This window comes from Anolis sagrei, chromosome 3 (assembly GCF_037176765.1).
Source record: "Anolis sagrei isolate rAnoSag1 chromosome 3, rAnoSag1.mat, whole genome shotgun sequence".
NCBI lineage: Eukaryota > Metazoa > Chordata > Lepidosauria > Squamata > Dactyloidae > Anolis > Anolis sagrei.
In genome coordinates this window covers 197518112-197662290 of record NC_090023.1, presented here as the reverse complement: position 1 = coordinate 197662290, position 144179 = coordinate 197518112, and the positions used below count along the sequence as shown (strand labels likewise).

The window sequence follows — 144179 nt, the reverse complement described above, 5'->3', positions numbered from 1 at the left end:
CTCTTATGGAACGTTAGTCACAAATAAGCTTGTTAGGCTTGAGCCCATTATATTCGTTTGCTTCTTATCTCACTTTTTACAGGTGCTGTAAACAGCCCACTTATAGACTCTGAAGCCTCCAGCTTTCATTCAGGATAAAAACACAGATAAATGAGTGTGTGTGTTTGTGTATGAGAGAGAGAGAGAGAGAGAGAGAGAGAGAGAGAGACCTTGCAATTTTGTGCTCTCTCATTCTGTATGAGAATTACTCCCTCGCTCCCCACTGCCAAGGTGACTTCCCTATCTGGAAGCTTGAGAAATGTCCCCACTCTTGCAATCACTCAGCCCCCATTAATACTAATGAGGGCAATGCCTTTGAATGGTGGGAACAAGATCTTTGTTTGTAAAGTACCAGTTTTTTGTAACAGAATAGTTTGCCGCAAACCCTACCAAACATTTTAATTGGGTCTGGAGGTCATTGCCCAGACACATAAGAAACTCAGGAATACAATGCAGTGCTAGATCATTCAAAACTGCCAGCCCTTCAAGAGTAACCAGCAGCATTACAAACTCCATAAAGTTCAATAGCATATCTATTCAGAGGGCTGGCAGCTTTTATGTCAGTATCATTTTAAATTTAACAACAGTACAAGAATGCAATTAGACTGTGCTCAAGCTGCCTATTTTTTTGATTTAAAGCAATGTTTCTCAACCTTCCTAATGCCACGACCCCTTAATGCAGTTCCTCATGTTGTGGTGACCCCCACCATAAAATTATTTTCGTTGTTACTTCATAACTGTAATTTTGCTACTGTTATGAATTGTAATTTAAATATCAGATTTGCAGGATGTACAGTGTTCTCTCGCTACTTCGCAGTTCGCTTTTAGGGATTCGATGTTTCGCGTTTTTCAAAAAATATTAATTTAAAATATATATTGCTGTAGTTTCGCTGTTTCGCGGGTTTTTGCCGCCACCGCTTTCCAAGATGCTTTCCCTCCTCAGTCCTCCCTCCCTTCGTACAGCCTTGAAGGGCCTTTCCCTCCTTCCCTTCACTTTATTTTAAGTTTATAAAGACTTAAAATAGTGCATAACTACTAAAATTATATATAAATAATAAAATAAATATACTGCCCCTACATTGCGGTTTTTTCACTTATTGCGGGAGACCCTGAAATGTAACCCCTGCAATAAGTGAGGGAACACTGTATTTTCATTCACTAGACCAAATTTGGCACAAATACCCAATGCACCCAAATCTGAATACTGGTGGGGTTGGGGGGGGGGGGTGGATTTTGTCATTTGGGAGTTGTAGTTGCTGGGATTTATAGTTCACCTACAATCAAAGAGCATTCTGAACTCCACCAACGATGTAATTGAACCAAATTTGGCACACACACACAACTCTCATGAACAACAAAAAATACTGGGTTTGGTGGGCATTGACCTTGAGTTTTGGAGTTGTAGTTCGTCTACATCCAGAGAGCACTGTGAACTCAAAACAATGATGGATCTGGACCAAAGTTGGCATGAATACTCAGTATGCTCAAATGTGAACACTGGAGTAGTTTGGGGAAAATAGACTTGACATTTGGGAGTTGTAGTTGCTGGGATTTATAGTTCACCTACACCTTGAAACCCTACAATGAAAGAGCATTCTGAACCCCACCAACGACAGAATTGGGCCAAACTTCCCACACAGAACCCCCATGTCTTGAAGGGACTTGCTGGCACAAACCTTTCTCCAGCTTCACACGCTCTCCCTGGCCTGCACGTGCACACCACCCTGCTATGCGCCGAGAATGCCTGCTCTCCCCTCCCCACTTGGAGTCTCAGAAATAGCTCTCACCTTGGCTGAGAGGCCAGCCAATAACAGCGGAGGAGGGCTTTTGGTGGGAGGATTCGCCGTCTGTTTCCAAAAAGGAAGAGAAGGACAGGCGGAGAGATCTTCAGCTTTCTCTGCCAAGGGGGTTCCGAAGACCCCCTTGCAACCCCCCACCCAGGGGTTGAGAACCACTGATTTAAAGACTAGGAAGTAGCATTCAATTTCGCCTTATAGATTACTGTAAAAATTGCAAAAGTGTTTCCATGAACAAAAAAATGCTGCTACTGCGAACCTGAAATATTCAGCAACACAAAACCAAGACTTGCAGCAAGCAAAGAACAGCACAAGGCAAAGTTTATTCCACACCTGTGAGTAACTGGAGCTAGACTATCTAGTATCGCTAAATGTAAAGTTTGGATATACCAGATGTGCCATTTAGCTGATTTTTCAAGATACAGAACTGCTTTGCGTGGATTCTGTTTCCTGTCAATTGCCTCAATTACGTACATCTGGTTTAGACTGGAATGAGAACAGATGATTTACTAGTTTCTACAATACTTGAGATGAAGCCAAGGTCAGAAGAGTTTGACATGGAGGGCAGACAGTTGGAAATTTACACACAGAGAGCTCATCAGCTGAGTGCCATATAGTGTAACATAAAGCAGATCAGCTGCCATCTATATGGAATTCACAGAAAATTACACGAGAAAGAACGATATGATTATCTCCGTTTGCAGAGAGAGAGAAGGAGAAAGCAAAGAAGGTGAGGTATGTTTCTAATAAAATACATTAATGGCTTCATCTTCGATAATGCAATGTCAATAGACAGTTAATACCATTAAGAGGGGCAGGAGTTTTTCCTACTCACCCATAATTCCACAAGAAAAGAGAGTGGGTCCTTGACTCATCTTCTTTGGAGTGTGCTGAAAACAAAGAGGAAAGAGTATTCACTGATCTTTCAGAACGGATGCCGAAATCCAAGGATGTGTGTTGTAATACCTTCATGCCAAATACCATTCAACATCTGGACAGCACTCATAGGTTAACAAAGAGCACACAGTACAAGCCAAATTGGAAAGTCCCTTCTTTCCTTATAGTTTCCAATGTCGTAATTGGAGTTTTATTCCTTCTTCAGATTTACATAAAACAACAATAACAAATGGAAATTACAATAACTTTTGTTGTTTTTACTTCCCATCTCCAGTTACCCTCATAATAACCCAGGATTCTGTTTGTTAAACACATTACTTAATTCTTCATTAAGAGTACGATGTGTACAGGCATACATATGTGTGTGTGTGTACAGGCAGTCCAGAAGTTACAAACATCTAACTTACAAATGGTTCTGGCCCACCTTACCCATCCAAACGTATCTCCCCCTATGAACCATCTCAGAGATTGAGAGCATCTGGAGAGGCCCTGCTCTCGCTCCCACCTCCTTCACAGGTGTGGTTGGTGCGGATATTAATATAGTAAATAAATAAATAATAAATAAACTTACAAATGACTCATAGTTAAGAATGAGGGTGAGACAACAGGAAGTGAGAGAAATCTGCCTCTAGGAAAGGAAATTCACTCCTGGATGAGACATCTCAACCGATTGCTTTACCACCTATCTTTGTTTCTACAACAAGTCAAATATTTGAAAATCCAATTATCACAGGGACAGTAAGTGAGGTGAAATCTTCTGAACAGGGCACAGGCAACAAAACAAACACCACAGGGGTGTTAACCCTTCTATGTGCTATCCAAAGCATTAAAATACTTTTTTTTGGCTGAAGTTTCACTTAAAAATGTACCTGTTCCAACTTATGTACAAATTAAAGTTAAGAACAAACCTACAGAACCTATTTTGTTCGTAATTTTGGGACTGCCTGTACATATGGATGTGAGATGGAGACAGGCACTGGCAGTAGCAGTTGATGTCAGAAAGACAATAATACGTTCCTCCAGCTGGGGAAATGATGCTATTTCTGTATGGTGTTTGAAGACTATATCAAGATGCTTCCAAATAGTGTCTTGGTTAATCACATCTATTAAGCTATTAGTGAGAGGCTTCCCCATTCTTCCATCTTTCTGAAACAACATGTCACTTTTCAGGTGACACAGGCACATGGATATTTACCAAGAGCCAATATAACTACAAAGACAAACATTTTTAGAACTACTGCTCACAAAAATAAAATGAAAACACATTACTACATAGGGTGGAAACTGCATTTTTTATTATATCCAGTAGGGCTGGGCGGTTTCGTTTCGTTAATTCATAATTCGTTAAAAATTCGTTATTTTTTTTAATAACGAAGTGATAACAAACCATTCTGGAGCAGCTTAAAAACAAAACGAATTTTTAAATTCGTTTCGTAAATGCTTCGGATTCGTTATGTATTCGTTTCGTTATCGGTTTGAGGTCGTTTCATTATTATTTCCGCATGTCTGGGGCAAGTTTTATAGTTGTTTTTTGTTTAATTAGTGAAAAAAAATTATAATATCACACCAACAGTCAACAACAGAGGGAGAGGGAAGCTTCAAAAGTTCCCCCTGTAGCATTTGGAGGTTTTTTAGCGTATTGCGCAGTCGCGTCCGCCATTAACAAATCGATTCGTTATTGTTTCGTATTTGTTTCGTTAATGTTTCGTAATTTTTTAAAACATTTACGAAATTTCGTAAATATCGAACTTTTTAAAAGAAAAATTTCGGAATTCTTTTAAATATCGAAACGCAAAAACCCCCAAAAAACGAATTGATTTTAGAAACAAATTTTTCCGTTGTTACCCAGGTCTAATATCCAGTCATTGAAACCATTTTGGAACAATCAAATGTAAGAGCATTCTTCACATCTCTTCCTGTTTTCTTATGCTTATGCATTTTTAAATTTGTTCTTCTATTTGTATATTAATAAAAGTTATTTGAAAGATAAAAACTTACATCCAAGAAAAAGAAATAAGGAAGTGACAAACATTTTGAACCTAAATTTGTGCCAATATTAACTGCAATTAACATTTCATAAGGTTTCATAAGGGTTATAAAATTAGGAAGTAAAGAAGAATCTAAGTCAGCCCCACAGTTGTCTTCTTTATTACAAGCAAAGGTTTTGATTTCTTTAAGAATAGGAAGGTGTCTTTCTCTCGATCTCCTCAAGCCCTGCTAAACATCCTTCAGGATTATCTACACCAGGGGTCCCCAAACTAAGGTTGGATGTGGCCCTCCAAGAACATTTACCCACTCCTATCTAAACTTTAGATGTACGGTTGCCCTAAGTCTGAAACGACTTGAAGACGCACAATCACAACAACAATCCTAATTAACTTTACTGTCTCATCAGTCAAAAACAGGCCCATACTTCCCATTGAAATACTAGTAAGTTTATGTTGGTTAAAACTGTTATTTTTCAATATCGTGTTGTTCTTTCATACACTACAATAAGATTTGAGCATTGGGCATAGGAATTCGTTTTTTTCAAATTATATTCTGCCCCCTGCAACAGTCTGAGGGACGGTGAACAGGGCCCTCTGCTTTAAAAGTTTGAGGACACCTCATCTATACTAATATTCCAGTTTGGTAAAAGCAAAAATGAGAGAGACTACATAATAATAATGCAAATACAGGCAAAACATTTGCCACTCGAGTTCTATTCTAAAAATACATCTTTCATATCTGATTTATTAAAAAGGAAGAAGCTCCAAATGTTAGATCTGAAAAGTAAGCTGAAAATAAAACAGTGGTATAAACAGGGACATAAGTCATTCCCACTAACACTAATAACTGAAATAATGTAATCAGCTAAAATATCATTGATATGATAATTATTTGAAATTTTAAAATCAAAACAGGCCTTGGAGTTTACACAGAATGTCAGGGAAGCTGTCATCATAGCCCCCAAGAGAAGCATTTAGTTATCAGAACCTTTGCTGTCAATTTGGAGTTCTTATTTCAGATTCTCTTTCCCTTAGAAAGTGGAATTTCTTCCCCAATGGACCTAGAATTCATAATATAACCGTTACCTAGGGATGATGGAAATTCAACACAACTGAAATTGTCAGTTTGGGGAAGGGTGTCCCAAAGCATGGAATCTTACTTTACAATCTGTTTAATTATTACCCCTTAATAATTATCCCTTTTTAACTTGGCCCAGCTCGCTGTGCACATTTCATTTTTTCCCCCTTCTATTTGTTTCCTGTAATTTGATTTTGTATTAATTTGTCTGTTCACTTTTCATTTGATGCATTATTTGCTGTATGTATTTTATTTTATTTGATATGATTGTTCGGGCTTGGCCCCATATTAGCCGCCCCAAGTGCCCATTGCTGAGATGGTGGCGGGGTATAAATAAATTATGATTATGATTATTGACACAAAAACAGTATGTCACAGCAAACAAGATCTATATGCTGGATTTTGTATTAAAAAAAATTACAAGTTGAACACTTCCCAAGCGTCTAGGACTGTGTGATGTATTTTCGAATAATGCGCACAGATCCAAGTAAGGTGGCCTTTTGCAGTTGACAGATCATGATTTTGTCTATGTTTATTGTTTCCAAATGCTGGCTGAGATCTTTTGGCACGGCACCCAGTGTGCCAATGACCACTTGGACCACCTGTACTGGTTTATGCCAGAGCCTTTGCTGTTCTATTTTGAGGTCTTGATAGCAACTGAGTTTTTACTGTTGTTTTTCCTCAATGCTGCTGTTACCTGTATGGTGATATCAATAATCCAGACTTTTTTCTTTTCCACAATCGTGATGCCTGGTGTATTGTGTTCCAAAACTTTGTCAGTCTGGATTCAAAAGTCCTGCAGTATTTTTGCATATTCATTTTCCACGACCTTTGCGGGTTTATGATCCCACCAATTCTTTACTGCTGGCAGGTGGTACTTGTGACATAAGTTCCAGTGAATCATCTGAGCCACAGAGTTGTGTCTTTGTTTGTAGTCCATCTGTGATATTTTCTTGCGACAGCTAAGGATATAGTCCATGCTTTCATCAGCTTTCTTGCACAGTCTGCATTTTGGATTTTTTTATCCTTGCTCCTAGGCTGCAAGAATCAGACCTTCTGTCTCTTTCTTCAGTGTTCCATTCGTGAGCCATAACCAGGTCTTCTCCTTGTCAACGTTTCCCTCAATTTTGTTAAGGAACTGCCCATGCAATGCTTTGTTGTGCCAGCTGTCAGCTCTGGTTTAGAGTGTAGTTTTCTTGTACTGACTCTTTGTTTGCTGTGCTTTGAGAAGTTTCTGATTATTGACTTCAATTAAAGCAGGTTTTTTAATTGAAGAACATATTCTGCCAGGGTGTGTTTTAATTCTTCGACTGTTTGTTTTACTTGTAAGAGTCCTCTGCCACCAGACTTTCTAGGCAGATAGAGCCAGTCAACATCACTGCAAGAATGTAGTAAATTATGAATGGTCATGAGTTTTCTTGTTTTTCTGTCCAAATTGTCCAGTTATTATTATTATGTTTTGAAACTAAACAGCATCTCTCTTCTCTTCTTTCTGCCCCTCTTTGATCGCTGACATGTACAGTTATGACTTACTCATCTGATGCCTTGTTAAATGTTAACAAAAGGAGTGATATTAAAAAGTTATCAAGGAATGAGACATTAATTTCAGCTAGAAGACACTGACTCACTGCAGCAATTAATGGATTTGTGAGTGAATCAGTCAATGGAAAATTCGTAGTCTAAAAAGTTTTGATTGCCTCTGAGCATTCGCAGAACATTTTACTGTGCTATGGGTAGGATTTAGCTTTGTATATTTTGGTCTCCAAGCTCCATCCTTACAAGATTTCTCAAAAAGTCCAATCCACTGAAAAACTAAAGTGGGTGAAAAGCAGAATTGGAGGGCTCAGAGAAGAAGAGAGAGAACGATATTTGTAGTGAGGAGAACCTCCTAATTAAATATTAATATGCCTAGATCTGTGTATGCAAAATAAACACACTAAAGGATTACTAAGGCAATTGTAATAACCTACGGAAACCAAAATAAAACCAACTGAGGAAAAGCTTAAAGAGACTCACATTGTATTTCCCACTCCACCTCCAGAAACACTCCAACTTCTATATAAGTCAGCAAGTGAGAGGGGAATCTACTAGTTTTTCAGCATAAAGGATCTGATATGAAGAAAACAGTCCCCAACTTTTTAACATTCCAGACTATTTTTTTCTTCCTGATCATTCTTGTTCATGTGTTTCTTAATCCCAACTCTTTGAATGCTTCCCAGGCATTCTGGGTTTCCAGGGATTTCTCTAGTTTTCCCACTGCCTAGCCATGGTCCATGTGATGCATTCCCTTTAATCCTAACCCTAATCCTTCTTTTTGTAAAGCCTTTATGTCTTAATGACTTCATTAGAATGAGTCATCCACTCTACTTAATTCTAATATTCTAAAACTGTATATACTTTATGGCACATAGACATAGGTTACGGTTTATTGTTTTGAGAACATGCTAGAGCAAGCCTCAAATTATGCATTTCCTCCATCTTATGCACATCAGGAAATAACTAATAAACTACTATGACTCGTTGGTAACAAATTGAGAGTTTCTCATTTCACTTAAATGTGGAAAAACCATAGATTCCTCAAAGAGCAATTAGTTACTGGTAATTACATCCAAAATTACAGTCTAAACTTGATTCAATACAATTTGTACTTAACCAATGTGTTTATCATTTCCCAGATGAAACAAGAAATCAGAAGAAAAGCTTCATGATTCCTCTTATTACATGAAGGAGAAGAACAATCGAAACACTCAGGTCGAATGAGGGTCTCTCCATAGTACTGGGTTTATTTATTTATTTATTTATTTGCAATCTTTGTATACCACCCTTCTCAACCCCGAAGGGGACTGTAAAATTACACAATATTTGAATGTGGCCAAAGTTTAAATCTCACTCACACATCAGGTGTTTCATTTGGGACATCATCTTATGAGGTTTTACAACATAATGGTGGAGCATCAATACAGCTCCCATTTGCCCACACATAAGTATATCTTCAGACAAAGTTAACTATCATGGCACACCCAAGCTTTGTCTGGCTTTACTTGGAGGCTATCTAATACCTTCTGTTAAGATTAAGACCCTTAGCAGACAGAGGCACTTTGAGGCAAGGTGAAAAGATAACCAAATTAGTTTACTGAAACAAGATACTGTGATAGTCCACCTGGGACTATCACAGGATAACTTAAAACAATACATTACAAAAGGAGAACTTACTGGTTGCAAACATCTTGCTAGGGTCTTTGAAAGTCTCTTTTGCCTCTGGTGCAAAGCGATGGTTATAAACTGCCTTAATCTTCTTTCCTGTGAAGTTTAAGCTGGTCAAAAGCTTCTGTTGTCCTTTGGACTACTGGCACAAAATACTGCTAAATGCAGCAGCAGAAGGTGCTAAGAATGCCTGTTTGGATTGCTAGGCCTAGGATTCCAGACAATATGCAGGCCTCTATGGCTCTACTACAGAAAGAAGGAAGGGTCCAGCAAAGAGCTCTGTGCAGTGAAATGGAATAAACCAACTTAGACTGGCCTCTGAGGGGTGTTTTAAGCTCCACCCAAAAACGAATACAAAAGGAAGGTTTCTACACTATTGGGAAGGCCTATAAACAGGGGGAACTGAAGCAGAGGAGAAGAAGGCAATACCAAGACGTCACATTCACACTTTTAAAAATGATAGATAACATTGCAGATGTATGTTTTTCTTCCTCAGTCATCACCAAACAGACCCAGCAGAAGGGCAATCAATGATATTTCATTACTTTTACTTTCCAAACTTTTCATGTTGGCAACACAGTTTTTAGGCATGCATCATCTGGTGACATAGTAATTCAGCTTTATTAGCAAACCAAAGGTTAAATCAAATCCTTACAAGAAATATAGACACATACATAAACTGGAATAGCAAAATGTATGGGGACACAACAAATCTCATGAAAATCTTTAATAACATACATTGTGAAGACTTCTGTCATTTCCCATTACGTTAGTACAACACACCTATAGCCGAAAACTAATGTGTTGCAACACACAGTTTGGAAAGCTATGCTGTAAAATAAAAGAACATCCTTACAGATGGTATCATACAGCCCAAAAAAAGAAAAAGCTAAGCTGTTGGTAGGAAATGAACTCTTACCAGCTCAGCTCTGCATGACAGAGAATCAGCACCTTTGTTTTCCAGAGCTGTAGTTAGGATCATCACCATGGTAACAAAGTCATGCGTTGAGGTCCATTCCAGTAGAGGTAAAGATCACAATCAGCCATATTAGGCACAGTCTCTGATTCAGTGCATTTTCCAAGAAAAGGGGTCCAGCAGAGCCAATTCCCATCTGTTTCACAAACTGGATGACTTGACAAAATGGGCTTCCAGCTCTGAAAGAACAAGGGAAACAATGCAAAGATAAGCACATACTATTTGTAAGCAGATCTGTTTTCATCCCATACTAGCTGAGGGAACCTTGTCCCCCACCAAGGTATCCAAAAGTGCAGTGCAGTGACTGGGGTGTCCAAATACGTTGGTGAGAGAAAGAGACAAGCCTATTCCTTCCTACATGAACTGCAGAGGTTCAGGATAGTAAACAGTGGCCCTTTCACATTACACAGTTACAGGACTGTGAATCTCCTTTAACTGCTATGGTAATCTATATAAATAAAAAGGTAATGTTCGTTTGTGCGATTAACATAACACAAAAACCACTGGACAAATTTACACCAAATTTGGGCACAATATACCTATCAGGCCAATGAGTGATCATCACTCATAAAAACACTGAAAAACACAATGAAAGAGACTTTAAAAAGCAAAAAAAAAATGCATTACAACGCATGTGCAAAACCACATATATACACATATACACATACATAAACACACAAAACACAGACTGGGACACAGCAACGCATGGCAGGGGATGGCTAGTATCCTATGAAATCCTTGGTTTGTGGCTTGGAAGAGCACTAGAGTTCTCTGATGAGAAGTCTAGTTGTTGTTCATTCGTTCCGTCGTCTCCAACTCTTCGTGACCTCATGGACCAGCCCACGCCAGAGCTCCCTGTCGGCCGTCACCACCCCCAGCTCCTTCAAGGTCAGTCCAGTCACTTCAAGGATGCCATCCATCCATCTTGCCCTTGGTCGGCCCCTCTTCTAAAAGTCTAGATCCTCCCCTTAAACTGCAAAACCAAGGATTCCAAATGATTTTGCCATGGCAATTAAAGTGGAATCATAAAGCTACAACTGAGTAGTGGGAAAGGATCCTGGGTGGTGACCCCAAGAGATTATTGACAATCCACTGACAAGCAAGGAAGGAAAGAAGAACTTGTTCCCAGCTACACGTGGGAGCTCTTATTACATCAACGTGTCCTTTTACTACAAAGTGACAACTTGGTTAACAAGAGCAGGATTTCTGATAAGAATGTTAATGGGGGAGATGTGTGTCCAGGGTGACACTTATGTGGCTCTGTGATACATGCCACTTCTGGAGGCCATCAGAAGTCAACAATAGAGGACTTGACAAAAAAACAACAACACATAATTAAAAATGAGGATAACTGCACATCTAGGGAATTGAATTCTTTTCTAAAATAAGGAATGCCCCCATAGAAACTCATTTCATATAGGGAGGTGGTTTTCAATGGTACCTTAAGGTTGCCCACACATGCTCTAAGACAGTGGTTCTCAACCTTTGGGTCCCCAGAGGTTTTGGCTTTCAACTCCCAGAAATCCTAACAGCTGATAAACTGGCTGGGATTTCTGGGAATTGTAGGTCACAACACCTGGGGACCCATAGGTTGAGAACCACTGCTCTAAGGGCACATCTACACTGACCAAGTAATGTGGAACCAAAGCAGCAGAGGTGGAAGTGAAGCAAACATGCACCTAATCACATGTAAAGCCCTGGAACTGGGTCCAGTGTTTATACACACAGGAGAGGTCAGGATCTGCGGTATCTGTGGCTTCACAGCTATGGACTATTCAGGGACGGTTTCAACTCCTGTGCAGACAGACACACACAATGTGCATGTATGGATCATCAGAGCACCCATCTTTTAATTGTTTTGCCATGTGACATGGATTTCATCAATGTATGCTGATGCACATTATCCCACAACTCCACTTATTCCAGTTTAAGGTCCCTAAGGACCTCATCATACTAGAGAATGAATCCACTTAAATCTGGTTTACTGCCTCCTGCAGAATTCTGGGGTTTGTAGTTTAGGGAGGAACCTTTAACAGCTTCACTAAACTGCAAACCCCAGAATTCTGCAGGAGGCAGAAACTGGATTTTAAGTGGATTCATTCTCTAGTATGATAAAATAGTAAGGCTGGATCTACACTGCCATAAAATCCAGATTATCTGCTTTGAATTGGATTATATGGCAGTGTAGGCTCATATAATCCAGTTCAAAGCAGATAATGTGGATTATTTGCTTTGATAATCTGGATTATATGGCTGTATAGAAGGGGCCTAAAGTGAAGTTCTGAGCTCATTCGCACCATACATCATTTGAACACTGCATTTTTGAGATGTCTTCAACCCATATTAAGTTGCCAGTGTAGATGTGCACTAAGACTCAGTTTCCAAGCTATAATCTAATGTGTCACAATTAGCTCTGTGCCTCTCTTGGCACAGTAATGCTAGAGCAACCTAGAAGACACCTATCCCCCATCTGCCTCTTCAAGCCTGGGCTGATGCCTGCTCCTCAACAAAACAGAGGCAAAAGATTACATTTTTGTACTGTAGTCCACACTGTGTAGACACGATTGTCTGCTCAGAAACTAATTTGTTGCAGACATTGACCTGGCGATCTATGAATGTCGATGGTGGAGTCTTGACATGACAAATCATTGCCAATCTGCTATTATGCTGAGAAGTTTACTAAATGGGCACATCTGGAAACATGCCCATTTTTTCTCACTTTGTGTGACAAAGGCACACCCGGCTTCTTCCAAGTTGGACCCACTTTTTAAAAGAAGCAGAGTAGGCAATAAATGCACATATTGTTAACAGTGAGATTCCTGGTCTGTTGGCTTAGTTAACGTCCTATGCTACATAACTTAGTCTAAAATATTAAGAAACTCAGACCTGTAACGAATGCAGATTTGTCTGGAATGAAGGTTCAAGAAAGATCTGCATGATTGCTTTATAATTCATAAAATTGCTTGCATATAACTCAATGTTATTTATTCAAATTCCTGGACAGCCTGCAAAACATTTCAGATAACAGTTCAAACTACTCAAAGATATTTACATGAGCTGCATGGGGGAATCATGGGAAAATCAGATAGCCGAGACAGATTATTTTTCAAACTATATTTTTGCTTCTGGCATGCCGTGCGTGTGTGTATGTATGTGTGTGTGTGTGTGTATCTGTAATTAATATCTAATGAGAGAAATATTCTTTCTGAAATAATGCCTACAATGCAATTTGAATGTTTTTGTTTACATGAGCTACATGGGGGAATCATGGGAAAATCATGTAGCCGAGACAGATTATTTTTCAAGCTATATTTTTGCTTCTGGCATGCCGTATAAATATCTTTATCTGTAGTTAAGCTCTAATGAGAGAAATATTCTTTCTGAAATAATACCTACAATACAATTTATATGTTTTAGTTGTAAGCAGGAAGAAGTTAATGCAAAAAGAAGAAGGTGGAAAACATGATCTGTAAGACATTAAAAGTTTGTATCCCAATCTGCAATTAAAATCAAATAGTTCTATTTGGGGTCAATGGTTTAGAATATGCTGATAAGCATCAGGACTCACTAAGAGCCCATATTGATTCCTTAGTCAGCTTGTAAATCATATTTGTTGTTTACTTGGATGTGAACTTGCAAGGGGGTGCCACTGAAAACGTTCACTTAAAGGCCAGCTGGCTAGTAAAGAAAAATTATCTACTATTGTTTTGTCAGAACTAGGTTCATCCAGAGTGCAAAACTGTGGAAGGAAGAAAATCGATAACATTTTCTCAAGATTTACTGTTGGGGGGAAAATAGGAAGCCGGATAAATCTGTGTTTCATACAGGTTGACTTCAAGTACAGTTTGCTCACAGCTTCCCCATTAATCTTTGAACAACCCCATGACCTTCTGAGAATTACGAAAACGACAAGCTGAGAAGATGAGGCAAGACTAGACTAACACCCAAATCCTAAAAACATGCTTAGCTAAAGGCAGCCACATGTTAGTACATCTGATTTAATAACCCTGGGTGAAATAAGCAAGGCAGACTCATTTCTCAATATGACAATCCTTCTGTACTATGCAGCTATCTTATTTCCACCATGAAGGTTTGAGCACCTTTAAGTAGGTCCAAAAACTATTTTTCCTCCTCTAGAATTCATTATTGTCATGGAAATTTGGTACCCCTCTCAATCAAAAAGAAAATGTTTATTTTTTAAAGGAGAGTTCTATGCAACAAGTTGAGAGAAGAAATAGGTGGTGCAAAACTGATTTGGGGAGCTAATGGTGCCCTTGACTCTTTAAGGCGATTCGTGCCCTTTAGTCAACAGAAGTCACTCTCAGAAGGGGCAGGTGAGGATAGCTTCAGAATGATGGCCTTCTGGCCATGTTGGCTTGAACTTCTTGGAGATGAAGTTCAAAAATATCTAGAATCATAGAATAGAATCATAGAGTTGGAAGAGACCTCATGGGGCATCCAGTCCAACCCCTGCCAAGAATCTGGCTAAAATCGAAAGTTCTAAGAATTGATGATTTACTACACTAATGAGCTTTCTAGAAACACGTATAGGATCTTATGTGTTTTCAGATTTTTTTTATTTACTATATTTGTATACCGCCCTTCTCAGCCCGCAGGTGACTCAAGGAGGTTTACAGAGGCAACAATTCAATGCCCAACAACACCAAAAAACGTTTAAAATCATTAACATATAATAGAAAACCGTAACAAGATCAATAAAACATAAATCATTTGCATCTCCTGGTTAAAACGTTGTCCAATCCCATCATCCAGTTGTTCCATATTCCTATGTCTGTTACACTGCATTTTCAAACGCTTGCTCAAACAGCCAAGTCTTGACTTCTTTTCTGGAATGTTAAAAAGGAAGGGGCCAATCTAATGTCCCTAGGAAGGGCATTCCATAGCCAAGGGGCCACCACTGAGAAGGCCCTGTCTCTCGTCCCCACCAAACATATTTGTGACACAGGCAAGATCGAGGAGATATATTAGGCACACAATAATACATGCACTCTCTGGGAATTAGCATTAACTGTAGGAATTTTACTCAGCTCAAAAATGATGGTCAATGCAATATATTCCAGGCACATAAGATACCAAATCAAACAGACATAACAAAAATGTGTACGGTTTCAATATGTCATCAGTTGGGGACCCCTTCCCCCAGCACCAACTGCCACTCTTGGCCAGAGTGAAGAGAGAAAGGGGGGGCAGAAGACAGTTCCACCTTGTCTCCTATGTTATGCTAATAATATAATATAATGTAATATAATATATTGTATATACATATAATATTTATAATATTATAATGCCATTCAATATAATACTAATAATAAGAAATTATAATTATACATTTATATTACATGTAATATTATTAATAATATTATAATATAATAGTATAACACAATACAGTAATATTTAATACTGATATTGCACTATACTAATAATATGTTAAATTGTTTGCATATATATCTTGTAAGCTGCTCTGAGTCCCCTTCGGGGTGAGAAGGGCAACATATAAAAGTCATAAATAAATAAATAAATAAATAATATGAAAGCATTGGCTTAGAAACGTACTTGCAATTAAGTGAAGGATGCGCACTCTGAAAATCAGAAAAAAATCAGAAAAATAAAGGTTTATGGCAGTGGTTCTCAATTTTCCTAATGCTGCAACCCCTTAATACAGTTTCTTATTGTGTATCAAATAATAAAAATAATAAGTATTTTTATCTGTTTTATCTGTTTTAAGTTGCAGGGATGGCAACTGTCACAGGGCTTGGGGCCATTTTTCAGGTAAATCAAGTGTTTGTTTGCTTTTAAAGTTTTGTTTTTTTTAAAAAAAATGTATAAAAATACAAACTACAAACATAGAAAATAGATTAGAATTAGATTAGCTCAGCTTCTGGGATTGCACCACAGTTAGCAGACTGTTTATACAACACATTTGAAACCAGCTTGATATCTATTTAGGTACAATGGTTTCCAACCACAGGAACAGAATGTGTGGAGAGAACGGAACTGTGGCATTTCACAATCCGAAATCTAGACTACATGACGAGATACTGAATTATTGAAATGTATATTGTTTAAAGAATGGGTTTCAGAAGCCTCTTCTCAATGAGATAAAGAGATGTGAGTAATTCAGAAACCTATGCAGCCTCATAAGAAAAAAAAATCCAGCAGAAAATATTGAGACACTTTAAAAGGTCAGACTTTGAAGCAGTTTACCAGATTAAGAGTACAAATGGATCCAATACAGAAGGCATTCTTTAATCTGCTACACTTCTTGTGACTTAAACTGTTTTACATTCCTATACATTTTTGTTGTGGTTGGTTTAGGAAAGCCATGGTGTTTCTATATCCTTTGAAAATTTGCATACAGCTGCACTAAGATATTGATAGTCGTCAGTGGTTTAAAACTGCCACGAGCACCTGGAGTAGACTCCAAGGCTCAGGTGAGTTCCTGCCTCTGCAATTTGTGTCTTTATATTTACTTACTAAATCCCAATAGCAGTAAATTGGCATGGTTCAACTTAATGTGTGAACTTCAGCTTTATTCCTATCACAACACTGGTTCTTGATCTCTTTCTGATACCTTAAAATTTCCATGTTGCATGTGACAGCAAAGACCCAGTCAAAGTGTTGATTCTCTGTCTAGACCAGTGATTCTCACCCTGGGGGTTTGGACCCCTGGGGGGGGGGGGTCACAAAAGACCATAAGAAAACAGTATATTCTTTTGGTCTTGGGGATTCTGTGTGGGAAGTTTGGCCCAATTCTATTATTGGTAGAGTTCAAGGGGCTCTTTGATTGTAGGTGAACTATTAATCCCAGCAACTACAACTCCAAAATGTCAAGGTGTATTTCCCCGAAACTACACAATGTTCACATTTGGGCATATTGCATATTCATGCCAAGTTTGGTCCAGATCCATTATTGTTTGAGTCCACAGTGCTCTCTGGATGTAGGTGAACTACAACTCCAAAACTCAGGATCAATGCCCACCACACCCTCCCAGTATTTTCTGTTGGTCATGGGAGGTCTGTGTGCCAAGTTTGGTTCAATTCCATTGTTGGTGGAGTTCAGAATGCTCTTTGATTGTAGGTGAATTATAAATACCCGCAACTAAAACTCACAAATGTCATGGTCTATTTTCCCCAAACTACACAGTGTTCTCATTTGGGCATATTGCATATTCGTGCCAAGTTTGGTCCAGATCCATTATTGTTTGAGTCCACAGTACTCTCTGGATGTAGGTGAACTACAACTCCAAAACTCAGGATCAATGCCCACCACACCCTCCCAATATTTTCTGTTGGTCATGGAAGGTCTGTGTGCCAAGTTTGGTTCAATTCCATTGTTGGAGGAGTTCAGAATGCTCTATGATTGTAGGTGAAATATAAATCCCAGCAACTACAACTCCCAAATGACAAAATCAATCCCCCGTCCCACCCCCACCAGTATTCAAATGTGGGCGTATTGGGTATTTCTGCCAAATTTTGTCCAGTGAATGAAAATACATCCTGCATATCAGATATTTACATTACGATTCATAACAGTAGCAACAAAAATAATTTTATGGTTGGGAGCCACCACAACATGAGGAACTGTATTAAAAGGGTTGTGGCATTAGGAAGGTTGAAAACCACTGGTCTAGACAGCCCTATGCTCACTTGATTCCCTACTTATTACTTGATCACTTCTTCTCATTCTCGGCACACAGGAAACCTCCTATTTCTTGACCCTGTGTGTCTGGCCTGGACTCAGCCTTTCTTCAGTGCGTATCTACTATCCATTGTTTCTTTTGGTTCTTATTTTCAGGTCACTGCATGCTTTGTCTCACTAATTTTAGCTATCCTTTCAACTGAAGGCTCCTCTTTCTCTCCCTCAGAAACACATAGCCCAACACTATCTTAAGCACTATGCAGTTTCTTCTGGGACTCATCTTCTTTCAGTTCATTACCTCTTTTTCTCAACCACCATGCCCACATATATTTCTTTCAGTTTCACATTTCTTTTTTCTTTTTTACTCTATACTCTTTATTACGGGAACTATCTATTACTTAACATCCTTACGGGATCTTGGGACATAATCTCAGTTGCCAATCATTTCCTGTATGAGATTTCAATTCCAACCATAGAATCATAGAGTTTGATGAGACCTCATGGGCCATCCAGTCCAACCCCCTGACAAGATGCTGGAAAATTGCATTCAAAGCACCCCTGACAGATGGCCAACCAGCCTCTGTTTAAAAGCCTCCAAAGAAGGAGCTTCCACCACACTTCGGAGCAGAGAGTTCCACTGCTGAACAGCTCTCACAGTTAGGAAGTTCCTCCTGAAGTTCAGGTGGAATCTCCTTTCTTGTAGTTTGAAGCCATTGTTCCACATCCTAGTCTCCAGGGCAGCAGAAAACAAGCTTGCTCCTTACTCCCTATGCCTTCCTTCATATATTTATACATGGACATCATGTCTCCTCTCAGCCTTCTCTTTTGAAGGATAAACATGCCCAGCTCTTTAAGTCTTCATAGGGCTTGTTCTCCAGTCCTTTGATAATTTTAGTCACCCTCCTCTGGACACATTCCAGCATGTCAACATCCCCCTGAAATTGTGTTGCCCAGAACTGGACACAGTATTCCAAGTATGGTCTGACCAAGGCAGAATAGAGGGGTAGCATGACTTCCCTGGACCTAGACACTAGATTCCTATTGATGCAGGCCAAAATCCTATTGGCTTATCTTTTCCTCCATGACAGTCAAACTGAAAATGGTTCAGTTTCTGGAACAATCATTTCAAGGTATCACTCCAACTCAGCGAATCAGAGCCACAGGTGTCGGTGCTACACACCAAATACATTTCTAATACACACTAATATTAAAGCAATTAAGTAAAGGGGTGTGTGTGCTTGAGTGGGCACATGTGCACGTGTGTGTGTGTGTATCTATATAAATAAAAATGTAATGTTCGTTTGTGGGATTAACAGAACTCAAAAACTACTGGGCGAATTGACACCAAATTTGAACACAAGACACCTAACAACCCAATGCATGTCCTCCACTCAAAAAAATGATTTTGTCATTTGGGAGTTGTAGTTGCTGGAATTTATAGTTCACCTACAATCACAGAGCATTCTGAACCCCACCAATAATAGAATTGGGCCAAACCTCCCACACAGAACCCCCATGTGGACCACAGCAACGCAAACAAAAATTACATTACACACATATACACATACAAAACACATCTACACAGACTGGGCCACATGGCAAGGGATGGCTTGTGTGTGTGTGTGTGTGTGTATCCATCCTAATACTTGTTAAAATTCACTGCAAAGAAATAGGTTCCCAACAATAAGTTCAGTTCCAAGTAAGTGTAAAAAAAATCTACTTAAGAAGGAAAACCATAAATGGTTGTAATGGCATAAAACCCTATACATGGGTATTACAGAGAAGTTTCCATGCAGTGCAACAGGACTGACTCCCAGGTCAAGAGGAAGGCATGTCCTGTAATGTTTAACACCCTCCTGTTATTTAGAGCTTAAAAAGAGAGCCCTAGAAACCAGACCATGCACAATACGGCCTTGAAAAAATCCAGGTGTATTAGTGTTGTGATGACAAGAAACAAGGGCAACAAGTATACAATGTCCAGAAATGTAGAGCAACGCAATGCAAAGTATAGATCTGTGGAAGACTGATGATCCACAAGTCACTGGTTACCCATGCATGGAGAGCATTAGAGCGAAGAGTAAGGAAAAATGGCATCTAATGGGCACACTGGAGAAAAGGTCCTGCTGATCCTCCACATTACATAGCATAAGCAGAACTGATATAGAGCGTATTTCAACAGCAGTAAATCAAAACATAATTATTTGACAGAATCCAGAAGACAGTACATCCAGCATACCAGCATAATAACATGAGAAGAGCCATGCTATGCTAGAACAGAGCCAAAGCCTTTGTTACATTCCATATTCTATGATGGTATCCTTGAAAAATAAAAAGCAAGAAATGACGGCAACATTACCAAGCTAGGAGTACTGAAAGGCACCATGTTTCCCATACATGTCAAAACCAGGTGCCATACATTTGCTAAATCAGTGGTTCTCAACCTGCGGTTGCCCAGGTGTTTTGGCCTAGGACTCCCAAAAATTCCAGCCAGTTTACCAGCTGTTAGGATTTCTGGGAGTTGAAGGCCAAAACATCTGGGGACCCACAGGTTGAGAACTACTACGATAAATGAATCTGCTTAAATAGCTTTTAAATATCTTTCCAAGTTAGCAGATATCACTATAGGCTTGAAAGAAGATCTCATAGTTTTACAGTGTGAAAAAGATGTCCAGTGTTCCCTCACTTATTGCGGGTGTTATATTCCAGGACCACTTGTGAAAAGTGAAAATCTGCGAAGTAGAGACTCTCTCTCTCTCTCTCTCTCTCTCTTCTATATATATATATATATATATATATATATATATATACACACATACACATATATACATACATATATCACATTCCGAGGGTGAGGTAAAAGCAAGGAGAGATTTAAAGGCACCGCACATTTTTTTTTGTTAGCTATAAGGAAAGAGCTATAAGGCCATGATTTAAATACTGCTTTGTATCACCTCTCTCTCTCTTTTATGAATGAAAACGCTCCTCGAAACAATATGTAAATAACAGCTGCCTTGATTGTCTGTATCTCTCCCGAGGTGGAGGGTGAAACTCCCTTCCACACTCCATCGTTGCCAGGAGGCGGGATTAAAATGCCGCTCTCGGCAATGGCAACCATTCATAAACTGGAAGATGGCCTCACCTCCAAGCCTCATTGGCGCCCCGGTAGGGTAAACAAATTGGGATTAAAAACCGCTGTCAAGGCTGCCGGCCAATGGCAGGTGTACTACGCATGTGCAGAACGAGTACCGCAAAGCCCCTCAAAACAGCGAGTCCACCAAAAGCTAACCACGAAGTAAAAGGGAACACTGCAGTTTCTTTTCTCCCAGTTGACATTAGTCAACTTTCCATTTCACAACATGATCCTAGGCTGTTGTACTATGTGATAAGGAGAATAACCTTTTCCTACAAATTTTCTGAACAGCATAGGTAATTTTTTTCATGCTTCACTTCACCTTTTTCTAAATTAAAGACCTCAGTCTTTTTAACTTTCCTGCTCCTGGTACTTCATCATTTTGATGTCATTTCCCTGCACCTTTGCCTATTCTAGAATAACCTCTCTGCAGAAAACAGAATTGTACAAAAGATTCCAAGATTAAGAGGGTGCAACAGCATTGATTAAATGAATCCGACTCGCCACTGCATGATATCTAGGATCGGGGACAAATCTATGAATACACACAGACTCTATCTGCATTTAAACTGCAACACAATCCTGTTTCAACAAAACAACACAAAGCATGAAGTTAGGCTGGGGAGTTTTTCTTTCAGACAGGAACACTTTGAACACTAAAAGAGGCAACGGTTAGCGGTCCTTCTTCATGTGTTTCTACTCTAATGTGAACAGAGATGGGAAGCGCTTCCTGTAATCAGATCCTGATTACAATCTAAATGAGACAAAATGATGAATGACCAATTAAAGGTAAGCTAAAACCCGCAAATCAGTTCATGAACAAGAATGACCTGGAAAAGTCTGGTACTACATGCCTAAAGCAAGACACAAAGGGCAGTGACAAACATATAGTATTTCATCTAACCACTGCCCACATTTTCTATAGAGCTTACAAAAACGAAATACAGTAGAGTCTCGCTTATCCAACCTTTGCTCATCCAACGTTATAATAATAATAATAATAATAATAATACAATTATTATAATAATCATCCAACGTTCTGTATTATCCAAAGCAGTCTGCCTCTTGCCGGGCTCCACAGCTGTTTAATACATTGCAATGTTTTGGTGCTACATTCGTAAATGCAATAATTACTACATAACGTTACTATGTATTGAACTGCTTTTTCTATCGATTTGTAAAACTTGATGTTTTAGTGCTTAATTTGTAAAATCATAATATAATTTGACATTTAATATGCTTTTCCTTAATTCCTCCTTATTATCCAACATTTTTGCTTATCCAACGTTCTGCCAGCCCATTTATGTTGGATAAGCGAGACTCTACTGTATATTAAAATACAATTTTACCCATAAAAACCAAATAGCTGATCCAGACTTATTCATACATAGAGTAGAAACCTTAAATACACTACCGCGTGCCTGCTATGACTCATTTAACTTCCACTTATTGCAGTGGGTTTACACTAAGCATAACTAGAAGTGGGTGCAATCAAAAGAATATAAGTAAACAAACAATAACAGCAAATTAAATAATGATGACACACAAAATTAGCTGCAGGAAGCTGCTTCCTAACTTTGCAGGCCAAGACAACGAAAGGAATTTCTAGAAAAGGCTACATCTTATTCTGGATTGAGCTATTATTTATTTATTTATTTAGAAACATTTATATTCCGCCCTTCTCATCCCGAAGGGGACTCAGGGCAAAGCACAACATAGAAATGGCAAACAATCCATGCCGGGCCATAAAATAACTATAAATATACACAAACATTATAATCAGTCATATCTACTTTAAAATCAGTTGTTTAAAACCATCTCAAGACACCATGCTGGTCCCGGTAAGCAGAGTGGGTTCTCTATTATTGCATCATTGCACTGTCCCAAAGGTTTAGTCCCAGAACCATTTTTCTGAAGGACAGAAGGGCGGGACAGAATCCCGCCAGGAAGGGAGTTCCACAGCCAGGAGGCAATCACTGAAAAGGCCCTGTCTCTCGTCCCTGACAAACGTGCCTGTGACGATGGCAGGACCGAAAGCAGGGCTTCGCCAGATGTTAGTCTTCGTGGTGGTTCGTAAAGGGAGATGCAATTGGACAAGTAAACTGGGACTGGGCCATTTAGGGCTTTATAGGCCAAAGCCTGCAGTTTGAATTGTGCCTGGTAGCAAACAGGCAGCCAGTTGAGCTGGTGTAACATGGGAGTTGTGGCCCTGTATGCCGCCCCAGTTATTAACCTGGCTGCCTCTTGTTGGACTATTTCAAGCTTCCGAACAGTCTTCAAAGGCAACTCCACGTAGAGCCCGCTGCAGTAGTCTATCCATGCCATGAACCACCATGGCCAAGTCTGACCTCCCAACTTACGGCGCAACTGGCGCACAAGTTTTGATTGTGCAAAAGCCCCCCCTAGCCACCACCGCAACCTGAGGTTCCAGGCTTAGCGATGAGTCCAGGAGGACTCCCAAGATGTGAACCCGCAACTTCAGTGAGAGTGTAACCCCATCCAGCACAGGCTCTTATTATTTGTTCTTATTAGAGAACAAAGGCCACTTTTATCTCTAATGTTTATTGATAGTCAATAAAATTCCTACATAGACATTGCATCCCTGTAAATAACTGCATAATTCTAAAAAGCTCCACATTTGTTCATATATAACATAATACATATATAAAATAATAATATAATATAAAATAATATACTAATAAATATATAAAATAGTTTTCTTGATCATCCATACTACAACCTAGGGTCCTTATACAATACAAATAACATGAAGTAAAATAAATTAGCAAGAAAGGAGGGCAAAGGGAGAAATTGGACATTTCTTCCAGAATCTAAAAATAAATCTCTGAAGTCTAAAAATAAAGATTAGAAAGAACTAAGAGGGATTTTAATAGAAAACAAGAGATGGGTATTTAAAGGCTGGTATCCTCAAGGGTCTATTCAACTTAAACTCAGAACCTAACTAGATTGTGACTTGGCCAACTTTGTACTGAGTTGACTTTCCCCTCCTTCTCCCAAGGAATTTTATTTCTCTCTCATATATATAACATCCATAAGGGTAAATTAGCACATTCACATGTTTTTAAAGGTTCCCCATCTGGAGGTATTTGCCCTTAAAAGCTTAGTGACCAAGACCTCCTGCAGCAAGCCCGGGGTGATGAGAAAATGACCCCTTTGAGGCCGCTTTCTTGACCTTCTTCCTGCAGGCAAAAGCAGCTAAGCTAGTGACCCCAAAGAGCCCTGAACCTTGACACCAGATCTACAAGGTTACTATTCTGATGGGTGAACTCACAAAAGCAGAAATATGCACAAACTAGAGTTACTTGTCCAGTGACCTTCCAATGCCCTCTCCCAAGACTCTTTATCAGTAAGTTAAAGGTCCCAAGTCATTTACCTCCAAGAGAAGGAACAGCCACAACATTAACCTAGTCAGCCAGTGGGACCGACTGAGTCAAAAGTGTCAACAAGCAATGTGGAAATACAGTCCATAAAAACAGAGTTCACTATATCTGACCCAGCACTGAATAGCACACCAGAAGAATACCAAGAAAATCATTGACTGCAAGCTACTGGGCAAATCATGGGCAAATAGAACTGGGAGTAGAAGGCAAAGAAAGACAGATGGATAAGAATACTGAAAAGGGACTTGTTTGCACTGGCTCCCAAAAAACATATTCATCATAAATTGACCTCTGTCAGTCTTCACAACCTGTAGCAGCTTCCGGTGAGTTTGTGGAGTGTGTGTACTTTAAGCCAACTTTGCCTGCTGTTGACGAAGTCTAGGAGATACTCTGGAGTTTATTTGAAACTTCAGAGTATCGTGGGGCTTTGGGCCAGTATGGACAGCTGGATCAGAGACGACCTGAGATGCTGTCCTTGAAGACACCAATTCAACTCAACTTGCCAAAATGTAGGTCATGCCCATGCTGTCACCGTTCCTCCCAGCCAGACATTCAGCTCTATCTGAGTGTCTATTAGTCGCGTGTGTTTATATTGAAATGGGGCACTCACACAACTAAGAAGAAGGAGGGAAGAATGTATGACCCTTCAGATGCTAAACTGGAATCACCATCAGACCGTGGACACAATTAATATGAGCTGCAGCCCAATAATATCAGGAGGATCATCCTGGTCCCTATATGGCAGAGCTGCCAAACTAGTGGCTCTCCAGTTATTTGGGCATCCAACTCCTTGAATCCCTAGCCAGCTTGTTGAATGGCAAGGATTTCTGAGATCTGAAGTCCAAAACATCTGGATGGCCACAAGTTTGTCAACACTGCTTTACGGAGTTTCCAACAGGGACAGATAAGAATAGTGTTTCAAATAGTTTGTCCAAAGTGTGAATTTAGGAAAATGCAAAATTGACAAATCTTTCTCATTCCTAGTTTCCAAACCAATCTTACGTGTCCGAACGCATATTCCCCTATGAACCATCACGGAGATTAAGATCCTCCGGGAGGCCCTGCTTTCCGTCCCGCCATTGTCACAGGCACAATTGGTGGGGACGAGAGACAGGGCCTTCTCGGTGATTGCTCCCCAGCTATGGAACTCCCTTCCTGGTGAGATCAGGTTGGTCCCCTCCCTCCTGTCCTTTAGAAGGATGGTAAAAACTTAGCTGTGTGACCAAGCTTTCGGGACAGGGCAATAAAGCGGCAAAAGGAAAGATGGCCAGGCCAAAATATTAGATTTGATGCGGATGACTGGAACGGTTTTGAATGGTGTATTTTAATATTTTGATAAATGTTTTTTAGTGTTTATGTATTGTATGTGGATTTGTGTATATTGAATGTTGGCCATGTATATGCTGTGCTCCGCCCTGAGTCCCCTTTGGGCTGAGAAGGGCGGAATACATTTTTAATAAATAAATAAATAAATAAATAAAAGAAAAAGAAACACCTAATCTGAACTGGGTTTTGTTTTTTGTTTTTTAAGAAATAAGAACAGCAATTAAATTTAGTCAATGTTGCTAAGTCAGCCCTTTTCTAGAAAGTAAGTAGTTCTCATTATTACTCCGAGTGCCCAATATCCAGCTAGCAATGGGAATTTGAGAAGCAATTAGCATCAGAAAAGGATAGATAACTGTTTCTTTTCACTGGTAAAAACTGTTATATATTCTGATGAATTCTCCTTATATAATTAATAACACTATGTGACATGATTTTTGTTCCTGGATTATAAATGTCATTTCCTAATTGGTTCTAACATAAAAACATGGAAAAGGTTTATTAAAGAGCAAAAACTTGGTTTTTGCAGGACATCATGCAGCACATTTTGCTATAGTTTTCAATTAACATCTCATAAGAGTCTCAACCAATTCAACATAGATTGTTGCAGCCACAAAACAAAGTTTCTGCAATATAACAACTACTTTCGATGTTAAGTACCAAACAATTAAACTGAAAATAATACTTTCATACCAGGAACAGCATTTCTTTTCAAATTATGTTACGTAGTGAATTTAATGAAATACCCTGAGCAGGAAACTTACAAGAAAGCAACTTTATCATGCATGATTAAAAATCACAAGCCATTAAAGATTTGCATATTTAGATTATACGTGATGAAATACACTGAGCAAAGGCTTCAGCTCTTTTGCTTTTCATGAGGCAAACAGGGAACTATTCCCTATTATTTCCTCTTCATTCAGTCATATCCCTTGGCCTTCATTAAATCTTATCAGTTCCCAACATACAACATTTGCTTCAAGTGTGATAAATAAAGGCTTGCCTACCATGATGCAATCCCTGTCACACACCTTGAAATACAAGATTATAGAAAGCTGCCTAATACTGTGTCCACGTTGGTTTCTCCAACCAATACAGTGGTACCTGCCAAGAACCTGGTAGTGTGGAAGAGCATGCACGGTTCTACTATTTGAGATTTTTAAAAGAATTACATTCTTTGCCAAGACAAGTGATTTAAGTTATCCTTCTGCACTCAAATTATGTGTGCTACCATTGAGCAATGGTCACTTTAATACATTTGGTCCTCCACATTTATGAGTTTGGTTACTCGCAGATTTTAATAATATGGTCTTTCTAAAAATCTCTGGGGCAGTGGTTTCCAACCTGCGGTCCGTGGACCACCAATGGTCCCCAAGAACTAAAATATGTATGGTCGAAGGCTTTCATGGTGGGAATCACTGGGTTGCTGTAGGTTTTTTGGGGCTGTATGGCCATGTTCTAGAACATGACCATATAGCCCGAAAAAACCTACAACAACCCAACTAAAATATGGTTCGCATCCTCACCATTACTACACCGTTGCAACGAGAGCAACTGGTCTCATGAACCCCTCATAGTGCCGAGGCAACAAGGATTCCGGAAGGGTAGAGGCTGACTACTCATGAAAGGTGCGACAACAAACTTCCTGACTGCTGCTGCTTCTCCCCCTCCTTCCTCCCCAAGCGAAACCATTCCATGTGGCGCCTGGAAGTGGGTGCGCACTGGTGTCTTCATTTTGGGCCTGTTCTTGGCGCTATTTGGGGTGTTGATTCAGAAAATTGCATTGAATAGACCACATCAACTCTAGATTATTAAATATGGTTTTCTGTGGGTGAGCAGATGGCTGTGGGTGAACATATGATCGCATATGTTCTGTATCAGAAACTAGAGCTGATGTGGGCTATCCAATGCAATTTTCTGAATTGGCACCCCAAATAACCAAACCAAATCTAAAATTGACCAAATACAAATATTTTAAGAGGACTAGATGTATGTTGTGTTTGCACTGTCTGTTTTGATAAGCCAACTGGCTAATCAATAAAAAGTTGTTGTTGTTGATTTGGTACCCTTTTGGTACTAATGTTGGAGAGTGGTCGCTGATCAAAGTGGTCCCTGGTCAAGTGGTCCCTGGCCAAAAAAAAAGGTTGGGAACCACTGTTCTAGGGTCTCCGCTGTGACTCTATAGTCAACTTCCAGCTAGACTGGAAGATGAGAGATTCCCAGAGAGGTGTTTTCTTGGGATAAAAACAGCATTTTAATGTGTTTTTTTCCACTTTTGCAGGGGTGGAAAATGTGAATGGCTACCTATTTTCCCCTGCCAAAATAGAATCGAATTTTGTTTAAAGCACACTTGAAAATCTTAACATTGACTCTCTCACACACTGATTCCTTTTAAAGAAATCATTTAATCTACCTGTAGAGAAGATCATGAAAGCGTTCATTAAAATGGCACAAGAAGGTACTATGGAAGTCAGAAAGTTTCCCTCTGGACAGCTGAGGAGCCCTGAAACTACTAAGTAGGAAGTATCAAAATCAGAGCATGATTTCCACACAGATAATTATTCTTTCTTGAAGGGTAATGATTAATGCTTTTGCAAGAAACTCCAGAGACTTTGCCACAATTATTTTGCATGTAGAGACTAAATACTTCTTTTAGAAAGGACATCTTGTTGAGGTGCATGCCCCCCCCCCCCCAAGTTAAATCTATGCAACTATTTGGGAGGATTTTTATTTTTAAAAAACCAATATTATTTGTTTTTCTGATTTTAAGTTGAAGTTCTACTGAATATATTCTATTTAATACAGTTTCAATTTACCTTCTTAAGAACAGGAAATTGTAGGTCAGACTGACTCTCTGATGCAAAGAGCTATGGACCCATTGTCATCATAAAAAGGTGGTATGTGCTATTAGTCTTTTGTGAGAACCTTTTCAGCTTTGCTCTCTGGATGCAATGTTCCAAAGATATGAATAGGCCTAAAACTATGCCAGCTTGTACCCTTATGCAACAAAGGAATTGTCCTGGAAACAGACAATGTTATTGAAGATTTAAAGTTGCTCCTTTTTGAAGAATCTATTCATGCTTTGGAGGGGGGCAAATGAATATGTACATGTAAATATGGATTTACAGCATAGTACAGTAGTTTCTTTGTTAAACGAATGTGTGGGCTTCAGGTAAAAGCTGCAAAGGATATAAACCTTCAAACCTTAAAAAAAAAGAATTCAAATCAAGCCATGTGTCTCCAAAATAGGAAGATGTTTAATAACACAGCCATTATTCACTCTTAATATGATTGTTGGTAAACCAAAAAATTCTGATATTAACACCAATATACAAGGAACATACACATATATCATTTAAACTTATCCTTCTTTTTCTTTTAAATTAGTAAATAAATAAGAAGCGAGAATAAACAATTATAGGTTGGCTCTACATTCATAGTTTGCTGTAACACCAGCACTTTTTGACAGAGAAGGCTAAAGACCTTGTAAAACTCCCATGATTTCAGAGGATTGAGCCATAGTAGTTACAGTAATCTCAAACTGCATAAATTATACAATGCAGATACACAGTACAAGCTTATCTTCCAAAGGCTTGATGAAATCAAAGTGCTTTGTCTTATAAAGAGCAAGACAGAGAAGGTCTACCTCCTGTTGGCATTAAATTGCTGTGCAAGCTGTTGTTTTCAAAGGTTAAGTGCACCAAGTGTGATAGGTGATAGGTGATAGGTAAGTGCAGCCAAACATTTCTCAAACACACACAGTGCTCTCTCCTTCTTTTGATTTGGTACGTGGGGAAATAAGTGGCTTGCCCTGCAACAGGGGAGCTCAAAGCCATTGCAGGTTCAGCTGTGTAACTCAGGCCCCTTCTCCACTGCCAGATAAAATTGACATTATCTGCTTTGAACAGGGTTATATGGCAAAGTAGACTTGTATAATTCAGTTCAAAACAGATAATGTGGATTGTCTGATTTGATAATCTGTATTATATAGCATTGTAGAAGGGGCCTAAGGGATGCAGCGTAACTACACTGTCTTACGTTGACACTATGCTAAGTATCTAAAGAACTTTGACCAGATTTGAGGGAAGATGCTTGCATGGGTTCTGGGGCCACCACAGAGAAAACCCTACTATTTGTTGATAACAGCTCAACATCCTCTGTCTCCTGCCTGAGGAGGAAAAGAATCTTACGAGAAAAGGCATTCCTTCTTGAAATGCTCAGATCCAGACGATATAGTGTTCCTTGAACTAAGACTTAAACAAACTGAAAACCAAGGAAGAAATGGAAACAGCTCACACCTACTAAACAAGTACCACCTTCTGAACTGAATGAAATTTCTATGGCATATTCAAGGGCAGTTCCATCTAGAACGTATTACAGTAACTAACTAAGCCTATGAGCGAATGTAGACAAGATACACAAGCAAATGCTGCTGGTGCTATTGCTAATATGGAGCCACACTTTTTCTTGAGAAATCAATCTTAGATACTCTAAAGGATGTAGACATGGTGCTGTTCTCTCCCGTTTTGCTACATTTGTCATGCTTATAAATCTGGAACAACCACAACACCTGCTAAATAAACTTCCACTCCTCAGTTTTGCTAGTGGATACTCAATCCTTATGTCAGTCCATACTAGCCAAAAACTTCAGGCTTAGTTGTTGTAGGTTTTTTTGGGCTATATGGCCATGTTTCTAGAACATATAGCCCGAAAAAACTACAACCAGTGATTTCGGGCCATATAGCCCGAAAAAACTACAACCAGTGATTTCGGGCCATATAGCCCGAAAAAACTACAACCAGTGATTTCGGGCCATATAGCCCAAAAAAACTACAACCAGTGATTCCAGCCATAAAAGCCTTCAACAATACTTCAGGCTTATCTTGAGTCTTCATGATGCCCAGCTACTTCAGATGAGTATCCCTTGAGGATTGAATTTAAGCCATCTTTGATTCACTTCAAGAACAGTTGGGGAACCTCCAAAGTTTGATAGACACCTCAAAGCATCCCATGACTTCAGAACAGTCTGGACAGCTAGATCGGATCCAATTTGGCCTGATCCGCTATCCAGACAAGACACCAGTGTCATTACTCTTTCCCTGCACTCATCAGTTCTGACATCAGCAGAGGAGCCGTGTAACAAGGTAATCTCCACTCCTTGGTGGTTATGAGGGCACCTCTGCTGATGCCAAAACAGGGCACCCACACAATCAAGTCCAAAGAGGGGAAATCCTGTAACAGCAGAGATGTCCATGACAACCAGGTGGTTGCATAGATCTCCGTGACCAGGTAGGAGAAGTGGTAGCAACACAAAAATAAGCTCTGCGCAGCCCCTACAGAGTAGCTGCACTCACCATCTGTGTGAACAAATGGCCTCAAATTCATACCTGGGGTTGCTTTAGGTCATATTTACATTACTCTAAAATGTCCAGTGTGTATGAAACTTTAATCTACTGCAAATGTTGTGCTTCAAGAACTGGATTGTGCCGTAAGAGCCATATATCTTTCCCGGCTGGACCCACCCAGTTGTTATTCTTTCTCAGAGAAGCCTTTCTTTCATCCCTTCCATTCCAGGTGCAGTCAACTGCAGAGTTTTGCAGATACTCAAACTTCACCATAGAACAAACACATTCATACAATACAAAGAAATGTCGCATGGGCTTAGAACTAATTATCTGATATATCTACACACAATTTAAAAACAAAACTTTACATAAATGCACACAACAGCAATGATTCGATGATCACATTGAGCTTTTTATTGTTCTCACACTTTTTGTCCATCCTATTCACCACATAGGTATTACATCAGAGTTTCACATTCGGAATATGATTTGCTACTTGAGACAGAAGTAGCCCACGTAGTGCAAGAGATCCCAAATGCTAATTCTTGTATATGCAGATTAGGTTTTTTTTCCCTGCATCTTCTGAAAATAGCCTCCTATGAACAAGTGTCAAAAAGGCATCACACTTTTTAGTCATGCATAGCAACGGTAATGTAGAGATGGCTGTCATAAACAGTGGAAGGAATAACCATAAACCGCATTGAATACATGGAAACTGGAAACTTTTAGCAAATAATTGTCTTTCCATATTGTTGGGGGGGGGGATCATATAAAGTTATAATTGAAAAGTGCCAGAATTATCATAGATCTACTCTCTGAAACAATATCTCAGTAACAAAATGTTACTGTGCACTTCTTGGCCCCATAAGGCAGACCAGGACAATTTCTCTATGGCCCTTGAGTGTCTCTAAAATCACTGCTCTGATATTTAGGTACACTATACTGTAGCTTCCAAAGAAACAGCAGCTCACTTTATTCAATAGCTCATTTTATATAGATTCTTAGTCATTTTTATGCTAGCAGACTGACAGGTAAGTAAGTACCTCTTTACTGACAAATATAACTTTTCAATACAGCTAGAAAGATCTCACGTGGTTTAGCGGCAAGTTTTATCTGAAATCAAACATAACTAAGGAAATATTTACAAATCAAATGAACCTGAATTTAAGCAACTACAGAAGCCAAAAATTAGATATGTAGTTGTTGTGTGACTTCAAATCATTTTGAACTTATGGCAAATCTAAGGTTACTCTATCACAGAGTTTCCTTGGCAAGATTTTGACCCAAAGGTGTTTGCCTCTGAGGCTCAGAGAATGCGATTTGCCAAATGTTGCCCAGTAAGTATCTATGTTCAAGTGGGTAATGTGGTCAGCATAACTGCATGGAGTGCTGTTACCTTCCTGCTGAAGTGGTACCTATTGATCTACTTCCATTTGTATGTTTTCGAACTGCTAGGTTGGCAGAAGCTGGGGCTAACAATGGGAGCTCACCCTGTCTGTGGATTCAAACCGCTGACCTTCTGATCAGCAAGTTCTACAGTGTAGCGGTTTAACCCGCTGTGCCACCGCCCCCCCCCATCCAATGAACTACATTATCTTTAATTGGATTCTTTAAAACTGAACACCTTCCGAAAGCAAGGATAACATGCATTGATCAGAATCCATTTTAAAAAAAAGATTCTGTCTATAGAAGTATTTGCAATCAATTGCTCAAATTAGGAGCAACGTCTAACCATTCTGGCTGGAGGCTTCAAGTTCTGGAAACTGAAGTTCAAAAAAGTAAATGACGACAAGCTGTGTGCTACACAAACAGCCCATCCAATGTGAACCTCAGAAATGGGCAAGTTCTCTGCTTTGTAACATGAACAGCCACATCCTCAAGGGCACGTCTGGAGGCTAAATTAATCTTTTGGCTGCTAGCTCCAAGCAAATTGCTGCAGAAGCAGTTCTCTTCCTTCTACTGGCATACAAAGGCCATACATTTCACTCTTCGCGACTAATAAAGATTCTGAAGAAATGGGTGAGGATTAAAATGAACAAGTCTAGTAACGAAGAAAAAGGCCACTACATTAACTAAACAAAAAGGGACAGATGTTATACAACTGCATTCTGGAAAAAATTGTTTCAGGTCAATAATTTTTTTAAATTACCAATTTGAATTTGTTTTTTGTTTTTTTTTAAATTTTCATGCAGTGCAAGAACCAATCCAAAGACAACTCTGACATTGGTTCCCCCATCCCATAATGCTTTGTTATGGTTCCTTAATAAATTGTGTCCTGACTTGTCAGTTATAAGATATTTATAGTCACTACTAGAGAGCAGCTGTTCTGCTTACGGCTCCTAGCCTTGCTTGCAACCCTGTGAATCCCTTTCCTTCCTCCGGACTTTATTTACGTGGTTTGGAGTGACTCATTTTATAACTCCCAACTTAGGTTTTGCATATTACCGTTTTTAGTATAATAAACATACACAAATTTCTGCAGTCTTCCAAGGCCACCTATTCCCATTCCTTGGACTTCATTAGTTTCTGTGACATCATCTGTACTTTTGCTATTTTCACTCATGTCTATAACACTTTGTTTTCTATTTCCTGTTTAGATCTTTTATTTTCAAACTGCATAAAAGTAACTGAAGTTGAGAACTAGCCTGCCCCCACTTTTCCATATTGATAGGAAAAAATCTCTAGAAGCAGTAGGCAACTGTGTGCCACATAGAGCCCCCAGTGCCATTTTTGTGATTCCAATAGTTCTAAAATGTAGCAAAATTTATTTATTTATTAACAACATTTCTACCCCACCCTTCTCAACCATAATCTATTATGTATTTATGGTTTTATATTGTTATATTGTGCTTTGCAGCATTTAATTGCTGCCAGTGTTAGCCGCTCTGAGTCCCCCCTCGGGGTTTGAGAAGGACCAGAGCCACTGCAAAGCAGTACCCTCAAGTCCCATTCCTGCGAGACGTCCCAGAAGGATACCATGGTCAATGGTATCGAAGGCCGCTGAGAGGTCCAGCAGAACTAAGAGGGACACATTCCCCCTGTCTAGCTCCCGGCGTAGATCATCTACTAAGGTGACCAAGGCTGTTTCGGTTCCATGTCCCGGCCTAAAGCCAGACTGTGCCAGATCTAGATAATTGGTGTCTACCAGGAACCCTTGGAGTTGTGAAGCCACCACACATTCCATGACTTTGCCCAAATTGAGATTGGACACTGGCCGATAGTTGACTAATTGAGTGGGATCCAGTGATGGTTTTTTCAACAGTGTTTTTATAACAGCCTGTTTTAGACTGGCTGGAATATTTCCCGTAAGGAGGCATTAACCACCACCTTAACCCACTCTGCCAACCCCCCTCTGGCTTCTTTTATCAGCCAGGATGGACAGGGGTCTAGGATGCATGTGGTTGGCCTCTCCTGTCCACGTGCTCAAGCTGAACCAATTGAAATGAATGACTTCTAAACGGTGTGCAGTGAGCATTTCAACCATATTTGGAGGCCCTAGAGGACAAAAACCATCTTCAAATGACCCCAAATATCCTCTAGGAGCTAAGGAAGGGCCAATATCATGGTGAGAGTGCCCTCATGTTCCATCAAGGACATCAGGAGTAAAACATTCGGGTTTTCTGAGGAACTAGCTGTGGTCCTCCAAGGTCTAATGAAGCCTCCTTGTCTTCTGCAGTTGCCCACACCAGTCTATGTTCAATGGGACATCATTATAAAACTCTTTCTAATGGGGACCCCTGAATGAATGAAGTCTGCTTCTGGATATTTGAAATGTACTCCCTTCACTTCATAGCTGGAATTCCCCTAAACTCTTCTTGGTATTTAATAATAGGCTCATGCATTTGTAAGAGTCATACTTTCATGTCTGCTTATCAATAATAGCAGATCAACTGGCACTGGATGAATCATCTGCTTTCATCTTAATGTAGCTTACAATGTTGTTATGAACATACAACAAAAAATTTGATCCCAACTCAACCATATGTTCGATTCCCATCTCAGTGAAAGAAGGATGAGACCAAAAAAAACCCAAACCCCCAAACATCCAGTAATGTGAGGAGTTTAAAATAGAGGAAATAAAAAGATACTAAAGGATGCCAATTAATTCTACAGTTTTTTTCAAACCAGGCTAGGGACTCTTGCTGCATTTCCATGCCAGATCCAGACAAGAGCTCTTTTCATGTGACACATTTATAGCACTATGATTCCACTATAATGAGCATGACACCATGCTATGGAAAAATAGGGTTAATAGTTTAGTAAGGCACCAGAGCTCTCTGTTTTATCATTCTAAATACCGTTCTCCAAGCTGTAAATCTCAGGATTTCACTTGATGTTGCTATGGCAGTTAAAATGGAATCACAATAACTTAACTGTGCTACGCTTACTGCAGCAAGATTATTCTCCTACAGCCCAGTCTACTTATTCCCCACTATGAAACCAAAAATGGCACAATGAAGTCATGTAGATGGGTTAGTCTGACAAAAACATGACACTGGGGATTTTTTTTTCATGTCAGCAGCAACTTAAGAAACTGCATTGGGGATAAAAATCTGTGACACAACTTTTCAAATGGTGTGGTGTTATTTATTTATTTATTTATTTATTTATTTATTTACAGTATTTATATTCCACCCTTCTCACCCCGCAGGGGACTCAGGACAGATTACAATGTACATATACATAGCAAACATTCAATGCCATAGACACACAACATATATAGACAGACACACAGAGGCTATTTAACATTCCAGCTTTTTCATGTGGGTATTCTGGCCACCAGGGGAGCTGTCGCTTCACTGTCCATTTGTGACACTGATGAAGTACTTCCTCATTCTTTGCATGCTTGCTGGAAATTTTTATGCTGTCATAAAATAGCTTCCCGGCATAAGCGGTCCCTAAATTTCCTACTTGACAGATGCAACTGTCTTCAGGCTGTAAAGGTCGACAGCAAGATACAAAATTGGTCGGAAGCTCACTCCGACCCAGGCTGGCTTCGAAGTCATGACCTTTTGGTCAGTAGTGATCTTTATGCAGCTGACTCCCAGCCAGCCATGCCACAGTTCCGGTGTTATAGAATCATAGAGTTGGAAGAGACCTCATGGGCCATCCAGTCCAACCCTCTGCCAATAAGCAGGATAAAACCTTCTTGGCACTGAACGTTTGCAGCACTCCTGCTGTGGACCACATCATAGAAAGGAGGCTGCTTCTATTTCTGGCCAGTCACAAAGCTTAAAGAAACCCATTTGGAACACTATCAGCCAAGTTGTGTGGTCTGGATCAATTTCAAACTCCTGTGTATGCAACCAGGGAACAGCTGGAATAGGAAGTGATTTGGGAATAATAGATAAAAGGCAAATGGCAGTTCTGAACAACAACAGAGGAATAGACAACACTGCTGTGAGCCAATGTTTTGATCTAACACCAAATGTCCACCATCACAACATACCCAAGCACTCTTATGCTTGGGATTAATACAATTTCTGAGTGATGGGGAGCATGCAAAACTGGCCCATCCTAGAAAATAAAAAAGCAACCTTGATCACTGTCTTACTTGGAAATTCTGGAGTATGGTTAGGGTGGTCTCTCCTATCCATACATTTAAGGTACTTTAAGTTTCTTTAATGATGGCTGCTCACTGGAACTTACCCCATGTTCTAAAGCTCTTGCTATTCTGTATAAAGTAATGTGACACAAGAGGAAAATGTCCCCACATACTGCACAAACTTTAATCATGACCTTGCATTCACCTAGTAAATTATAAAGCCGGGGCAGGAATCAGCCATCATTATTGAGAAAAGCTGAATAGTGGGAAATAGAAAATGTGCATGTGAGAGGAGATGAAAGGTAGAATGCTGGCTATTAATAGCACTATTCTGCTTTCTCACAGTAATTGCCTTTCACATTACAGAAAGCACAGAATATCCCTGCACCTCTGATTATGATTTGGCCATTCAAAGAACTTCCAGCAAGAGCTTATATATAAAAGATCATTGTTAAGACTAGCTCTTGGCCAGACCATCCAGGTATTTCAGAGCTGCCTTTATCACGTCAATTTGCTAAAAGAATTTAAATGGCTCATAGTAAAGCAGATGGAGTACGGATTGTCTAAAGCCAGGGGACAAAGTTGGATTAAACTCCAGAAAAATGGGACACTCACCAGAAGTTGCTGTGCAGGATGGGCACAGATAGTGGTGCATTCATGATGAGTCTGGGGGCTTTTTGGCCAGTACAGACAAGCTCTCAGTTTTATCATCCATATACATTAGGCCTAAGTATTATAAAAGAGATGTCTTCCAGAACCCACTGCAATACAATCGGAACTCTATTTTTCCTACCTGAAATGAACAATGTCTTGAGTTTCATACAGGAGGACCTAGCGATGCCTAGAGAAATGTTCTCTATGGCCAATATCTGGAGATTTCTCCAAAAGCCTAGAGATCACTTCTCTAGGCATCCCTAGGTCCTCTTGCATGATTCTATGGTATTCAAAGCTCTTTGTCTAACAAAACCACATTACAGTGTTTCCTAACCTATTGCGGGGGTTCCGTTCCAGGAACCTCCACGGTAAGTGAAAAACTGTATATGTACAGTATAGCTCTGTCCACTCCTCTCCCCGTTTCTAGTCATAATTCCCTCTATTATAGGCTCAGCACTACTTGAACTACTCTAATTGTATGCTACTTGTATTTTAATGTTTTTTAAAGCCGCAAAACAGTGAATCCGCAATTAGCGAACTGCGAAGCAGCGAGGGAACACTGTATTATTTTTTCATGTCAGGAGTGACTTGAGAAACTGCAAGTCATGTCTGGTGTGAGAAAATTGGCTGTCTGCAAGGATGTTTCTCAGGGGGTGCCTGGATGTTTTCCCATCCTGTGGGAAGCTTCTCTCATGTCCCAACTGGAGCTGACAGACAGGAGCTCACTCCGCTCCCCAGGTTCAAACCACTGACCTTTCGATCAGCAGTCCTGCCGGCACAAGGGTTTAGCTCATTGCGCCACCGAGGGTTCCACCACATTAATTAACCCCATGTAATAAGTGGGTCTACTATACTGCATTCACTTTTTCAGCAAAGTAATACCACTAGTTCAGTCCATAGTTACAAATTGGCTAATCCCACCAGACTTATCAATGTGTCAGAAAAAGTAAAAGGTTTAGCCTAATACCAGATGCAAATATCTTCTAATGAAGGTAATGGCAAACAGCTGCAAGTTGTCCTAATTAGTTTGAATTTGACAGACTGAACAGCAAGTGTGCATTGCCTTGCAGCCTTTAACATTTCTTACTTCTCTCAGATTCATTAAATACATTTCAGTCTGTTCCCTAAAGATCATCCCTACATGCGTTGGCTGTAAAGGAATCCATGCTGACATCTCTAGCTAAGGTATGAATATGTAAGGAGGGAAAGACTCCTTTCCCATTTTACAAAGTTTCTTGGAGCAAAGAGAGAACAATTTGCATCTATTCTCTTCAGTTAAGGAAACGTTTTAATGCAAGTTCTTAAAAGACTCCTTTGAGCTATTACAAACAGAGCCATGTGTATATCTGTACCAAACAATATCCCAAACTCCTGTTTGGCACAATATATTCTGTTAACGATGAGAAGGATCACATAACAGCCATAAGGGCGACACACTTTTTTTTCTTTTGATGAAAGACAACATTTGAAATTTTATGCACACAATAGAAAACTGTGCTTTATATATGTACTTCCTTGGATTTGTAAATCATATGCCAAAAGCAGTAATGTTCCAAATCTCTTCTAGAGACAGGCTAATAATCTGAGGAAAGGAGATATCTATAAAGTACTGATTTTGGGGTAAGTTTGTACATCATAATTTTTAACGTGGTAATTACAGAAATGAACAGAAATGAACAAAACAAAACACAGTCCACTGGGAGATCATGGCGTACAGTTAGCCCTCCACATTTGCTGGGGCCAGAAGCATAGGACCCCATAAATGTGAAAAACTGTGAATTACAAATGCTATTTTTCTACTAGAAAGAACACCTTTCTGGGATATATTGAGGCTCTCCAGCACTATTCTAAGGTCAATTTTCACAAAAGATACTCTTTCTAGGAATCTCTATATCCTTCAGCATGACTCTATTATTGACTTCAAGTAGAAGCTGACCATACAGTTGCACTGGAGGACCTAGAGATTCCTAGAGATAACTTTTTATCAAATCTATGAATAATTCTGTCCACGAAGTTAAATTCACAAATCCACAAATGTGGAGAGCCAACTGTATACCAGGCTTGGACTCAAATAAGTTTGAATGAAAATGATTTATAATATTTGGTGGTCCATTTCATATAATCTCCGAAAACCTACCCCGATGTATCATGGACTGTGCCCCACAATCATTGAGTGCAACCCCCTTTCCTGGAACAACAATTTCAGCCGTTTAATGATTATATCTGAGCATGATGCCTGCAGAAATGACTAAAGGCCCTACTCACGCCATTATAGCGCTATTATTCAATTTTAATAGCCATGATAACAGCATATGGAATCCTGGGATTGGCCCCACTATACTGCAAAACCCAGAATTCCACAGAATGATATCATGGCAATTAATGCGTAACAATAATGCTATAACAATATCATGTGATAGAGCCCTATGGTACACCATAGAAGAAATATTCAAACATTATGTAAATACTATAGGGTGAAATGTGAGGATCTGAACAAACAAGTTGCTTCACTGACTAAAAGGGTACACGTGGAAGCTTTTGTTGTTGACTACTGAATTGGGGATCAATTTGTTCATCTGATCATCAATACCAGACATTATCGCATATGAAATTTTGTTGTTTTTACCATCTCCCTATTTCACGGGGCTAAAAAGTTAAAAGTGCCAGAGTTCAAAGTTCTATTTCCAACAGCATGCAGGGTGTCAATGGGATATGGTAGCACATTTTTTCCTCTCCCTTCCATTATTTCCTGTTTCTCAAAACAAAGAGCCATATTTATCATACAAAATGGAGCTGCCCCACCTAGTGAAGTGCTGCCAAGCTTTAACAACAGTCCTCCACATAAATATTCCCCGTGGCCTGTGATACATACAGCTGTGTTTTTTTAATCGATTGCCTTGAAGGCTCCTCAACCCTGGAGAGCTTCTAAATCACTTTAAAGCATGGGATATTACCTCTCCTACTCACTTATGAAGTAATGTATTATCAAAAAAAGCATGTAACCATTATTGTTTGACACCCCTCCCATCTCCTCCACCACTTCCCATCTTGTGACTTCTCTGGCTATTCAACTGCTCTGTTTGTCTGTCTGCCCAACAGCTGCTTATCTCCTTGCAAATGACTTCTGCTGGCAGGAGTTTCTTCTGTCTGCTACTGCCTTTCCCCACTCCTTCCCCTTTTTGAATGGGTGGGGGGGGGTACAAAAGCAAAGTTCACCTTTTACCCTCTTTATCTGGTCTTCTTTCACATCAACATTTCAACACATCATCTTTACCCACAAATAGACAGCGTGAATTACACATAATAGGTAGTGCAGCAGGACACAACGCTTCTATGTTGTGGAATTGTCCTGGCCATGTTATCCCACCAGCACCTGTACTGAATTGACAGATAGGAAGGTAATTCACCCTTATGTGAATGCACAGAAAATAAATTACAGTAGTCTCATTTATCCAACATAAACGGGCCGACAGAACATTAGATAAGTGAAAATGTTGGATAATAAGGAAGGATTAAGGAAAAGCCTATTAAATGTCACATTATGTTATGATTTTACAAATTAAAATACCAAAGCATCATGTTTTACAACAAATCGACAGAAAAAGCCATTCAATACACGGTAATGTTATGTAGTAATTACTGTATTTATGAATTTAGCACCAAAACATCACAATGTATTGAAAAAGTTGTGGATCCAGGCGGGAGGCAGAATGTGTTGGATAATACAGAACATTGGATGAGCAAAGGTTGGGTAAGCAAGACTCTACTGTAAAAATATAGGGAACCAATATCTTTTCTATGACCTTTCTCTGTCCTCCTGTCATGAACATCAGCATAGCCTTTTCCCAGAAATAGTGTTCTTAGAAGAATATCTTCAAGTCAAATTCCAGGACTGGGAAAGTTGATTCAAAACCAAGTACTGTTTGAATAGTTCAAAGTATGAACTATGTTCGCTGTGAATTTTGCTTAAAGTGATCCAATGTGATGATCAGGAAGCCAACATAAAACGAGATTTCCAGATTATTTTTGAAGACAATGCTTTCTACTGCCAAGGAGAGAAAGAGAAGGGACTAAAGTAGAAAGAATAATGTATGCTCACTGTTGTGTGAAGACATCAGTACAAGGATCTATAGCTCTTTCAGGTGGACAATGCAAATGTACTTTTTGTACCTTCAAGTTGTCTGTTGACGTATGGTAACCCTATGAATTCCCTAGGGTTTTTTTAGGCAAGGAATACTCCGGTTTGATTTTGCCAGTTCCTTCTTTCGAAATATAACCTACAGCACTTGGTATTTGTTGGCAGAGTCCCATCAAAGTACTAAGCTGTGTAGCTTCAAGATATATATTTAAATGGATCTGGCTCAGTGGGCCAGTGCAACTTAGCTTGCTATAGCTATCCCACCCTATGATATCATTCTCCCTTTCAGCACCCGGCAGCTCTTTGAACAGGCACGTACTCATTAATATAAACCAATCTAAATCAATAATGAGGAGAAAGTCCTATTTTCTATTACTTAGTGTATTATTAAAGTTTGAGTCTGATGAAGTCTTCCTTCAAAAGGAAAATAACTTACGGGCATTTCACAAGAACAAAACAAACACATAGTCAAGCGAGACTGAACAATTTGCTAAAGGGGAATTCTTATTTTTATGGAGACCAACCAAGATTTCCAAAATGCTCATGCAAGCATTTTGGAGCTTAACAGTATTATACTGGTAGAGAGCCTCCGAAACTTAAGCTTGCCACCTCTTCAAATATAAATGCATCTGAAGTAATTTATTTATTTATCACTCTTGTATCCCACCCTTCTCACCCCGAAAGGGACTCAGGGTGGCCTTACAAAGGCAACAATTCAATATCGAATAGATAGATAGACAGACAGAAGATAGATAGATAGATGCATTAAAAACCAAACAAATTAAAACTTAAACATTAAACATGAAAACATCAACTAAAATCACACAATCCAGGTCATATTCCAGGGCCCATCCGAGTCGTCATTATTTTATTTTATAGTCTCTTATTGCACTGCTCCCATTTATTGGCGAAAAGCTTTGTCCAAAAGCCATGTTTTTTAGTTTTTTTTCCCTGAAGGTCAGGAGGGAGGAGCTGATCTAATTTCATTGGGGAGGGAGTTCCATAGACGAGGGGCCACCACTGCTCTCGTGTCTACCAGTCGTGCTTGCGAGGCGAGTGGGACGGAGAGCAGGGCTTCCCCAATGATCTTAGCCTCCAAGGTGGATCATAGAGGGAGATACGTTCAGACAGGTAAGCTAGGCCGGAACAATTTAGGGCTAAAGCCAGCACTTTGAATTGTACTTGGTAGCAGACAGGCAGCCAGTGGAACTGACACAACAAGGGAGGATGTATGCTCCCTGTACACAGCTCTGGTAAGCAATCTGGCTGCCACCCATTGAACCACTTGAAGCTTCTGAACAGTCTTCAAAGGCAACCCACATAGAGAACGTTGCAGTAGTATTTAGGATGTAACAAGAGTGTGGACCACCATGGGCAAGTCTGATTTCCCAAGGCAAAGAGAATATACCTAATTCTCTGGCAACTTGTAAACAGTTCACATATCCTTATGTATGGCTAAGCATGTACACCTTGACATGCAATTGGTCCAGTTTTTTAATTAAAAGTGAGCACATGAATTCTTTAACAGAATGTGCAAATGTACTGGAGGAAACTGGGGATATATAAACCCAAGACTTGTTTCCTGTAGGTACACCTGGATTTGCAGAAGGTATCCATGGGCCATTGTTCAAAAGGCTAGCTGTGTTCCAAAGCTGGTAGTTGCACAAATGCACTGCCACTCTGGGCCAGATGCCCTACAGGGCAAGGAACTGTGCTGATTTCACAGTCCATACAACTCCCTATCAGCCTGTGAACCAGCCAGGGGGGAAGCAGAGAGGGCTGAAGAGAAAGTCTGGCCTTGTGCGATAGGAGGAAAAGTGGAAACCTCAAACCCTTGCGGGCAAATAAGCATCAAGATTACAAGTCATTGTAGCATAAATGTCAAAGTGTCTTTTACCAGCCACTGGCCATAATTAATTTACATCCCCCAATTTGTTCAAAGAAGCTACTTACAGATCACCAAAAAAGAGAGCAAACTGAGGGTGCAATCCTCATTGAGGATACACATTTTGAAATAAATTAGTATAACTTGAGCAGAAATACAAGGGCCACATTTATGTTGAGAACCTATATCAATGTTATTGTGCTTATGTAAGCAGCAGCAGCAGAAAAAATGCAATATAATGAAATATGTAGTGTCCAGCAACTGTAAAGGAAGCAAGACAAAGTCATTGTCCTTGGGAAAAGAATAAGACTGTTCACAGACTATTCTAAGCCCCTCTTCCCCAATAATTCAGGTAGTGGAAAAATAATTACTTTAGAGACAGCAGTCTTTTTCCAACTGCACAGATGATAATTAATTTTTCCTCACAAGTACGCCTTACTTGCATGGTCTAGGTAAAAGTCCAACCATAATCATAACAGAGCATAACAGACCATAGTTCAGCAGCAAGATTTTGGTCAATATACCTCACCACTGATGACCTATGGGATGTCTCATCTACGCACCACCTGTTCATGTTCTGAGCTCCACCTCTGTGCCCTTCCCATAGTTGATTATATTTAAACACCATGGTCAGCCAAGGAAACTAAATACTTGGCTGTATAGCATCATACAGCATGTAGTTAGGTGATGGCACTTATTATCACAAGATATAACCATCTTGAACAACTTGGAAAGATTTAGAAGGGCGGTAAATCTAAGAAATACGAGGTTATTGTCACCATATCAGAGGTAATATGCCTCTGAATACCAGCAGCAAGAAAATACAAATAAAATGTTCTGTTCTACTCACATCCTGGTTGTGTACCTTCCATGGAAATATGGTTGGCCTAATCCAGTGTTTCTCAACCTGGGGGTCGGGACCACTGGGAGGGTAACGTGGGGGTTTCAGAGGGGTCGCCAAGGAGCATCAGAAAACATAGTATTTTTTGTTAATCATAAGGGTTCTGTGTGGGTAGTTTGACCCAATTCTGTCATTGGTGAGGTTCAGAATGCTCTTTGATTGTACATGGACTATAAATCCCAGCAACTACAACTCTCAAATTTCCCCAGCAGTGTTCACATTTTGGCATATTGAGTATTCGTACCAAGTTTGGTCCAGATCCATCATTGTTTAAGTCCACAGTGGTCTTTGAATGTGGGTGAACCACAACTCCCAAACTCAAAGTCAATGCCCACCAAACCCTTCCAGTATTATCTGTTGGTCATGGCAGTTCTGTGTGCCACTTTTGATTCAGTTCCATCTTTGGTGAAGTTCAGAATGCTCTTTAATTGTAGGTGAACTATAAATCTCAGCAAACTATAACTCCCAAATGACAATATGAATCCCCTCCCAACCCCACCAGTATTCTAATTTGAGCATAATGGGTATTTGTGCCAAATTTGGTCCAGTGAATGAAAATACTTCCTGCATATCAGATATTTACATTATACTTCATACCAGTAGCAAAATTACAGTTATGAATTTTGAAAATAATTTGATGGTTTGGGGGTCACCGCAACATGAGGAACTGTATTAAGGGGTCACGGCATTAGGAAGGTTGAGAACCACTGGCCTAATCCATGGTTGGTCTAATCTATGGTTGGCCTAATCCAACCGTATGTTTGTTTTTTAATTATTCAAATGAAATAAGGACTCTTTTAATCTATACACATAATAAAAGTGAAAATATGTATTTATGCGACTGGGTGTCCACTTCCACAGACAAGCTTCCACTTCCACAAATAGCTATTGATTCCACTACTCAGGAGACACCAGGAGAAATGGCCCTCCCTCCAATGACATGTACAAGAGCCTGGCCAATGTCCTCCATAATCACCACACTGCCCACCACCCAAGTGAAGGTTTTCATATATGGGTAATTTCATCCTAGATTTTATGTGTTTCCTCCACCACAGACATCCTAGTGTTTAATGTATTGTCGAAGGCTTTCATGGCTGGAATCACTGGGTTGTTGTAGGTTTTTCGGGCTATTAGGCTATGTTCTAGAAGCATTCTCTCCTGACGTTTCGCCTGCATCTATGGCAAGCATCCTCAGAGGGAGGGTGTTCCATAGCTGAAGGGCCACCACCGAGAAGGCATAGAAACATATACCAGCTAAATAAAACAATAAAAGCTATAAATATAAAGCATCATAAAACATAAACCAAGAAACAAGAAAATAAAACACAAAGGCATGCAGAAAACAGTAAACATACAAAATAGCTTAGCATCTGTTTGTACAAATCACACTGTATTTGTGTCTATCTATCCATCCATCTATCTATCTATGACAAGAGTAATTTCTCGTCTCCCTTCCCTAAGGCTGGGAAAGTGTGCTGCTGCCTTCAACCCACTTCACTGTGAGAAGGGAGGAAGGGGCCCCATAGAGAAGAATAGCGAGGGTATGCATATGCCAAGCAGAAGGGGCTGAGGATTGTGATCACCCAAGACATATCCCAGCTGTCTAATTACCCTCTAGGACATTCACACGGCAACTTGAGACTTTTTCTGGGCTGCTAGGCACAAGAATTCACTGCAAACTAATAAGGAGGACTCATTGATTTCATTCAGAAAACTAAGTCTATTCACTGTAGCACATCATTCCAACTTGCAGGGGGATGGTGATATACATCCGTTCAATTTCTCCGTGCATCTCTTTACTTGGATTCTGAACTGGTTTTTGTACAACCAACTGCTTTGTTTGTTTTATAGCTTTTGGTACCCTTGTGTTTTTTCAGCAGATTTAGGTGTGTCTCCCTCTGCAGAGGATTAGGCTGCTATTCATTTGTGATACTAACATTACAATGTCCCTAAAATACACATGGCTCTTCAGCTTAGCCAACAGACATACAGATGTCTGCATTTCATAATGAAAAAGTCTCTGTTTCTCCATTAACTTCTTTGAAGCCCAACCCTGAATGCAACAGGCTAACCCAACAAGGAAGTTTAACAAAAGGTAAATGTAATTACAGCAAACATCAATGTACACAGAGGGATTTATTTTTAGTTAATCCAGCATAGGATTGCACCACACATCAGTAATTTTTATTACTGAGAAACTATAGCCCTGTTTAGTCATATGGCTTTTGTCTACCATTTAAGTCAAGGCTGTTCTGCACCCTACTTTCCAGGGCCTAAATAGGGTTACAGCCTGTGTTGGATGGGGTTACACTCCCTCTGAAGATGCAGGTTCACAGCTGGGGTGTGATCTTGGATTCATCGCTGAGCTTGGAACCCCAGATTTCGGCGGTGACCAGGAGAGCATTTGCAGTTTAAACTTGTGCGCCAGCTGCCCCTGTACTTTGGGAAGTCTGATTTGGTCATGGTGGTCCACGCTCTGGTTACATCCCGTATAGACCACTGCAACGTGCTCCACGTGGGGCTGCCTTTGAAGACTGTTCGGAAGCTTCAAATGGTCCAATGAGCGGCAGCCAGGTTACTAACGGGAGCAGCACTCAGGGAGCACACAGCTCCTCTGTTGCGCCAGCACCACTGGCTACAAGTTTGCTACCGAGCACAATTCAAAGTGCTGGCTTTAACCTATAAACCCCTAAACGGTTCCAGCCCAGCTTACCTGTCTGAATGTATCTCCTCCTAAGAACCATCTAAGAACTTAAGATCGTCTGAAGAGGCCCTGCTCTCGATCCCGCCTGCCTCGCAAGTGCGATTGGTGGGGACAAGAGACAGGGCCTTATCAGTGGTGCCCCCCCCCCCCCGGATATGGAACTCCCTCCCCAGGGATATTAGATTGTCCCCTTCCCTCCTGATCTTCCAAAAAAAGGTAAAAACTTGGCTCTTTGAGCAAGCTTTTGAGAATGGAGCAAAATAGATAACATGGAACTACGAACTGATGAACATGGAATGGCTAAACGGTGTCACTGGAATTGCTTTTAACAAGATGACACTGATGATTAGATGTTTTAATGGTTTTTATATATGTTTTTATGCTGTTATGTTGGTGGTTTTGAATCGCACTTTCATGGTTGCATGGCATTGAATTGTGCCAACCTGTAACCCGCCTTGAGTCGCTGTAAGGCTGAGAAAGGTGGGCTATAAATATCGTAAATAAATAAATATTCTCAGCCATTTCATGGCAGTGGTACCCTTCGGTTCAGAAACCAGTCCTTAATAACATATTTCACTCTACTTCATCCACACATTATTCTTTGTATGATTGTCTAATGTTTGCATTTTAGAGCTACTTTTCATTTTCAAGTCCATTTGGTGAGAGTTACAATTTTCAAACTTGGAACTAATCTTCAAAATTCATGTTACGTAGAAGTGTGCATGTATGTATTTTTGTATACAAACATGTATTTTGAGTTTACATTGGAGCATTCCACACAATGCACGATGGCAACATCTTATTTTAAAAAACACAATTAAACCGACAAACAGAAATTAAAACAGAAAAGGGAAAAGGTTACATGTCAGTTCCATGATGCTGAATGACTGAACACTTCGCAACAGCCTTGGGATAATAGTCAAAGGAAGCTATTTAGCTGCTCACAAAGACACAGAAGCAAGAGACACATTGGAGATGCTTTGATAAGAAATTTCAGAGAGATGGAACCACAATTCATGGGGGAAAATAAAAAAATCAAATTAAATATATGGGAGGCTGGTTATATTAGTACTCAGGTTTCTGCTATCCCTTTGGATAACATGATTCAAAGCCCAACATTATTTGTGTCTACTTAGATCAGTGGTTCTCAACCTGATGTTTTGGCCTTCAACTCTCAGAAATCCTAACAGCTGGTAAACTGGCTGGGATTTCTGGGAGTTGTGGGCCAAAACACCTGGGGACCCACAGGTTGAGAACCACTGACTTAGATGTTCACAGACATTGTTTAATGGGAGTTGAGTTTTATGAGTGGAGCCACGGTGGTGCAATGGGTTAAACTCTTGTGCTGCTGAACTGCTGACCTGAAGGTTGGCAATTCAAATTCCCAAGACAGGGCGAGCTCCCATCTGTCAGCTCCTGCCAACCTAGCAGCTCGAAAACATGCAAATTTGAGAAGATAAATAGGTACCGCTTTAGCAGGAAAAGGCAGAGACACTTCAAGCAATCTTGCCGGCCACACAACCAGGAGGTGACAATGCAGGCTCCTTGGCTTAAAAATAGAGAAAAAGCACCCCCACCCCCCCAGAGCCAATGATGAGCACTGCCTCCAGAAGCCGGAAATGAAAGGAGAAGCCTCCTCCTTTTATGTCTTTGTATGTCTCAATGTATATAATTGTAAAAGCCTTGAATGTTTGCCTATGTATGTAAATGTTGTTATCCACTCTGAGTTCCCTAGGAGAGAAAAACGGAATATAAATAAAGTGGATTATTATTATTATTATTATTATTATTATTATTCAATGGTGGTCTCAGTAGATATTAACTAAAATGATTCTCCAAAATATATCAGTGCAAGAACACCATTTTTCCCTTACTGCTGTGTTTTCTATTCATAAATCTACATGACACAGATGTGATTATAATTTTTTCTAACAAAAAAAAATCGTTGCAAGTTCAAAGTTAAGCATGTGTTTTATCCATAGCTGCCCGGTTTCATAGGCAGCAAATTGATAAGCATAATTATCTTATCCTTTTAGAAGTGGGTTCCTTTCTAGAACAGGAAAGAGGAAGATGTAATTTTGTAATTTAATTAAGCTGCTGCAATTTTTACAAAGTTGACATTAGTCTTTTATGACCCTGCAACCACTGTTCTTTGAACCGTTCCCTTAGAAGTACTTTGCAGGCAGTTTCAAAGTTTGTTTCATAAATTCTAACTAATCAACCCACAGTTCCCAAAGCATTCTGGAAAAAATATTTAATTCAGGACACTGAGAAAAGCTATGAAATAAGATATCCCTTGCAAACCTGACACATTTACACTACATAATACAACTAAAATTTATGGATGTCACCACGGTTTATTCAATTCGAACATTTAACTTTAGCTTATTCTGACTCAAAGTTAATAATGAGAAAGTTTAATTCAAAATATGTTGACTCAATGATCCACCCCAAAGGAAAGAGAGCACCCGGGAGACTCTAGATTTTAAGGTTTTTCTCCAGTCTGTTAATTTAAAAACCTCTATCTGACAATTGGCTTTGTTTGTCCTTTGGGATAAATAATTTCTAATCTTTACTGAATAGTATTGCATAATTTATGGCTAGAATATTTTTTAAGATAGTGCATTTATACAAGATGCCTCAACTTGGGAGTTTGTCCCATGTAAATCAAGAGTCAATGAACACTGAAACTATGTTTAAATATTTTAACTACAGATAAATGGTTCAAAATTGCTGGGTGAGCTAGATGTAAACTCAAAACAATAGCAAGTAAACTTATGCATTTCGGCTGAATCTCAATCTGTTTCTGCTTGTCGGATTCCAGTAGACCCCCATATCTGTTTTCACATGCCTCCCGAAAACAGGCAGGTAGCCGGATAGCCATTTTTGTTCAGGAGTCGAAAAATATGGCAGCAATTGGGAACTTATGAGGTTCCCCTTTCCATTCCTGGGACTTTTTCCTTTCTTTCCTTAAAAGGAGCCTGTGTTTTACCAATGGGGATAAGGAAGCACCCTTCCTGGGACCCTTTCCTTTTTTTCCCTTTAAGGGAGCCTGTGTTTTCGCACCCTATTGGCCCATTATTGGGGGGGGGGGGGACTTCCCAGGTTCTCCTTCCCATCATTTTAGCATTGTTTGTCTTTTCATCCTTCATTAAGACCTGGAATAAAAGCTTCAGAGTTAAGATACCACTCTTTCTGCAATCCTTTCCCTTCTATGTGTAGAGGAGACCAGGTTTAATGCTTCGTTAAGGCTGTTTCTTTCCACTCTAGAGGAGACAGGTAATGCAGGACCTGCAGGCATGCGCTCTCTCTCCCTGCATGCAGCTTTCCAAGACATTATAAGGAGGTTTCCCACTTCCTAGAAAAGAAAGAGCAATCAACCTGGAGCTATCCTACCCTCAGCATCCTTTAAAAAGCCTTCTCTTTTCTCTTGATTTGCACTACAGGCCCTGCCTGGAGTGGTAACTTTTTCCCCTTCACATCTTTCTGCTTTGGCTTTAATGTTTCCTTCAAGTGGTTGCTGGTCCACTTCCGAGCTCAATTCAAAGTGCTGGTTTTGACCTATAAAGCCCTATACGGCCCTGGCCCAGCTTACTTGTCTGAATGCATCTCCCTCTATGTCCTGCCTCGCAGTTTAAGATCATCTGGGGAGGTCCTGGTCTCGCTCCCACCAGCATCACAAATACGTCTGGTGGGGACGAGAGGGCCTTCTCAGCTGTGCCCCCCCCCCCCCCCACACACACACACACCTGTGGAACTTGCTTCCCACTGAGGTAAGATCGGCTCCGTCCCGCCTGTCATTTAGAAAGAAATTGAAGTTGTGGTTCTGCGACCAGGCTTTTGGACAACAGACATAGATAGCACTTTGGACATGGAATTAGATATGAAATTGACTGGAATGATGATACGGCTATTAATACTGTTTTCACTGTTTTAATGAATGTTTTACTTATTGTTTCAATTGTTATTATATTGCTCTGTTATATGTAGTGCCATCACATTGCTGCCAAATGTAAGCCGTCCTGAGTCCCCCTTCGGGGGTTGAGAAGGAATGGGATAGAAATACCAGAAATAAATAAATAAAATTAAAGCTGTTTTTACTTTCTACTCTGGAGGAGAGGTAAACAGTCTAAAACAGTGGTTCCCAACCTGTGGTCCGTGGACAACCAGTGGACCAGAAGAACTAAAATATAGTCCGCAACCTCACTGTTACTACATCATTGCAACAAGAGGGACTGATCTCACAAAACCCTCTTACAGCAGTAGTTTTCTGAGAATGACGTTTTTCTTTTTGTTTGCTGGGATTCCTGTTATTAATAATTATTATTATCATATTTTTAAAGTATTTTCAGAAGGAGGGGAGAGGAGGAGAAAAAGAAGCTAAAAGGATGACTCTCCAAGCCCCCAAACGCATGTGCGTGCACTTCACCCACCCATCCCGCACATTCCCAACTCCCAGTCAGTCCCACTAAATAGAAAGAATCAAGAAAATAAAGGAAAATAAAAAAGATGATAGAAAGAGCCCAAGCCAACAAATACACTGAAGCCAAGATGCAACTATGATACCGAATAGGGGAGGAGGAGCTGTGATCAGTTGCCACATGGTCCCGTTACAGATGGAAAAACGTGACGGCTGGGCCCTTGACATCACAGTCATCTGAACCAGCTGAAGAAACAGCATTGCTTGAAGGAAAATGGCTAAAACGGATCTGCGCACAAGTCTAATAATGTCTGTGAGTTTTGAAAGCTAGCATAGAAGCTTTGCATCTTCCAACTTTTTAAAATAAAGGTATCATCATAATGTGGCTTTCATTTTGTAGTCCATGTGACCACCGCTGAACATTTTAATTTGGAGATAATGACGTTAACCACTGAACAGGAGAATCTAAGTTGAAGAGAAGGGATTGTCACTTTTCACTGGGACTTTGTTTTGCAGCACAAGGTGAAGTGGCTAATGTGACTCCTATTGGCACCATTACTTTGTATGCTAAAACTTCTATATCAACTCCAGACTTGACAGCACAGAGTTTTATGATATAGTGATTTCACTCTGCCAATACAAAGGCCTTTGGCCTCAAACAGGGCAAAACCATAACCACGACATGAGAAACAACATTGCTTTCTATTCTAGTTCTGTTCACAGTTACTTCACAGTCTGGTGGGCAATGGTGGTTGAGCTTCCTGTGTGCTTTCTCTATGTACAATATAGAGAAGTAAACAAACTGCAACAACCTGCATGATTTTGCTTCATATTCACTTGTCAAATGAGCCAGTGGACTTCAAAAACTAGCAAAATTAAGTTTGTGTATTTTCATTGACTTAAGAAATGTACTCTGGTCAACATGCCTCACCCTGCATTTAAAAAAAAAGGTTTCCAGAAGAAGCAAACCATAAATCCTGTCTTACATTGCAGGCCAATGTAAGACAATTTCCCCATTCGGATTAACAGAAAGCTATGAGTAACTTCAGCTTCATAGCTTTCCTGCTTAAATGCATAAAACAAGGAACAAAGTGGGAACAAGGGAGAACACTAGGTAACTACACAACATAAAGTGGCTTAAAAGAGTGACCATCTGAAAAAGATCAATGTGAAACATCATTATAAGACATTCATAACATCATCAACAATCCCATACTAAAAATGGCTTGCACCCATAACCAGTGTATCCTTCGTACAATACAACTCCTAGCATGGCAAACATAACACACCGAGATCCAGAGATGGTTTCATGGACACCTGGTGATATTATGGAGTATATATAGACAACAGTGCTACATTATGGCTTGGATCCAGGGTTGTATAAATGCAACCCAACTGACACAACAATACATTTCCGCTTCATTTTCTCCATTACAGACCCTTTGGAGTAGTTTATTTATTTATTTACGGCATTTATATGCTGCCCTTCTCACCCCAAAGGGGACACGGAGCAGCTTACAAGATATATATACATACACTATATTATATTATTAGAATAGTACAATATCAATATTATATATTACTATATTGTACTATACCATTATATTGTAATATTAGTAGTAATATTACATGCAATATAAAATATATAATTATAATATCATATTATTAGTAGTAGTATTATATTGTATTACATTATAATATTGTAAATTATAAATATTATAACTTATAATAAATAAGTTGCAGTCAGGAAGAGTCAAAAGCTACTCTGGATCCAAACCTATCTAAAACAGTGGTTCCCAACCTGTGGCCCGGAAGAACTCAAATATAGTCCGCAACCTCACCATTACTACATCGTTGCAACAAGAGGGACTGATCTTGCAAAACCTTCTTATAGTGCCAAGGCTTATTAAATATGGTTTTTTGTGGGTGAGCAGATGGCGACTACTGGATGGCATGTATTCTGCATCGGAAACTAGAGCTGATTTGGTCTATCCAATGCAATTTTCTGAATCAGAACCCGAAATAACCAAACTGAATCTAAAGTTGACCAAAACTGATTTATAACCCTTTTGGTACTATTGTTGGAGAGCGGTTCCTGGTCAAGTGGTCCCTGGCCAAAAAAAGGTTGGAAAGCCCTGTTCTAAAACAATTTCAGCAATACTTTTGACAATAGGAAGGAAGTGTACCACACCAGGATTTGAAACTGTACTCTACCCAAAACAGCCTGGCTGTAGCTCTGCCTGTGTACTTGATACATGCCCACCTCTAACCAGAATTAGTAAAAAATCATCTGGCCATACATAATTGTCACCTATTGTGTTGATATATAGCTTTAGCTACTTATGTTCATATAGTGAAAATTCCCAACCAGATTTTGGCAAAACTTTCTAGAGCCCTATCTAGGCATCTACAGAATATATATTTGTAAGTTCTCGTCTCTCAAATCCCATATTTATGGTGAATTTCAATCCTTGAAATGGTTAGGAATCATGTGGCCTTCGAGATAAGTGTTTGACTGAAAGTCACAGCAAACCTGCCCAGCACAACTAGTGCTGAAGAATGGTGGAAGCTGCAATTCAATTGTTTATGGTGGGTCACATGATTACTCCTTGGAGTAAGCTTTCACAAACAGGCAAATATGGAACTATGGAACGACTTGACGATGCGACTGGAAAATGAGTTTAGTAAGGAGACGCTGATGATTTATGTTTTTATTGTTTTATATGATTTTTATATTATATGCTAAATGTTTTTTCACTGTATTTCTATGTCTGCCGGGGCATCAAATTGTTGCCAACCATAAACCGCCATTAGTCGCCTTTGGGCGGTATACAAATACAGTAAATAAATAAATATCTGGAATATCTTGCACACCCATTCCTGAATCCGTGCAGCAGTATTTAGTTATTATTTATTTATTTCAGGCTTTTATATCCAGTCCTATCTCAACTTCTGCAGAGGGACTCAGGACGGCTAACAAATTGGCACCCCATAGTGCCCATACCAGAAACATAAATATACAATTTAACAGCACCACTGATTTAGTTTCTGGTCATGCTTCAAAATAATGCTGTATCATAAGCATTCTGGAAAATAAAATGCAAGACTATATCCAGCCAACTGGCACTAGCATACACAAGCAGGAATCAAGATGAGGTTGCCAAGGGAGCCTTGCCAAGATGTTGAGGACCTGCCATTTGTGAATAGATGCCAATTGCTTATCCGGACCCTGATTTCGCTAAAGGTATATAAATTCAAAATTTTCTTCCAAGTATAAGTTTTTCTGACCAAGTTTGCAGACAGAAATTGGTTATTTTATAGTTCATGTTATACATTTAGAAACTACACATCACGGTACATGCAAGATTTCCAAGACACATGTTGAGGAAAAGTATTGATGTCTTGTATTCACCATGCATTTCAAAAAATCCTGTACAGAAATAGCCCAGGTTTGCCAACTGAAACATTTATATCCTCACAATTCATCCAGTGAATTGTGCCTTTGCTGACTTTTTACAGATAAAACAATTAGAGAAGAGAAGAGTTTCATATTGGCCACCTGACAAGTCTGGAGGCCAATATGACAAGTCTGATGGCTAAGGTCTAAATTAAAAGTCATTTCTCAAGGTCAAAATGAACATATTGTACCCAAAAGACCATACTAGCTTAATAAAACATGGCTTCAACGTTTGAGTATTAACCACTGTGTAATAAACATTAACTCGTGAAATATACACTTATTAGAAGCAATACTGAAATTTATAGTACAGCTCATTAACATTTTCAAAGAAGGAAGGATTTAACTTGAAGTATTTTCAAAGAGAAATCCAATCAACATCAACATAAACACACAGACACACACACACACACACATATATATATTCCTTCAAGTCCTTTTAGGGAAGGAAAGACTGAATTGGCATGTAAGATAATGCATATCTGACAGTTTTCCTTTTCTTGGTATTAATTCTTTCTGATATTTCCTCTGCTCTTCTGTAAAACTTATAGTACCTTTGAAATGCACAGTCCTATTGTGGTGCTCCTTGTTTCTTTAGATAGCAGAGATGTCTTCTCCCATAGACTTCTTCTACCTAGTACGGGAAGTAAAATGAAAATTAAGTAAGTCCTTATTAAAACACAAGATATGTTGTTAAGAAATGATCACAACTCTATTGGATAAAGTTGAACAGGTCTGGTGCACGATCTGCCATTGGAATGTGCCAACCAATGCTGACCAACCTGAGAACTGGACCACCCCAAATTGACATCTATGAGACTCCTTGTGTACAGAAGTCTCTACATATATTTACCATCTTCCAAGAATTAGTCCAAAACGTATCGATACATGAGGAACAAAAAGTGCTCCAATAGCAGTAAAGAACAAAATCTACTGTTATGGTGACCTGTATCAACCACACACTTAGTAAGCTAAGCTCTGGTTTCTCAGTCCCTTGCAAAGCAGATCCTGGGGCTATGACTAAGACATTTGGATGGCAAAACGCCATGAGTGGTTTGTTCTTGAAAATATCCAAGCCAAAATTCAGCAAAGCAACACAACAGGTAGTAAAACAAGCTGAGAAATTCCATGATTTTTTAAAGGGCTTCTCTAAACAAAAGCAAATACAGTAGAGTCTTGCTTATCCAACATAAGCGGGCCGGCAGAACGTTGGATAAGTGAAAATGTTGGATCATAAGGAGTGATAAAGGAAAAGCCTATTAAACGTCAAATTATGTTATGATTTTACAAATTAAGCACCAAAACTTTTTTTTACGACAAATCGACAGAAAATGCAGTTCAAGTCCCCTTGGGGAGATGGAGAGGATATAAAATATATTATCATCAATACCAAAATACCCTCATGAAAAAGTTGGAATGTTAAATTGCCTCTGTGTCTGTCTATGGCATTGAATGTTTGCCAGGTATATGTACATTGTAATCTGCCCTGAGTCCCCTGCGGGGTAAGAAGGGTGGAATATAAATACTGTAAATAAATTTATTATTATTATTATTATTATTATTATTATTAAAAACACAACAAGATGAGTCCACAGCAGACAAGATCACTTTGGTGGCTGTTGTATTGGATCACACATTGGACACTACCCAAGTGTCTAGGACTGTGTGATGCATCTGCACATAATGCATGCAGATCCCAGTAAGGTGGCCTTTTGCAGCTGGCATATGGTAATTTGGTCAACACTGATTGTGTTTAAGTGCAGGCCAAGGTCTTTAGGCACTGCATCCAGTATGCTGATCACCACTGGGACCACCTTTACTGGCTTGTGCCAGAGTCTTTGCAGTTCGATCTTTAAATCCTCATATCATGTCAGCTTTTCCAGTTGTTTCTCTTCAATCCTGCTGTCACCTGGGAATGCAACATCAATGATCCATATTTATTATTATTATTATTATTATTATTATTATTATTATTAGGGTGTAGTTCAAAATATCTGGAGGGAAGCATGATTTCTGCCATTTCTAAAGATGTAGCCTGTTGCAGCACACATAACCAGAAATTTACAGGCTGCAAGAGAAACAGACTATACAACCTTAAAGCTCAATTTACTGTGAGTTCATGAAACGGACTTTAGCCTGCAAAGAACTACTGCCACAATAAAGTTGCTAGTCATTAAGGGATCCTTGTTGTTTTTACTTGTGTTACTCTGCAAGACATATGTTCCAGGTGGCTTAAGAGATAATAACAAGATGAAAGAGAATCAATAGAAACAGCATATATAGCAAAATAGTACTAAGAACAGAATAGAATACGAACCCCTCCTTCAGTATCATTCAAAAATTCATTTCTAAATTTCTCCAAAGTAACTATTTTCGATCCTTAGAAAATTTCGTGATGAAACATCACCTTCCAAGAAAAACACAATCTTCTGCGCCAGGTTTTAAGAAACCAGTATATAAATATGAAATTAAGTCCATTTAAAAAATTTAAACTGATCACCTCCTTGGCTTTACTGCGAATCAATTTATATATTTTTACTGCTAATCAATTTCTAAGCCGAAGAGCCGGTGTTGTCCGTAGACACTTCCTAGGTCATGTGGCCAGCATGATTGCAGGAAGCACCGTTACCTTCTCGCAGAAGCGGTACCTATTGATCTATTCACAATTGCATGTTTTCGAACTGCTAGCTTGGCAGAAGCTGGGCCTAACAGCAAGACCTCACCCTGTCCCGTGGATTTGAACGGCTGACCTTTTGGTCAGCAAAATCTGCAGCAAAGCGGTTTAAACCGCTGCACCACTGTGGCCCCTAAAAAGGCAAAGCGGCATCTAAAGCTGCCACCGGAACTGAGTGCTCTTACTATCTGAATAATTTCAAGACAACCCTGCAATAATTTCACAGCTTGAAAGTCACGTTTAACCTACTGAGATATAATTCCAGTTTTGTTTAAGCAGTTAGGGAAAAAATGCTGACATCTGGGTTGAATCTTCAAGCTGGAACTCCTTTTATCAACACATTACACAATAAACTATGGCTCGTTTTAAAAATAACTTGTCTACAGAGATATCTACAGGGATAGGCTCTTTTCCAAACTAAAGTAGCAAGGGGCTTCTCGAGAATAACAGAACATTTTCTGCTGTCTGAGCCATAAACTTTAACTATTTCATGATGCATTTACTGGGGAGAAATAATTATGCCAGTGCTGTACTTTTGCCGGATTCTACTTTTGCCAGCAAAGTTTGGATGCACCCAAATTTCTACAATGGCTTTTCCAACTTTCCAGATATTATTATTGCAAAAGGATCTCCATGAGATTCTTGGATTCTGGCCTATATTTTGAATTATCCAACTGAAATCAGGTGTAAGATAAAGTAAACCAAGGTAAAGGTTTCCCCTTGACATTAAGTCTAGTCGAGTCTGACTCTGGGGGTTAGTACTCATCTCCATTTCTAAGCCAAAGAGCCAGCATTGTCCGTAGACACCACTATGTCATGTGGCCAGCATGACTGCATGGAGCGCAGTTAACTTCCCGCCGGAGTGGTATGTATTGATCTACTCATATTTGCATGTTTTCAAACTGCTAGGTTGGCAGAAGCTGGGGCTAACACCAGGAGCTCACCCCACTCTGCAGATTCGAACCACTGACCTTTTGGTCAGCAAGTTCCGCAGTTCAGCTATTTAACCTGCTGAGCTTCAAAGTAAACCAAAGGACCAGATAATGTTGTCACTTCTAAATCAATTGATGTAAAACATCTAGCTGCTGCTGGCAATGGGTTTCTTGCCGGCTATCTAACAATTTAGTTATAAATTAAAATTCCTAAAAGATAGCCTCATTATAAAAAACAAAATATGCCAAGTGGACTAAACTCAACTGCCTCCCAATTTTGGGACAGGCCCACTAAATTATAGGTCAACAATTCTGTAAATTCCAATGATGTAATGGTCCTACTCTAGTTATGACTAGTTCTTATTGTATTTTTACTTTTCTGGGAGGGCTGATCTTGAGCAGTTTGCTAGTAATATACGTTTGAACAATTTACATCATGACCAATTCTGGAAGAGGTCCTCTGCTGTCCCACTTATGGCAGCAAATATTTGTGATTGTGCCTTCACAGAATCATAGAGTTGGAAGAGACCACATGGGCCATCTAGTCCAACCCCCTGCCATGCAGGAAAAGCACAATCAAAGTACCCCTAACAGATGGCCATCCAGCTTCTGTTTAAATGCTTCCAAGGAAGGAGCTTCCGCTTCAAGTGAGACTAGATTCACAAATAATAAAATCTTAGGATATATTAAGCACTAGCCGTCCCCTGCCACGTGTTGCTGTGGCCCAGACTGTGTATGTTTTGTGTGTATATGTGTGTATATATTTGTGTATATGTTTATATGTGTGTGTTTGTCTATATATGTGGTTTTGTGCATGTGATGTAAAGTTGGGGTTTTTGGCTTTTTAAGTCTCTTCTGCTGTGTTTTTCAGTGTTTTTATGAGTGATGGTCACTTGTTGGCTTGATAGGTGTATTGTGTCCAAATGTGGTGTCAATTCATCCAGTGGTTTTTGAGTTATGTTAATCTCACAAATGAACATTATATTTTGATTTATATAGATTTCCCCAATATTCCTTTGGAACAGTGCATGATAACCCGAAACTTGCATTCAGTCTTTAATGCAGTACAATCAGGACTCCACATTCACTGGGGTTAGTGGCAGAGAATGCTGCTCTGAGATCAGAGTGAAGAGATAATGTGGGGTTTTATTCAGCTGTGTGGACAGTGCCCTGGTCTCTAGGGTTACTCAAACTCTTCTGAACAAACCGTGACAAGAAAACCCTCTGATGGGTTCATCTGAAGAGTTGCCACAAGTCAGAAATTACTTGAAGTCATACAACAACAGTAATTTATCTACAATTAAGATTCATTTATGTATAATCATAACAGATCAAACATGAGTGGGGCATTTTGTCTGTTGAGTTAGGATTTTAATTAATGTAATAATATATAATGAAGCATTAACTTTGAATTAATGGCAGGTGTTCCTTAATCTGTTTTACATAAATGTAGCTAATTTTAGATGTTTTAGCTTTTTAAAAACTTTGGGAAAGAAGCAACTTTGGGGCACACTGGCCAGTATAAAAAATGGATCTCGGCCCTGGGGCAACTGTAGACCTGTTGTCTATTTAACAATAACAACAACAATTTTATTATCCGCCTCTCCTTGAGGCTCAAGGCAAGGCACAACATAGTTAAAGTAGAGGGAAAAAAAACAAGATTATTAAAGATACACACAGTAAAAATGCAGGTTAAAATTCAGCCAATCCTATTAGAAATGTGGGTTAGTGATAACACTATGTAACAAAAATTTGAAAAAGTGTCTGTTCCTGGTTTGAAAGTGTCATTTCCTGTTTTGTTTTTGTTGTATTTTTTTCGTGTCAGACTTGAGAAACTGCAAGTTGCTTCTGGTGTGAGAGAACTGGCGGTCTACAAGAACGTTGTCCAGGTGTTTGATGTTTTACCGTTCTTGTGGGAGGCTTCTCCCATGTCCCCACATGGGCAGCTGGGGCGGACAGAGGGAGCTCAACCTTCTCTCCCCAGATTTGAATCACTGACCTGTCAGAAAACAGTCCTGCTGGCACAAGTGTTTAACCCACTCCGCCACCAAGTGTTGTTTAATTGTGCAGTCCCTACTTTGAAAGTAGTTGTTATACTCCAGAAACTTCATTTTTGTGGCTGCCCCAAACCACAGTGTTCCCTTATCACTTCGTGGTTCGCTAACCATAGACTCGCTGTTTCGCGGTTTTTCAAAAAAATTAATTTAAAATACAAGTAGCGAGGGAACACTGTATATAACAGTCTTGAGAGCCCCATGCCAGTGGGGAAGCAGGGAGGGAGGGAGAAAGGTGGCTCCAGCAAGGGGAGCGGGGAGGGAAGGAGGAAGGGGGAAAGAGGAGAGAGAGAGAAGAGGGGGAGAGAGGAGTGGGCGGAGCTATAATGTATATATACAGTATAGCATCCCTACACCGGGACTGTGGTGCAGTTGGCTGGGAGTCAGTTGCATTAAGATCACTACTGACCGAAAGGTGATGAGTTCGAAGCAAGCCTGGGTCGGAGTGAGCTTCCGAATAAAATTGTGTAGCTTGTTGTCGACCTTTGAAGCCCAAAAGACAGTTGCATCTGTCAAGTAGGAAATGTAGGTACTGCTTATATGGGGAGACTAATTTAACTGATTTACGAGGCCATAAAAATCTCCAGGAAGTATGCAAATAATGAGGAAGTACTTCATCAGTGTCACAAACAGATGGTGAAACGACAGCTTCTCTGGTGGCCAGAAGCTGGAATGTTAAATAACCTCTGAGTGTCTGTCTATATATGTTTTGTGTCTATGGCATTGAATCTTTGCCATGTATATGTACATTGTAATCCGCCCTGAGTCCCCTGCAGGGTGAGAAGGGCGGAATATAAATACTGTAAATAAATAAATACATCGCGGTTTTTCACTTATCATGCGGGTTCCTGGAACTGAACCCCCGCAATAGGTGAGGGAACACTGTATGTTGAATTGGTTGTGACTCAATGAGCCATTCATTGAAAAACTATAGCAACATGTGCTGCAGGATTCCCACAAAAACCAAGATTTTGCAGTTTAATCAACTTTTCCCATGTTTTTATTATAGACCCAATTAGGGAATGACATCTATACCCAAGAACAAAAATTGTGTTACATGGTGTAATCTGTGCAGCCAAATACTGAGAAAGACTGGGGCTATTGCCTAATGCTACAAAAAATATACACCCAAAGAAATTATTAGTACCATTCTCTGACTGTATGTCATTTCTCCCACTATCTTTCTTGCTTGGTTGGCTTTCTATTCTTCTCTGGACTCAAACTATCTTCTAGTGGTTTCTCGAATACAGGACTAAGGATGTATCTACACTGCAGAATGAATGCGGTTTGGCATCGCTTTAACTGCTGTAACTCAGTGCTATGACTTGGGATTTGTAGTTTGGTGAGGCACAATAGTCTCCAGGAGGGATAGCTCACGACTTTGTAAAACTACAACTCCTACTCCTTCCTTGGGAGCTCAAGTGGTATCAAACTGCATCCATTCTACAATGTAGAGATGGATGCACCCAGATTTTGCATTTGTTTGTAACTGAGACTAGAGATGAGAGCACACCCCTAAATCATCTGCGTCAAAGATCCCCTTCTTTTGACCCCCCAAAAGGGACTGTGAAACAGATGAAGAGTTGGGTTCCAATTTCACAGCTTCCTCTGCTTTATTTTACAGAGCTAGCAGTCTGCAAACTATTAACCCAGATAATATCAAATAGCAGGCCTATGCTACATGGCACAAATTGGGAAAAGACCATATGTACACATGACTGCTAAATCACAGTCCCAGAAAATAAAAATTATCATAGAAGATGAGCTGTTACACACACACACACACACAAAAGTATATCTATATAAATAAAAATGTAATGTTCATTTGTGGGATTAACATAACTCAAAAACCACTGGACGAATTGATACAAGATTTGGACACAATACACCTATCAGGCCAATGAGTGTCCATCACCCCTAAAATACACAAAAAACCCAGCAGAATGGACTTAAACCCCCCAAAAATAAACTATATGTATATACACATACACGCATATACATATACACATGCACACATACAGTCACACACACACATATATATACACAAGCACACACAAATATACACACACATATACATATAGACATACACACATATAAACACAGAAATACACAAATATATACACACTTATACACATATGCACACACATATACACCCATCTATCTATCTAGATCTATCTATCTATGCAAACACACATATATGCACAAATATATACACACACAAAATATATACATAGGCTGGGCCACAGCAATGCGTGGCAGGGGATGGCTAGTATATCTACATAAATAAAAATGTAATGTTCGTTTGTAGGATTAAAATAACTCAAAAACCACTGGGCGGATTGACACCAAATTTGGACACAATACACCTATTAGGCCAACGAGTGACCATCACTCATAAAAACACTGAAAAACACAGCAGCAGAAACTTAAAAAGTCAAAAAACAAAAATTGCATTACAATGCATGTGCAAAACTTCCTATATATACGCAAACACACATATACACATTTACACAAATATATACACACACAGAGACACACACAAAACACATATACGCAGACTGGGCCACAGCAACACGTGGCAGGGGACGGCTAGTGTATACACACACATATATATACTCATACATACATATATATGACTGTGTGTGTATACAAATGTGTGTGTGTGTGTATATATATATGACTTATGAGCTGTGTCCTATTAATACAATTACGCAACATGTATCTGTCTAATCTAAACTAGAAGTGCCTTCACAAGGAAGCCTATCTGCAAAACCATGCTCTCTGGGTGTTTCAGCTCAGCTGACACAGACGAATGACTCTGCTCATCGCTCTATAAATATCAGTTGCATTACTCCCTTCGAAAAATGAATTAAGTCCCAGTTCACTGTAAGCTGCTTCCAATGGAAATATAAACTCTTTGCATATATACAAATCCGAAGCTAGCTCCCACTTGGCAGGGCTACTGCTGGAGACAATGAGCCTGATCCAGATGTAGCAAATGCTTAGACAACAACTAGATCCACTGAACTTAAAACTAATTTGAGGGTGATTTATTTCAGTGGGCCGACTGCAATTATTAATCTAGCTCCAATAACTATGTGGGAGAGAAAGGGCGCATATGGATGCCATATGACAGCCCTCCACTGATCAGGTTCAGCAAAACTGCCACTTATGTACAGCAGGCAATGGGTCTACACCAGTGGTTCCCAACCTGTGGTCCACAAGAACTAAAATATGGTCTGTAGCCTCACAGTTACTACATCGTTGCAACAAGAGGGACTGATCTCACAAAACCCTCTTATAGTGCCAAGGCTTATTAAATATGGTTTTCTGTGGGTGAGCAGATGGCGACTACTGGATGGCATGTATTCTGTATCAGAAACTAGAGCTGATGTGGTCTATCCAATGCAATTTTCTGAATCAGCAGCCCAAATAACCAAACTGAATCTAAAGTTGACCCAAAACTGATTCGTAACCCTTTTGGTACTAATGTTGGAGAGTGGTCCCTAATTAAAAAAAAGGTTGGGAACCACTCGTCTACATTGTAAAATTAATGCAGTTTGACACTGCTTTCACTGCCAATGCTATGGAATCCTGGGAGTTGTAGTTTGGAGAGGCACCAGGACTTTGGATTCATAAATATTAAAGGGTTTATAAAATTACAACTCCCACGATTCCATAGAATTCAGGGCCCTTCCATGCAGCCATATAAACCAGAATATCAAGACAGAAAATCCCAAGTATCAGCTTTGAACTGGGTTACTGAAGGGCTCTTCCATACAGAACTATATCTCAGAATATCAAGGCAAAAATCCTGCAATATCTGCTTTTATTCGGGGTATCTGAGCCCACATTGCCATATATTCCAATTTAAAGCAGATAATGAGGGGTTTTATTCAGCTGTGTGAAAGGGGCCCCAATGATATCAGTGAAAGCAGTGTCAAAGTGCATTAATTAAACCATGTAAATGCCCCCAAAATGTACTCACTGAGAGCCCTTCCACAGACCCATATAACCCAGAATATCAAAGCAGAATAGCCCACAATATCTGCTTTGAACTGAGTTATCTGAGTCCACACTGCCATATATCCCAGTTCAAAGCAGATAACATGGAGTTTTATTGAGCTATGTGGAAGGGCCCCAGTGATATCACTGTAAGCAGTGTCAAACTGCATTAATTCAGCCGTGTAGATGCCCCCAAAACGCACTCACTGAGGACCCTTCCACACAGCCATATAACCCAGAATATCAAGGCAGAACAATCCACAATATCTGCTTTGAACTGGGTTATCTGAGCCCACACTGCCATATATTCCAATTCAAAGCAGATAATATGGGGTTTTATTCAGCTGTGTTAAAGGGGCCCCAGTCATATCAGTTAAAGCAGTGTCAAACTGCATTGATTCAATCGTGTAGATGCCCCCAAAACGCACTCACCAAGGAACCTTCCACCACAGGCATATAACCCTGAATATCAAGGCAGAATAATCCACAATATCTGCTTTGAACTGGAATATCTGAGTCCACACTGCCATATATCCCAGTTCAAAGCAAAAAATGTGGGATTTTATTCAGCTGTGTGGAAAGGGCCTGAGAAATATCTCAGAGAGAGAAAAAGACAAGAAAACTACAGTGAAATCAAGATGTAGATAGAAACAGATTGCAAGGACAAAAAGCATAAACATACTGCCGGCCAGAGCTTGGAAACACTCATAAAGCAGAATTGAGTATTTTCATGGAGCGAAAGGAAACCTTAGATAATATCACAGCAGCTGGCCAATCTATGGGAAGGATATGTGACATTACAAGGCATTTGCAAGAACATATAGGAAGCAAATACCAAGCATGCAATGTATATCATAATCATCAATATGTGGCATTACAAGGCATTTGCAAGAACATATAGGAAGTAAATACCAAGCATGCAATATATATCATGATCATCAATATGTGGCATTACAAGGCATTTGCAAGAACATATAGGAAGTAAATACCAAGCATGCAATGTATATCATAATCATCAATATGTGGCATTACAAGGCATTTGCAAGAACATATAGGAAGCAAATACCAAGCATGCAATATATATCATGATCATCAATATGTGGCATTACAAGACATGTGCAAGAACATATAGGAAGCAAATATCAAGCATGCAATATACATGATCATCAATATTATGCTGTAAAAAAGGTTTTGCAAAAACTCAAGCCAGGGAGGAAAATCCCTTTGGGAAGCTATGCAGTCTCTCCATTCACTGCAAGCAAGCAGCCAGCTGAGTCCCTCTGGGTCCAGCTATTCAGTTACATGCAAAGTTCAACAAACAAAAGGCAAGGCTGCTAAAGTTTCCAAAAACAGCAGGCACTACAATCCCTGCCAACCTCCATCCTCCTCTTTCCAAAGATCTCTATTTCAGATCATTGTAGGCATCTACACTGTAGACTTAACGCAGTTTGACACCACTTTGCAATCATGGAGTTGTCCTTTCCTTCACAATAGCCTTCTCTATTGCCAAAACTCTTTGGGAAAGAAGGCTAAAGATACACAGGATCCCGCTGCAGTTAAAGCGGTTCCAAACTGCATTAATTCTACAGTGTGGATGCACCCCAGACTGTGTGTAAATGAATTAAAATGGATCAATCGTTGCTTTTCTTTCCCCAATAAAAGGAAACACAAAATATTCCCAAAATTAATTAAAAAATACTCAAATACAAGAATAAGAAACAGCCTGCACCTCAATGAGCTTCGGAAGCTGCTGCTGCTCCTCTCGCTGTCCAAAGGAGACTGAAAGTGCCTGGGAGCTACCACTCTGCACATTGGGACAATCTCTGCCCCCTGGGCGAGACCAAGTCCTCAAGGAGGGGGGGACAGGGCAGAAAAAAACTCGGAATCGCCTCAAGACAAGGAAAGGACGCCGCTGTTGCCATCTTTTATCCTTCTCTATAGCCAAATAAAAGTCCTCCGTTGTCAAGCAGCCCTAGTTGGAGGTTTAAAGTGGACTTTTGGGCATACTTGTCATCGCCTCCCCCCCGCGGAATTAATAGTGCGCTCGCCCGATCCGCCTCCTGGAGAAAGGAAATAGGGCTGTCACTTCCTGGTTTCTTTTACATACAGGTCTCAAACTTACATGCATGTTCTGCACACATGCCTATGCACATTTATGCATGCACACATATCCTGGAATTATATATTTTTGCTATATACACACACATACATAAAATGAATGCAAACACACATATCCACATACATACATTAGAATTTTAGTTTTTTTGCAATACACACATACGTATATGCAAACATGCATGTATTGGAATTTTATATTTTTTGCCATGAACACACACAGTTATATCTACAAACATACACTGGAACTTCATATTTGTTGTTATGCACATATGTATATAGATACATGCATGTCATGAGCATACATATATGACACATATGTGAGCACAACCATTTTATATTTTTTGCCATGAACACACACAGTTATATCTACAAACATACACTGGAACTTCATATTTGTTGTTATGCACATATGTATATAGATACATGCATGTCATGAGCATACATATATGACACATATGTGAGCACAACCATTTTATATTTTTTGCCATGAACACACACAGTTATATCTACAAACATACACTGGAACTTCATATTTGTTATGCACATATGTATATCTACAGATACATGTATGTCATGAGCATACATATATGACACATATGTGAGCACAAACATTTTATATTTTTTGCCATAAACACACACAGTTATATCTACAAACATACACTGGAACTTCATATTTGTTGTTATGCACATATGTATATAGATACATGCATGTCATGAGCATACATATATGACACATATGTGAGCACAAACATTTTATTTTTTTTGCCATGAACACACACAGTTATATCTACAAACATACACTGGAACTTCATATTTGTTGTTATGCACATAAGTATATCTACAGATACATGCATGTCATGAGCATACATATATATGTGAGCACAAACATTTATGTATATACAATCATTGGATTTTTTCTATAAACTTATGTTCACACATGCATGCATATGGACACACATATATCCACAAACATTCATATATTGGGATTTTATATTTTTTCTATGCACATACACAAACACACATACGTATATATATATACACAAATATATATACACATTGGGGGGTTTGCTACACATACACATGTATATATTCACAGAGATACATATGAAAATGCACATGTATATACAAATGTGTGTTGGAATTTTATGTTTATTTGCAACACACATACACACATATACATACATACATACATATACTGGAATTTTATATTTGTTATACACACATGTATAACATATACATACATACATACATATACTGGAATTTTATATTTGTTATACACACATGTATATACGTGTGTGTGTGTATGTGTATACACACACATTTGCAAACATACATATAAACACACACACATGTATTGGAATGTTATATTTTTGTGTACACATACATAAAAAAATATATTTGGTCAACCTGCATACATATGAACACACACATATATATACAAACATGCATACAGTATTGGAATTATATATATTTTTGCTATACACACACATAAAATTTATATATATATATATATATATATATATGCGCCACAATATAAAATTCCAAAATTATAAAATTTCTAGGGTGTATACTTTTGGGAGAGAAGAGAGTTATGTTATAGATAGATAGATAGATATGCATACACACATATATAAATATCCTGATTTTTTTATGTATACAAACACAGAGACATATTTATTGCTGTTTGTGGCATTTCACTAAAAACAACCCTACATACAGCCTAAACAGGACTAAAAGTTCTTCTAGTACATCCGTGTTGTGAAATGCCAAGAGAAACTTGGAAGGGAAGTATGTGTTTCAACCACACGAAGCAGTTCATGGCTGCACAGAGATGACTGTTTCAACCCCTTCCATACCATTGTAATTTAAGAAGGAATTTGTAACTGATTAAATAAACTTTATCTGTCAATAGAATTGGGGTTTTTTTCTTAGCCTTCAAACAGTTATCATGTCTACAATTATCTGTTAAAGGATGTATACATTTTGGGAGGAACCCCTGTATGTATATTAATATTTCTTTTATTATGCCTATTCATAAGTTATACATTATCTCTTTACATACATATACATATGTGTATACGTATATTAATGGAATTATTTAAAGGTCTCATTGATGTGGTCACCATAAGTTGACTTGCCAGTAGTTGAGAAATAATATATATTCTGTATTAATTAATGAAAAATGTCCCTTTCTTGGGGCATAGTGGAGGGCAGTCATAGCAACTGATAGAATTGTAATGGGGCAATGAAGCCCAACTTTATTTCAATGCAAAGGACAAAGCCTTTCATCAGACATTCAGCTTACTCCATCCAAAGCACCCCTTGACTTCCCAGAGGAAAAAGCCTTACTACGGAGATTGGTTGGGTTGCATTTGCAAGGATTTGGGGTGCAAGCGAGGAATGACTTCTTCTTAATGGGAGGAATCCCTTGGCTGTTCTTTCCATCGACTTTGAATGACCACCGTGGGCACAAACACACCAGGGACTTGGAGAAGGCCTTCCAAGTGTGGCAAGAAGTCTCCTAACCCTTGGATTTGATGTTTGCTGAAAACACCGGATCCCTTCCAATCTTGGAATCTAAACATGATCAAGCCTGGTTAGTTCTTGAATGGGGGACCACCATCATGGAGGAGAGTATAGTATAAGCAAGCTAAAGTGCAGTAGTCCACTAAGCCAGGTCTCCATATAAACAAGATGTTTCCCTTGACCAAACTGTTCACTCCTTCTTGGATAAGTATTCATTTTGTTCATATAAAATGTCCGTAGATTCGTTGCCTTTTGAGGGAAGACTCTCTCAGACATTTTAATATTGGAAAATATGGTTTTCTCAAGGTTATTGTTTTAGATTGGTTTATTTTAATGAGTGGGTGCCTGCCCAAATTGCTGGCAGATGCCAAAAAGAATGATAGGATAGGGTAGGATAGCTATAGCTACGTTGCACTGGCCCACTAAGCCAGGTCCCTTTTGAAATATCCAATGTGCTTTTAATATTGCCTTGGGTTTGGTTCCAGGATCCTGCTTCCATCCCCTCATGGCTACCCAAATCTATAAATGCACAGGTCCCGTTATATACAATGGCATCCCTTGTATAAAATTGAAAAATAAAAGCTTGCTTTTTGGATTTGTAAACGTGTTTTCACGTTATGGATGTTTGAATTAGTATCTACATCTGGGAACTAACCAGGACCAAGTAATGAAGATTACATTTCACAGGAAGGAATAGCAAAACCACCTCTGAGTAATCCTTGTCTAAGAAAGGTAAAGGTAAAGCTTTCCTCTTGACATTAAATCTAGTTGTGTCTGACTCAATGGGATGCTCATCTCCATTTCTAATCCAAAGAGCTGGCATTATCCATATATGCCTCCAAGGTCATGTGGCCAACATGACTTTCTCACAGAAATAGTACTTATTGATCTACTCACATTTCCACGTTTTTGAACTGCTAGGTTGGCAGAAGCTGGGCCTAACAGTGGGAGCTCATCCCACTCCTCACATTTGAACCACCTACCTTTTGGTCAGCAAGTTCAGCAGCTCAGTGGTTTCACCTGCTGCACCACCGGGGCCTAAGAAAACCTTGCAAAATTGATTGGGTGACCATAAGTTGGAAGAAAACTTGAAAGAACATGCAACACAACAGAGATATTAGAATTCTTGGCAGAGTGGCTATCCATCAGCCTTACTGGGGAAGTCCAACTGTCTTCTCAAATCTCCCATTCCTATATGCAATGTCACAAATAAATTCAAGGCTGGTGGGGAGAATTCTCAGGCACCATTGTGGTTTATTCCCATTCCACAGCATGCACATAAAACATAGCTTACTGTGTTGTTGTAGGTTTTTCAGGCTGTACGGCCATGTTCTAGAAGCATTATCTACTGATGTTTCACCCACATTGTGGCAAGCATCCTCAGAGGTTGTAGGTTTGTTAGAAACTAGGAAAACTGGGTTTATATATACCCAGATATATAAACCCAATTTTCCTAGTTTCCAACAAACCTACAACCTCTGTGGATGCTTGCCACAGATGCAGGTGAAACGTCAGGAGAGAATGCTTCTAGAACATGGCCGTACAGCCCGAAAAACCTACGACAAGCCAGTGCTTCCAGCCATGGAAGCCTTCGACAATACATCATTTACTGTGTGTGACTGTTGCTTTTGAAATGAGTTATTCAATTAAACCATGGCTTTTAAAATTATTATTCTCATAGAAAGGGTGTCTCAAAACATGAAGGGCTTTAACTATGTCATCTTATTATGATACAAAGGAAAAAAAATATTTATGAAACTCACCTGAACTGGTGAACTTCACTATCTCCTCATATGAGCTTCCTCATAGGATATTTACAATAGTGACAATCTCCTTCTACATATATAATCAACAATAAATCCCACTAGAAATGACTATATTAGAGCCTAAACACTACTGGATTAAAATATAAGTGCAATGAATGAATAAGATGCATGAATAAGATAGGCATTGCCATCTTTCATTGGCTGCGCATTCAAGATAAGCAGATTTTCCTCCAACTCTAAAATACTGCTAATAATTACTTGGCCCAAGGTTATTGTGAGCACAAATGAGATAAATAATTCTATTAAATTAAAATGTTAAATACCAGATATACTGAGCAAGATTAGTATTTGCCCTAAATTAGCCATCTACAGTGTCATGACTGTAAACTTCTAAAAGTTTGATGTTGTTTAGCACAACAGAAAGGTAAATATACAACTTGCAACACAAGAAAAAGGGCTAGCAATTAAGTGCTGAATGCTAAACATGTACAAACACACCACAATTCATTCTCAAATCCCTGCCACACAACCAGATTAAGATTTTCAGGAATATTAACATTAAGAGCAAACAAGTTGATAATTAGCACACCAAGAAATTTAGTGCCATCATTTGTATTTGACTACATATTTGACTATTACAATAGAGTCGCTTATCCAACCTTCGCTCACCCAGCATTCTGTATTATCCAACACAGTTTGTCTCCCACCGGATCCACAGCTGTTTCAATACATTGTGATGTTTTGGTGCTAAATTTGTAAATACAGTAATTACTACATAACCTTACCATGCATTGACCTGCTTTTTATGTTGATTTGTTGTAAAAACATGATGTTTTGATGCTTAATTTGTAAAATCATAATGTTTAATGGGCTTTTCCATGATCCCTCCTTATTATGCAACATTTTTGATTATCCAACGTTTGTGTTGGATAAGCGAGACTCTACTGTATATCTAAACGATGTCAATGATATATCTGCATAATATAACCATTTAGCTGTAATCCTTAGGCTTGTACTATAATTCCAGTTTTGCAAATAGTTTATATGATTTGTAATTTACACCTTTAGTTAGCTGGTCATTTGAAGCTGAAGTGTATTATACTTGAATGATACAAGGAAGAGTAGATAAAAGAATAAAAGGATAAACATAACAATACTGTCTGTATTTTTATTAGTCAGAGCTCTGTGCTGATTTAAATGGGATTGTTACTTATAATTAATATAGTATATTACAATGCAAGGGTGCCTTTTGTTAATTTCTTGAACATTTCGATTAAGAAGCCTAGAGTGACTCCTACTGGCATATGCTTCTGCCCTCGCAAGGTTTTGACAGGAGAGAAAAGCCCCAGACGCTTTCTTTAATCTAGTCTCTGCCATTGTTATTCATCCCCCATATCTTCTGCGAAATGCTACCTATCTGAAAGTCAACAGCTAGCATAGCTTTTACTGTACATACATTTTCTACATTTTGTTCCTAAGTGATATAAGGAGTACGGCTGCAGCCTGTGCATGTTTATTCAGAAGTAATTACCACCAAGTTCAATGAGACTTACTCATAAATCAGTATTTTTAGATTCTATGCACAAATTTTAACTTGGGCAGAAATGTTAGACATAATTTCAGTTTTAGAGCCAATCAAATATTATCCTTTAATAAAATTAATCTTTTATGTTTAAATATTGGATCAGCTTTGCAGCTGATTAAAACAGACTTACTATGTTAATAAATGTATCCTGCACTATGAACAATCTTCTCTTTTTCAGTCCAGATCTATTACGTTGCAAAGCACTGAACCTACAATTGTTTTACCTCATTCCCAAAGAACAATTGTTAAAATAGAATGAGAATTTATATCTCCGTCTTATATTTAGGGCGGTTAGATAAAAGAGTGTTAAATGTTGAGCACATGCAAATATTTCTTTCTCGAATGATCATCCAAACTAATAAGTATTAGCAATAAAATCTGCAGCGTGGTCCATAATTTATCGTTGCATCCTGTCTTATTCATCATGCACGCTTAAACCGACATTCTCATTCACAACTGAGTCCTTACACTTCAAGATAAGCAAATTGGTTACAGAATACTATCAATGCAGTCAGTCTTGTGAATTTCCTAAGATCCAGTCTTTCAGTTATTCTGTAGATATAGTGCATAGTGTCAAAAATAACACTGCCCTAAAGGGTTCTTTGTGTACTTTGCATGCTTCTGGAATGCGCTCCTTTACCTTTGCTACTCCCTGGCTACATACTGACTTTCTGTTTACCTCTTTGTTAAGCACAGTTCCTTGGTTGATCTCAAAAGGATACTTGGATTTTTTTTTCTAATCTATTAGTCACAAAGCAGAGTCATCAATAGCCTCACAATTAAATGTTTCTTCTATATAAATAAAAATGTAATGTTCGTTTGTGGGATTAGCATAACTCAAAAACCAGTGGGCCAATTGACATGAAATTTGGACAGCATACATCTAACAACCCAATGTATGTCCTTCACTCAAACATTTTTTATTTTGTTATTTGGGAATTGTAGTTGCTGGGATTTATAGTTCACCTAGAATCAAAGAGCATTCTGAACTCCACCAATTATGGCATTGAACCAAACGTGGCATACCGGACTCCAATGACCAACAGAACGCACTAGAAGGGTTTGGTGGGCATTGATCTTGAGTTTGGGAGTTGTAGTTCACCTATATCCAGAGAGCACTGTGGACTCAAACAATGATGGATCTGGACCAAACTTGGCACAAATATTCCATATGCCCAAATATGAACACAGATAAAGTTTGGGGGAAATAGACCTTGACATTTGGGACTTGTAGTTACTGGGATTTATAGTTCATCTACAATCAATGAGCATTCTGAATCCCACAAATGACAGAATTGTGGCAAATTTCCCACACAGAACCCCTATGACCAATAGAAAATAATACTTAAGGCCATCCAGTCCAACACTCTTCACCAGGGCAAGAAAATGTAATCAGAGTCCTCCTGACAAAGAGCCGTTCAGCCATAGATATAGATATATGATTCTCTCACACACACAGATATAATATCATAGATTTGAAAGGGACCCCTAAAGAAGGACTATGATGTGTTGCATATTCCAGAGTAGGCAAACCAGACACTCTCCACATCAACACTGACAAAGAAACAACAAGAAATACTGTTTACTCACAAAGCATAAAGAAATTACTTATATTAGAAACCAACACTTTCTCATTACTTTATTTTCCAGATCACCGGACTGGGCCACAGCAACGCATGGCAGGGGACGGCTAGTAAGAAATAAGAATATATTTTTAAAAAATAGGGGACAAGATTGGTAGAAAACAGAAAACAATCAGCTGTGTGTTTGTGTGTATGAAATATACAAAACATAGTTAAAGATACAAATGCAATCCAATGACCACTTCTGAAGAGTTTCTAACTCACTGCTTCAGGGTGGAATTCTTGTGAACTTCCCGGTGTTTTTGGACTGTAATTTCCAGCCGGTTTCAACACTACATACATCAGCCATGACTGCTGAGAGATGCAGTCCAGTAATGCCTGGAGGATCAGAAATGGTCCACTTCTATTTTAAACTTTAATGATCCATGTCTTCTTTGTAGCATGATGTACTATGATAAAACATACATTAATCGTGTTGTGTTGCAGAGTCACCTATTCAAGTCATAATAATAAGTTTAGGAATGTTGGGACATTTCAAGTGAACCAAAAAAGTCAGCTCTGGGAAACAAAGAAAATATTAACTTAGAATGATGTTGTGAAATATGCTATTTCCTAGGGCAATTCACTATATGACAAAAAAAATCAAACATGACCATTAAAACCGGAAGCAAATTGTGAAACCAATGATAAAAAGTCCCAGCTTGTCTCCTGCATATGTCATCAGTAGGGGGGCCCTCCCCCCAGCACCAACTCTGGACCAGAGTGAAGGGGGGAGGCAGGGACAGCTCCACCTTGTCTCCTGTGCTATGCTAATAATATAATATAATATAATATACCATATTGAATGTACATATAATATTTATAATATTATAATCCAATACAATATAATACTACTACTACTAATAATATGATATTATGATTATATACTTTATATTACATGTAATATTACTAATAATATTATAATATAATGGTATAGTACTATACAGTAATATATAATACTGATATTGTACTATGCTAATAATAGAATATATATATTGTGTGTGTGTGTGTGTATTGTAAGCTGCTCCGAGTCCCCTTTGGGGTGAGTAGGATGGCATATAAATGTTGTAAATAAATAAATAAATAAAGTAACACTGTTAAAAGAAGCAGTGTGGATTGAGAGCATATCCATACTGACCACTTAGTGTGAAAGGCCAGTGAATCAGATTAGTCAATTTAATAACACATGGAGCTCATCTGGGTTATTGAGGGTGGGCCAAAGTTGCTTAATGCCACCTTGAACCATGTTGACCAAAGCCGTGGGTTACCCTGAATTCCCCCCAGAATCCTGAGCAGACCATGACTCTGGGCCCATGTAAACAACTGGATCAGTTCCATGATGGAATCAGTTGCAATGATTTATATGCCCACCCCATGCTCCTTGGCTTCAGGCAACCCAGGAAGGTAGGATGGTACTAATTCGACCTCATCAGATGGGGCAGTTTCTGGCCGAGCTCCGGGGTGAAAGGGGAGAGCAAGAAGTGTGTACGCTGCTGTTGTGGCAACATGTAAAGCTTCCCGTGTTGCCCCTGAAACAATGTGGAGAAGCCGAGTGACTAATACTTCCCCCATGGGATGGGCTTCCAAGTAAGTTGGGCAGAACCGTAGTCGGGGGGGGGGGGGGAGGGTTTAAAAGTTCAGCCCTGCCCTGGAATGTGTCAGGTTAAAAAAGAAACCTGGTTTACTCATAAATTGATTAACCAGTTAAAGTTCATGAGTAAATCAGGTTTCGGGGGATTAGAAACTTTGGGGGGGGGGGGTTAGAATCCTTAAACCCCCTCCCCCTTGGCTATGGCCCTGACCTTGGATGATATAGGAGGTAGGGTGACAGTTTCTCTACGTCCACTGCTGGGACCTCAATGTGACGTTAATGTGTCCTTCTCATTACAGTGGCCAGAAAAGGCAGCATGGGTTATACTGGTCACTTGTTGCCTGGCCAGAGTGATGACGTGATTGGAGAAGGGAAGGGGGATGGTAGGTGATTCCTCCTCTTCCTCTCCCCTTGTTGCTCTGGTGCCCTGGCCGATGTCACTCTAGGTGACAAGCAACTAGCACAACACATATTGCGCCCACTAGCCACCATGACAATGAGAATGGGAAAGATGGTATGGATTGCTGGGTGGATGGTCAGGATTTCCTCTTTCTTGTGAAGCTCTCTCTGTGTGTGCATGTATGTGTGTGTGGTAATCTAAACCATTCTGGGGCTGATCCAGAATTCACCACACAAGATCAGCCCCAGGATAAGTGGTCAATGTAGAACCGCCCTAGGATTCTGGAGACCTAAGTTAAAATCCCCATTTCACCATGGAAACTCCCAGGGTCTCCTTAGGCAACTCATACTCTCAGCCATAGAGGAAAGCAGTGGTGAATCTCTTCTAAATACATCTTGCCAAGAAAAATCTCTGATAAGGATGCTATAGGCTGGAATTGACTTGAAGATTTGTAATAGCAACAAACATTATTTTAAAGTATTGTTGAAGGCTTTCATGGCTGGAATCACTGGGTTGTTGTAGGTTTTTCAGGTTGTATGGCCATGTTCTAAAAGCATTCTCTCCTGACGTTTTGCCTGCATCTGTGGCAAGCATCCTCAGAGGTTGGGAGGTTTGTTGGAAATTATTTTAAAGCTTGAAAAGAAAGCCTGTAAAATAAAGTGGGACCAAATGAATTAGCCTGGAAAAAATCATAACATAACTAGCTGATGCACCATTGTTGGGAAGGTCCTCTCACATCAACGTTTACATTACCTCAGATTTCCAACCATCCAATAATTATTGCCACTATCTTGGTCCATAGAGAGGTTTATCAAGAAACCTCATTTAGTGTTTTTCTTCCTGCCATAAAGAGACATTAACCACCTCCCTAACCCAGCTGCTCAGCCTTTTCCTTCTTGTTCTTATGAGCCAAGAGGGAAAAGAATATTACAGTTCTTGCACCGGTCTGCTTCAAGAATCCTGTCCACACCCCTTAAGCCACAATGATATCACCCAGAAACCAGACCTGTACTGCCCTCAAAATATATGCAATAGACCGAAAAGTTCTAATCATAACACCCAGGTCATCATGTGTATAAACATTTTTATACTGAAACTGCTTTACAAGCTCAGAGGGTTTTTTGGTATCTCTTCCTGAGCCAGATTGGACAAGGACTTGAACTGCTTGGAAAAGCTTAGCTGGGTTATACTGTGTTGGCCCATAAAGTTGCAGATGGAAAACGACATCTTCATCTGAATCCACCCCAATATTTAATGAACGAACGAGGCAGTCTTCTTTCCCAATAAAAGTCTCAAATGGAGCCAGGCCGAAGAGAGGATGGGTTGACTGATCTTTCTTCCACATTTAAACCAAGGACGATATATTTTAACAACCGACAACTTGCAAAACCTAATGTAAACAGATCTTAAAATATGCAGGGTTTTTTTCATGTGTCTAAAATGCTTGAGTTAAGAATCTCATATTTTATAGAGAGAAAAAACAATCCCCACCAAATGCTTTGATTTTTTGCCACATCAGGAGCTGGTGAAGGCTTCAAGATCACATCATACTTTGCAAAACTGTAATTTTTTTAAAAGGGTAACTAAAAAGCAACTATAAGCTTTTAGAAACAGTGAAAAGCAACCACGGAAAACATTGGCTGATTAAGGGCCCTTCCACATAGCCCTATATCCCAGAATATCAAGGCAATAAATTCCACAATATCTGCTTTGAACTGGGTTATCTGAGTCCACACTGCCATATATTCCAGTTCAAAGCAGATAATGTGAGATTTTATTCAGCTGTGTGGAAGGGGCCTTAGAGAGTGATTTATTAACCAATAACCAGATCCATTCCAATGTTAATATTTTTGCCAATAAGAGTACTGCACACTTATCCAGACTTCAAATGCCTAAAGATTTAGGAATCCTCATCAAGGTGGTTTTTACAATCCTATAAAAGGAAGCTTAACTGATGCAACAAATTCTTTCGTTGATTTGTGGTTTGCAAGGCAAGGGAAGCCATTTCTTTCCAAGAAGAAAATTAAAAAGTGAGGTTATAGCTCTTGTTGCCAACTCTCTCACCAGCAGTTTCTCTCTCAAATATGGAGTAAAGGGTACAAATTCAATAGTACTGTAGTCCCAAAAAAAGAAGTAATATATTAATGGAAGGGCACTTTTCCTTAAAGTAAGGATGTGTACACTTTACAATCCTGGAGTTTGTACACAATGCTAGTTTTGGAGCTATAGAATCTTTTGTCAGCCCCTTCCCAGATTATGTGATATATAGAGTGTTCTTTCCACACTGCTAACAGTGTGGAAAGAAAGTGATAAAATAGCAAGAATGCAGAGATAATGCACACAAGAGTGTAGTATTTAAGGCCATAGAAGCACACATGCAGCTGGTGGATTCATGTAACCTGTTCCGTCTTCAAGGAGCATAGTTTGTATTACCTTTTAGTTGCATGGGATAGTGTTCTTTTGCATTTCCCCAGGGCTGCTACAGATCCAGCAGCACCCTAGAAGTTAAACAGTATCAGAGTCTGCAAAGCCAACCTGCAGGCCTTTTTGCAGCTATTGGTTTAGAAAGTATCTCTTTGGGTTAGGAGTCTGCCCTTTTTCCTGGGCTTGAGATCTCCATTTTGGAATCTCCTGTTGCATCCCAGTTCAAGAAACAAGACCATAAGATTAAATCCACCACTCTGGACTGTAGGAAAAGCAATCCTTGTTTATTGATGAAAAATTGGTTACAAAAGAAAGGTAAATGCAGAGTAAAAAAAGGCACAGAAAAACACAGTAGTCAATAGGATCTCTGAACTTGAGCAAAACTTCAAAAGCCACAAAACAATAACCAGGAGTCTGTTAGCCTTTTACTAACCATGAACTTGGAAACTACAAGCCTCTGGGATTACTAGCCATGGAACACAGGAATTCTGCCAAGACCAGCCACAGTCCCGAACGTTGCTTGACCTAAAGAAGCACCCGGCAGGGATGCTCTTAAACCAAAGAAGCTATTCTTAGAAACGCCCCTTGACTTTTCTGTTTGGGATTCTTTCTGCTGAAGTCGCTGTGACCTTCGTACAGACTGGGAAACAAATCTATCTCTCACTATCTGTTCTCTTCGGACCTCATTATCAAGCCCAGGTGGGGAGATATCACGGCTAACTTCCAAAACATTCTCTTCTAACTGTTGGGTTTCGTTTTCATTCCCACTGACCTCTGCATCAATAACACATGCCACACTGTCAGAGTCAGAGAGAGCTTGCTCAGTTTGAAAAACTATCAGAGAATCCTGTTCACACAGATCAGGATCAGACTGAACCCCAACATCTCCCCTGCCTCCTTCAGTAGAGAAAGAAAGCCTCAGATGTGCTGTTGGTCAGCTAGGTAGCTCTGAAAAAATCATTGTAAGTACGATTGAGTGATTGAGCTATATAGATAAAGAAACTAATTTAGATAGATAGAATAGCAATTGTGTTATAGATAGCAATTGAGTTATAGATAACAATTGAGATATAGAAAAGTTATTGAATATTATTGAGTAGTACTTCATCTCCAAAGCTAACCTTGAACTATAGATAGGGAAAAACCTGTTTTTCTAACCATAGCAGCTCAGGGTTAGGGTGAAAGGATCCCAGGATATTTTCTACCATTTGGGGAAGAGTTACCTCAGTAACTAAAGAAAAAAGAAAGAAAGATCATCTCTATGGTTTCACCAACTGACTGTTTTATTTGTAACTTTGACAAGCTGTGCCAAGTCTGCAAGGATTTTGAGAAATACATATTCTGTTTTGGTGTTCAAAATCTGTAGCAGCCTCAGTTGCTGGGAATCTCAAGCTTCTAAAGAAAGACCCCCGCAGTCCACCCAGACAAAGAAAGAAGCACATCTTACTTTTATTTTTATAGGATCTGGGTGTGGCGGCACATAACCTTAGCGTACCCTATACTTTAAGACTCCTATATCCACAGGGGATACATTCCTGGCCATAGCGTGGTTACAGGGAAATTGTCCTCTTTGGGGATTTGATAGGTTCTACAATGCATCTCTATGGTAACTTCTGGGGGAAGCATACCATAGAATCACCTATTGGATATTGCATATTATTAGAGAGACCCACCATGCGTGGGTAAGGCAAACCACAGAAATGGGTTCTCCATTTATGAGGGTTTCACTGCAGATGTTTCTATGGCTATAGGTCAAGAGGAAACTAGTGGGGTACAATGCAACGCAGAACAAGAGTATTTAATATGTTGTTTATAGAAGCACACACAAAAAAGACCATGACTAATAAAATGTGGAAGCTTCATAAGGGTGTTCATTTACCACTTTCCACAGCTGCAAAAAGCATGTGCTCCTTCCTAACGTTAAGCTCAGCAGTGAAACAAAACAGCTGCATTGATAAATCTGTTTGCCATTCATGCCTTTTTTGTAGTCATATATGAACTTCTTGACTGATTGATATAACAATTTCAACAAGTATTGTTGCTTTTAAACAACCAGTGTTAAGTGGGCACTGTGAATTCGTTTAAATGACATTTAACTGAAGGTCTCAAAATGGTATTTTAAAATAGCAGTAGAAAAGGGATGGCAAATCTGATTTTCAAATATTTGTATGAGAGCTAGAACCATTTTTTCTCCCTCACAGATAGTTAGTCTCCATAATCAAGTTAGCATCACCTAATATCAAAGGATGTCCTGATACAGAATAAGTATCCCATATTTGAAATGCTTGGGGCCAGGAGTATTTCAGGTTTTTTTTCCAGGTTTGGAATACTTGTGTATACATATTGAGATACCTTAAAGATGAGACCCAAGTCTAAACCAAAAAAATCGTGTATGTTTCCTTCTAACTTATACATATTGTATGATAGTAACTTTATAAACAACAACTTAAATAATTTTGTGCACGAAGTAACTTTTGTGTAATTGAACCATTGGAAAGCAAAGGTTTCACTATGTCAGTCACTCATGTGAACGATTCTGGAGTATTTTGGAATTCCAGATAAGGTGTTACTCCACCAGTATGCAGTGCACATTTTTCAGATGGTACGAGGTTATCTATTTTATGGTAGGCAACCAAATAAATGTATCTTTTCTGAAAGATCCATTCAAGAGATAAATTAGAAATGGTTTTTTACATTTCTCTTTTGTAAGTATGCATAAAATACAATTAAATGTATATGGAACACTCGTTGTTTACTTTCTTTACAACTAGAAGGTTGAGACAGCACAGACTAAATAAAGCTGCTTAGGGAACTGAGATCTGCCCTATGGACTGTTTTTAATGAAGAACATGGAGAATTATCAAAGAAAATTGCAGTGGGATTACATAGGATACCTGTGTTAGGCTTTCTACAGTAAGACCTGGGTGGTAGACAGTGAAAAATACAAAAGGAGGATAGAAGAAGAAATAAGATCTTATCCCATTCACTAAATGGTTCATCTATTCCAGTGGTTCCCAACCTGTGGTCTATGGACCACTAATGGTCCACAAGAACGAAAATATGGTCCGCAGCCTCGCCATCACTACACCGTTGCCTTGAATCTACAAAGCAATGAGAACGACTGGTCTTGCAAAACCTTTATAGTGCTGAGGCATCAGGGATGTTGGGAGGGGAGAGGCTGACTACCCACGAAAGATTACTACTATCAATCAGCTCTTGATTAAATATAGTTTTCTGTGGGCGAGCAGATGGCAACTACTGGATGGCATATGTTCTGTATCAGAAACTAGAGCTGATGTGGTCTATCCAATACAATTTTCTGAATCACCACCCCAAATAACCAAACCAAATCTAAAGTTGATCACAAACCTTTTTGGTATTAATATTGGAAAGTGGTCCCTGGTCAAAAAAAGATTGGGAACCACTGATCTATTCCATCTGAAATTTAAATTTCTCATTAAATATAACTTAGAGGTAAAACTGAAATAGCTCTTCTGTAGAAATATGACAGATTGCCTGCTAGAGCTTCTTGGATGACTAAAATATCATATTTATAGTTATTTGAAAATGCCTGTACATGTTTGGACCTAAAGGAGGAAGAAACAGCTCAATTCCCTCAAGGCAAATTGTATTATTCTCAAAAATAAAGAACAGGTGGGAAATTATTAATAGAATTAATAAGACTTCCAGGATTATCATGCTTGGATAGATGTACTCATTTATTTATGTAATTAAAATCTGAATTGTGCCATTTCCAAGAAAAGCGTATTTTAGCATGGATCCTTCACTACCAAATTAAGTTTCCTAATTTGTTAGCTGATATAAGAAATAGGGTAGTTACAAAGAAATGATTGCTGTACATATTTAATGTTTTTAAGCTACATGACAAGCTGTACAAACTACAGTTAATATGTTGAAGAAAGTGGGTGCACTTGAAATAAAGTGTTTAGACATAAATTAAGGGCAGTGTTGAATTAAGAGTTTAAAAATGAAAAGTTCTCTTTATTCAGAAATAATTTTGCTCTTCCATCCCCTCAATGTCATCCTTAGAGGACAGGGCAGCGGGGTGAGCTTCCACTGTTAGTCCCCAGCTTCTGGCAATCTAGAAGTTTGAAAACGTGCAAATGTGAGTAGATCAAAAGGCAGGAAGGTAACTGCACTCCATGCAGTCATGCTGGCCATGATCTTGGAGGTGTCTATGGACAATGCCGGCTCTTCAGCTTAGAAATGGAGGTCAGCACCACCTCGCAGTCGGACCCGACTAGACTTAATGTCAAAGGGAAACCTTTGCATTTAGGACAGGGGTAGGCTGCTGCCCAAGGCCTCACCAGATCCCCAAAAGCCCTACATTCCCAAGCACTGTGTTGTTTTCGATCCAGGCAAAATTACTTATTTTGAAAAACAAACATACTTAAAACAATTTAGTGGACAGCATGGCAAAACTGCCCTTTGTTCCCTAGAGGATGCAAGAAAGCATTTCGCCTTAAAAGAATGAGGAGCAAGTGTCACAAAATGCAGTTTCCTCATCCCATTATGAGCTATTAAAATGTGGACCAGTTCACTCTGTTTTAGTCACCAGCATATCAGAGCTCAAAGAGAACAGATCATTTTTTTTCCTCCATTAGATTTCAACATGCAGATTACCAAACAGTATTTGCATTTTATTCACCCAAAAAGTTTTATCAAACCATTTGTTATGCTCTGGAGAGCATAACAAATTAACTTCTGCAGCTTTTAATAAATACAACAGCCACTGCCATCAAATGTGACATTTTTTTTCATGTCTTATTGTTGAACTGTGCACTGCTTATCATAAGAGAATATTTTGTTGGAAATAGCAACTGTCTCAAGTCTCTGCTAGTTATTTGTTATGTATTGTATGTGTATATTGTTTGCAATTTTACCTAACCACATCAGCTCTAGTTTCTGATACAGAACATATGCCATCCAGTAGTTGCCATCTGCAGACCATGTGATCAGAACTAGGCATGTTCAGACTCAGACTTCATTTTAGAGAGAGCTGAAGCCCTTAGACTCTTAGAGAGAGTAGAAATTGTATGTATGCTTTTAGGAATCTATGTGTGTTTACTTCAGAAGCAGATGCCTTTTGATCAATGGTTCTCAACCTGTGGGTCCCTAGATGTTTTGGCCTTCAACTCCCAGAAATCCTAACAGTTAGTAAACTGGCTGGGATTTCTGGGAGTTGTTGGCCAAAACACCTTGGGACCCACAGGTTGAGAATCACTGCTTTAGACTTCAGTAAGAACAGTTATGCTTTGAACTATTGTTTCTAAGGAAGATGCTCTGTGTTACCTACACAGAGAAACTACTTAAAATCCTATTGTAACTTGTTTCAGGAGCCCCCGGTGGTGCAGTGGGTTAAAGTGCTGAGCTTGTTGATCGAAAAGTCGCAGGTTAAACCCTTGTGCTGCCAGGACTGCTGACTGACAGGTCAGCAGTTCCAATCCAAGGAGATCAGGTTGAGCTCCCTCTGCCAGCTCCAGCTCCTCATGTGGGAACAAAAGAGAAGCCTCCCACAAGAATGATAAACCATAAAAACATCTGGGAGTCCCCTGGGCAAAGTTGTTACAGATGGCCTATTCTCTTAAACCAGAAGCAACTTGCAGTTTCTCAAGTCACTCCTGACACAAAAAGAAAAAAAAAACCCTGTATTCATAAGCAAAGTGTCTGTATACTGTATACATGAAGTTCTGTGAGTAAACCAGCCCTGTTACTTTTAAAGAAGACTGGTTATTTTGTCTCTTGAGAGAATGATTAAAGGGAAATATACTTTAAGGGAGAGTAGATGGTTTTGGCAACTAAAGGAACACTTCTGAAATTCTGCTGAATAAAATGTGTTTGTGCATTGGCATGTCTTCGTCCCTAACAGTTCAAAGACATACTTAAGTATATCAGTTTAAAAGCTGAGAGACCTAGTTGCCTTGCATGAACATTGCATGCTGTTCAACAATGCATGATGTTCACCAGCATGCCTTGCATGCTGGTGAACATCATTTTTCAAAGGGTTGTAACTTCTAACAAGGTCATACCTTTCCTGTGACCAGTGGTTTTTCAAAAAGGTTATGCATCCCATTCCCAAAATGGTTAAGGAGATTCACATTTTCCAAAATATTTACACAAAAGATCAATTGTATTCCTTAAAAAATTAAGGTACATTCATTCAATAATCTTGAAAGGATTGCTTCAAATAAAACAAAACATTTGTCGATCTGTAAATTTCACAGAACTACTTCTTCCAATTTATGGTCCTGCTGTTTTTCACTTGTCCATGAAATCCGGAATTCAGGATCTTCTGTATAAAACTCACATCCAAAACATAAACTCTTATGTTCTATGTTTGAAAACCAAAGCAGTTACACTGCTTCCAGTTCTTCCTCCAAAGCAGAATGTGGGTGTTGGCAACTCTTCCAGAAAAAGAAATCCTGTCAAATGTAAGTAAGAAGTTTTAGTTAGAAAAACAATACTTTATTACTCTTATTGAATAACTTTATAAATTCTTTTTGAATTCTGTTATGAATTCAAAAAGAGAACATATAGTTCAGCAAATTCTTCAGGTCCTTATAAGCACTAATATTATACATAGATTAAAGACAGATAACAGTAATACCAGTCATTCCCATTTCAGCTCGAAATACCTGGAATTATTTCTTTTCAACTAGAGCTCAAGGTATCCATTTTTAAATAAGTCTGTCTGGGATCATAAAATCCAAGTTCTGTTTTAGCTTCTCAAAAGTAAGCTTACTTTTACGGGCATATGAAATGATTGGCATTTTATTTTATTTTTCAATTTGGGAAATGAGAAAGGAAATATATGATCAGGAATGGAGGGTTCTTACTTTCATGGTTTCCTCTTTCTGTTGAAATTATCCACATGCTTGTGGATTTCAGTGGCTTCTCTGTATTGTCTGACCTGGTGGCTGTTAAGAGTGGTCCAGCATTTCTGTGTTCTCAACATACAATGTCCAGGTTGGTTTATCAAGTGCTCTGTTATGGCTGACTTGTCTGGTTGAATTAGTCTGCAGTTTCTGATTGTTTCTCCAGACAGGAAACAATCAGGGGCAGCTAACACCCCCTGTCCTCCAGACAGAAAGTAGCCAGACTTTGAAAATGCAAGGCTATTCAATGCTATTCAAGGTGGGTAATTGCAACATTCACACCTGCCTCAAATAGACAAGAGCTTTTTTTCTCCCACCTTGATATTCCACAGATATATAAACCTCACTGCCTAGTTTCCAACAGACCTCACAACCTCTGAGGATGCCTACCATAGATGTGGGCAAAACGTCAGGAGAGAATGATTCTGGAACATGGCCATGTAGCCCAGAAAACTCACAGCAACCCAGTGATTCCAGCCATGAAAGCCTCTGACAACTTACAACAAAATGTTTAACAGTAAACAAAAAGTATGCTCAAATTCTAGCCACCGGGCAAGCTGTCGCTTCACCATCCACTTGTGACACCGAGTCCTTTGATGGAGTGCTTCCTCATTCTTTCGCCCGCTGCTGGAGATTTTTATGGCATCGTAAATTAGTTAAATTAGCCTCCCCATATAAGTGGTACCTAAATTTCCTACTTGACAGATGCAACTGTCTTTCAGGCTGCAATGGTCAACAGCAAGGTAGACAAAAGGTTGGGAGCTTACTCTGACCCGGGATGGCTTCGAACTCATGACTTTTCGATCAGTGGTGATTTAATGCAGCTGACTCCTAGCCATCTGCACCACGTCCCAGTCCTGACTGATTGCAAATGAGTTGCTAAGAAGGACTGCAATTTCCCCCTCTGGGGATGTATCTCAAAGGGACAGGGTCTAATTAAAGTTCCCTCCCACAGAAAGCTATACAAAAAGGAACTGAACCCATTCTAACTAAGGGGACAACTGAGGCTTAACAAAGAAAACAGTAAAAGCCTCTATGGGGACATGTAAGGGATGTCATCAAGGCATATGTCACCACAATCAGATTTGACTTTTTAAAAAACGGGCGTAACTACTGCGCTAGTTTTAACTGCTCAAAATGTAGGGAATATTTACCACACGAAAACAGTCTGTATCACATCACAAGGAAATCTACCCAAAGTGCATCTGATTTCCAATTATTTAAGCATATGTTTCAATTTTAATGTGTTTTGGTTTTTGGTATCAATGGCAATCAGTAACGTGAATTTGAGAACAAAACACTTTTGATATGACTGCTTAATATGACTTGATAGGACTGCTTAAGAAGCATAAACATGAATTAAGTGCTTATAGACTTCAGTGTATTCGAGGTCTTCAATGTGGCCTTTTACAATAGGAATCCAATACTTTTTCTTCACTGACTTTCAAATGTTACTGAGCATCACCCCCAGAAAACTCTGCAGCAGTAATTCTTGGCATGTAACTAGATTCTTAGATTTAATCTTCATTAAGCATAGACACAATGATCTCTCATTAGTGTTTTAATGTCTCCAGTTCAAGAAGAGGTACAGCTCAAACACAAACAAGTACTTTCATCACTGCAATGCCAAGCACTTCTGGCATGGGGAAGAAACAAAAAGTACGCTAAGATTCTGAAATAGATATATGCAATTGCAAGCCAGACATGTACCTTCTTTGAATTCATTACTTAGTTCCTCTTTGGTCCAGTTACAAGAAGTTATGAGGAAAAAGCCTCCTGGTCTCAGCACTTTGTGCAGGGATTTCACGTACTGTTTCCTTTTCTCGGCTGCTTTGACTGGGTTCAGACTGATGGCATCAAAGGTTCCTTTATCAATGCAAACATCAAAACCTGATAGTTCATCTGAGGGATTTAAGATGTCTTCAACCTGTACAACAGAGGTGTAGCTGTTGAGTATGATATTTTACTGCAATGATTACTTTAAAAACACACAACATGAACTATTGGGACCTAAGAAAAATGAAACTATTCTAAAACTTCCTAATAAATGTTCTAAATCTATGATCAGATCCATTCCATTGGTTGTAACACCTGTGTGCTATTCAACTGTTCATCACACCTTATCTAACTTTTAAAGCCTCTATTTTTTTTATCGCATCAGAAGCGAATTGAAGATACAGTTATAAGGTATTTAAAAACTTGGCATTATATTAAATGTCCTTTGACCAGTAGCTGGCCACTTAGGAGTGCCTCTGGTGTCATGGTAAGAAGGTCCTCCATTGAGCATGTGACAGGGTTCAGGATGCATTGTGGTAGGTGGTCTGTGGTTTGCTCTTCTCCACACTTGTGTGTCGTGGACTCCACTTTGTGGCCCCAATTTTGAAGAATGGCTTTGCACCTCGTGGTGCCAGAGTACAGTCTGTTCAATTCCTTCCAAGTCACCCAGTCTTCTGTGTAGCCAGGGGAGAGTCTTTCATCCGGTATCAGTCACTGATTGAGGTTTATTTATTTAGTTATGGCATTTATATGCCACCTTTCTCACCCCGAAGGGGACTCAGAGCAGCTTCCTATATATATATATATATATATATATATATATATATATATATATAATACACACACACACACACACACAATATATTATATTATTAGCATTATTATTATTATTATTAAACTTTATTTGTACCCCGCTAGCATCTCCCGAAGGACTCGATGCGGCTTACACAGGCCAAGGCCTCAACAACAATACAACAATGTAGTCTAAGCAAATCAAACAAATTAAAACAAAATTATATTATTATTAGCATAGTACAATATCAGTATTATATATTACTATATTGTACTATACCATTATATTGTAATATAATTAGTAATATTACATGTAATATAAAAGATATAAATATAATATTGTTAGTATTAGTACTAGTATGATATTATATATATTGTATTACATTGTATTATATTATATTATATGACATTTTAACCTGCCACTTTTAGACTCTCGCTTTCTGAGGTATTTCTGTGAGTATCTCTGTAGATCTTAGAAAGGTATTTGTTGATTTAAGATGTTGGCGTGCTGGCTGATATCCGAAGAGAGGATGGACCGGAGATGTCACTATCTTGGTCCTTTCATTATTGGCTACTATTTCTCGATGGACATCGGGTGGTGCAATACCGAAGAAACAGTATAATTTCTCCAGTGGTGTGGGGCATAGACATCCTGTGATAATGGCATGTTTCATTAAGAGCCACATCCACTGTTTTAATGTGATGAGATGTGTTCCATACTGGGCGTGCATATTCAGCAGCAGAGTAGCAAAGTGCAAGGGCAGATGTCTTCACTGTGTCTGGTTGTGATTCCCAGGTTGTGCCAATCAGCTTTTGTATTATATTGTTTCTAGCACCCACTTTTTGCTTCATAGTCAAGCAGTGCTTCTTGTAAGTCAGAACATAGTCTAGGACAGTGGTTCCCAAACTTATTTGGCCTACCCACTGGAAATCAATTTTTCTAAATCTTCTCTTCTTTCTTTTATGTTTTCACCGCCCATTACAGTTATTCATCACCCCCAAATGTACCTGTGGCCATTACTGCCCCCCCGGATCACTGCAGCGTCCACCAGGGGCCGGTAACACCCACTTCGGGAATCACTGGTCTAGGATAACTCCCAGGTGTTTTGGTGTGCCAGTGGGATTCTTTCCTAGGTAATCCTCAGAGCTCGAGATGCTTGTCAGTTCTTAAGATGAAAACACAGAACTGTGTTTTAGATGGATTAGGAATCAGCTGGATTTCCCTGTAGTAGGCAGTAAGAGCACCTAAAGCCTCTATTATGTCATTATTCTTAAATTAGATAGCCCCAAGTGTTTATGGTACCTTCACATCTACTTTGTTCCACAATAGTTTACCTGCAACTTGATATGTGGCAGCCCTTCCTTTTCCATTATGCTTTTTGAAAGTTCCACAGCAGATGGACAATAATCAATTCCTGTAAGATTGGTATAACCAGATTTGGCCTTAAAAACAGGAAAGAAAACCCAGTTAGTCCTAAACACCTTTCCTTAGGTTACTATCCAATGTCTGTGGCATTTATTTAAGCATAACTGTCTATAGGACTGAAACAAACATTTTATTTTATTTTATTATCATGTCAGAAGCGACTTGAGACCACAGGAAGTTGATTCTGGTATGAGAATTGTCCGTCTGCAGAGACGCTGCCCAGAGGATGCCCAGATGTGTTACCATCCTGTGGGAGGTTTCTCTCATGTCCCTATATGGGAAGATGGGGCTGACAAATGGGAGCTCACCCCATCTCACGGATTCATTTTCAAAGGCATGACAGTGGAAAATGCATTTTGCAAATTGATTTCAAGATAAGGGTAGTTTCAGAGGCTTCACTGACAGCCAAAATGGTTGCATGAATGAATCCATTATCATATATATTGTACCACATTTCCTGGATCAACTTTTTTCAACAAAAAATACTAAATACAGGAGGAGATCACACCAGATTAGGGGGATACATAGCATAATTCCTTTTCAAATATTACAATGAGAATGCAGTTTAAAACACCTTGCAGTGCCTAACACAGTAAAGCCACACATAACTACTTTTTAATTAAAGAACACCTCTGATGTTTTTTATATAAAAACAAAGAGTAATTAATTCATTTTTTAAAAATCCTATGAAATTGGCCTGTTTCTCTTAAAAACAAATATGGTATGTTTTCTCTCATCCTACTTGAGATATGATATCGTTTCACTAATTTCTACAAACAGTATGTTGAGAAAGTTGTATTAGAACTAAGGCCCTTCTACACTGCCATATAATCCAGATTATTATTTCTCCAAATGCAGAATAATTGACATAGGACAACGGAATGACTAGACAACAAGACCGGACGTTTTTAACAAGGAGACACTATGGACTTATATTTTATTAATTCTGTTTAGTTTTTATTCTATGTAATGTTTTAATTGTATTTATAACATTGTAAGCACTTTCTCAGTTGCTACGGGCTGAGAAAAGCGGTATACAAATACAGTAAATAAATAAATAAATAATCAAAACAGATAATCCACATTATCTGCTTTGAACTGGATTATATGAGTCTATACTGCCATATAATCCAGTTCAAAACTGATTATCTGGATTTTATATGGCAGTGTAGAAGGAGTCTAGCTGGTAGGTAGGAGGACAAATCTTTGAATGTTATGAACCAAGATATAAGAGAGTATTAGAATCTAGTAGGAGCCAATTGGAGATACACTCAGGACTGAAATTTTCACAAGGTCTCCTTCATCTAAATAACATTTGGGTGTTTGAAGCTCCTTCTTGTGGCCCCAATTTTATGCAATTTTGGTATGACAATACTAGTGCTTTCATGCTCACAATAAGGATTAAAAATGAATTCACATAATACAGTCATGCCCATGGATATGGACCACTGCATCATAATTAATAGTTCAGTCAATGCTTAGCTGTTGTTTGCTTGGTCCCCAAGTTTAAATGATGCATCACAAATCACTGCTTTTACAAATACCAACCAATTCAACAAGCAAAACTCCGTTTCCCGTTCCAATGTCGAGCACAGAGCAGCCCAGGGGTATCTTTTGTTTCTCTAGCCATCTAATTAAACGAGTCATGCTCTCTTCGCCAAACCTAATGAGAAACAGAGCTTCAGGTAAGTAGTTCCATTGGTCTATGCATAAAAAGCAAGCAAACTTTACCAGTGTCAGGCAATGCATCCACATCATGTTAGCATCAAGGCATCACTCCTCGGAGATCATATTACAAGTTTGTTTAATTAATTCTTTAAATGAATGGATGGCTCTGAAACTTGTCAGGTTAAAATTACACAAGAGGTTCTTGCTGTTGTTATAAAAACACATTGTGCAGAAACTCAAAGCAGCAGTGCATCTTTCTCTGTGCCTCTTATTTAAATTTTGACAAACCTCGAGGATATAAACACTTGGCCTCTGCAATGCAGCCCACGGCCAGCAATTTATTTCCCCCATAAAAAAACACAGATGTCAGATGATAATTAGCTGTTTTAATTTGCAACAGGTTTACTCCAGACCAGAGCTGGCATTTTTCATGAAAACCTCTGTAACACATTACAAGTACTATAAGCATAACAGCAGATGCACCATGTTATTTTATTACATGCAAAAAAATTATGGACAAATATTTGCTGAAGCCTGTTATGGTCTTATCGATACTTGCCAGATCTCACCAGCATCACCACTTTCTTTAAAAAATTTCAGTTCTCGTTCATAGGCTGCATCCCAACTGTAGATGAAGAAAAAACACTGAAATTAACAGAACAAAGACCTACATCGCCTGTTGTTACCATAACACCCAGAGGATAATATCTAAGAAATTATTACTTGCTCTCTTCCCAGAGGAAAAACAACCTTATCCTTTGGCCAACAACCAACCACAATTTGATAAGTTCCATTCAATTTACATTCTGTTCATATTAACTTTGGTATAAACATGCCAAGGGCCCCCTGGTGATGCAGTGGGTTAAACTGCTGAGCTGCTGAACTTGCAGACCAAAAGGTTGGCAGTTCGAATCTGGAGCGCGGGGTGAGCTGTTAGGCCTGGCTTCTGCTGATCTAGCAGTATGAAAACATGTGAGTAGATCAATAGATACTACTTCTGCGAGAAGGTAATGGCACTCCATGCAGTCATGCTGGCCACATTGCCTTGGAGGTGTCTATGGATAACGCCAGCTCTTCAGCTTAGAAATGGAGATGAGCACTAACCCCCAGAGTTGGACATGACAATTAAACAGGAAGCATCACTTTTAAATCAGGAACACATTTTTTTCATATTTTGTTGCATAGTGTTACTTACAAAAGTAAGTGTTCAAAAAGAAGCCTATGGAATCTGTTTCTCCTTGGAACTACTCACATCTGATATTTTTTACAGATTGGCTGAAAGCTATTACTACATTCAGTATAAGAAAAATGTCATGTAATTATACCACTGGCATCGAATCATCCGGATTATAATTTTAAATAGATAAATAAATAATAATATTATCTTTATTTTATCCCACCCCATCTCTCCAGAGGGACTCAGATTAGCACACTGGAGCCCCTGGTGGTGCAGCGGGTTAAAGCACTGAGTTGCTAAACTTGCTCGCCGAAAGGTGGGTGATTCGAATCTGGGGAGCTGGACGAGCTTCTGTTGTTAGTCCCAGCTTCTGCCAACCTAGCAGTTTGAAAATATGTAAATGTGAGGAAATTAATAGGTACTACTCCAGCATGAAGGTAACAGGACTTCATGCAGTCATGCTGGCCACATGACCTTGGAGATGTCTATGGATAACGCCAGCTCTTTGGCTTAGAAATGGAGATGAGTACTAACTCCCAGATTTGGGCATGACTGGACTTAATGTCAGGGGAAACCTTTACCTTTACTATAAACATGCCTGGCAATTTATTTATACTACTCAGTATTTATAAGTACCCATGCAAACTTTTTTCTGCACATTTCTTTTTTAAAATTGTATTCCCACTTACTATTAATATTTCCAAAGTCATTTAGAGAGCTTCAAGTGAAAAAAGCCAATGAACCCCGACTCCCACTGGTTTCAATATGATTTACTTTATGTAAGTGCATATAAGATTTAAGTTTAGGTCATTTAGAGTGTAGGAAAATGGCCTAGGGAGAGGAGGAAGGTATTTTTTTTACCGGACGCTTCTTGCATAAGGGAGAGAAGTCAAATGGAGAGGTCATCCTTAACTCTCTTTACAACAGTGTGGAGAAGCCAAAGCTCAGGATCTTAGAGTTGAAGAAGAACTGATGTAAGAGTAATCGACATGCAACTGTGAGATTAACAGGACCAGTAAGTGTTATTGACATAAAAGGGATAGCTTGCAAAACAAGTTTCAAAGCACCGTGCGTGAAAGAGATAACAGTTGCCACTTTGGCCTTTAGAAGTGACCTGACCTGAAAAAGTATTTTTAACCAGCTGGTTGGTTTCTATTTTTGTTCAACCTTAAGTGTTAAGCAATTCTGGATGGCGAGACAATTAAAATGTGTACACTAAAAGTCTAGCTCTCTTATACAACGACTACATTTTAAATATGAAAGCGTACAGGAGCTCAAGAGTTCCTAGAAAGGACACTTATATTATTTTGGATCCTCCCTCCGAATCCCAGATCTGTAATTTTGCCATTTGAATGAGAGATTTCCCTCTGCCCATATTATTTTATACATCCCAATGACTAAACAATGCTACAACTTTTATTAACTTATTCAACACATGGGGATAATATGAGTCTGGTCACAGAAAGCTACACAAACCACAATGATTCCACTTTGTACCATATTTAAATTGCAAAAGAAGCAACCCAAATCCCACCTCATTCTTTTATCCATATGTTCTCAAAGCTTGAAAACATTTTGCATTTCAGAATGCAACTACTAGAGTTTTTTCCGCCTTCTTATCTCTTGAAAATGAGAGTTTTTAATGCTAGTATTAGTAGAACTTCTTTGTCCTTCTGGTTTGTTTATTAAACTACATGCAGGATACCGTAATGAAGATTATTCTACACTCCTCATTCTCAAACATTAAAAACTTGAGTGTGGGAGTTGCTTTAAAAAAATTGTGAGCCATAGCTCCCTTTATGAGACTTGTGTGTGTCGTGTGTTTGCTTTAGGCAATTTGCTCTTTGAGCTAGATTTATGCCTTCCTCAGGATGAAAACCTCAGTCTTCCAAGGGTGAATCTACACTGCAGAATTAATCCAGTTTGACAGCACTTTAACTGCCATAACAAAATGCTGTGGAGTCATAGGTTTTGTAGTTCGGTGAGGCACAAGCACTCCTAGGCCCTTTCTACACCGCTATATAATCCAAATTATCGGATTTGAACTGGATTATACGGTAGTGTAGACTCATGCCCCTTCTACACTTGCCATATAAAATCCAGATTATCTGCTTTAAACTGGATTATATGGCAGTGTTGATTTAGATAATCCAGTTCAAAGCAGATCATGTGGATGATGTGCTTTGACAATCTGGATTATATGGCAGTGTAGAAGGAGCCTCATATAATCCAGGTCAAAGCAGATAATGTGGATTATTTGATTTAACAATCTGGATTTTACATGGCAGTGCAAAAAGGGCCTTAGGCTGGATCTACACTGCCCTATATCCCAGGATCTGATCATAGGGCGCTTCCACACAGCCCTATATCCCAGAATATCAAGGCAGAAAATCCCACATTATTTGAGTGTGGACTCAGATAACCAAATGAGAGACTCCCTCCTGGGCACACAGAAAACTGGGCGACTTGGAAGGCGCTGAACAGACTGCACTCTAGAACCCCGAGATGCCGAGCCAGCCTTAAGAAATGGGGTTACAAAGTGAAGTCCACAACATGCAAAAGTTGAGAAGAGCAATCCACAGACCACCTACTACAATGCAGCCTGAGCCCTGCCACATGCACAATGGAGGATCTTCTTACTGTGACACCAGAGGCACTCCAAGTGGCCAGCTTCTGGTCGAAGGACATTTAGTATAATGTCAAGTTTTTAACTTTGTGTTTTTAAATATATGATAACTGTACCCTCAGTTTGCTTCTGACAAGATAAATAAATAGTTGAATGTTAAGGTTGTGGGAACCCTTCATATTATACTCTGAGGTTGTGGGTGGCTGCGGGTAAAAAAAAGACACTTATAGCTTTGGATGATAAGAAAAATTTTAACAGATTTGAAGTGCGATTTTAAGTACTCTTCAAGTATCAAAACCTAGAAGAGTTCTGAAAGCAGAGAAACCGATTTTGATGATATCCAAGCGATATGTGGTTCCATTCTGATTTATCAGTTGGATATACAGATATTCGCAGGATATCCTCAGCAAGCAAGAGTCCAAAAGTGGCAGGCTAAAACCCAGAACCTCAATCCATGGCTGATACCAAATTAGAGACTCTCTAATGGGCACACAGAAAAGTGGTTGACTTGGAAGGCGCTAAACAAAATGCACTCGGGCCAAGTGAACCCCACAACATGCGAAGGTGAAGAGCAAACCACAGACCACCTGCTGCAATGCAACCTGAGCCCTGCCATATGCACAATGGAGGACCTTCTTGCGGCAACACCAGAAGCACTCCAAGTGGCCAGATACTGGTCAAAGGACATTTATTATAATGCTCAGTGCTATGGAATCCTGGGTTTTGGAGTTTGGTTGTTTGGTAATGTCAGGAGCGACTTGAGAAACTGCAAGTCGCTTCTGGTGTGAGAGAATTGGCCATCTGCAAGGACGTTGCCCAGGGGATGCCCATATGTTTCGATGTTTTATCATCCTCGTGGGAGGCTTCTCTCATGTCATGGAATTTGGTGAGGCACGAGCTCTCTTCGGAAGAAGAGGCAAAAGACCTTGTAAAACTACAAATCCCTGGATTTCATTGCACGGAGCCCATTGCAGTGGAAGCTGTGCCAAAACCGCATTCATTCTCCGGTGTAGATGCGCCCTGATCTCTCTGCCTTGTGGTGCCACTCACTGTTCCTTGGTCCCCAGGGCCGAGGGGCCAAACTCCTCCTCGCCACCCATCGCTGACGTCTCTGTGAAGGGGGAGCGGCGATGCGCATGCGCGGATTTCGCCACTCTAGGCTGCTGGAGGACCTTCTTCTCACTGCTCTTCTGACGTCTTCCTGTTAGATTGAGGCAGTGGGAAGGAAGGGGTGATCACTGTAGAATGGATACTGTTTGACACCACTTTGAAAAACCATGGCTCACAAATATTAAACGTTCACAAACTCATCCTAAAAAAGAAAGGGAAAGGAAAGATACATTTTTTTAAAGGGATATATTCTCATCTTCTTTTCATCAGTGATTTAAAGGTGTAGTCCAATGATTCCAGAACTAGAGCTCTACAAGGAAGCTTGGACTTCATTTCCCAGAAGCCTCAGGTGTTTGGGACAATTATCAGGGATTCTGGGAGTTGAAGTCCAAAACCCTCTGAAAGACCAGCGTTTGGGAAGCATGCCCCTCTGCCATCAATATAAAAATGTATAAAAAATAACCTGCACAACTAGTGTTTCTCAAAACACCTAGCCCTCTCTCCCTCTCTCTGTATATGTGTTTTATGTGTGTGTATATGTTTTGTGTCGGCAGGATAGGAGATTTAAAGATGGGCTCATAGGCAACCTTAAAAACTCTGGCATAGACATTGAGAATTGACTTAATGTCAAGGGAAAACATTTACCTTTACCTATATATCTTCTTCTATATATATAAAAATGCTCTGTGCATAATGAGTACCTTAAAAACAAAAGAACCCATGAACGAAATCCCAATAAATTTGGCAACAAAACGTGTCACGACACAAGGAGTGACCTTCACTCAAAAGATGATGATTTTGTCATTTGGGAGTTGTAATTGCTGGGATTTATAGTTCACCTACAATCAAAGAGCATTCTGAACTCCATCAACGATGGAATTGAACCAAACATGGCATACAGAACTCCCATGACCAACAGAAAATACTGGAAGGGTTTGGTGGGAATTGACCTTGAGTTTGGGAGTTGTAGTTCAACTACATCCAGAGAGCACTGTGGACTCAAACAATGATGGATCTGGACCAAACTAGGCACAAGCACTCAATACGCCCAAATATGAACACAGATGGAGTTTGGGGGAAATAGACCTTGACATTTGGGAGTTGTAGTCACTGGGATTCACAGTTCACCTACAATCAAAGAGCATTCTGAATCCCATGAATGACAGAATTGGGGAAAACTTCCCACACAGAACCTCCATGACCAACAGAAAATACTTAAAGCCATCCAGTCCAACTCCCTTCACCAAGGCAAGAAAACATAATCAAAACCCTCCTGACAAAGAGCCATCCAGCCGTATAGATAGATATGATTATCTCACACACAGATATAAAATCATAGATTTTAAAGGGACCCCTGAAGAAGGACAATGATATGTTGCATGTTCCAGAGTAGGCAAACCAGACAATCTCCACATCAACACTGACATAGAAACAGCAAGAAATACTGTTTACCCATAAGCATAAAGGAATTACATATATTAGAAACCATTACTTTATTTTCCAGATCACCAGACTGGGCCACAGCATGTGGGAGTTGTAGTTACTGGGATTTGTAGTTCACTTACAATCACAGAGCATTCTGAACTCCACCAATGATGGAATTGAACCAAACCTCCCACACAGAACCCCATGACCACAAGAGTGGGCCACAGCAACGCGTGGCAGGGGACGGCTAGTCTATATAAATAAAAATGTAATGTTTGTGGGATTAATATAACTCAAAAACCAGTAGGCAAATTGACACCCAATTTGGACAAAATACACCTATCAGGCCAACGAGTGATCATCACTCATAAAAACACTCATAAAAACACTCTTCCCCTGTGTTAAAGTCTCTTCCACCTTCAACACAGTGGAAGAGACTTAAAAAACCAAAAAAAAATACTAAAAACATTACAACGCATGCACAAAACCACATATATACCCATATACACAAATATATACACACACACACAAAACACATATACATAGATTGGGCCACAGGAATGCGTGACAGGGGACGGTTAGTGTGTGTGTGTGTATACTCTCTCTCTCTCATGGGGTTCCACTAGGTTTGGGAACTACTCTTCCCAGAATGCCCCGCTCCCCTGACCGGAAACAGCCTCGCGCGAGAAGAGCCGGGGAGGCGCCGGGCAGCCGCGGTGCCTTGTGGGATCGGCGGCGGCGGCGGCGGGGCTCCATCATGGCGGCTTCCATTTCGGGCTACACGTTCACCTCGGTCTGCTACTACAGCGCCAACAGCAGCGCCGACCACGTAAGTCTCCGCCCGAGGGCCTCGTCCTTCGGAGCAGGGCGGCGGGGCTTTAGGGAGGCGAGGCCTCTTCCTGCCGCCCTTTCCCAGGGAATGGCAGCCCTCGAGGAAGAGGAAATGGGTGTGAGGGAGGAAGAGGCCAAGGCCAAGGCAGCGGCTGCTTCAGAGGCGGCGTCGGGGGGATTGGAGGAGGGAAAGGTTGGAGGAGGAGGGCGGCGCCCAGCCTATTTTGGGATCCACACGAACAGTAGCGTGGATTGTGGAGAGAGACTTCATGCTGCTCTGTGGCGGAGGAAGGGGTTGGAAGAAGAGCACTGTGATCGCTCCTCAACAGAACACCAACCCTGAGAGTTGCAGGATGATGGGAGCTGCACACCATCATTGCTGTTTCGTGATGGTTATTGTAGTCACACCCTGAGTACTGCAGGATGACGGGAGGTGCAGAATATATCCCTATTGCTGAAAGATACAGAATGACGGAAGGTGCAAAATATTGCAGAAAGAGTAACTAGACACCTTCCATCATCCTGTGCTGAGCGGTACAGGATGGTGGGAGGTATAAAATGCCAAAAAAGAGAGGTCATGTTATAGGTACAGGACATAAATGTTGAGAGCTACAGGATGATGGAAGGTGTGAAATGTCGTAGAAAGTGGCATTGTAATACTGTATGGGGCACAAATCCTTAGAGCCACAGAATGATGTGAAATATATAGAAAATGACACTGTCATAGTTACTGTGCTTTCATGGCTGGAATCACTGGGTTGCTATTAGTTTTCTGGGCTACATGGCTATGTTCCAGAAGCTAGCCTGAAGAAGAGAAGGCTGAGAGGAGATATGATAGTCATGTATAAATATGTGAGAGGAAGTCACAGGGAGGAGGGAGCAAGCTTGTTTTCTGCTTCCTTGGAGACTAGGACGCGGAACAATGGCTTCAAACTACAAGAAAGGAGATTCCATCTGAACACGAGGAAGAACTTCCTGACTGTGAGAGCCATTCATCAGTGGAACTCTCTGCCTCGGAGTGTGGTGGAGGCTCCTTCTTTGGAAGCTTTTAAACAGAGGCTGGATGGCCATCTGTCAGGGGTGATTTGAATGCAACATTCCTGCTTCTTGGCAGGGGGTTGGACTGGATGGCCCATGAGGTCTCTTCCAACTCTTTGATTCTATGATTCTATGATTCATTCTCTCCTGATGTTTTTCCCACATCTGTGGTAGGCATCCTCAGGGGTTGTGTTGGAAACTAGGCAGTGAGGTTTATATATCTGGAATACCCAGGGTGGGAGAAAAACTCTCGTCTATTTGAGGCAGGTGTGAGTGTTGTAATTTCCCACCTTGAATAGCATTGAATAGCCTTGCATTTTTAAAGTCTGGCTGCTTTCTGCCTGGAGGAATTCTTTCTTGGGAGGTGTTAGCTGTCCCGGATTGTTTCCTGTCTGGAGAAACAATCAGAAACTGCAGACTAATTCAACCAGACAAGTCAGCCATAACAGAGCACTTGATAAACCAACCAGGACACAGCATATTATTTGAGAACACAGAAATGCTGGACCACTCTTAACAACCACCATGTCAGGCAATACAGAGAAGCCATTGAAATCCACAAGCATGTTGAAACAATTTTAACAAAAAGGAGCAAACTATGAAAATGAACAAAATCTAGCAACCAGTATTAAAAACACAACAAGATGAGTCCACCACAGACACTGCTGGCTGTTGTATTGAATCACACAATCCTAGACACTTCCCAAATGTCTAGGACTGTGCGATGTATCAGCGAATAATGCGTGCAGATCCCAGTAAGGTGGCCTTCTGCAGCTGACAGATGGTAATTTTGTCAGTGCCTATTGTGTTTAAGTGCAGCCCAAGGTCTTTAGGCACTGCTCCCAGTGTGTCGATCACCACTGGGACCACCTTTACTGTCTTGTGCCAGAGTCTTTGCTGTTTGATCTTTAAATCCTCATATCGTGTGAGCTTTTCCAGTTGTTTCTCTTCAATCCTGCTGTCACCTGGGATTGCAACATCGATAATCCATACTTTGTTTTTTAACACGATCATGAGGTCAGGAGGATTGTGCTCCAAAACTCTTGTCTGTCTGAATTTGGAAGTCCCAGAGGAGCTTGACGTGTTCATTCTCTGTAACACCTCTCAACATCAGAGAAGCAGTTAAGCCCCCCGCCAATGTCAAGGCGGCACCCAATGGGGGTATTATTATTATTATTAACTTGATTTCTGTCCCCTTAGACACAACTCAATAAAATTTTATAACAAGGCAAAAACAAAAAAATTAAAAAAACAAATACAGGGTTAGTCAAAATGAATAGGCCAGTGGAGCTGCTGTATCATGGGAGTGAATAGTCTTATTGGCCTATTCATTTTGACTAACCCTGTATTTGTGTCATGGATACAAACGTTAAAATATAATAAAATACAATTGAAATTGAAAGCAAAACACCTCCTCCTCCCCATCTCACCCATAATGTCCCCAGAAATAGATCTACAGGGCACAATTCCAGAGAGTCACAGGATAATGGAATGCACAAAATATCATTCCTCTGATATCTGAGAGCTGCAGGATGAGAAGTGTGAAATGTCATAGAAAGTGTCATTGCAATACTTTACTGTACAGAGCACATATCCTGAGAACTACAGGATGATAGGATGTGAAAAATGTAGAAAGGTTCACTATGATAGCTATAGGACACAAATGCTGAGGGGTAAAAAATGATGGGAGATATACAATATCATCCATCTTGCCCTTGGTTGGCCCCTCTTCCTTTATCCTTCCATTTTCCCCAGCATCGTTATCTTCTCTAAGCTTTCCTGTCTTCTCATTTTGTGGGCAAAGTACTTCATCTTTGCCTCTAATATCCTTCCCCCCAGTGAGCAGTTGGGCTTTATTTCCTGGAATATGGACTGGTTTGATCTCCCACTGCTCTTCTCCCAAGTAGTAAATGTCTTCCTGGCCGCAGTCTGTGAATGCAGTAATCTTTGCTCCTAGAAATGCAAAGTCTGTCCCTGCCTCCATGTTTTCTCCCTCTATTTGCCAATTATCAATCCGTCTGGTTGCCATAATCTTGGGCTTTTTGATGTTTAACTGCTACCCAGCTTTTGCACTTTCTTTTTCACCTTGGTTATAAGGTTCCTCAGCTCCTCGCTTTCAGCCATTGAAGTGGTATCTAAGGTTGTTAATATTTCTTCCAGCAATTTTAACTCCAACCTTGGATTCATCAAGCCCCGCATGTCACATGATGTGTTCTGCATACAAGTAGAATAGGTTGGGTGAGAGTATACGACCCTGCTGTACTTCTTTCCCAATCTTGAACCAGTCTATTGTTCCATGGTCTGTTATTACTATTGCTGTTTGGTCGTTATACAGATTTCTCAGGAGACAGACAAGGTGACTTGAGCATTACCTTATTGGCATGTGAAATAATTGCCACTTTATGAAAGTTTGAGCATTGTTTAGTGTTTCCCTTTTTTGGTTTCTCCAATCTGATGGCCTTTTTGTGTTTTCCATATTTGCTGGCATATGGCATGCATCACCTTGACAGCATCATCTTTCAAGATTTTAAACAGTTCAACTGGGATCGTGTCATCTCCTGCTGCCGTGTTATTAGCAATGCTTCTTAAGGCATTAATCTCACATTACCTGCCTTGAACTGGGGTATATGACAGTATGGATTCAGATTGTCAATGGCCCTCCCACAAACCATATAACCCTGAATATCAAAGCAGAAAATCCCACAATATCAGCTTTGAACTAGGACCTCTTCCACACAGCTGAATAAAGTCCCATATTTTCTGTTTTGAACTAGAATATATGACAGTGTGGACTCAGATAACCCAGTTGAAAGCAGATGTTGTGGGATTTTCTGCCTTTATATTCTGTGTTATATGGCCGTGTGGAAGGGCTCTGAGTTATCTGAGTCCACACTGCCATATATTCTAGTTCAAAGCAGGTAAGGTGGGATTTTATTCAGCTGTGATGAAGGGGCCCCAGTTCAAAGCAGACATTGTGGATTATCTGCCTTGATATTCTGGATTATATGGCAGTGTGGAATGACCCTTGGTTCTCAACTGTTGCTTGACACCATTAATATTTCCTGTAAGTCAAAAGTCACATCAATGAATATATAATGAATATAGCCTGTACTAAATAGGGTTGCCCTCCATCTGAAGATATATTGCAGTTTGGGGTGCATTGATACTTTGGAACAGGGATCCCCAAACTTTTTATGTAGAGGGTCAGTTCATGGTCCCTCTAACTAATGGGGGGACACACACTATAGTTTTGGGGGAAAATGAACGAATTCCTATGCACATGGCACATATCATGGCACATGAAAGAATACAATATTTAAATGAAGAGCCATTTGAACTTACCAGTATTCCAATGGGAAGTGTGGGCCTGATGAGATAATCGAGTTCATTAGGATTGTTGTTGTTGTGTGATTTCAAGTGGTTTCGGACTTAGGGTGACCCTAAGTCTAAAGTTAGGGTAGGAGCCAGGTAGATGACCTTGGAGGGCTGCATCTGGCCTACAAGCCTTGGTTTGGGGACCCCTGCTGTAGAATGAATGCAACTTAACACCATTTTATCAGCCATGGCTCGATGCTATGGGATCATGGTATTTTTAGTTTGGTGAGAGAAGGCTGCAGATCTTGTAAAACTGCAATACCAGAAGCACAATTAGATGTGCTTCTGGATACAGCACTGAGGCCGGAATGTCAGCTTTCTTTAGTGACCAGATGTGCTTTAGCAAAGTTAAGGCTTGTGAGCTACCTGTGCCTGTTTATGGGACTTGACCACAGTGACATATCGCCTTAGTGCTGGTATGGGGAAACCCAGCCCAAGAGGCTGGACGTGGCCCCTTGAGCTCTTTTCTCAGTCCCTCTCACCATCCTATCCTTCCTTCTCTCTTTCCTAACTCCATCCCTCCTCCCTCCCTCCCTCTTTTTACCTCCCCCCTCTTTTCCCCTCCCCCCCTTCCTTGCCTTTCACCTTTTTGTCTTTCCTTCCCTTTCTCCTTCCTTCCCTTTTGTCTTCCCTTCCTTCTCTCTTCCCTCCTTCCCTCTTCCCTTCTTTTTCCTTCCCTCCATTCCCTTCCACCCCTCCTTTCTTCTCTCTTTCCTCCCGCCTTCCCTTCCTTTCTTCCATCCCTTTCTTCCACCTTTCATCCTTCCTTCCCTCTTTCCTCCCACCTCCTCTCTCTCCCTCTTTCTCCTTCCAACCTACCTTCCTTCCCTTTTGTCTTTCCTTCCTTCCCTTTTTCCTCCCTCCATTCCCTTCCACCCTTTCTTCCTTCCTTCCATCCTTCTCCCTTCACTTTTTCCTTCCTTCTTTCCTCATGGGGATGTTTAGCAGGGAGAACAGAAGGTATAAAGGAACGATGAGAACCATATTTCAAGATTGAGGAGGAGTGGGAGAACTGACTTTCTGCTACTCTAGAGACCACGGCACAAGAGAGCAATGATTTCAAATGGCAGAGAAAGAAATTTGCCTGAAAAGATTAAGAAGAACATCCTGAGAGTAGGAGCTGTTGGAGAGTGGCATAAGGCTGCCTCAAAGTAGGAGGCTTGTCCGCAGAGGCTGTCCATCGGGAGTGCTTTGGTTGTGCCTTCTTGCATAGCAGGGGGTTGGACTGGATGGCCCTTGGAGGTCTGTTCCAGCTCTAGCATTCTATATCAGGAGTAGGCAATCCGGGGTCAAATGGATACACTTTTTCTCTCCCATCCACCATCTCATCCTAACCAAGGCTAACCCTTTTGGGATCCAAACATTTCCCGTCTTTCCTTCACTTTCTGCTTCTGATATAGAAGAGGAAGGGGAAAAAAGGGCAGGGCAGGGAGGGGAATTGGGGAGAACCCCCTCCCTCCCAGCCCACCATGCTTCCCCCAAGTTAGAAAGTTTGCCCATGCCTACCTTAGTGGCAACTCACTTGATTTATTAACATTTTCTCGGGAAGGAGTAGCTTTTGAAGAATATTTGAAATTTTGTCCAAAGAACTCTGAAGCAAGTTTGGTAATTGAGGCTTATGACACTGAGCATAATCTTGTTGCAACAGCTCTGTTGGCTGCCAGTTTGTCCGGGGACAATGGTTGGTTATGACCTACAAAACCACGTGTTAATTATTTTATCTGGGGAACTATGCTGTCCCATACAAACCTACCCTTGTTATATGCTCTTCCGGGAAGGCCCTTACCTTGCATCACTGTGATCTGTCTGGTGGAAATATACAAGAGGGCCTTCTCAGGTACTGCTCCAGTCTTCTAACCTTCCATACAAATTAAAGCCCTTTGTTTCAGCAGATCTTAAAGGAATGTTTGCTCAGGAAGAAAGAGCCTGTACAGTTTATATTTCTTTTCCTTTTTAGTGATCAAGCATTTAACAGCTTCAAATCCAATTGGTAATGCAATTATATTTTTAACTTTTGCATGATGTGAATTTTTAGATTAACAGTGTCTGTTTTAACTTTCGTAAGCTTCCTTGAGCCCTTGAGTGAGAAAACAAGCAGAATCATAGTTGTCGTCACTGTCATCATCATGTTTTTGTTTCTGGCATTGTAAAGATTTTTATTTATATTTAATACATTTTACCTTGTCATTTCCTCTAAAAATAACTCTTACAGTGACTAAAAACATAATTTAAAATATTTTAAACAATATAACCATCATAATAAACGAAACAGTGTAATAGCCGAATTGAAAAGATATCCATTCAGACTGTTCCTAAAGATAACAAAAATGTGATAAAGCTGTAAAACTAAACGTCTTGGATCTCTAGAGCAAGAATTGATAAAATGTAGGCCTACAATTGTGATTGGTTGTGAGTTGCTGCAGCCATACCCGGTATGCCAATGGTAAGGAATGTTGTGAATTAGGATCTAACAACATATGGAAGGTCAAACCTGGTACACATCCTAATTTTGTGTGATCTGTGCAGAGCAGAATTTTTATCATCATGTTAACTTTTGATTAAATGAATCCTGTTTATCTGCTATGGTAAGTAAGTTTCTAGAAGAGCAATCTGTTCTAAAGCTGAAAATAGGAATGTTCTATACCTTGACAGCTCATAGCTGCTGTATTGTGGCTTTTGCAAGATGATTAGTTTATAGTACTTTCTGTCTTTTAGTTCCATATTATGTTGGGAACTCTTGCTCTGCACAGCATTTTTAAAGTTGTGTTAGTTACTTTTGTGTATGACTTTGTTTGCTTCGGTTAGACTACAGAAAGCAAGCTATCTTTAAAATGTTTCTGCAACTGTCCGATCCTTTCTGGATCAGGTCTGACTCACTATTGAACTGAAAGTTACATCATGTATTGCTCTGAGACTTCTAAGAAGAAAATATCCTTAATTTAATTTTTATTTAAAGGATTGAATAGTTATTCTGCTCATAGAGCAAAACAATCAATCCATGTTTTGTGAACCTGATTAATATTTCCAACCAGAGACTCTGCTGATATGGTGGAAATCAGGAGGTTTCTGGGAAGAAAATTAAAGAATAAATATCTATATTGAATGAAAACACTAAACACACACCAAATAAGCGGCAGTTTCCACATAATGTTTTTAATATATGTGCTTCATTTCCTGTGAATTTTATATGGAGCTGTGCTACTACTTTAGCTCTTGAACAAGTTGTTCTAGCATGGACAGTCACATAATGACTTATATTTAACAATCTGTTGCCCTTTATGCCATTTGAGAAATAGAGGTTGCACTAAGAACTGCAAACACAAGTCTCTCTGGCTTAGACTCACATTATACGTCTAATCTAAGGAACATTCAGTTCTTCCATTTCTGTAATTAAACTGAGTTCAATAGAAATGGACAGATCACTCAGGGCAGTTTATAATAAATATATTCACAGGTCACAGTTGGGACAGTGTTAACGCTGATGTTATCAACTGAAGGTTGAATATTACACAACAGCTAATTTACATGTAATACGTAAATGCAGCTAAGATTGTCCTGTCAAGAAATGCACTTTCAGAGGATGCAAGTGCTTGGCCTTGTTTCTTGGTTACACTCTGTTCCTGTCCTCCTTTTGTAATAGCAAAAGCATATTTTATGTAAGAGTGCAAATGGAACAAGATGTGGAGAGGAGAAGGTAGAACCAATGTATTCCACAACTTAGAAATAGCCTATGTCCATGGAAGTGTTTGTGGATGTAAAATGCCCCAACTTTTTAGGTTCTTGGTTAGCAGACCTTCTGCCAGTTCTTAGCTGGAGGAAACAAAACCTCCCATGACTTTTTGACAAGTATGCAGTATGGTTCAATTAGTCTTGTAACCAAGGTGGGCTTTCTGTGACATACCAGGCTGTCTTCACAGCTAAATGCCTCCCTTCCCAAAGGTCTTAGCTTTACAATAAGACCACACTTTTATGCCATGTTTTCTTGTTTTACTTGGCAGTACACCTCTAATCAGTTTGATCAGACCTTGGTGTGTACCGTTCTTGAAGGTCCTCAAAAACATAGCCCACATCTCCTAAATGGTGGTCAGTTTATATATTTTTTATTCTGTGCTTTGCTATCATTTCCCTGTTGTTGACCTTCAAGTACTTTGTGAGAAAGTGCAAAACCTCTGGGTTGATTGTTCATCTGGAGTGGCAGCACTATGAGACTATGCTGTTCCCCGATGCTTCGTGCGTTTTATGTTTTTGCTGCCAGAAATATTGAGCCCAGTGATGTTAAGGGTCTTCCATCTTTACTTCTGGTAGAATTCCTCTTGTTTGATGTCCAAAGAATGTGCTGTGAATCTCAATTTATTTCAAAGATTATGTGTTAAAATGTGGTTTCTATGAGGACCAGTTTAAGAACTTCTTTCTTATTTCTTGCTACTTTTGATTCTGAGGATTCCTGAATGACGACTGGACAGATATAGATCTCTAAACCAGGTCTTTCAGTTACTGTGTTTTATTAGTATGTGAGCTTTGTCTTTTTTTTTTTTTTTTGACAAGAACAAATAAGCATACACGATCTGTCCTCTTATCTTTGGCCAAGAGGAGAAATTATCTCTCTTCATTGCACGTTCCAAGTGTATCATGGCTCAAAATCAAAATTGCATAGGACTTTTATGCCCCGAGACGTTTCTTCTATAAAGTACTCCAATAGCAAAATGTAATCGGTTTACAGGGATATATTATTTCCTTGTTTTTTATTGTGTGAGAGAAAACTACCAGATATACTCATATATTAGTCAGGCTTGTGTATAAACCAAGGACAGATCTGGAGGCCAAAATTGTGGATTTTGATATGGCTTGTGGATAAGTCGAAGATTATTTGAGGGTGAGGGGAAAGAACAAGTACTACCTAAGGGAGCCAGCTTCCCTTAGAGGCTGCTGTCATTTCTCTTGTCTGGACTTTCAAAAAGGCCAGAAGTGACACCATGGTGAACAGTAGAGGGTGGTCCAGTGCTTCTTTTAGGTTCTCCTGGGGTTGGACTACACTCTTACTTTCTGCCATTTTTCTCAGAAAAGAGGATGATTGCTTTAAAAAAAAGTTAAGGCCATCATTCACATTGACCTGTGGATAGGTTTATACAGGCTTTTGGCTTGATTTTTGAGTAAAATTTCTACACCATAGACAAGTATACAGGCAGTCCCCATGTTACAAACATCAAATTTACCAACGACTCGTAGTTAAAAATGGGGGTGAGACGACAGGAAGTGCGAGAAATCTACCCCTCGGATGGGAAATTCATTCCTGGAAGACTTAACATGGGGAAAAGGTATCTCCATTGAAACTTTGTCACCAAACCTTGTTTCCATAAAAGCCAAATTTGTCAAAATCTGATTATCACAGGGACAGAAAGTGGGATGAAATCTTCTGAACAGGGGCACAGACAGCAAAACGAACACCACAGGGGCGTTAACCCTTCCTTATGCTGTCTAAAGCTTACACACACACACACACACACAGAGGAGTTACACCAGGCTGTCTTCCTATACAAGCCTAACCAGTTTTTAAGATACTCAGGAGAAGTGTTTGTGATCTTTCAGTGCTTGATCCACATCTCGTAGAGCAGTGGTTCTCAACCTGTGGGTCCCCATTTTAATATAATTGTTTTTTTACTTGTTAACTTTTCAGTTATTATTTTTCCTTTATTTTGTTTTAATCTGTATTTTGAGTAGCTTTGGGTCTCATGGTAGAAAAAAGTAGGATGTAAGTTGAATTAAATCCTACTAAAATGTCCCATCTTCTGGGAAGAAGGCCAAAATCTTTTGTAGTTAAACTTTCCAGGTGGGACTTTGTAATTCTTCCATGTACTTGTTCATGAATGCCATTGTAATTTTTCTGTGTCATTAATTAAATTTTTCCTCCTTGCTCATTTATAGGAAGGATTCTTGTTGGGAGAAGTTAGACAAGAGGAGACATTTAGCATTAGTGACTCGCAAATCAGCAACACTGAATTTTTGCAAGTAATCGGTAAATACCACTTTTTTTCTCATAGTCCGATTTAATCGGGTTTGTATTTTGGCCTAAACCAAATATATTTTGGCTTACTTAATATGGCTGAATTAACTTGGACAGGGCAAGGGATATTCCGGCAAGTTCCAGGTGCGCATTTGTTTTGTTTCTGCAAAATAAACTAGAGAGGGTTATATCATGGCCCTTCCTTGTCCGTCCTTTGCCCTTTGGCTCGTATCAGCTGAATAGCAAGCTTTTACTGGGAGCTTGGAATTTTTCACTTTTTTTACTAAGCGAAAATAAGTACACTGTCAAAAATAGCAATGTATCTGAGGTCTAATCTAGAATAGCACCATTAATATTTCAATTTTAAACAATCGATGTTTGTAATATGTAAATTCATATGTTTTGAGGTTATACACTTTTTGTGTGTACGGGGGCGGGCCGTTGTTTTGCATTTGAAAAGTTGGAAGGATATACATGGGGATAAGCTCTTTGGTCTTGAATAATTGTAATGTGCATTGTTGTTGTTACAGAAATCCATAATCATGAGCCTTGTTTGAAATTATTTAGGTAAGTTATTTTCCCCCTCCTTCTTCTGTTTTGTGAATCATTGAGTGAACTAAATCTAGCATTAACATAAATCCCCAACATTTATGAGAATTAGTATATAGAATATTCTTTTTAGAGATATATTATATGTAATGCAGATTGGAATAGTTGTAGATGCCGAATGCACGTAAATTTTAATAGATACAGGCAGTCCCTGAATTGCTATCATAGGACTTACATATGACTCATAGTTTGGAACGTGGGTGAGACAACAGGAAGTGAGAAAAATCTACCCTCGGTAGGGAAATTAACTCCTTGAAGAATTATCATGGAGAAAAGGTATCTCCACTTAAGCTTTATCACCAATCCTTTTTTCCACAACAAGCCAACTTTTTCAGCATCCAGTTATCATAGGGACAGAAAATGAGGTGAAATCTTCTGAACAGGAGCACAGAGAGCAAAACAAACTCCACATGCTATCCAAACCGTGTGTATGTATTTAGCTGGAGTTACACTTTTAAAATGTACCTTTTCTGACTTACATACAAATTCAACTTAAGAACAAACCTAGAGAATCTATCTTGTTAGTGATTTGGGGACTGCCTGTACAGTGCATTACATTAGAAATGCTAATTACACTTGTGTTACTTGTGTAATATATAGAAAAAAATGTTTCTGCAAAATGTGTGTTGGGATTATCTGATAGGTTTAGTAATGCTTGTATTGAATCTTTTGCTTACATGTATAAGCTTGTATAAAGATTTAGATACTTCATTTGATAGTAATTTAATGTATGACAAATACAGTTATGGCATTATTGTAGACAGAACAAGCTTTATTTTGCTAAATAGTAGAGATTGTGGACCATAATCTGTGTGAGTGAAAGAAGTAGCATCTTTATTCTTCTCAGTCCCTAAAGTACTACTTGCTTATGGATGGATTAGCTGCTAAATCTATAGAACTAATTGTTTGAATAGAAAATAGTTTTTTATTAGATTGACTGTTCAGGTCTATTAGTGTCGGTGTACTGTACTGAATGCTTTTAAGTACAGGATAGAATTACATTTCTTTTAAATATCTGCATCCCTATAGGTAGATACTGTTTCTGTGTCAAATTTAACATTGTCGCACTGAATTTTCATTGACTTTAAGAGAAATTTTGTTTTTTAAAGACCTTAATCCGATCTCATTTTGAAATCTGTAAAAAATAATTTGAGTCCTAATTTATAATTATTCTACTGGCGGGGTGTTAGTCCTGCTTAGAGTGGGATACTTGCTATATGGATAGTTTCATACTTGTTTTTTTACACACACATCTCTTTCAGTGTGTGAATGAAGATACAGTTCTACTCACATCTTAAATTTGATATTCAAAAGCTATGTTGATAAAATGAAGACTTACTTGAGCCCCAACATATTTGCATCATTCACTCATGGCTCATATTCCACTCACTATCCTTGAGCTACAATGTAGCATCTGTTATCCAAAAATATGCTTATGTAAAGTGGATATGAATACAACTCCTGACTTTTAATTATGCTGTAAGATTAGGCATTTGAGCAAAACCTTAAGCTAGAATTTCCACAATAACTACTTTGAAGAAGATGCATTTTAAAATGAGTTTTACATGTTAATTCTGAAACTTTTTGACATATAGAAAGTTGAAGATAAACACTTTTCAAAAATTAGCTGTCAAAGAATTCCAGATTAGGATCATATAAGGATTATAGTGAATGGACACAATTAATTTTGTTTATTCCATTATAATCCAAATACATTCACTTGTTGGGAAAGTGGGCTAATTAACAAAAGACCCTCTTCATAAATGTACAGCAGAGTAACTTATGAGCAGCAGCGTGACCCAGCAAACAGTAACCACAAGTGATAAAAGGACAAAAACAGACAGACCAATGTTACCTCTTCCATAGGAGGCTTTTCGGTGAAAGTATGATAGCTGCGACCCAGTGCTGGTAGTGCTACACTGGTTGCGTAACGCAGCTCTGAGTTAGAGAAAGGAACACATGCGGCAGACACAGCACTGTGTGTGTGAGAAACCGCACACAGTGAGAAACACGGCTATGACAGAGTCGACAAGGTAGTTCGGTTGAAGGGGAGGGCGGGAAACAGCCAAGCATACTGATGTAGGCTATCCGGAAATCCTATGCAAGGTAGTTCGGTAGAAAGGGGGAGGGGCAATAGCCAAGCATACTGATGTAGGCTATCCGGAGATCCTATGCAAACACATTCAAAAACGTTGTTGCATTGGAAAGAAGGATAAAAAGGAGGGGAGGGATATGAGCAGTGGTGAAAAATGAATCAAATCCAGTCACTCTTACATTACCTCCCTGTTATCCTGTCCCACCTGCATTACATTACTTCACTGGTATCCTGCCGCAGCTGTGTCTCTTACTTGGTGCGCTGTCTCACGCACGTGTTCCTTTCTTTAATTCAGAGCCCCGTTGCACAACCAGCATAGCCCTACCAGCACTGGATCCCAGTTATCATACTTTTATCAGCTTTTATTTGTAGTAAAATAATGTGATTGTACTATTTACAAGAACAAGGGTCCATAACATAAATAAAATTCTTTCTACTTTCTTCATTGCTTCCATGCTGGACTTCTTTCTTATGCAAATAAACAGCTTTTCTTACACAGAGCCTCATCTCACACTGTATTTACACAGGAGCTTTACACATGAAGCCTTGAACCTGGGGCTTCTCTCATCGAAGCTTCTCACACCACTGTCTCACACTCTGAGGCCTTCTCACAGACCAAGGCCTTCCTCACACTCAGGCTTCTCTCACAGACTAAGGCCTATCTCACACTCTGAGGCTTTCTCACAGACTGAGATCTTTCTCCCCCTGCGGTTTACTAAGCTACAGGTACACCTGCTTATATAGAACTACAGCTTTTGCTGAGTCATTGCATCCATTTAACCCTTGACTCACATTTTTGTAATTAAAAATACCTAGTTAATTTTTAATATTTCTCACATCACTTTGTTCAAGTACACATGATTCCGATTTCAAATATAAGCCTCATTTCTCCCCCCTCTCCCCAAGCTTTTATGATTATGCAGGTAAAGTCAATGAAGAAAATTTGGACAGAATTCTTAAAGATCGGAAAAAAGTAAGTATATCTAGCTTTGTAGACAAAACTCTTATGTAACGATAGGGCTCAAGTAATTTTTTTTAATGTTTGGTTCTAAAGATTGTGTCTTCAAATACTTTGTGTAATTTCCCCCCCCCCCCCCCCCCCAAAATTGCCATGCTTCATCTGCAGTTCCTATAGTTATTGTTGGTTATCAGACTGGGATATTTGTATGAATTTAGAGTATCTGTAAGAAAAGATATAGAACCAGATAACATTCACAATGTTCCAACAAGATCAATTTACCTGGAATAATTATTTTCAGTTAAACAGTTCTCCGAATGAAGGAGAAAAAAAAATGTTACCTGTTTCCAGCTTATAACAAAATGACAATTAAAAACAACAGCAAATCAGCTGCTTATTTCAGAAGGAAAACTAGTAAAATGCACAACACCTGACTACAGCACACATCATGATTAAAGGTTATATGACAATGAGAGCAATAAGGAATCAAAGTACCCATATGTAATAGGTGATGACAGACAAGAAGTACCATAAATGCCAAGTCATTGCCTTAAGTGCTCTTCTAGCTGCTGAGTTTTATTTCAGGAGTTGGCACTTTTTATTATTTGATCAAAGTGAGCAGATCTCCCTGGATATCAGAGGAGGATGACCCTTGTGAATTTAGATTCCTTGGTTGCTTTTATTCTGTTATTACCAGTGATATGTGTGATGCTTATAACATTTTAAGTGTATGGTCCAGCACTTTGGAGTTGGCTTGGAAATCAATTAGTTGGCATTGTTGCAGATCCATCCTGTGTTTCTTTGGTATTTAAATGAAAGTATTAATCTTAAGTCTTTTGTGTTTGGGATCATCTGAAGCTTTTTGTGTATGTCAGAAACAACTTGAGAAACTGTAAGTTGCTTCTGGTGTGAGGGAATTGGCTGTCTGTAAGGACATTGCCCAGGGAATGCCCCAGTGTTTTACGATCCTATGGGAAGTTTTTCTCATGTCTCTGCATGGGAAGCCGGAGCTGACAGATGGGAGCTCACCCCATCTCGTGGATTTGAACCACTGACCTTTTGGTCAGTGATTCAGCCAGCACAAAGGTTTAACCCATTGCGCCGCTGCAGTTTGAGTTTGCCTTACAGTGTAACTCTGTTTACTGCTCATTACAGCAATATTTCCAGAATTACACAATCATTCTCCAATGGCAAGGTCTTTTTTTCTGATACTGGTACTGCCAGCATATCACAACCAAATCTGGTCCATTATGCTCTTAAAAATTACTCATGTTCCAAATGCAGGAGAGCCCACTATTTCTCTTGCTCTAGGTCCTACATTATATACAATTCTATCTTATTTTTATTTATTAGTGCATTTTTTAATCACCTTGTGAACCCAACTGTGTCCCCAAAGTGATGTACTACTCCATGTATCTTCAAACTGTAGGCCTCCAGCTGTTTGGGCCTTCAACTTCCAGAATTCCTGACAATTGAACAAGCACATTAGGGCTTCTGGGAGTTGAAGGCCCAAACAGCTGGAGGGCCACAGTTTGAGGTTGCCTATACTACTCAAACATGAATTGTGTCTGAATGGTGTTACAGTAGTTACGCTAAATTCTTTAGAGTTTACATTTTTTCTTCAAATTATTCTTTAAACCTCAATCTGTTCATTTAGAAGACACCACAACTGCTTCAGATAGAAAGTAGGAACAGATGGTCACATGTCATCATCATATTGGTGATGAATTGGTTCACAACTGTGAGCTGCCACTCCTCATAGTTCCATGTGAATTCTAAGATACCGAAATGACTAGAGAACTTGTGGCATCCCACAAGTCTTCCATAAAAAAGAACAGTTTTCTAGTTCTACTTTGTATTTTCCACAGGTAGGAACAGATCTATGGCAAGTAAATAATTGCCTCTTACTTTCAAGCCATACAGTTGAAATGTCATTGCTGATGGTATCAAAAGCTCTCCTAAAGCCTCTGCTAGATCTGCCCCAGTGAATAATAATCAACTAAGGAGATTTAGACAGCCTTATCTTAACCTACTACCTAGACGTCTATTCAGAATGTATATCAGCCTTTGGAATTTGGAGCTGCTCAATAACACCACTCTTAACCATCCTTATCAAGGAAGGGAGATTTGAGTACTGGTTACTGGCATGTAATCTCCTATTTTCTGGAGAGCAGGGCATCTTTAATATAGATTCACTAACAATAAGCAAGGAATTCTATCTCAGTGACACACAGAGATACATTTCTTTTAGTTCCAGTTCAGGCAAGGAAACAGTTTCTTAAAATTAGCCCTTATTTCACTTGATTAATTTTGTAAATGAATTTTTCTGTTATAGATTCCAGAGTACTCATTTTGGAGGAGAGGAACTTGCAGGCATTCTTTGAAGTATCTACAACAGTGCTTTCCTTGCACAATATTAATAAAGTGTAAACACTTGAGGGAAGAAAAGCTTTTAAGTACCACGTGATAAAGGATATGCCAGAGTTAAACTGAATGTAGTCATATCCCATTAAGTTGACTTGAGCTCTGTCATAATGCAACTATTTTAGCAATGGAGCGAAGCAGAGCATTGCTACTTAGTAAGTAATACTACAATAAGACCAGACTAGTACCTGGTATAACTGGAACATTGGAGAAAATGAGTTGACATCTTTGCTGCTCTACAGCACTTGCCTTTTATTGTTGCTTGTTCTTCTGGATAAAAAATATCAGCAAACTAGGCTGATCAGAAGACATTGCCCCTTTTGAACTGCGGTTATGTCAGACAGCTGCATTGTGACTAGGACTGAGATTCTAGATCGAGGAGTAATATAATGCTCTGTCCACACAGTTCCATATGCTCCTTACTGTGGTTGTTCACTGATGGGAAGGGGAAGTGGGGAGCTGATTCAGATATTAAGAAGCAGCTGGTCTTAGGTTGGAAGGGGGAAGAAATTATGTCCTCATACATAAAGTGCTCCCTGCTTTTTCTTTCCTGACAACCTTAAGCAGCTGAGTATTTATCCTATAAATTGCTGTCTTCATCTCTCCCCACCCCCCATTAGTAAAACAACAGCAGCGGTCTCATTAAGCTTGACTGTTGCAAGGGAGAAAGGCTTTGAGTGCAAAGGAATAATTCCCTGAATTCAATCTAAATTTATTTACTGACATGGTAATGCAATACTCTTCTGTACTACTTACCATACATACTCGAGTATAAGCTGTCCCGAATATAAACCGAGGTATCTAATTTTACCACTAAAAACTGAGAAAACATATTGAGTAGAAGCTGAGGGTGGGAAGGACTGAGATGTGAAAGGGGGACTGGAAATTGGGAAAGATTGGGGTGGGAAGGGTGGCTGAAAAAGTGGGAAAGACCCCGGTCTAGAGTGTGAAGAAGAGGTTGGGAGAAGCAGGGGAAATTGGGGTGGGAAAGTGGGGCAGCCAGAAAAGTTTGGGATGGGGAAAGGAAGATTGCAAAATGAGCAAGACTAGGGTGCAAAAGGGGGCACTGGAAAGGTGGAAAGATTGGAGTGAGAAGGGGGCAAGTGGAGAAGTGGGAAAGATTGAGATGAGAAAGGGGCTGGGAAAGACTGGGGTGAGAAAGAGGGGTGGGAAAGTGGGAAACTATGGTGAGAAAGGGGGCAAGACCAAAATGGGAAAGAGAGGCTGGAACCTGGAAAGACTGAGGTGCAAAGGGAGCTGGAAAAGTGGGAGAGAGGGGCTCGGGATAGTAAAGACTGGCATAGGACGGGAAAAACTAGAAAAATTGAAGACTGGGGTGGGAAAGGGGTGCTGGAAAAGTGGGAAAAAACAGGTGAGAAGGGAGGAAGTGAGAAGGACTGAAGAAAGGAAGGCGCACGGCCTGTCCTCCTCTCTCGGCACAATCATCCAGCTAGGTTGCTGTGCTGAGAGAGGAAAGGGAGGCACGCATGGCACCGAGAAGAGAAGGAAGTGTGCGCAGCGCGAGAGAGGAGAGGAAATAGAATTGGGTTGCTGTGCAGATAGGTGAGGGTCCTGGCGGGAAGGTGTGGGGCTGAAAAAGGCCCTTCTTTCAGCCCCACACCTTCCTGCTAGGACCCTCACCAGAGTATAAGCTGAGGGGGGCTTTTCCGGGCTAAAAGGGGCTGGAAAATGTGTAATATTTACCGTATATACTTGAGTATATACGGTAAATATTACACATTCATTCTAGTATTGTGCATTTTTATTATGTTTGAATTTATTATGTCTTTAATCGGATTGTTTTTCAGAGGTTGTCTATGCACACCCAGGGTTTTAGATTATTTTTAGTTGATCACTGTAATTCTACAACACATGTAATGCTACACTGTAATGCTTCAATACATCTAAGCGCAGTAAAGGCAGTTGTTGGACTGGAAAGACGAAGGCAGTCAGCCTCTACCTGTAGGCTTTGTTTCAAAATCCTAGTTTAGAACCATTCACTTTATTGAAGAAATTATGCAATAGATCTCAATTTCCAAGGGAAGGTTGAATTTGCATTTCTTTGCTACTTAGATTACATGGCACTCCCAAGAGTAGACAGATCTTATATGGCCTATAAGAACACCTTGCTTGAACAAAAATATTTTACTGAATTTCAGGCTTATAGTATTAAATATAACATTATTTATATATAAATTAAAACATACACCGCTAGCACATGAATCCAACTTCATTTAGGCAGTATCTCAGTGGCAGATCACACGCTTTACAAGTAGAAGATTCTGGTTCAGTCCCAAAGGTGTTCAGTCAATGTTTTTGATGTTTGCAGATTTGCTTGCACACAGGTTAGACTCTGTGGCTACACTGGAGGACCTAGAGATTTCTAGACAGAACACCTGTCTAGAAATCTCCAGGGCTCCCAGTGTAATTCTATAATCAGTTCTCAGAAGTTCCCAGAGAGGTGTTCTCTAAATAAAAAATATTTTCACTCGTTCCTATGCCCCAACCCCAGCAAATATGGAGGGTTGATTGTAGTTGCCATAGGAAGATCTCTATGCAGTTCCTGACTGGCAGTATCTGCTCAAAGTAGGTATATTAGGCTTGATGGACCGTTATTCTAACTCTGTATAAGGCAGGTTTATATATGTATGTTCATAAACATGTCAATAGATGGTAGTCCTGGAAAAGTATGTCATGGAAGTAGTACTACTGTGATTCATCTGTTGAGTTTTGAAAATAAATGGTATTTGTTTAACATATCTGTGAAATCAAGGCATTTCTATCATTACAAAATGTAATCCTTCATTATGCATTGGATTCTGTATAAAGTGAAAAGATTCCATATTCTGTAGATTGCAACATGTCTTCTTTTAAAATGTGACATTAGCATATGGTACTTTCAATATCATTTTGTAATCAGTATAATTATGTTCAGGAATTCAGACATCGTGTTGACATTTTACTTCTTCTAGCCATAGTGGCTGTAGTTCTGAAGCATGAACAGATAAAACCATTCTTAACTTTTATTAATACTTTGTTGTCTTATCCTTTATTGTAGAATGTTATTGGATGGTACAGGTTTAGGAGAAACACTCAACAGCAAATGTCCTATAGAGAGCACATCATCCATAAACAGCTGACACAGATTCTTGGAGTGCCTGACCTTGTCTTCCTTCTATTCAGCTTCATCTCCACGGCTAATAATTCAACACATGCTTTAGAATATGTTCTCTTTAGACCAAACAGAAGGTAAACAGTTATTGATGTAGCCCACAGTAATGCAGCAGAATAACTTTAAAATACAGCCTGAAGTGTCTGTAGTGAAATTGGGGTTTTCTTGGTTTTAGCCAAATTAAATGACAAAATGTTAGGTAATATATCCAATATATAAACAATGGAAAGTACTGGTAACTTACGGGATTCATTATTGAAAGGCATTATGATAACATGTTGAAATATCTAGAAGAGAATGTTATCTTTTGAATCTTGCTAGTTCGATGAACCTCACTACACTTGATAATTATATAGTGGCAACTACATTATCCGTTTATTTCATAGTAAATCATCCTTTCTGTTCTTTTTCTTTCTGTATTTTTATTACTGTAGTCACTCAAGAGCTTTGCACTATAGTGGCCTTTGAGAGCCACAAGAGGGACTAAGATGTTACTTGGAACTTTTTACTACTAGAGATAGATTCACACATAATAAGCACACTCTAGCATTTTGTGACAATATAAGCAATGATTAGTAACTTATGATTTAGCAAAGAAAACTCATCCTGCATTCTGCCAGTGTTTAAAAAAAATATATTGATGTGGTAGCAATATAGACATTAAAATGTAAAAGGTAAAGGTTTGCCCTGACATTAAATCTAGTTGAGTCTAATTCTGGAGGGTGGTGATCATCTCCATTTCTAAGCCGAAGAGCTGGTGTTGTTCATAGATGCCTCCAAGGTCATGTGGCTTGCATGACTGCACGGAGCACCGTTAGCTTCCCGCTGTAACAGTACCTATTGATCTACTCACATTTGCATGTTTTTGAACTACTAGGTTGGCAGAAACTGGGGCTAACAGTGGGAGTTCACCCCGTTCCCTGGATTCAAACTGCTGACCTCTTAGTCCAGCAAGTTCAGCAGCTCATCAGTTTAACCTGCTGCACCACCAAGGGGGAGGGGGCACATATTGTTACAATATAAACTATGATTAGTAACTTATGATTTAGCAAAGAAAACTCATCCTGCATTTTGCCAGTGTTTTAAAAAAAATTATATTGATGTGGTAGCAATAGGGACATTACAATGTACACTTCATCAATTGAATAACTACACCAAATAAGTGCCACCTAGCATTTGCCATTTGATTCAAGTTACATTGAAAGTTGTGGTTTTGTTTGATTTTAAAATCCTGAGTAGTGGGAAGGATTTAATTTGAGTTGCTATTATGAATGGAATCTCTTTTAGAGAGATGCCCATGGCTAGGAGGAATCTGGGAAGGGTAACAACTGTTTTTCTAAATGTTTTTTTTCCTGCAGGTATAATCAACGGGTGTCACTCACTATTCCTAATCTAGGCAACACAAGTCAGCAGGAATACAAGGTCTCTTCAGTGCCAAATACATCTCAGAATTACACCAAAGTTATTAAAGAACATGGGTAAATATTTTAATAAGTAATTCTGACATACCAAGATATTATAGCAAGAATATGTGTGCAATATACTTGATTATGACTTCTATCTTCATAATAATTAAATAGGAGAAATTATTTAAGAATTCCTATGACATACAGCTGGTTCATTAAAAAGTAAAGTTATTATGATCAAGCTTATCTGTGAGAGAGTTTCATGTATAGACTTTCTATGAGTTCAGTGAAAATCTTTTCTTGGACTTTGATATATATATATATATAGAGAGAGAGAGAGAGAGAGAGATAGTGATTGTAATTTTTTGGCGCCATTAAACATGGTCAGGGAATAGAACAAGCTGGTCCTACCAAGCAAATATTTCTCCTGCATTACTCATTCTAATGTCAGGCTGAGTGAAACTAACTGGTTCTGCAAATAGTTTCAGAAGTTAATGTACTGTTGCCTAGAATATAGCTCAGAGAAATATGAACTGTCTTAAGACAAAAAAGGCGCCTTCTTCTAATTCATTGTTCCTGTTGTCTTTTTAGTACCGACTTTTTTGATAAAGATGGTGTGATGAAGGATATCAGGGCTATATATCAGGTTTATAATGCACTTCAGGAAAAAGTACAGGTAAATCCTTTTATTTTAATGTCGGTCAGCAATTATGGTTACAGATGTATTTTATCTATGTGAACCTGTAAAAAAACTTATTTGATCTTCTTTTTCAATTTAAAATTCTTCAAAAATAGCATAATAATAATGAATTAATTAATTATAGACTACCCCTGTACCTAAGGGGACTCAGAGCGGTTTACGCACAAAAAGGCAAACATTCAATGCTCAAACAAATGCAAATACATTAAAGTAATACAACATAATACAAAATAATAACGGCAGTGAGCTTATCACATAAAGAAATTAACATCAAAATATGGAACTATGTGAATTTCCAAGAAATTTTACCTTATTAACAGGCAGCACTTTTATGTGACTGTTTAGCAGTGAATAAAGGGTTACTTACCCAGGAACCATTCCTCTCTATAAAGTACACATTCAGTTTTTAAATTAACTGCATTCCTGTCACATTTCAAATAATGGGGTGAATAATTTGATGTAGACAGCCATTTCTGTTCTGATCATTAGAGTCCTTGGTAGGTTTTCTACCATCAAAAATGGAGAACATGAATCCCTAGCTCTAGTCAACATAGCCAACAGGAATGTCATTATTCACTAAATATCTGCAATGATGTATGAAATACTATAGCAGAAACTAATCCCTGATCAATAACTGTCCATTGTAAAGGGTTCTTTCATTGAGAGTGGAATGTTACAATATGAGACACGAGGCACTGAATCATGGCAGTTAAAGCACCTCATCACACTATTATTTGCTTATTTATTTATTTGCTTCATTTATTAACCGCCGCTCTCAGCCCTAGGGCGACTCGTGGCGGTGTACAACATAAACAAACATATCATACAATAAACTACCATGGCACTATAACAACATAACAATAATACACTATCATCAAATTACACTAAAAAATCCGCTTCGTCTTATCATAGAATCATAACCAATCTCGTAGTCTACATTCCGTTCCAGTTGTCATTTCCAGTTGCTGTAGCATTTAGTTGAATGCCTTCTCGAATAGCCATGTCTTCAGGCTCTTCCGGAAGGACATAAGGGAGGGCGCCTGCCTGATGTCAACAGGGAGGGTGTTCCACAGCCGGGGGGCCACCACTGAGAAGGCCCTATCCCTTGTCCCCGGCAGACGTGCCTGTGAGGCAGGCGGGAGCGAGAGAAGGGCCTCCCCAGACGATCTCAAGGTCCTCGTGGGCTCATAGGCCGAGATGCGGTCCGAAAGGTATTTTGGGCCGGAACCGTTTAGGGCTTTGTAGGTTAGCACCAGCACCTTAAATTGGGCCCGGAAGCAGATCGGCAGCCAGTGGAGCTGGAACAACAAGGGCGTTGTATGCTCCCTGCGTCCTGCTCCTGTTAGTAACATGGCTGCCGCGCGCTGGACTAGCTGAAGCTTCCGGGCCGTCTTCAAGGGCAGCCCCACGTAGAGAGCGTTGCAGTAGTCAAGGCGGGATGTGACCAGAGCGTGTACCACCGTGGCCAAGTCAGACTTCCCAAGGTACGGGCGCAGCTGGCGCACGAGCCTAAGCTGTGCAAATGCTCCCCTGGTCACCGCTGAAACCTGGGGATCCAGGCTCAACGATGAATCCAGGGTCACACCCAAGCTGCGAACCTGCGCCTTCAAGGGGAGTGCGACCCCATCCAGCACAGGCTGTAACCCTATACCCTGCTCGGCCTTGCGACTGACCAGGAGTACCTCTGTCTTGTCTGGATTTAATTTCAGTTTGTTCGCCCTCATCCAGTCCATTACAGCGGCCAGGTTCAGGACCTCGACAGCCTCCTTAGTAGCAGGTGGAAAGGAGTGACAGAGCTGGACATCATCTGCGTACAGATGACACCGTACCCCGAAACTCCGGATGATCTTACCCAGCGGCTTCATGTAGATGTTAAACAGCATGGGGGACAGTATAGAGCCCTGAGGAACCCCACAGGTCAAAGGCTGTGGTGTTGAACAGGAGTCCCCCAATAACACCTTCTGGGTACGGCCCTCCAGAAATGACTGGAGCCACTGCAAAGCAGTGCCCCCGAGACCCATTTCCACAAGGCGCCCCAGAAGGATACCGTGGTCGACGGTATCGAAGGCCGCTGAGAGGTCCAGGAGCACCAACAGGGACACACTCCCCCTGTCTAGCTCCCGGCGCAGATCATCCACTAAGGCGACCAAGACCGTCTCGGTACCATGCCCCGGTCTGAAACCAGACTGTGCCGGATCCAGATAATCCGTGTCTCTCAAGAATACCTGGAGTTGTGAGGCCACCACGCTTTCCATGACTTTGCCCAAAAAGGGGAGATTGGAAACAGGCCGAAAGTTGTCTAATTTAGTGGGGTCCAATGATGGTTTCTTCAACAGCGGTTTTATAATAGCCTGTTTTAGGCTCGCTGGAATTTTGCCTTCCCGAAGGGAGGCAATAACCACCACCGTTACCCACTCAGCCAATCCCCCTCTGGCCTCCTTTAGAAGCCAGGATGGGCAGGGGTCTAGGATGGACGTGGTGGGTCTCATTCCTCCGAGTATCTTGTCCACATCCTCGGGCTTCACAAACTGAAAAGAATCCATCAAAATAGGACAAGCAGGTGCTCGTGTCACATCCTCGGAGACTGCATTTAACATGGTGTCGAGCCCAGAGCGGATCAAGGCGACTTTGTCTGCAAAGAACCGAGCAAATGCTTCGCAGCGCGTGACCGAATTTTCAGGGCTCCCGCCTGAGGTGGCAGGAGTTAAAAGACCTCTGACAATCCGAAACAACTCCGCCGGACGGTTTTTTGCAGACGCAATAGTGGCCGCAAAGAAAGTTTTCTTTGCGGCTTTTATTGCCGCGGCATATGCCCTTAGAAAGGACACAAACCGTGCTCGATTTGACTCGCTTGGGTCCGAGCGCCACACGCTCTCTAGTTCCCTCTTCCTTCGCTTCATCACTGCCAGCTCCTCAGTAAACCAAGGAGCTGGTTTAGCTCGGCTACTTGAGAGGGGACGTTCCGGAGCGATCATGTCAATTGCCCTGGTCATCTCCCCATTCCAGAGAGCGACCAAGGCCTCGACATGGTCACCTACCGAGGTGGCGGGAAAGTCCCCAAGAGCCGTCAGGAATCCATTCGGATCCATAAGCCTCCTGGGGCGGACCATCTTAATGGGTCCTCCACCTTTGCGGAAGTTGGGGGGCGCAGTGAGCCTAAATCTGATCAGGAAGTGGTCAGTCCATGGCAACGGAGAGATGGACAACTCCTCCACACCGCCACCCTGCTCCCATCCCTGGCAGAAAACCAAGTCCAATGTATGTCCAGCACAGTGGGTGGGGCCAGATATTTGTTGGGACAGCCCCATGGTTGCCATGGCAGACATGAAGTCCTGAGCCGCTCCTGTGAGGGTCGCCTCGGCATGGATGTTGAAGTCCCCCAGCACAAGAAGCCGTTGAGACTCCAACGCCAGGCTCGAGACTACCCCCGCTAGCTCAGGTAGGGAGACTGTAGTGCAGCGAGGTGGACGGTACACTAGCAGAATCCCTATTCTGTCCCGGTCACCCACCCTCAGGTGAACGCATTCAAAGTTTGTGGTCTGCGGGATGGGACTCCTGGTCACTAGAGAATGAATCCACTTAAAATCTGGTTTCTGCCTCCCGCAGAATTCTGGGGTTTGTAGTTTAGGAGGAAGCCTTTAACAGCCTCACTAAACTACAAACCCCAGAATTCTGCCGGAGACAGAAACCAGAATTTAAGTGGATTTTTTCTAAAATCCATTATTACTATCATTATTACTATAATTTAACTGCCTTTTAAAACTTTTAAATTGTTATATTTAGTATCCTTGATTGTTTAATACTTTTAAACTTTAATATTATCAATTGCTTAAAGTGTGTTTCACTTTAACTTGTCTTGTGTGTTGACTTGGATCACTTATTAAGAAAAAAGTAAGATATAAATACAGAAAATAAGTAAATGCATTTTATTAAGCTGCTTCTTCATCGCCTCCAGCTTTGATTTTTGCAGCATACCTACAGCAACTTAAGTAGGTATCACACCTATATTTATTTCAAACTAGCTTAGGTACCCAGCATTGCCCAGGTTATTTGAAAAAAAAATGAATTTTTTATTGTACAAAGTGCATAAAGTTGTGGGTGAATTACAACTCACATCATGCCAGGTTAAAAAAAACTCTATCAGTACTTAAAGTTTGTTATGTTGGGCGGGTTTGCTCTAGATGCATCATCTGGGGTTCAGTGTGCTCTCTTGCTGTAGGGTAAAGCACAACTTCCACTATGATGAGTCGGTCCCCTCAAAGCCCTCCAGTAGGTTGAGTTAGTCATGAGGATTCTGTGTGTCCAGGTCCATCATAGGTGGAAGTCACAGTTGCTCTGGTTGTGGGTGAACTACAACTCCCAGAGAAGAAAGTCATTTCCTCCCAAACCCCTCCAGTAATCAAATTTCGGCATACCAGGTATGCGTGCCAAGTTTGGTCCAGATCCATCAGTGTTTGGGTTCACAGTGCTCTCTGGATGTTGGTGAACTACAGCTCCCCCAAATCACGGTAATCCTCCCCCCCCCCCCAAGACCTCCAGTATTTTTTGCTGGTAATGAGGGCTCTGTGTGCCAAGTTTGGTCCAGTCCCATCTTTGGTGGGTTCAGCGTGCTCATTGATTGCAGGTGAACTGTAAATCCCAGTACCTACAACTCCAAATTTCCAGGCTAATCCCCACCAAAACCCACCAGTATTCAAATTTGGGCATACCGGTTGTGTTAAATCTAGTCCAGATCTATTGTTGTTTGGGTTCACAGTGCTCTCTGGATGTGGGTGAAGTAAATCAAGGTCAGTTCTCCCCAAAACCTCCAGTACTTTCTGTTGATCATGGGGGTGTTCTGTGTGCTAAATGTGGCCCAGAACCATTGTTGGTAGGGGTCACAGTGCTCCGTCTTGATTCAGGGTGAACTACAACTTCCATCATACTGAGTCAGACCTCCAACCCCCTCCAGTATGTTCAGTTGCTAATCAATGCAGCTCTGTTTGCTGTGCCCCACAGAAAAGAGTAGGAAAGGGTTATGGGAGAGGCAGTGGGTGGGGTCATGCAAATTTCATACCAATGGAGAGATTCAGAAACATTGAGGTGTTTGTGGTGGAGGAAACACTTAAAATCTAGAATGAAATTGTCCCTCAATGAAAGCATTCCTTGGGTGGTGGGCAGTATGTTGTTTGCAGAAGACATTGGCAGGGGTTGGGCTGCATGTTCATGATGTTTGCTATAACCTAAAATGTCATTAGAGAGAGGGCTGTTGGTGGCTCCTCAGCACTGTGTATTAAAGCTGTTTGTGGGAGTGGGAGCCTGTCTGTGGATGTGAGTATCCCAGCCACATACACACATAGGTATTTCCACTTTATTGTTAGGTATATAGATAACCCCATACATTCCTTCAATTTTGGTATGCAAGTGCAAGCTATTCAATATCATTAGTTGCTTAGGGCTGCCCTCAGGGTGTTCCAGGATAGATAGTCCTAGCTCTTTACCTGCCCATTGAATCCACCCTTCTAAATAGATGTTGTAAATGATAGAATTGGGCTCTGAATTCCATTCTAACATTTAAGAATCTGTGGGTTGATCTGTACTTACTTACTTAGGCGATCCCTCGTAGTCCGAGGATGACGCACTTTCCTCTTAGCATGTTTCTCTCTTTCGCCCTCCATTTGTACCTCTTCAAATTCTGCAGCACTGCTGGTCACAGCTGACCTCCAACTGGAGCGCTCAAGGGCCAGGGCTTCGCAAGTGTCTATGCCAGAGTTTTTAAGGTTGTCTTTGAGCCCGTCTTTAAATCTCTTTTCCTGTCTTCCGACATTCCGTTTTCTGTTCTTGAGTCCAGAATAGAGCAACTGCTTTGGGAGATGGTGGTTGGTCAACCGGACAACATGGCCAGTCCAGTGGAGTTGATGGCGGAGGACCATCGCTTCAATGCTGGTGGTCTTTGCTTTTCCAGCACACTGGCATTTGTCCGCTTGTCTTCCCAAGAGATTTGCAGGATTTTTCGGAGCCAGCGCTGATGGAATCATTCCAGGAGTTGCATGTGACGTCTATAGACTGTCCACATCTCACAGGCATAGAGCAGGGTTGGGAGGACAATAGCTTTATAAACAAGCACCTTGGTATCCCTACGGAAGTCCCAGTCCTCAAACACTCTCTGCTTCATTTGGGAAAATGCTGCACTTGCAGAGCTCAGGCGGTGTAAAAGTGTGCTTGATTAGGCGCCAAATATTATTCCCTATTATCAATGAGGATTTCTATATTTCTATTTGATTTAACAGTGCCAGTGTGTCAAAACACAGTTTAGCCAATTAATTTCTGTCGCTTGCTATCAGTTACAGATCATGAAGCAAACTTCTCACTTATACTGAAATTGAGGTTTGGACGCAAGTGACACAAGAACCTATCTTATGAACATCTCATAATACCTCTGTCTTTGATCTTGACTTGGCATTGTATTTCTTCTAGGGCTGTTGAATGTCAATTGAACTAACCTTGTTGTATTTCTCCCAGGCAGTATGTATAGATTTAGAGAAAAGTGAAAGAGCTGTTGAGTCTTTCCAGGCAGAGGTGAATAAGCTGAAAAGGCAAATCTCACAAAGGAAAAATGAAAAGGAGCAGAAAATAAGTACGTAAGCCTTTTCTATAAATGTTCTCTTTTGGAAAATTAGTGTATCATGCTGTTGTACGAGGCTCCGTACATGTCAAAATGTGAAATGTATCTGTTTTAATTTTAGAGGATTTTAGGATACAGTGAAAACAGAGAAGGCTTCAGAAGATAATGCCGGAGACAGAAATCTGGTCTATAGTTATTTAATCCACACATACCTCATAATTCCATAATATCAGAGCCAAGTTAAGAAAGATTATTGGAAGGAACAGCCAAGTAGGCAGCACATTTTCTTCACTCTTGTACTTACACACCGTTTCCTATTAGATCTGTTCAGTCACTTCTGTATCACAGTCCTGAGTTTGATCATCTTTCTCTTCTACCTGCCTGCCTGCCTTCATAATTTGACAGAGATTATGGATAAACAGGTACTGCAACCAGATGTTAACTAGTTGTATCATCTTGTTTCTTCTAGTGCAGGGCTTACATGATGAGAAAGTGTTCTATGATGAGAACTCTTTTTTCCTCCAGTGGTAGGGTATGCAGATTGGTTTTCATTGAAAACATCAAAACTGAGAAATGTTGACTCCAAAAACCAAACATGATGGTTAAAGAAGTCAGTGATGATATTTTGAAATTTAAAAAAATGAAGGCATGTCCCCAGAACATATATCAGCCTATATGTGTAGCTTAGTGGTTATAGCTTGCTATTAGGATATGGTTTGCATTTGGCAAGCTACATTTGACAACCACTTGGCATTATGTTTAAAACTAGTTAGAAATAGCTGACTGAGAAGCCATGTGTTTTCTGTTCTGGAGGAAATGTGAATCTGCTCCAATCTGCTTTATCTCCGAGTTACAAACATCTGACTTACAAACAACTCACATTTAAGAATGGAGGTGAGACAACAGGAAGTGAGAGAAGTCTGCCCCTTAGAAAGGAAATCCACTCCTGAAAGAGTTATCATGAGGAAAAGGTGTCTCAACAGAAACTTTACAACCAAACTTTGTTTCCACAACAAGCCACATTTTTCAAAATTCAATTATCACAGGAACAGAAAGTGAGGTGAAAGCTTCTGAACAGACAGTGGAACAAACACCACAGAGCTGTCAAGCCTTCCCTATGTTATCCAAGGGCCCCCTCATGGGGCAGCAGGTTAAACTGAGGAGGTGATGAACTTGCTGACCAAAAGGTTGGTAGTTCAAATCCAGGCAGCAGGGTGAGCTCCCACTGCTAGGCCCAGCTTCTGCCAACCTAGCAGTTCAAAAACATGCAAATGTGAGTAGATCAATAAGTACTGCTTCTTCAGGAAGGTAACAGTTCTCCATGCAGTCATGCTGGCTTCATGACATTGGAGGTGTCTATGGACAACGCCGGCTCTTCAGCTTAGAAATGGAAATGAGCATCACCCTCCAGAGTCGGACATGGCTAGACTTAATGTCGGGAAAACCTTTACCTTTTATGCTATCCAAAGCTAAAAGATATATACATATTTGGCTGGAGTTTCACTTTAAAAATGTACCTGTTTCGACTTACATGCCAATTCAACTTAAGAACAAATTACAAAACCTTTTTTGTTTATAACTTGGGGACTACCTGCATAAGTTATTAAACAATTTGATTAGAAAGGCCAGTATCTTTTAGCTTAGAGCAGTGGTTCTCAACCTGTGGGTCCCCAGGTGTTTTGTCCTACAACACCCAGAAATCCCAGCCAGTTTACCAACTATAAGGGTTCTGGGAGTTGAAGGCCAAAACATCTGGGGACCCACAGGTTGAGAACCACTGGCTTAGAGTTTATCTTTTGTCACTTGTGAACATTCATGTGTATTTGCTAAGTATGTCATTTATTAGATAAAGTAACAGTTCAAGCAGGAAGAAAAAAAGGAAAAAATATTGATTGTAGTAATGGTAAATTACCAAATAGAACAGGCTGTTCATTGTGATAGTAAGGAAAAGATTTATAAACAGTTGTGTATTGATAGATGTACGGAAATTGGAATCACAAAACTTGTTCCTTTGGACTAAATAATTAAGTACTGTCAGCAGCCCGTTGTCCTTATAATCCTACTCTTAACAATGTTTCCAATAGGCATGATGGTGATCAATATCTGATTGTATCAGCAGCATGTTAAATAAGAACTCGGAGAATGATAAAGATGTGTTCCTTCTGGTGTTGCCTCAGTACTGAACAGCGCCAGCTGGTTTAATACTTACTAGATTTGCACATAATAGAAAAATTGGGAACAGCAAGTGCAAAATAAGTATGAAAAAATAAGCTCCCACTTTCATGGCAGCTTTCCCTTTAAATTTTTAGATTTCCTTTAGATAACATTTCTAATAGTATGCGATCCACGTTGGAAAAAAGTCTACGTTCCTCGCTAGCATTTTTCACCATAACTTGACAGAATACATAGGCACGCCATATGTTTAGGACCCTAAAATGAAGACAGCAATATGGTGACTTGTGCTGCAGTCATTTTCTGCTGTTCTGCAGTTTTCTGGTGCATTCCATCATATTCCTTTGACACACTAAGCAGTTGGCATGCTGTGCCATTCCCTTCCCTTAACTAAGTTCCCTGTGAAGGGGTTTTATTTTGAAGGAAACACATTGAACAGATATGCCTTGGAAGATATGAGATGAGAAGCAGGAGGTTTTGGGATAAGATAGCATATGTGTCATAATATGGTATAAATTTCCACTCAGATCATAGTGGCAGGACATTGAAGGACAGGCAGAGAAGCAGCAGAAAGAGCAGGACGAGCGTGAGCTAATTAATGAGCAGCTACAAACCTCTGAATAATAAAATCCATGCAAGAGAAATGTGTAAATGTGAGGGCTGACTGTACAGTGTTCCCTCACTACTTGGTGGTTCGCTTTTAGTGGACTCACTGTTTTGTGGATTTTTGAAAATATTAATAAAAATACAAAACATAAAATATTTACATCCAATGGAGGCCAGTGACCCCAGAAGTGCGGCGGCCTGAGGTGCGGTGGGGAAGGCCTGCCTCCCTGGCATCCACAGACCCCGGAAGTGCGGCAGCCTGAAGTGCGGCGGGGAAGGCCTGCCTCCCTGGCCTGCTGCTGCCTATGTGGCTCCAGAGGCTCTGTTGCGGTCTGCAGAGGCCAGGGAGGCAGCCAGGCGCCCTTGGGATGGGCCGGGAGGCGGGTAAGGAAGTGCGAGTAAGAAAATAATATATAAAATATATAAAATAATGTATAAATATTAAAATTAATATGGCGTCCCTACTTTATGGATTTTCACTTATCGTGGCTGGTCCTGGAACAGAACCCCTGCAATAAGTGAGGGAACACTGTACTTCATTTTGGCCACATGCTTGAGTTTTTGGAAGTGAGTTATATGAATCTTACTGGTAGAAGTAAAGTGGTTCTATTGTATTTAGACTGTTTTTAGAGGGCAAGTAGTTTTGCTCCTGCTATTTGTTAATTCTTTATTATAATGTTATTTTAATTGTACTATGTAACTAATTGTTTTGTTGTACGCTGCTTATTGCCATACTGTTTTCTGTATTGTTTGATTGCTGTAAGCCACCCAGAGGGGGAGGGGGCAGGTTATAAATAAAAGTCATTATTATTATTATTATTATTATTATTATTATTATTACTATTACTATTCTAAGGGAAGCTGAATTCAATTTGCACTTCATTTATTTTTGCCCTCAAGTGACTTGTTAAGTACCGTATATTCTGGCGTATAAGACTACTTTTTAACCCAAGAAAATCTTCTCAAAAGTCAGGGGTTATATACGACAGTAGTCTTATACGCCGGGAGTCATCTTATAGAGCAGGTGCTGAAACTTCCAATCCGGATTGGAGAATCTGTGGTTGCCACATATGGTGGGGGGAGCTCAAAAATGGTAGTGGCCACATCCCTGCCGTATGCAGCTACTGTATGAAAGCATTAAGGCGATTCTGTACAAGTTTGGTAGAAGAAAATCCATTCATCAGGATTTGTGGACTTAATGTGGTCCCGATGGTGAGGTGAAGCGGTTCCTCACTGGGAAGGTGTAAGTGAAGGGCGGAGAAAGCTGCAGGTGTCCGGGGCGCCCAGGGTATGGAAAAAAAGAAATAGAGTGGCTCTGGGCCCAGAAAAACACAACTCTTTTACCTGTCTGGCTGCCCTTGTATCCTATTACCGTACTTCCTCCTCTGCCTCTCAGATCTCGCTCCTGAAGACTGCAGTGAAGTGGTGAAGGTGCGCATTTGCGAGATCTGAGAGACAGAAAAGGAGATACAGTAATAGGAAAATTACCATATTGAAATCAAATCTGATGCTTTCAAAAATTTTATTTGGTGTGTGTTGGAAGAGGAGTAGTCTTATACAGCAAATATATCCCAAACTCTTTATTTTAACTGGAAATGTTGGGGGTCGACTTATACACCCAGTCGTCTTATATGCCTGAATATACGGTATATTTTTTCCATGCCCATGGTCACATATCTCACCAAAAAGCAGAGTGGTATTTAACTATGGGCCCCCTGGTGGCGCAGCGGGTTAAACCTCTGAGTTGCTGAACTTGCTGACTGAAAGGTTGGCTATTCAAATCCAGGGAGTGGGGTGAGCTCCCGCTGTCAGCCCCAGCTTCTGCCAACTTAGCAATTTAAAAAATTGAAGTGTGAGTAGATCAATAGGTACAGCTTCTGTGGGAAGGTAACAGCGCTCAGTGCAGTCATACCAGTCACATGACTTTGGAGGTGTCTACGGACAACGCTGGCTCTTCGGCTTAGAAATGGAGATGAGCACCACCCCTCAGAGTCTGACACGGCTAGACTTATTGTCAGGAAAAAACAAGACTTGAATGTCAGGGGAAACCTTTACCTTTACTATATAACTAAACCAACTGTCTTGCTCTGGCAGGCAATTACAATACTTGTTTTTGTACTGTTGTAGGGCTGCAGCAGACCATCTTAAGCAGGCAAATATCAACCGAAACCTTGGAACCTATATTCATCCCACGGATGTCTCATGCGGGATTTGCTGTGGAAGGTAGTAACCTTGAAGAACCAGATACCTCTGATCCTCCTCCCCCTTACGCTGACTTCAGTGTGATCAATCATGACAGTGCAGTGCGCCCTGGTGTTTTAGAAAATAATGTTTTCATGCCTCGACCTCAAGCAGTGGGCTCTCCTAGTTATGTTTCCACAAACACAGGATTGAAGCATTCAGGCAACGGCACATCCATGCCATCGTCGTCTTCCCAAACAGCCTCCGCTGACACTGCGAATGAGTCAGAAGACAGTGACTGTGAGAATTTGCTTGAACCTACAGAGTCATCTGACAGTGAATACGCACAGACAAGAGATACTCGACCTTTGACACATGCAGATGGTGATTCGAGGAATACTCAAATCTCCCAGATTTGATAGAACATGAGCATAACATAGCACTATCTTTCCTAAATCGTTACAGAATATTTTGGGATTTAACTCGGAGGAAATGAGCTACAAAAGTGGATCATTGTGCACAGCAGATGTAGAAGACTTGAACGTAGATGGCTTACTCACATTTTTGCAAGTTTTGTAATGGGATCTTTAGTATAATCAAGATGTACTAATTAATGGGATTCATGGCTGTACTGGTAAATAAGCAAAGTGAATTCGGAAAAAAACAAAACGAAAAAACCCTGTCGCTTTGGTTGCCAAATTCCCAATACGAAAAGAATGGGATTTCGCAACCAAGTGCAGTTTCTAATTATCTCACATCAAAGCTTACCTCGTGCACGATCATGCCTTGAATCTTAGGGGGGTTATTTCTAAGAACTACGATCATCTGGCTTTTTGACGGCGAAGCCAAATAGATCATTGCCAGGAGAAGGAAAAAAAAACAACCTTTGATAATTCCAAGAAGCCTGATTGGAACAAATGCGAACTATCTTCTCTGCATGCTCTTTTAATAGAGATGAGATTTGTTTCGATCTTTTTCTACTAGCCTAATGTGTATCACTTAAAAATGATGGTTGCCTTTTTATGTAGGGGGAAAAATAATAATTACCAGTAAATCATCAGTGAATGTCTCGAGCATAACTACTCTGATCTTTGTGGGTTTTTTTTTAAAAGTGACTTTGCCACACTATCCTCATTGTCTTGTTTTCGTTCTCAAAATAATATAAGAAGAGCACATAGCAGAAGGTGATGACGTGGTCAGTTCTGTCAATGTTTTGTGTTAAAACTCCACAAATGCTGAAAATACACATTTGTGCAATGTACTTGCAAAAGAAAATCCTTGTTTCTATAGAAATTTTAAGTTATGGAACATAAAAGAGGCTGTCTAATAAAATACCCTGGGGTTTCCTTAAAATGTATCTCTTGTTGGGGTGAGGGGGGAACCTTGTGATTTTGGAGGCATGAAATGGATTCTGCTCAAAGAATGTTTGAATGCACTTACCGGTATGTTTTATTTTATGCTTGCAGCGACGTTTGCCCAAAAGATAAGAAACTGTGCCATTCAGTGTCCAATTAGGCTTTCCCCTCCATTCTCTTCCAGCAATCACTTCAGTCTGTGACAATGCATCTTTGTCATATATAATCCCACTCTTCGTTAAAGCCCTACAAGGCTCCCTTTAGTTATCCGGTTGCCGGTGGCAAAAGACCTCAATTGCTAAACAATCCCAACCTATCCTACACGTATGAAACAAAACTCAAGTGGCTTTGAAATACGGTAAAATGTCAATCTTTCTCAGACATTTGGGACTATCAAACATTTCTCTTTTCGTTATTTTTAACATACTCTTTGGCCTTAACATAATGTATTTTGTTTTTCATTGCTACAGTCTGTTTTGATAAAAATGTGTTTCAGTTTTATTTTTGGGGTATTTGCAAACAACTGTAGTGCTGGTTTATTAAATAAGTGCTGTTGCCATCTCATCAGTTAATTCAAGGAATTTTATTTTTGATCTTGCTCAGAAACCTTTAATGTACATCTCGGACGAAGCAGTTAAATGTGACAATAAAATCTTATTTAATCCTTTCTCTTTTAATATCTGTCAGCAATGTTCCATTGCAGTGATATGTTACTTTTACAAGTTTTATTTATTGTGTCAGAAGTGAATTGAGGGTACAGTTAAATGCATTTAGAAATACAAAGTTTTAAAAAACTTGTCATTATGCTAAATGACCTTTGACCAGAAACTGGCCAGTGGTGTTGCTGTGAGAAGGTCCTCCATTGTGCATGTGGCAGGGCTCAGGTTGCATTGTAGTAGTTGGTCTGTGGTTTGCTCTTCTCTGCACTCGCATGTCATGGACATCACTTTGTAGCCCCATTTCTTAAGGTTAGCTCTGCATCTTGTGGTGCCAGAGCGCAGCCTGCTCAGTGCCTTCCAGTTTGTCCACTCTTCTGCATGCCCAGGAGGGAGTTTCTCACCCGGTCATAGCCACTGATCGAGGTGCTGGGGTTTAGCCTGCCCCTTTTGGACTCTCACTTGCTGAGGTGTTCCTGCGAGTATCACTGTAGATCTTAGGAAGCTGTTTCTTGATTTAAGGTGTTGGCATGCTGGCTGATATCCAAACAGAAGATGAGCTGAAGATGTCAATGCCTTGGTCCTTTCAGTGCTGCCTGCTACTTCCCGGCGAATGTCATGTGGTGCGATACCAGCTAAACAGTGAAATTTCTCCAGTGATGTGGGGCATAGACACCCTGTGATAATGTGGCATGTCTCATTAAGAGCCACATCCACTGTTTTAACATGGTGACTTTTTTCCACCCTGGGTATTCATATGCAGCAGCAGCAGAGTAGCAAAGTGCAAGGGGCAGGTGCCTTCACTGTGTCTGGTTGTGATCCCCAAGTTATGCCAGTCAGCTTTCATACGATATTATTTCTAGCACCCACTTTTTGCTTGATATTCAAGCAGTGCTTCTTATAAGTCAGAGCACTGTACAGAGTGACTCCCAGTATTTGGGTGTGCTGCAATGCTTCAGTGGGATTCTTCCCCAGGCAATCCTTGGAGCTCGAGATGCTTGTTTGTTCTTAAGATGAAAAGCACACATCTGCGTTTTCATCTTGCATTCACTTCTGCAAATGAATGCACTGATAAGATTCCCCCCCCCCCCCCAAATGGAACACTTCACTACCAAAATCATATATTGATTCCATCATTGCAAAGCAACCATGGGATTATGGTATATATACAGCAGTATCACTTTATAAAATATCCGTTATTCGCATCAGTTCATGCATGCCAAATATCTCTAATCTGTACAACAGGATACTAGCCGCAGCAAGTTGATCAATATTCCAATAGTTTGCAAAGGGCACCTCATAGGGAAGCAATTTATAATACACCCAAATACAATCATTTAAAAGTAAATATGTAATTCTATGTACTCTACAAGTTTAACTTAAATGTAATTTTATTTCCTTTTTTTTCTTTTCATGTCAGGACCGACTTGAAAAACTGCAAGTCGCTTCTGGTGTGAGAGAATTGGCTGTCTGCAAGGACTTTGACCAGGTGACGCTTTGAGGTTTTACCATCATTCTCTCATGTCCCCGCATGACAGATGGGAACTCACCCTACTCCCCGGATTTGAACCGCCGACCTTTCGGTCAGCAGTCCTGCTGGCACAAGAGTTGTGCCACCGGGGGCCCCTCACTTAAATGTGATAAATTTAGTGAAGAAGGTGGTGGTATGTGACATTTCCTATAAAAATGAGCCCTGGCAAAACTAATGGCCATACATCCAACACAATTGGTGCTTTTTCAAAACCACTGAAGGGAAATACTCGGGTAATTAATATAGAATTATAATACTTTTCCTTAAAATGGTGGTCTATATTTTTATGTGGACCCTAATATAATCAATCTTAAAATTTGCTTCACTTAATTTAAGTTTTCGGCTCTCCTGTCAGAGAAAGGCTTGGAAATGTATTGAGATACTTGAGTCAAATGTATCACTGCTTCCTTGCTGAATGTAGACGGTTTTGTGGAAATTGAAATGAGATTACCTAGAATCTCCAGGTGAACATACTGACTGATCACATAACTGGAACCAAGAAAAATATATACCAACACTGCACACAATAACATTTGACTAGAACATCTTCTTACAGAAGTGTTGACATTTCCGCTGAAAACATTCTGGCAGCAAATTGGGGAAAGCTGAGCCAAAGTGGCAGGATATAAACTAATATGCAGCAAAGGATAAATGCCAAAGGAAAATTGAGTGTTCACTGTCCAGCCAAGAAGCAGTTAAGGAATTGGGTTACTGCAAGTTTTCAGGACTGTCTGGCCATGTTCCAGAAGCATTCTCTCCTGATGTTTTGCCCACATTTATGGCAGGCATCCTCAGGGGTTGTGAGATCTGTTGGAAACTAGGCAGGTGGAATGTCTGTGGAATGTCCAGGGTGGGAGAACGAACTCTTGTCTGCTTGAGGCCAATATGAATGTTGTAATTGGTCGCCCTGATTAGCATTGAACAGCCTTGCAGCTTCAAAGCTTGGCTGATTCCTGCCTGGGGGAATGCTTTGTTGGGAGGTGTTACATAGCTGGCCCTGATTGCCTCAAGCAAACAAACAATCAGGGCCAATGAACACTTCCCAACAAAGGATTCCCCTAGGCAGTAAGAAGCCAGACCTTGAAACTGTTGTTGTTGTTGTTGTTGTTGTTCATTCGTTCAGTCGTCTCCGACTCTTCGTGACCTCATGGACCAGTCCACGCCAGAGCTCCCTGTCGGCCGTCACCACCCCCAGCTCCTTCAAGGTCAGTCCAGTCACTTCAAGGATGCCATCCATCCATCTTGCCCTTGGTCGGCCCCTCTTCCTTTTGCCTTCCACTTTCCCGAGCATAATTGTCTTCTCTAGGCTTTCCTGTCTCCTCATGATGTGGCCAAAGTACTTCAACTTTGTCTCTAGTATCCTTCCCTCCAGTGAGCAGCTGGGCTTTATTTCCTGGAGGATGGACTGGTTGGATCTTCTCGCAGTCCAAGGCACTCTCAGAACTTTCCTCCAACACCACAGCTCAAAAGCATCGATCTTCCTTCGCTCAGCCTTCCCTAAGGTCCAGCTCTCACATCCGTAGGTTACTACAGGTAATACCATGGCTTTGACTAGGCAGATCTTTGTTGCCAGTCTGATGTCTCTACTCTTTACTATTTTATCGAGACTGGACATTGCTCTCCTCCCAAGAAGTAAGCGTCTTCTGATTTCCTGGCCACAGTCTGCATCTGCAGTAATCTTTGCGCCTAGAAATACAAAGTCTGTCACGGCCTCCACATTTTCTCCCTCTATTTCCCAGTTGTCAATCATTCTTGTTGCCATAATCTTGGTTTTGAAACTGTAGGGCTATTAAATGTTAATCTAGGTGGTCAATTGCAACAATCACACCTGCCTCAAGCAGGCAAGAGTTCTTTCTCCCACCCAGGGCATTCCACAGATATATAAACCCCACTTGCCTAGTTTCCAGCATACTTCACAACCTTTGAGCATGGGTGCCATAGATGTAAGCGAATGTTTCTGGAACATGGCCAGGCAGCATGGAAAACTCACAGCAACCCAGTGATTCTGGCTATGAAAGCCTTTGACAACACAGTAAAGAAATTGCTAAGACTCATTTTGTCTTCATTAGGTGAAACAGAACAAACAATGCCGTTTTGAGCATAAAGTAAAAATACATGTAAAGGAATGTTTTCTTTTTGTTAAGGCCTAAACACCTTAAAGACACCAGATTCTGTCCGTTCTTGGAAGCTAAGCCCTGGTTAATACTTGGATGTGAAACTGCCAATGAATACCAGGTGCTTTATGGTATATTTCAGGAGAAGGAAATGGCAAATGCAAGCTCTGAGTATTCCTTGCCTAAGAAATACATGGGGCTCTCATAAGATTGCAGGCTACTGAATTAAATTTAAGGGAAGATGCTCAATTGATTTACTACCCCAAAATTATTTTTAGAATCAGGTAGAGGAAAGGGCACTCATCCTTTATACCCTATACCAGGAATGGGGAAACCCAGGCCCAGGGACCAAATGTGGCCCCTTGGGCTCTTTTCTCAGGCCCTTCCCTCTCTCACCATCCTATTCTTCTTTCACTCTTTCCTTCCTCCTTCCTTTCCTTCCTTTCCTCTCTCTTTCCTTTCTTTCCCCGCTTTCTCCTTCCTTCCCTTTTGTCTTTCCTCCCTCCCTCCATTACTTCCACCCTTCCTTCTTTCCTTCCATCTTTCGCTTACTCCTTCCCTTTTCTTTTCCTTCCTTCCCTTTTGTCTTTCCTTCCTTCACTTTTTCCTCCCTCCCTCCCTCCCTCCCTCCATTCCCTTCCACCCTTTCTTCCAACCTTCCTTCTATCCTTCTCTCTTCTCATTTTCCTTTCTCCTTTCCTCCTGGGGGATATTCAGCTGAGAGAAGAGAAGGTAGAGAGGGAACATGAGAACGATGTTTCAAGATTTAAAAGGGTGTCCCATTGAGGGGCGGGGGGGGGGGGGGAACAACATTCTGCTGCTCTAGAGACCAAGAGGCAAGGGAGCAATGGGTTCAAGTGACAGGGAAAGAGATTTGACTGAAAAGATTAGGAAGAACTTCCTGAGAGTAAAAGTTGTTGGAGAGTGGCATAGGCTGCCTTGGAGTATGGTGGAGTCTCATTCTCTGGAGGCTTTTTGCAGAGGCTGTCTATTGGGAGTGCTTTGCTTGAGCTTTCCTGCATGGCAGAAGATTGAACTGGATGGCCCTTAGGGGTGTCTTCAAGCTCTAGGATTATAGGATTATATATCAGGAGTAGGCAATATGCGGTCTAATGGATACACTTTTCTCTCCTGTCCATCATCTCATCCTGACCAAGACCAACCCTTTTGGGATCCAAATGTTTCCCATCTTTCCTTCACTTTCTGCCTCTGAAAGAGAAGAGGAAGGGGAGGAAAGGGCAGGGAGGGGACTTGGGGAGAAACCCCTTCCTTTTGACCCCGCTCCAGTCTGCCGTGCGGCCCCCAAGTTAGAAAGTTTGCCCATGGCTGCCCTATACATAATAGAAAGGCAGGGAAAACATTATCGTCTCTTTTCCTATGAGGTCTCCACTGCTTTTGTAAACAAAGCATTGTGCTCTATCCCACCCTGAAGCTCCTAATAGTGGAACTGAGTTCTTATACTGATAAGAATAGACTCGTGAAAATCATGGTACATCTACACTGTTGGGTTAACGTGGTTTGAAACTTTAACTGCCATGGCTAATGTGAGTTGTAGTTTTATAAGGTCTTTAGCGTTCTCTGTACTGTAGCATATTTAGCCTCCGGTGGTGCAGTAGGTTAATCCCCTGTGCCGGCAGGACTGAAGACCGACAGATCGCAGGTTCAAATCCGAAGGAGAGCGTGGATGAGCTCCCTCTATCAGCTCCAGCTCCCCATGTGGGGACATGAAAGAAGCTTCCCACAAGGATGGTAACACATCAGAGCATCCGGGCATCCCGTGGGCAACGTCCTTACAGACAGCCAATTCTCTCACACCAGAAGCAACTTGCAGTTTCTCACCACAACAACAACAAAAAGCCTCCTCTTCTTGCATTCTTGATTTGAATTGGAGTTTACTCAGCCTTCCCTATGTGTTTGCTTTCCAGCAACCCATTCAGCTATTTTGCCTTTGCCTTTTCATTGTGTAAGGAATATATAATTAGAGTAAATGTGGAAATGTTCCCTATCACCTTCAAAAGATCGGAGACACACGTTGTACCTTGTTACTATGGTGGCAGATAGCTTTTGTCTGCCTGCATGCTTAATGTACTATATGAGACATAGCTGAGAACACGGAGAATGCTTTGCACTCAGAAGAAAAACATGTCTTGCTGTCTTTTTTATGGGTATTTATAATTGCTGTAGTGAGGTCCTGCCTTTTAAAAAAAGGATCAATTGTCCAAATGTTACTTTTATCTTGTTTTGTTTGACCTTCTGCCTTTCTTACACAAGGAAACATATAAGAATTGTTCAGTGGCCTTTCGTTTATCAGTTCCAACTGGAATTTCTTGATTCTTTAAGTAGAACATTTTGATTGCCTCCATTTCCTTAGAAGTGATTGCTTGTCCTTATATTTTATAATTCTCAGTGGTGCAATGGGTTAAACCCTTGTGCCAGCAGGACTGCTGACCAAAAGGCCAGCAGTTTGAATCCAGGGAGTGGGGTGAGCTCCCATCTGTCAGCTCCAGCTTCTCATATGGGGACATGAGAGAAGCCTCCCACAGGATGGTAAAACAACTGAGTGTCTCCTTAGCAACGTCCTTGCAGATGGCCAATTCTCTCACATCAGAAACAACTTGCAGTTTCTCAAATTGCTCCTGAAACAGAAAAAAATGACTCCAACATGAACAGCAAGCATGGACAGCAAAACAAATGTCACAGGGATGTTAACCCTTCCCTATGCTATCCAAAGATATATAGATATGGCTGAAGTACTTGTTCCAACTCACTTACAAATTCCACTTAAGAACAAACCTACTGAACCTATCTTGTTTGTAACTTGGTATGCTTCTGTAAGGTGGCTGACATAAAAAACTCATTTTTCTTAGAATTTTCCTAACATTTTAAATAATCTAATATAACCCAGCAACGCTAGATATGCAGATGAGAGAATTGTGAAAATCTCATCAAATTCTAAGAAAAATGAGACATAGGATAGCATGGGAAACCATGCTAATATCTCCCTATTATATGGCAATCTGTGAGGCTGAAAAAAACTTTAATGATTTTCTCTTTGTATCAGGAGTGACTTGAGAAACTGCAACTCGCTTCTGGTGTGAGAATTGGCTGTCTGCAAGGACGTTGCCCAGGGGATGGCCAGATGTTTTGATGTTTTACCATCCTTGTGGGAGGCTTCTCTCATCTCCCCGCATGGGGAGCTGGAGCTGGCAGAAGGTGCTCATCTGAATTCGAACCTTCCACCTGTTGGCCTTCAGTCCTGCCGGCACAAGGGTTTTAACCCATTGCGCCACTGGGGGCTTTAATGATGACTTCTTATGTATTTGCAACTGCCAGTTCGATAAAAGGCAGTGTAAGTATTTTCAAATTGTGTGTGGGACAGAGAAAAACCTACACTATGCGCTACTTTATGTATGCCTGACAATATACAGTATAGATAGGGTGAGTGCTTTACTGCTATAATATAAAAACGATGGGGCATTTAGTGATGCTCTTTCAAAACAGAAGAGAGCACCAGGAAATCAGAGGTCCCTTCTACTAGTGTTGTTCCTGATGGACATTTGGGTAGGGGCAATCTAACCATGTAAAAAAAATAAACCATGGACATAGATATTACAAGCAAATGGCTTTCCATTTATTTATTTACCAAAGTTATACCCCTCCCTTTTCACCCCGTAGGGGACTGAGGGTAGCTCACATATATAGGCAGCGATTCAATGCCATAAGAACATATGTCAATAAAATTAACATATGTATTAAAACAATCATTAAAAGCATATCAAACATTGAAAACAGCTTATTTAAAATCACGCAGTGCAATATTGTAGTCCGTGATCATTCCAGATTGTCATTGCACTATTCTATGTACTCTTATGGCACTGGTAGATTACTAAGCAAACACTTGGTTTCACATCCAAGTTTTAAGTTTTTGCTTGAACATCAGGAGGGAAGGGGCTTATCTAATTTCACTAAGGTGGGAGTTCCATAGCCATGGGGCCACCACTGAGAAGGCCTTGTCTCTCGTCCTCACCAACCACACTTGCAAGGGAGGCGGGACCGAGGTCAGGGCCTTCCCATAAGATCTTAACCTAGCTGGCTCATAGAGGGAGATACGTTCAGAGCTGTTTAGGGTTTTATAGACTAAAGCCAGTACTTTGAATTGTGCCCGATAGCAAACTGGCAGCCAGTGGCGCAACAGGGGAGTTGCATTCTCCCTATACCTCGCTCTGGGGAGCAATCTGGCTGCCACCCATTGGACCACTTGAAGCTTCCGAACAGTCTTCAAAGGCAACCCATGTAGAGTGACATGCGGTAATCTATTCAGGATGTAACAAGAGCGTGTGGCCAAGTCTGACTTCCCAAGGTACGGGTGCAACTGGCGCACAAGATTTAATTGTGTAAAAGCTTCACTAGCCATCGCCGAGATCACTTGCTCAGTCTTTCCTAGAAGCATGGCTACACAATTACAACACAAACCCTCTGCTTCTTTATATTGATTTTTGAAAAGAAATACTGCCAGATTGTTAGATAAATATATGTCATGATGTTAATGAAGATAGCTGAATTCACTCCTACTCATTATGCAATGGGACTGTTTGTTTGTCTATAAGATAGGATCTAATATTATAAGCGGTTCGGCCATAGCATGGGCCTCAGAAGCCATCTTTGCTGTTACTAATCTCCAACGACAACAACATCAACAAAAATACATGATTTTATTTGTTAGCTGCCTTTCCCCATAGCTTGATGCAGGGCACAACATAGTTGTGCTGTCACACGCTGGGCCTGTGCATAAGACTGTAGACAGGACATAAATTCCGTGTGCCCAACGGGACGCCAGGGGCTGCCTCAGATTAAAGGCCCTTGGATTTCCTTAAAACAGAGTCTTTAGATTGCTTAAAGGTTCAACAAAGTTCTTTATTAATGAAAACAAACAGGTACTTTAAGGCTTTCTTAACAGTCTATTGGCTTTCTCTCAATCTTGTCCACAGGGAACAGGCACTATCTTCATAACTGTAACTAATGGGGAAATCCTTAACTTCTAATCTGGGCAGTCTGTCTTTGCCTCTGTTGGCATGGAGCCCCTGCACCCGGTACCAACTGCTTCTGGCTTCCACGAGTGACCCTTACCAAGCAGAGCTTTGTAGACTTCCAGGGGGAAAAGAACTCAGGTTTCCGTGATGGCTGACTGAAGTCCTTCAGCAAAGGAACTGTAGGGCTGTATAACCCCGGCCAAGCTGTTGGCTGTATATCTCCCCGGCCAAGCCATAGAAGACGAAGCTTTCTACAGGAGCTCTTGGTATTATGTCCTGCATGAAAGGCTTCTCTGTGTGGACTGAACCCAGAATGGCTCCTATTCCCTCCAAAAACCCCAAAAGGGGATGGGACCAGGGAACCTAACTATAATTGACAGGTAGCTTGCCCTATGATTGCAGCCAAAAGAAGGCACCTATCTGCAGAGTTCCTGAAACTTAGGACTACTACAAACATTCAATGCAAAGCAAACAAAATTGGAGCTCCTGGTACAACTGTACCTGCACAATAGTTAAAACACATTGCCATAAAACACACTATCACAAATTACATATATTAAAATCCATAGTGCAAAGATTAAAACATAATAAAAATACAAATAAATATAAATGGAGAAGTCCCTGAAATCCACAAGCATGTGGACAATTTCAATAGAAAGGCAGAAACCATGAAAATGAACAAAATCCGGCTACCAGTATTAAACAAAACTCTAAAATCAAACAGTAAATAAAAAACAACACTCAAAAACAGGAGAATTCCAGACAATAAACAATCAGGGCCAGCTAATCACCTTCCAACAAAGAATCCCCCAGGCAGCAACCAGCCAGGCCTTGAAACTGCAGGGCCATTAAATGCTAATCAAGGTGGCCAATTGCAACATTCACAACTATCTCCCAATAGACAAGTGTTCTTCCTCGAACCCTAGACATTCCACAGATATATAAACCTCGCTTGTCTGGTTTCCAACAGACCTCATAATCTCTGATGATGCCTGCATAGATGCAGGCAAAATATCAGGAGAGAATGCTTCTGGAACATGGCCAGACAGGCCGGAAAACTCACACCAGCCCAGTGATTCCAGTCATGAAAACCTTCAACAATACAATACAATACAAATACATATAAAAATAACGTAAACTCAAAATTTACCACTTAAAATTGGGTTAGCCTGTTGGAAGAGATAGGTCTGCAGTTCAGCCTTAAATGCTCTCACCGAATGCCCCTTTTCTACAGAGATGAAATCATCTATTTCCATATACAATTATTGTCCCTTGTATTTATAGGGCTTTGCTTTCATTTATCAGTTCCAGCTGGAATTTCTTGATTCTTTAATTGCCTCCATTTCCTTAGAAGTGATTGCTTGTCCTTATACTTTATGAGTCCAACATGCTGCAATTTCCATATAGTTGGAGTGAAAAGTCTAAGTGGCAAAGCACCCTGCTGTATTTCTGAAGAATCAATTTAGCACTAGTAGAAAGTCAAAGCATTCAGAAAAACCAGTTATTTTCCCTATGAATGATCCATTTAGAAGCTGCAGTTGTTAGCTGCGAGGCCATTTTGTATAGCTTGGCTTCCCTTTATTAAGATTGTTTGACATTGTGTTTGAATTGTGTTGCATTATAAACATATCGCAGGTATGTGAAGAAAACGGAACGTGTGCTTGGTCCCTCCTTTTGTTCCATCTAGATGAAAAATGTATTTATTGGGTCATATAGCTTCAAGCTGTTTCCTGTAGGAGATTCTGTGAATATGAAATGAATCTTGCCAAGGTCTGGCAAAAAAAGCAACATAGTATGGTTAGGATAGCTCAATCTACCACTCAGTTAGCAAACCATAAGTTTCCTAGTTCACTTTGAACCCTTTAGCTAGGTTTTGGATCCTATATTTCTCTTGATTGCTTTACCCCAACACAAATTATGGTTGCATTTAAGGTGGAATATCCTACCTTATGTTGTATTATAGACTAGCTTGGGGACCCTGCGATGCCCGAGTTATTTGAAAAAGGCATTGTTTGTTTTGGGGTGTTAGGTAATATCATTTGGATAATTGGTAACACTATTTATTAGCGGGAAAAAGCCAGTCATTAATTTAATTGTTTATGAATGTTCCCATTAGAAAACACACAATGATGTGAGTGAACTATAATTCACAAAATTGTGGGTCAGTCCTCCCCAAAGCAGGCCTGT

At 40.1% G+C, this 144179-nt stretch overlaps 3 protein-coding genes across 4 annotated transcripts in view; 1 reads left to right on the top strand and 2 right to left on the bottom strand.

Moving 5' to 3' along the window:
- Positions 1-66011, bottom strand: part of FAM53B (family with sequence similarity 53 member B) — a 165441-nt gene extending 99430 nt beyond the window's left edge. Inside the window, exons 1-4 of the mRNA XM_060768601.2 lie at positions 65936-66011; positions 55096-55175; positions 9922-10157; positions 2671-2725 (exon numbers count right to left, since the gene is read on the bottom strand). Of these exons, the coding sequence (XP_060624584.2) occupies positions 2671-2725; positions 9922-9990 (124 nt within the window). The 5' untranslated portion in view covers positions 9991-10157; positions 55096-55175; positions 65936-66011. The remainder of the gene's footprint in view (positions 1-2670; positions 2726-9921; positions 10158-55095; positions 55176-65935) is intronic.
- An 18359-nt stretch (positions 66012-84370) lies between these two features.
- EEF1AKMT2 (EEF1A lysine methyltransferase 2) lies at positions 84371-96601 on the bottom strand. Of its 2 annotated transcripts, none has more exons than XM_060768602.2 (6): positions 95650-96601; positions 91356-91421; positions 90677-90791; positions 89038-89145; positions 86845-87061; positions 84371-84681 (listed from the first exon to the last, which is right to left on the bottom strand). In XM_060768602.2, exons 1-6 carry the CDS (start codon positions 95697-95699, stop codon positions 84584-84586), a joined length of 654 nt encoding a protein of 217 aa, XP_060624585.2. In that variant the 5' UTR covers positions 95700-96601; the 3' UTR covers positions 84371-84583. The 2 variants fall into 2 exon arrangements, with proteins under 2 accessions (XP_060624585.2, XP_060624586.2); XM_060768603.2 differs by having other exon boundaries at positions 91356-91441; positions 95650-96593.
- Positions 96602-97841: 1240 nt separating this feature from the next.
- Positions 97842-133328, top strand: ABRAXAS2 (abraxas 2, BRISC complex subunit). The gene is made up of 9 exons (XM_060768604.2): positions 97842-97963; positions 108301-108391; positions 108910-108946; positions 111990-112056; positions 117524-117714; positions 118996-119115; positions 119635-119719; positions 126245-126359; positions 131253-133328. Exons 1-9 carry the CDS (start codon positions 97892-97894, stop codon positions 131723-131725), a joined length of 1251 nt encoding a protein of 416 aa, XP_060624587.2. The 5' UTR covers positions 97842-97891; the 3' UTR covers positions 131726-133328.
- The last annotated feature ends 10851 nt before the right edge of the window (positions 133329-144179 follow it).

Bases quoted from the DNA above. Each gene is read 5' to 3' on its own strand.
- EEF1AKMT2 (XM_060768602.2), bottom strand. From the start codon at position 95,699: ATGGGTGGCGAGGAGGAGTTTGGCCCCTCGGCCCTGGGGACCAAGGAA. The intron at 90,792-91,355 runs GCAAGTATCGAT...GTTTCTCATTAG, and splicing joins GGTGATGCTGGTGAGATCTG to GTTTGGCGAAGAGAGCATGA. The intron at 89,146-90,676 runs GTTGGTATTTGT...CCTGTTTTTAAG, and splicing joins GAGTTTTGCTTGTTGAATTG to GCCAAATCTGGTTATACCAA.
- ABRAXAS2 (XM_060768604.2), top strand. From the start codon at position 97,892: ATGGCGGCTTCCATTTCGGGCTACACGTTCACCTCGGTCTGCTACTAC. The intron at 117,715-118,995 runs GTAAACAGTTAT...TTTTTCCTGCAG, and splicing joins CTCTTTAGACCAAACAGAAG to GTATAATCAACGGGTGTCAC. The intron at 126,360-131,252 runs GTACGTAAGCCT...GTACTGTTGTAG, and splicing joins TGAAAAGGAGCAGAAAATAA to GGCTGCAGCAGACCATCTTA.